The sequence below is a fragment of the Furipterus horrens genome, unplaced genomic scaffold, assembly GCF_987537825.1.
Source record: "Furipterus horrens unplaced genomic scaffold, mFurHor1.1.pri manual_scaffold_2, whole genome shotgun sequence".
NCBI lineage: Eukaryota > Metazoa > Chordata > Mammalia > Chiroptera > Furipteridae > Furipterus > Furipterus horrens.
The window spans coordinates 132783145-132915493 of NW_028327172.1; the positions used below are offsets into that span (position 1 = coordinate 132783145).

General features: G+C 38.6%; 2 protein-coding genes and 1 pseudogene across 4 annotated transcripts; 1 reads left to right on the plus strand and 2 right to left on the minus strand.

Moving 5' to 3' along the window:
• The first annotated feature begins 2603 nt into the window (after window positions 1–2603).
• Window positions 2604–59338, plus strand: TASOR2 (transcription activation suppressor family member 2). Of its 2 annotated transcripts, XM_090266461.1 has the most exons (19): window positions 2604–2741; window positions 2870–2994; window positions 3084–3103; window positions 3199–3298; window positions 7176–7279; window positions 8074–8177; window positions 20582–20654; window positions 20753–20815; window positions 27213–27923; window positions 28048–28122; window positions 33386–33628; window positions 38702–39581; window positions 41124–41553; window positions 44308–48123; window positions 53023–53148; window positions 53782–53935; window positions 55027–55132; window positions 57528–57709; window positions 58340–59338. In XM_090266461.1, exons 2-19 carry the CDS (start codon window positions 2969–2971, stop codon window positions 58453–58455), a joined length of 7329 nt encoding a protein of 2442 aa, XP_090122587.1. In that variant the 5' UTR covers window positions 2604–2741; window positions 2870–2968; the 3' UTR covers window positions 58456–59338. The 2 variants fall into 2 exon arrangements, with proteins under 2 accessions (XP_090122587.1, XP_090122586.1); XM_090266460.1 differs by lacking the exon at window positions 28048–28122.
• A 1897-nt stretch (window positions 59339–61235) lies between these two features.
• On the minus strand, window positions 61236–94268 carry GDI2 (GDP dissociation inhibitor 2). 2 transcript variants are annotated; one of them, XM_090266462.1, is made up of 11 exons: window positions 94008–94268; window positions 81803–81910; window positions 79531–79630; window positions 76432–76566; window positions 68803–69001; window positions 68419–68550; window positions 65966–66065; window positions 64186–64357; window positions 62527–62671; window positions 62285–62339; window positions 61236–62199 (listed from the first exon to the last, which is right to left on the minus strand). In XM_090266462.1, exons 1-11 carry the CDS (start codon window positions 94050–94052, stop codon window positions 62053–62055), a joined length of 1338 nt encoding a protein of 445 aa, XP_090122588.1. In that variant the 5' UTR covers window positions 94053–94268; the 3' UTR covers window positions 61236–62052. The 2 variants fall into 2 exon arrangements, with proteins under 2 accessions (XP_090122588.1, XP_090122589.1); XM_090266463.1 differs by lacking the exon at window positions 94008–94268 and adding an exon at window positions 90042–90071.
• Window positions 94269–116296: 22028 nt separating this feature from the next.
• Window positions 116297–117116, minus strand: LOC150019520 (chromatin target of PRMT1 protein-like; annotated as a pseudogene).
• Window positions 117117–132349: the final 15233 nt, after the last annotated feature.

Sequence of the window (132349 nt, forward strand, 5' to 3'; positions counted from 1 at the left end):
CATGAATGTGATACTTTATAAGACCCTAATTGAAAATTAGTCGTCAGTCAGATATGCTGTCTTATCTTAGCTCTAATGTTTCTATTCCTTTAGAATAACTCAAATAATTTTTTAAAACTAGGAGTTTCAAAACAGTTTTTAATGTTGACTTTAATTTATCTTTTGTGTTGTCTTGTTCAGTTAAAGGTAGTCCTACTTGAGAATTGTGTATGTGTAAACAGTCTTTTAAAAGTATAAATTAATATATATTTTATGCTTTTATAGGTGTATATATTTCCAAATACTCAGACTGTCTTCATGCAAGACCATGGTATCATGGAAAATCTGGTTATGTTGTAATTTTTAATCTAATTAAGGTAAAGCCTAAATGTGCTTCTGTATAATTTTTTTCTGATAATGTTCTTTCCAGGTCATTTGCTAAGCATAGTCCTCACCAGAGACAGCTTTTTGAAATCAGAAAATGTAATTGCTATTCCTGTTTTCCTTTAAAGACAAAGATTTGTTTACTTAACAGATGATCTATGAATACATTTAAAAAAAAAAAAACCTTGAAATAATACAAAAGGTACTCAGTGAAAAGTCTGCCTCTCACTCCTGTCCCATAGTGCTACTTTTCAGACATTAAATAACAGAAAACAAGTAGCTGCTTGTAAAACAATGTGGTTACAGTTTTAAGAGATGAATTTAGAAAATAGTATTTGTTGTGTGGTTTAAATTGTCAAAATAAGAAATCCTTATTTTCTTTATCCCAGAAACATCCAGACCTTATTTATAGCTTCATGTGGCATCTATAACTGATCTCAGAAATTCTTTTTTATTTTATTTTATTTATTTTTAGAAAGAGGGGATGGGAGGGAGAGAGAGAGAGATGGAGAGAAACATCAGGGTGTGGTTACATCTTGCACACCCTGAACTGGGGACCTGGCCCACAACCCAGGCATGTGCCCTGACTGGGAATCGAACCGGTGACCCTTTGGTTAGCAGGTCATCACTCAATCCACTGAGCCACACCAGCCAGGGCGGATCTCAGAAATTCTTAAATGCCCTTTTAATAATCCAATATAAGTGAGTCCTGCAATTAGAATTTTCACTCAAGTAGCAGGAAAGCACTGATTTTAGAGGTTGGTGGGCTTTTGAGGACATATTCTGTAGTCTTTTTGCTGTTTTTTGCTTTTGTTTTAGTTTTTTAAGTTCTTTGGCTATGACTCTAACAGTATTGATTTTTTTTTAAGAGTACAAATACTTCATATTTCAAAACGTGTCCCCAAGAACTGGAGGAAAAGTAACATTGCACTGGCACACAGTCACTGCTTTTCCTCTCTTAGTCCTCCCTCTCCTGCTCCATGATAAATACTGTAGTTCTGTTGCAGAAAGTATGCCTGTCAGCTCAGATAACAAATGTTTGGTTTTTTATTAAGTCAGATTACCTTGCCCTTGGTTTCTTGCCCCTGTATACCACCATGTCTGGTGGATATTGCTATTTAGTTTTTGCCTACATGCTCTTAGTCCTCCTTATACTTTACTGCTCAGAAGCCAGCCATGCTCATCATAGTAAGATGTTTGATGGAGAGAAGATATAAGTTGTGATAAATACTGTTTACGTTCTTTGGTTTCTTAAACCAAAGAATTGCCTTTGGTGGTTCTATAAATGAAGAGACAGGGCATTAACAGCAAAAAATAAAAAGAAAAATAAATAAATAAATCTTTTAAATGATTAAATTCTTCTTATAAAGATAAATTAAAAGTTGAAATCTCATACCTCATTTTGGTATATATTTTGTATATTTTTATTTTTTCCATCTATATCATGTTCAAACAGCTTTAAACTCATTGTATATTTCATGATACAGTAAACTTGACTGCTGCTTTTTTCTTCTTTTTCTGGAAGACATATAACCCTTGATGAAGAAAAATCTTCAAGGGGAAATAATATTAGCTGTTTAAAAGTCAGTCATTGGTCTGCTAAGCACTTTACTGTGTATTTTCTCCTTGCTGAATTACTAGGTCCTGATGTAATAGATGTATTTTAGTCTGTAATTTATCACTGATAACTTAATATACAGTTTGGAAACTCATCTTTTGAAATTTTATATTTTATTTGCCATTTTTATGTTATAGTCATTGAATAATCAATCTGGTAAGCTATATAGTTTTTATTTTAAAGAAATGGTTCTCTTGAATATGGGATAATTCACATATTCCTTTGCTATTCTAATAAAAGACGTGGACAGATTGGACAAAACGGAAAAAAGACTCATGGACATGGACAACAGTGTGGTGATTGTGGGGGTGGGGGGCGATGTTAAAGGGAACTAAATAGTAATAAAAAAAATTTATAATAAAAATAAAAAGAGTAGACATCTGCCCAGAAAGATGCCCAAACATATCCAGTTTTTAAATACAATTTTAAGGGGGTTCATGGATAATTAAAACTATTATGGTCTCGTAAGATAATTTTCCAGGAACCATAGTTCTGAATCTTAACACAGTTAACTGTTAGTTCAAATACATCCAAATCTTTATTCAGCTGCTTGTAAATGAATCCTAGAATAATGTTATTGCTATTTGAACACATCTGATTAGTCTTAATATTTTCATTCTAGGGAAAAGTCAAGTTTGTGTCTGAGAATTACACAACTAACTATATTAGCCCATCTTCTGGCTATGATTGCCACGTGGCTGCAAATATTAACAAGGTTTCTCACAAGACGAGTCATTTTCGTGCATTTGAACTGAGTCAGGTATCAATAATTTCCAAGATACATTTCTGCATATTATGTGTTAAGTTTCAGGACGGGGTGGGTTGAGATCAACTTGGTATATGTGGAGTTCTGTAGTGCTACCCTGATTATAATTCCTTTTCTTTCAGTATTACCTGTATGAGCTTTTGGGCAGCACTGTTATTGAACGACCTAGACAGATTCATCCTTATGTAATTGTAGCTTTTCAGTACAGAGAACCTAAAAGGATGGCAACACCAACTCATAAAAGCATGTAAGTAATTATGTACATATTTTGTTTTACTGGATTTGGTTTTTTTTTTTTTTTGCTTTTATAAAATTGCTCTTTTTTTTTTTTCCTAGACTTGAACCCAGTGAAAATGGTAAGGAATTATTTAATCAGTTCTTCTAGTTTTTTTTTTAAATATTTTGTTCATAAATAAAATAATTTTGTTTTTCTTACCCTCATTTCTTAAAGTCCTCATCTGTCCATGGAAAGGAAAATTAATTATTCAAGGCTGTCTGCTGTGTGAAATAACTCTTTGGTCCTCTTTTGGTACAATGGTTCCAAAACAACTGTAAGTACTGAACTTCTGTTCTCTACTAATGCTTGTATAATTTTTAAAAATCTCATTTTGAGTTCTTGCTTGTTGGCACTGGTGTGAAATACAGCAGTTGTATTTGGTTTTAGATTAGAGTACTTCTGGGCAGATATATAGAACATCTGGACCATGACACAGGAGACATAAATTCATATCTAAATTCTGACCTTGGCCTTTAAAATAAATTTGTTTTAAATCTTTGACAACTCATTTTTTAAATTTTAGTGTCTTAATCCATTCATGGGGAAATGATTTGATACTAGAATTTTGATTTCCCCCCCAAAAAACAAATTCGATTTGCCTAGATACAGCAGGTAATGATAGCCACTTAATTATATTATTGAGTCTTAAGATTTGCGATATCCAATTTTCTAATAGTTATCTGATTTTTCTAGACTTGGTATAGTATTAAATAGAGTAGCTGCTCCATATTTACATTATAATGAATTATAATTTCTTCTGGAGAACTGTGAAAGGCATCTTACAAAATCTTTTTTAGTCTGTTCTAGTATTGAGAACCATTGAAAGGTAGACATAGTTTAATTGAAATATAAGGTGAAAACTTGCCAGCCAAGATGGAGAACTACAGAGACATGCTGCGTCTCTTTCCACAACTAAGAAGGAATACATCTACCTCAAAACCAGAAGTTCCAGAAAATCAAGTTGCATGGAAGTCCAATAAATAAAGATATAAAGAAGAAATACTCATCCAGACAGTAGGAGGAGTGGAGCCGGGGAGGAGAGGACGCGGTGTGGTGGTGGTGGTGGTGGTGGTGGTGGCAGCGGCAGCAGCAGTGGCGGCGGCAGTAGCAGGCCGGCAAAAAGCACATTTTAAAAAGTCGGGAGGGACATCTGGGAAGCACTCCCAGCACCAGAACAGACCGCGCAGCTCACAATCCCAGCACCAGGGAAAATAGAGCCTCATTGCTTCTGACTGTGCAGACCAGTGGGGGTTGGGGTGGAGGAAGTCTCTTAGCAGAGTCCGTTTGTTTAAAAGGCCTCTACGCAGACCCATTCACTCTGGGAACAACAGCCAGGGCAATAGCTAGAGAAGCACCAGTCCCATACAAAGTGGGAGAAGTGCCTGGAAAAGGGGTGAGTGCTGAGCAACTCAGACCCTTCTCCGACATACAGCGCCACAACGTGGTGAAACGGGTCATCCTGTACTGAGAAAACCTAAGGTTCCACCCCTTACAATGTAACAGGTGCAACAGCTCTACCTAAGACACAGAGGCAAACAAACACAGGAGCCTGTCAAAAGAGGAGACAGAGAAGTATGGCCCAAAAGGGGGAACAGATCAAGGTTCTAGTGGGAGAACTAAGCAATGAGGAGATAGCCAGTATAACAAACGAGGAGATAGCCAACCTAACAGATGCAGAGTTCAAAACACTGGTGATAAAGATGCTCACAGACTTGACAGATATACTTGAGTATGGCAAACGCGTAAGGGAAGAAGTGAAGGCTATGCTAAATGAAACGAAGGAATATCCACACAAAACCAATGGTGAAGGGAAGGAAACCGGGGTTCAAATAAATGATTTGGAACATAAGAAAAAAATAGTTAACCAATACAGAATGAGGAAACAAGATATGAAAAAACTGAGGAGAGACTTAGGAACCTCTGGGACAACTTTAAACGTGCCAACATCTGCACCATAGGGGTGCCAGAAAGAGAAGAGGAAGGGCAAGAAATTGAAAACTTATGTGAGAAAATAATAATAATATAATAATGAACTCACCAAATTTGGTGAAGGAAATAGACATACAAGTCCAGGAAGCACAGAGAATCCCAAACAAGCTAGACCCAAAGAGGACCCCAGCAAGACCCATCATAATTAAAATGCCAAAGTTTCAAGATAAAGAGAGAATCTTAAAAGCAACAAGAGAAAAGCGTGAGTTACCTACAGAGGGGTGCCTATAAGACTATCAACTGATTTCTCAAAAGAAACTTTGCAGGTGAGAAGGGACTGGCAAGCAGTATTCAAGGTGATGAAAAGCAAGAACTTACAACCAAGATTACTCTATCCAGCAAAGCTATCATTTAGAATGGAAGGGCAGACGAAGTGCTTCCCAGACAAGGTAAAGCTGAAGGACCTCATCATCACCAAGCTGTTATTATATGAAATGTCAAAGGGATTTACTTAAGAAAAAGATAAAAATTATGAACATTAAAATGACAACAAACTCCAAACAATCAACAACTGAATATAAAAAAAAAAAATCCAACTAAGCAAACCAGAATAAGAACAGAATCATAGGTATGGGGATCATTTGGAGGATTATCAACTGGGAGGGGGAAGGGGCAGAAATGCGGAAATGGCGCAGGGACTAAGAAGCATAATTGTTTGGAACAAAATAGACAGGAGGAAGTTAAAAATAATATAAGAAAGGGTGAAGCCAAAGAACTTAACATGCATGACCCATGGACATGAACTAAGTGGGGCAGGATTGCTGGAGGGAAGGGTTTTATTGGGCAAAGGGGAGCAAAAGGGGGAAAAAAATTGGGACTACTGTAACAACATAATCAATAAAATATATTTTTTTAAAAAAGTGACAGAGGCAGGATTCAAATCTAAATCTGTCTATTTCCAGACATCTTAACTAGAAAAATAAATAAAAGATGAAAACTGATGTGCTGCCAGAATTCATTTTTTCCTGTTGGCCTGTTTTAAAAAGAGAGAGAGAGATTACAATCCATAGAATAAAGTAAATATTCTGTGAAGAAAGAAATGACAAAGAAGGAAAAGTTCTTTCTTCTATAGAAGGCAACTAAAAAATGTAGACAGAATGATGGAATTAGAAAATCACCAATGGCAACACCATAATAATCAGTGGATGCTTAAAGTAGTAGGTGAAAGTTTGATGGTATTTACTTATCTCACAGTATTTCCCCACAACTTATTAACTACAAAGAGAAAAATACAGGTTTTACAATAGAAAAAGAACTGCAGACACCATCTTAACTAAGAGGTTATTGTCATCAGGAATGGAATTAACATTTCTGTACACCACATGTGAATAACACGAAATCATTTCTGTGGTGTTCCTGCCACTCTAATCAGGAGGGAACAGACATGCCAAGATTAAGGGACATTCTGCAAAATAAGGGACATTCTGCAAAAAAAATGGTGTATTTCATTCAGAAATACCAAGGTTGTTAGACTTTTACAGCTTGAAAGAGACTAAACACACATGTCTGATAGGACCCTAGACTACAAAATTTTTTTCTTTTATTATAAAACTATCTTAGATAGTTGGCAAAATTTGAATAAGGTCTATAGGTTAATTAATTGTATTATACCATTGTTAATTTCTTGATTTTGCAAATTGTTTCGTGGTTGCATAAGGATATGTCCTTTTTTTAAGGAAACACAGAGAAGTATTTAAGGAGGAAGAAGGCATATATAAGTCTAAGTACTTTAAAATAAGTTTTAAAGAAGGAAAATGAATTCAGGTGAAATGATGCAAAAGCCTGGATGTGGTTCATTCTGTGACATTGCATGGTAGGCAGTGCAATATTGTCAAAGGTTTTTAATCCTTACATAGAAAACTCTCATTATAGTATGCATAATTCTTCCACACATCTGGATATTTTGGTTATACCAAAAATACATGTATTCAGAAAATGAACATATTTGCAGACCACGGTTTATGGGGTCATATATTTGAAAATTATATTTATCGATGTGTATCTGTATATTTATAGGTACACATGTTACTTGACCTTTAAGAAATTTCTTGTGGTTACAGTTTTTTTGTTAGTATTTATATTAGAAAACCAAATATTGTGTATGAAGCTCTAGATAGTTTCAGTGTTGATTACATTGCGTGATATTGTTTTGTTTTTAATAGACCACATGAACTAGATTTTAAGTATGTAATGAAAGTGTCATCTTTGAAAAAAAGAATACCAGAAGCTGCCTTTAGAAAACAGAATTACTTGGAGCAGCAAAAAGGTCTGTTGAAATACAATGATACACTATATGTGTGGGGCTTTGTTCCAGTTATTTACCCCTCTTATACGTACACTTACTTTATTTTTCCTTAAGTGGTTCTTTATAAGGATCTTTTGTGAAAATTGCTAAGTTGCTATATGGTTCAATTCCTTGGACACCAACTAGAAACTATGTAAGGTAGTTTCATCTAAGATTGCAAAGCTTAGTTTTAATATGGAATACTGAGGAATTTAAGTAAACAGATAAGCTTCCAAAATAGTTGAAGACTCATTACCATTTTTTTCAAGAAGAACAGAGTCTTCGTGGTTATCATTTTTATGTATGTGCTTCTTTTTTATTATTATAATTAAATTTATTGGGATGGCATTGGTTAATAAGATTATGTAAGTTTCAAGTGTACAGTACTATAATACGTTACCTGTATAGTGCATTGTATGCTCATCCCCCTAGTTCTGTACTTCTAAATAAAGGGGGAAAAGCAGAAAGCATGAGATGGAAATATCTGTCATTTACATTAATTCACGGAACATTGATATTTATATTATTTATATAGTGTTTTATGTGCCTTATTATAGTAGTATCAGTATAAATGAAAGCATTGTTTTCAAATACTTGATATAGTAACTTTTTATTAAGGTGTTTTATAACCAAGAACATTGGATGATAATTTTTTTGAATTGTATTCATAGTTTTTCTTTTGTCTTTTTATTATATAAAATGAATAAATTGGTTATTAAAAAAAGTATAATAGCATTTTAAAATAAGAAATGTTCTGTTTTTCTGATTTTGTCCAGTCTCTTGCCAAGATATGTGCTTCAATATGTATGAAGTTGAACTATCAAACAAAGAAGGGGGAAAAATAGATACAGTAACAGAAGTCATTAAAAATAAGCAGTTGGTAAGAATGATCATTTAAAATAATTATTTTTTTCCTTAAGTTGAAAATTTGATATTTAATTATTAGTTGCTGTGCCTAGATTAAATTATTTTAGCTTACTAAGGATTTTTATTCTTAAATATTTATTGACATATTATTGATACAATATTTATTGACTGACATTTTCATATTCTTTTTTTTTTAATGTTTTTTATTGATTATATTGTTACAACAGTTCCAATTTTCTCCCCCTTGTTCCCCTCCACCCAGCACCCCCCTCCCCCAGCAATCCCCCCAAGTCCATACCCCTGGTTCGTAAAAATTAACTATCCCCCCCCTCTCAAATATTAGGACCCTTTGTAATCTTGTGAAGGACAATGAGCGAAGGTCTCAAGCTCCTCTAGCTGCTTCAAGCTGGACATGGTCGTCGTCCTACCTACCCTTGGGTCCAGAAAACCCTAATAAGAGTGGGGGTGTGGAGGGGAGGGTGGCCTTCCCACATGGGGAAGGATCGTGCAGACTCCAGGTCAGTTGGCTGTCTCCGGTCAACGGCGTGCTTGGTTTAACAGGCTGGTGTCCTTGTTGTGTTCTGGGGGCAACAGATTTGGTGAAAAGGGTTAAAAGACATCATTCAATCCATAACTACTAGATGACAAAAGGCAGGGATTAATTTTTCAATGTTCCATATTAGGGGAAAAAAAAAAAAGCTTCTTTGTAAGAAGGTGTGCTAGGCGCATCTCGCCTGTCCAAAACCCTTTTGCCCATTATACTTAGTTTGGGCTGAGGTAAATAGTTTAGGTTTTTCCCCCTCTCAGACCTCTGGGCCTTTTCTGTCCAAGCCATTAGGATAGAAAAGAGAAACCCGTTTTAAAGTGAAGCCCACAGACCACCCCATTCTTCCCCAACCCAGCCATTTAGTTCAGCCAAACCGTTGAGTCTCAGGAGGCAGCGCTGCAGAGAGGATTAAGTGAGGCTTATGTGTACAGATAATCACTCAGGTAATGCGATCATTGGCTTATGTCCTTTGAAAACAAAAAACACGTGTTAATTTATGTAACATAACCCGCAAACAAGTCTCTAAATCTGGAGAAGAAACTTTTAAGACAGTTAGTTGCCCTGTTTTATACTCTACTACTGATCATTGTGATTTTCCTTGAATAATAATTTTTCTCCCTAAGGTTACCCTCCTTGTCTTTAAAGGGACTACATTAAGTCCATTTTTAATTTATCCTGTTCGTTTGCATAAACATAACAAGAGCAGCAAATGATCACTTATGATCTTTAGTTCTGCTTTGCTGGAACTTACCCAAGGAATATTTGGGGTGACCTTCAGTCTGTTCTTCAGGGCACAGAAGCTGTGCCACATATCTGGCATTCATCCTTGCCTGTACACACCTGTTTTTCCCAAGTCTTTCTGGTCTTTCCTTGTGCCTTAAGGTCCCTTCTAGCCATCTTTCAGGAAAACAACCTTCGTTCCTTCCCTGGAAAGATTGCTGTGGACCGCACAACCAACCATGGTACCAGGCCTTTTATCTCACGGGCTTTTATTACCTTTGAAAGTCATTCCCAGTTCCTCAGGGCTTTCTGGTAACAATCTGAGCCCAAGTATGTTTCCTTTAGGCTTGACATTCCAGTCAAAGACTTGGTCAAAAAAAAAAAAAAAGAACCTCTGTTGACAACTGGTCTTATTAGTTCTATGCAAAGGAACTTATGTCATTACTTACTTGTTTAGAATGCCAAACTCTGGAGGGATCAAATAGGGAGAAAAATATACAACGTGAAGGAAAATCTTTGTCCTAATATTCACTGAACTGGCATTTCCATTCTTCATATTTTCATTTTTCCCCCACTAAAAAATTTTTGTTTGTTTTTCCATTACAGTTGTCTCACTTTTTTAGCCCTCTTGTTTCCCTGCACCCTGTCCCTCCCCTCCCCCACATTTAGTCCCCACTCAGTAGCACCTGTCTGTGGGTCATTCATATATATATATATTTTTTAACTTTACCCATCCCCTTACACCTTTCTTTTCCTCCCCCCCGCCCCCCTTGTTACTGTTAGTCTACTTCTTGTTTACATACCTCTGGTTCAATTTTGCTCATTTGTTTGTGTTGTTCATTAGTTTCCTGTAATAGGTGACAGCATAAGGTATTTTTCTTTTGTTGCCTGGCTTATTTCACTAAGCATAATTTTCTCTAGTTCCATCCATGTTGTTGCAAATGGTAGAAGTTCCTTCTTTCTTTCTGCTACATAGAATTCCATTGCGTAAATGTACCACAGTTTTTTGATCCACTCATCTACAGATGGGCATTTAGGTTGTTTCCAGCACTTGGCTATTGTAAATAGTGCTGCTATGAGCATTGGAGTGCATAGGTTCTTTTGAATTGGTGTTTCGGGATTTTTTGGATATAATCCTAGCAATGGAATTGCTGGTTCAAAAGGCAGTTCCATTTTTAGTTTTTTAAGGAAATTCCAAACTGTTTTCCATAGTGGCTGCACCAATCTGCATTCCCACCAGCAATGCACCAGGGTTCCCGTTTCTCCGCATCCTCTCCAGCACAAGTTGTTTGTTGATTTGTTGATGATTGCCATTTTGACTGGTGTGAGGTGGTATCTCATTGTGGTTTTAATTTGCATCTCTCTGATGGCTAGTGATGTTGAGCATATTTTCATATGTCTATGGGCCCTCTGTATGTCTTCTTTGGAGAAGTGTTTGTTCAGGTCCTTTGCCCATTTTTTAATTGGGTTGTCTGTCTTCTTGGTGTTGAGTCGTATGAGTTCTTTATATATTTTGGAGATCAATCCCTTGTCTGAGATGTCATTGGCGAATATATTTTCCCATATGGTTGGTTTCCTTTGCATCTTGCTGATGTTTTCTTTAGCTGAGCAGAAACTTTTTAGTTTGATGTAGTCCCATTTGTTTATTCTTTCCTTTATTTCCCTTGCCTTAGGAGATATATCAGTGAAAATGTTGCTACGTGGGATATCTGAAATTTTCCTGCCTATTTTTTCCTCTAGGACTTTTATGGTGTCACGGCTTACATTTAAGTCTTTGATCCATTTTGAGTTTATTCTGGTGTATGGTGTGAGCTGGTGGTCTAGTTTCATTTTTTTGCATGTCCCTGTCCAGTTCTCCCAACACCATTTGTTGAAGAGGCTCTTTTCACTCCATTTGATGTTCTTTCCCCCTTTGTCAAATATTAGTTGACCATATGAACCGGGGCTTATTTCTGGGCTCTCTATTCTGTTCCATTGATCTATATGTCTGTTTTTATGCCAGTACCAGACTGTTTTGATTACCGTGGCCTTGTAGTATAGTTTGATATCGGGTATTGTGATTCCTCCTACTGTGTTCTGCCTCAAAATTGCTGTGGCTATTCGGGCTCTTTTTTGGTTCCATATAAATTTTTGAAGTATTTGTTCTAGGTCTGTGAAATATGTTGCTGGTATTTTAATAGGAATTGCATTGAATCTATAAATTGCTTTGGGTAGTATGGACATTTTAATGATGTTGATTCTTCCCATCCATGAGCATGGTATACGCTTCCATTTATTTGTATCTTCTTTAATTTCTTTCTTCAGTGTTATGTAGTTTTCTGTGTACAGGTCTTTTACCTCTTTGGTTAAGTTTATTCCTAGGTATTTTATTTTTCTTGTTGCTATGGTAAATGGGATTTTTCTTTCAGTTTCTATCTCTGAGTTTTTATTGTTGGTGTATAAAAATGCCTTCGATTTCTTTATATTGACTTTGTATCCTGCTATTTTGCCAAAGTCACTTATTAGGTTGAGTAGTTTTTTGGTGGAGTCTAAAGGATTTTCTATGTACACTATCATGTCATCTGCAAATAATGACAGTTTTACTTCCTCTTTTCCAATTTGGATGCCTTTTATTTCTCTTTCTTGTCTGATTGCTGTGGCTAGAACTTCCAAGACTATGTTGAATAGGGGTAGAGAGAGCGGACATCCTTGTCTTGTTCCTGATCTCAGGGGGAATGCTCTCAATTTTTGCCCATTGAGTATGATGTTGGCTTCAGGTTTCTCATATATGGCCTTTATTATGTTGAGGTATGCTCCCTCTATTCCCATTTTGCTGAGAGTTTTTATCATAAATGGGTGTTGTACTTTATCAAATGCTTTTTCCGCATCTATTGATATGATCATGTGGTTTTTGTCTTTCATTTTGTTTATGTGGTGTATCACGTTTATTGATTTGCGAATATTAAAGCATCCTTGCATCCCTGGGATGAATCCTACTTGATCATGGTTTATGATGTTTCTAATGTTTTGCTGGATCCGGTTTGCCAATATTTTGTTGAGGATTTTAGCATCTATGTTCATCAGCGATATTGGTCTGTAGTTTTCTTTCTTTGTTGTGTCTTGACCTGGTTTTGGAATTAGGGTTATACTGGCTTCATAGAACGAGTTTGGGAGTCTTCCCTCTTCTTGTATCTTTTGGAATAGTCTGAGGAGGATAGGAGTTAGTTATTTCCTAAATGTTTTGTAGAATTCACTTGTGAAGCTATCTGGTCCTGGGCTTTTGTGTGCTGGGAGTTTTTTGATTACTGCTTCAATTTCGCTAGCTGTTATTGGTCTATTCAGACTTTCTGCTTCTTCTTGATTCAGTTTGGGCAGACTATAGTTTTCCAGGAATCTGTCCATTTCCTCTAGGTTGTCAAATTTCTTGCCATACAGTTGTTCGTAATAATTTCTTATAATTCTTTGTATTTCTGTGGTATCAGTTGTGATTTCTCCTCTTTCATTTCTGATTTTATTTATTTGGGTTCTCTCTCTTTTTTTCTTGATGAGCCTGGCTAAAGGCTTGTCAATTTTGTTTATCTTTTCAAAGAACCAGCTCCTACTTTTGTTGATCTTTTGAATTGTTACTTTAGACTCTATGTCATTTAATTCTGCTCTGATCTTGATGATTTCCTTCCTTCTACTTGATCTGGGTTTTGCTTGTTGTTCTTCCTCTAGTTCTTGTAGCTGTAGGGTTAAATTTTTTATTAGAGATTCTTCTAGCTTTTTTAGGTAGGCTTGTATTGCTATGAACTTTCCTCTTAAGACTGCTTTCGCTGTATCCCATAGGTTTTGGGTTGTTGTGTGTTCGTTATCATTGGTTTCCAGGAACTTTTTGATTTCTTCCTTGATGTCATTGTTAACCCATTCATTATTTAATAGCATGTTATTCATTCTCCATGAGTTTGAATGTTTTTGAGTTTTTTCCTTGAGGTTGATTTCCAATTTTAAGGCATTGTGATCTGAGAAGATGCTTGATATAATTTCAATTTTCTTGAATTTATTGAGGCTTGTTTTGTGTCCTACCATGTGGTCTATCTTTGAAAATGTTCCATGTGCACTTGAGAAATATGTATATTTTGCTTCTTTGGGGTGTAAACTTCTATATATATCGACTAAGTCCATTTGATCTAAAGTGTTGTTCAGTGCCTCAATATCTTTGGTGTTTCTTTGCTTTGAAGATCTGTCCATTGTTGACAATGGGGTGTTAAAGTCCTCTACGATGAGTGTGTTGCTGCCTATATCTTTCTTGGAGTCTTTTAAAATTTTCCTTACATATTTGGGTGCTCCTAAGTTGGGTGCATATATATTTATAAGGGTTATATCTTCTTGATGGATTTTTCCCTTAAGTATTATGAAATGCCCTTCTTTGTCTCTTTTTATGGACTTTGCTGTGAAATCTGTTTTGTCTGATATAAGTATTGCTACCCCGGCTTTTTTTTCATGTCCATTTGCTTGGAATACATTTTTCCATCCCTTTACTTTCAGTCTGTGTAGATCTTTTGTTCTAAGGTGGGTCTCTTGTAGACAGCATATATGTGGGTCATTCTTTCTAATCCATTCAGCTACCCTATGTCTTTTAATTGGAGCGTTTAATCCATTTACGTTTAAGGTTATTACTGATAAGTACTTATTCATTGTCATTTTCCCCCTTTGTACTCGTGTTCTTCTCTGTTTCTGTCTGTTTCTTTATCTTCTTAGAGCAGACCCTTTAGCATCTCTTGCATTGCTGGTTTGGTGGAGATGTATTCTTTTAGTCTTCCTTTGTCTGAGAAACTCCTTATTTCGCCTTCCATTTTGAATGAGAGCCTTGCTGGGTAGAGTATTCTTGGTTGTAGGCCTTTGTTTTTCATTGCTTGGAATATTTTTTGCCATTCCCTTCTGGCTTGTAGTGTTTCTGCTGAGAAATCTGAGGATAGCCTTATTGGAGCTCCCTTGTATGTTACTAGTTGTTTCCCTCTTGCTGCTTTTAGGATTCTCTCTTTGTCTTTGGATGTTGCCATTTTAATTATGATGTGTCTTGAGGTGGGCCTGTTGGGGTTCATCTTCATTGGGACCCTCTGTGCTTCCTGGATTTGCATGACTCTTTCTCTCCTCATGTGAGGGAAGTTTTCTGTCATTAGTTTTTCAAAGAGGTTTTCTATCCCTTGCTCTTCTTCTTCTCCTTCTGGAATTCCAATGATACGGATATTGTTATGTTCCATGTTGTCCTGCAGCTGTCTTAGAACCTCTTCAGTCTTGTTCAGTCTTTTTTCATTTTGTTCCATTGTCTGGGAGTTTTTGTGTACGTTGTCCTCCAGCTCGCTGATCCGATCTTCTGCTTCCTCTAGCCTGCTTTTAATTCCTTCTACTGTGTTCTTCAATTCAGAGATCGTATTCTTCATTTCCTCCTGGCTCTTCTTGATAGCTTCCATGTCCTTTTTGATGCTGGTATAATTCTCAGTAAGTTCCTTATAGTTCTTCTGGAGTTCACTGTAGTTTTTCTGGAGTTCTTTGTAGTTTCCGCTGAGCTCATTTAGCTTCTCCATAATCCATGTTTTAAATTCTGCATCTGATATTTTGCTCCCCTCTATTTCATTTAGCACTCTTTCTGGGGATTCTACCTTTCCTTTGATGGGGGGTTGTTTCTCTGTCTCCCCATTTTTGTGATTCCTTTTGTTTGTTGGTGCTTCTTGGAATGATCAGTTCTTCCTGGATCTGCCTCTGGTAGCGTCAGATCATGTACCAGACTGGCCCTAGGCAGCCTGTTGGGGACTTCCAGGGATCTACTGCCTTTGTCTCTCTTCTTTAGTTGTTACTATACTCAATCTGTGATCAGCCGTCAGGCTTAAGGACCGTGGGTGTGGCAACTTAATTCCTGTAGGCAGGGCTTTTATTTCCCCTTAGTAGGACACCACTTGGAGGGGGATGGTCTGTCTGCTGTACTGGGGCTGAGTCAGCACTGGCTGGTCCTGGGAGGGGGTTAGTGTAGCTTCCACTTACTCCTCCGCCCTCCTGGATCTCCGTCTGTGTTGTCCTTGATGATATTTCTTTAATCTGTCTGGTTGTATTTCAGCTACTTTTTGGTGGATCTTTTTCTCTGGTTAGTTGATTGAGAGTCACTCTGCCCACCTTGTCTTGAGATCTTTTGTGAAGGTGCTGCTAAAACATAATTACACAACCCAGACAAGAAACCCACACCCTCCAATGTCTCCCCCAAATACAATCCCACTATAGGCTGCAAATGAGCCCGTGTTAATATACTTGTGGAGATACTGGGACTCTTATTTTGTAGGAGAAACAGAAAGGAGTTGTTTTAAATGAAGGAAGGGTAATTTTTGAGCTGGATGTTGATAGAGTATTAATATTAGCAATTGGGATCAAGGTTATGTAAGAGAGCAATTAACACACTGTCTATTTGAAAGGGAGGGGAGGGTTACAGTGTGGAGAGGGAAAGTGGAAGTGTATAGTATTAGGATTATATAATCGGTATATACTATATGATTAGCGTGGGAGGTAGGGTAGACACAACAGACATCCAGGTAGACAGACAGCCAGAAATTGAAAGAGAGGGCTGGGGAGGTTGGAAGGTAGGAAATAGATTGAGAGAGAATTTTTTAAGGATAAAAATACAGAGTAGAAAATAGCAAGACAGGAAGGGAGAGAGGAAAGAGAGAAAGTAGAGAAGAGAAGGGTAGGAGAGAGAACAAAAGAAGAAGGGGAGGTAGAAGAGAGGGGACTGGATTAAAATTCTTTTTTAAATTATATGTTATAAAAAAGATTAGGATATTAAAACATGATATAAAGTTTCAAGATACAGAGAAAAGGTGAATATAGAGAGAGAGGAATAGGAGATAGGAAAGCAAGAGGATTTGGGAGGAAAAGAGCTCAGAGGAGGGAAGGAAATCAGGAGGAAGAGGAGATATTAGGGAGGGGAGGATTGAAATTGAAGAGTTGGCAAAAGATAGGATGAAGGAGAGAAATACAAGAGGTAGGGAAAGAAGTGGGGGGTGGGGTAGAAAAAGAGAAGGGGTAAGAATGGGAGAGTAAAGGGAGAGGGGGATAGATTAGAATTATAATTTGAATATTAAGAGATTAGAATATAAAGTGTAATAGGGAGAGAGAGAGATTATGTATAGGGAGAGAAGGAAAATAAGGACAAGAGATGAAAGAAAAATGAATGTAGACTGAAGGGGGACAAAATAAAGAAAGAAATTTAATAAAGTTGAAGGTGCATAGCGCAGAGAAAGGAGAGGGTGAGAAAGGGAGAGAACTTAAAATTATAAAATTAACTGAGAATAGGATGCAGGGGAGAATGCTAAGGGGAGAGAAGGGAGGGAAGGGGAGTGGAGAAAAGGAGGGAGAATAAGAAGGGACTGACGGTAGGGGTAGTTAGAGAGTGAGAGATAAAAGAATGAGGATTTTAACTCAATTCAACTTTTATGCACAGTCTCTGGGTATTTTTGGTTTGTTTGTTTTTTGGTTTTTCCTTGCTTCCTTCCTGAGTCTGCTCCTATTCAAAATTCCATGAGTTTCAAATCTTTTCTGGTTGGTTGGCTGGCTGTGGGAGGGTTCTGCTTGATTCTGGGGTTGCTTGTCTTTTTTTTCGTGGGCCTACCACCGCTCTGCTGTGAGCTGCCTTTAGTTGTCCCCTCCTGAGTCAGCCTCAGCCCTCCTCAGGCTTGTCCAGCTACTCCTTCCCTCTGTTGGTCCAGCCTGTGCCTGCCAGCAATCCCCACCCTGCCTCCAGTCCTGTCTCTATTCCCAGGCTACAGCTTCTGCTCTCTTCCCTGTCTATATGCCTGCGCACCCTACCTCTCTCCCTGTCTCAAGATCGTCCTTTTGTTCTGCAGGACTCTGGCACAGTCGGTCAAAGTGCCGGGCCCAGTGGCCCTTTCCTGCCCAGGGCCTCTCCCCTAGTCTGGAGCTTTGCAGTGGCTTTCCTGCCTGTGCTCTTCTCCTTGCCCCAAAACTTTCTCTATTCCAAGCTACCGCTTCCGCTGGCTTCCCTGTCTATGGGTCTGCGTGCTCTATCTTTCTTCCCGCCACAGCACTGTCCCTTTGTTCTGTGGGACTCTAGTGTGGTTGGTCAGCGCAGCACTCTCCTTCCCCGGAGCTCTCTGCCGGTCTGGAGCTCAGCAGCAGCCCTTCCCTGCGGGCCCTTCTCCTTGCCCTAAAACCGTCTCCCCTCCAGAACCTCCACCTCCGCTCTCTTCCCTACTTACACACCCTGCACGTCCTATTTCTCTCTTAGCCCCAAACCTGCCTTTTGTTCTGTGGGATTCTAGCGCGACTAAAGAGCAAACACTGATTTCAAGAACACAGTTCTCCCCCGGTCCGGAGTTCCGCAGCAGCTTTTCTGTGCGGCCCGTCTCCTTGCCCCAAAACTGCTCCTTTGTTCTGTAGGGCCCTAGCGCAAGTGCTGGGTGCGCCCGGGATGCCGAGCTTTCCGTCGGAGGTTGCAGCTGAGGATGTTTCTCTCTAGACTCAGGTCACACAGTTTCTCCCAGTCCTGGTTGTTCACTGTTCTCTCCCTCCTCTGGCTTTTTCGGCCAAATCCTCTCCCTAGCTCCCTACAAGAATTCACTCCCGGCTAGTGAGCTCTCCGGCTTGATACTGCAAACGCACGGAGTCTCAGAATGACTCAGCCTGCAGTTTGTGATAAACCCCTCCACCCCCCTCCACGCTGCTCCCATGATCTCCTCCCCGTTCACATTATCAGATATTCCCACTCACTCAGTCATTCCTCCCCGAGTTTGTTCCTCCTGGATTGTCTCCTTAACAGGAGCGAGCTGAGAACACTGTTCCTACTCCGCGGCCATCTTGGTCCCCCCGACCGACATTTTCATATTCTTTATATCTTAGTTTGTGCTTCATTAGTCAGTTTATACGCCTAATTTTAAGACTAAAAGAACAGTTTTCCTCATTCTTTTTGTTTTTGTTTTATGACAAAAGAATTGAGTAGATCCTGTAGTGTTTTTTAATTAATCAATGACCACTTGTGAGGTAGTTATTTAAAAGCGACCCATGTCAATCTGAAGATTTAAAGGTGGAAAAAAAAGTTACTGCCTCTAGTTTTTCCTAGTGTAGACATTATTAATAGGCCTAACTTTTCAATTCTAGGTGGTAAGACAGATTCAAGTAGTGTTTGCTCAGGACTTTTCTCTTTCACCTTGACCCTCCTGTGTGTGATAATATTGCCCTGACACTGCTAGTCAGGGCTACTGCTTCCTGTTAGAGAGAGAGAGAGAGAGAGGGGAGAGAAAAGGGGAAAGGAGGGCGAGAGAAAGAGATCTGCACACCTCTCAATCAGTAACTGCAAAGGAAATGGACTGTACTAACTAGCTCATACCATTCAGAGGCCACCTTCCAGAATTGGGTATGTGGGTAGTCCCACCAGTCTGCAGTGTTAATGCACAGCAGAGAACTTGCTTTCTGTAGTAAGAAGTTGGAATCTGCAACATTGGATGCTGAGTGGAAAACTATTCAATATCTACTATAGAATTGTAGGCTATAATATTTGAAGAACGATAGTTGATTTTATTTTTGGAAATTAAAAGCAATAAAGTCCAAAGATACTTTAAGAAAATGTGTCAATGAAGAAATTTCTTGTGAATGCTTATAGTAGTATTGAAAATATTAGCGACTTAGTGCAGAACTTGGCTTTTAAACCTGTTAAGTAATAATAGTTATAGAAATTACATACCACTTAAGGACCTTCCTTCTCAGTGCTTCATGCTTTTCTTACTTCATATATTGTGAATATTTTTTACATATCAGTCTCCCCAGCTAGACATTGAGTTTCTTAAAGGCAGGTATTATGTGTTAAGCATCTTTGACATCTTAGTACCTGGTGTATAGTGGATGAGAATAAACTATGTGGGCTTGTGCCTTAGAACACTGAACTTCAAGAACAATACAGAGCAAGGTCTCTTTTTAAAAGGGTGTTGAGCACTCATGTGCCTAGATATTTTCTGTGGATAAGTGTCTAGAAGTACATATTTAAAAGATTCTGAGTTCTCTCCATGAAGGTTAAAATAGGAACTTTATATAGCCTTTTCAGCATATAATTTGAGAGACTGACAGTTTATATTACATATTTCTGTTTTATTTGCACATTTTTTGGGAAGATAAGGTATGATTTTAAGTAGACAGTGATTTTACTTTTCATCTGTTTTACAAAATCAAAATGCAGAACAGTGTAGAGGCTAATTATTGTCACTTTTACTTTTTTATATCAATAGAAAATGAAATAAGAACTATACCTGTTTTCAATCTAATAGATACCAAAGCTGTGGGTATATGTAATTATTGGTATATTTATTTAGTAATTCTTTATTGAGTGCTTACTAAGTGCCAGAGGCAGAAACAGAAAATAGTCCCTATCATCAGGGAACTTTTAAGACTGGGTAGAGACAAAACTATAACCTATGAAATGCATAGGGGCTATAATAGAAGGTATGAAAATTCACAAAAGAGGAACTCTATTTTTATAATTTAGAATGATGGCTTTTAGATAAATTCCCCAATTCACTGTAAACATTAAAATGTCAGGTTTGGTTTGTTGTTTTGCTCAAGATTCCACTGAAAACAGTGGTGGAAAAGAGAAAGAAAAAAATTTATTTTCATCTGCATTTTTTATTGCCACGGGAGCTAATTATGTTATTTTATTTTCCATCTCTTATGATGCTGTGGAAAGGATTCTTTTATTAGATAGACTCTTCCAGTCTTTCTAGTTCCAGGATTCTGTGACATATTGTGTATAAACCTGAGCTTAAGATGCTAATCATAGGTCTAATTCACGTTGAATTTGTAGTAGTTAAATGGGAACAGATTGGTTACTTAGGCAGCAGTATGAAATGTCAAGCATCTCAATGAAAAAATGAAGTAAGTCAATTCTGATGGGTTTGTCATTATCCTAAAACTAACCCTTGATCTAGTTATTATATGTAGCCCTAATAGGGCCAAGATTAATTGAGCGCTAAAGGAACTTGCAATTCCTGATACTGCAGGCAGGATTCTCCTGATCCCATAAACACTAACATTTCAATATATTTTTTTATTTACTTTTCGTTAGCTCAAAATTCACTGAATTGAATGTGGTTGAGGGAGGAGAGGAATTGAATCTTCTTTATTTTTTTTTTATGTTTAAGGCACTCATCAAATGCTTAGAAGATAGTGGGGTTTTCATTTTACTTACTTCATCATCCTTAATATCAGAAACAAGTAAGGACAACTTTTTTTTTTAATTATTTTTCAGTATGTTTATTTTTGTTTTATAAGGTCAACATCCTAACTTGTCTTCTGATTCTCATTATGTATAGATTTTGGAGATGAGCAGATGACTCTACATGGATTACATTTATTCCATTCATCCCTGTCAGCAGGTAAGGGCACAGTGACTACCAGTTCACTAAATCTGTTGCACATTTTTTTGTCTTGATCTTATATAACCTGTCAACTCTGGTAACTATTCTTTTATATAACTCTTCTTTTAACCGCCCTGGTCAATTCTTCTTCGACTCTGTTGCACACTTGTTCTTTCCTCTAGGCTTCATACCCAGTATCCACCTATCAGTTCACTTTTTCACTTAAGAGGTATCTGGTGTTCCTCAAATTCAGCATGTTCAAAACTGAATCAATTGGTATTGAACAGTAATAGCCAGTAGAATAATATTGTAATAATTGTGTATGGTGACAGATGGCTACTATACTTAATAGTGATTGCTTTGTAAGTCATGTAAATGTTGAATCAGTATGTTGTACACCTGAAACTAATATAATACTACATGTCAACTATAATTAAAAGTAAATTTAAAAATAAATTATAATTCATCTTTTAAAAAACCCACAATAGCTAGGGGATACTTTTATGATAGCCTACCAAGTAAGCAGGACTCAAGGCCTTCACAGATGCAGTTCTCTGGACTACTTGTCTCCTTTCGTTTTATTGGGTGGTGTTTACCCCTGTAGTGCAAAAAATATTACTCATACAGTAAATGAATAGATATACAGTTTATCTGTGGTATTAAAATTTTAGAGGACAGTTAGGAAATAAAATCTAAAAAGGTTCTTGGTGTTGGGGGTGTGGATAATGAAAAAAATCAAGAGAAGCTCTGACCTAGTCTAGTCTGTTATTTATATCTGCCACGTGTCAGTTTAAATATCGCTTTATTAATTCTTATCACCACTCTGACCTCGGTGAGTACCCTAAGCCTATCATCAATTGAATTTAGATACTTGTATATGATTTAATGCCTGCCTTTCTTGTATTCTATTGTATCCCTACTGCCTAGCAGTGCCAGGCACATAAAACATAATAGATGTTTGCTGAACAAGTAAAGTAAATGAGTCATTTCTTTTTGTCCTATGAAGAAATTTTCCTCCTTGTTTTAATTCTGTGTTAAAACATAAATTTGTGTATAGCCTTTATAAAGCTACAACCAATACAAAAATGTTCACTTACTGATTTTAGAGCAAGAAGAAGGTGAATGGAAGGAGAGAGAGAGGGAGAGAAACACTAGTTGGTTCTCTCATACATTCCTCTACTGGGGACCAAACCTACACCTAGGCATGTGCCTTGACTGGAGATTGAACCCACGAACTTTCAGTTTATGGGACAGTTCTTGAACCAGCTGAGCCACACCAGCCAGGGATCTAAATTCTCAAAATAATTAAGTGTTCTGGAAAAATACTACTTTAGTATGAACTATTGGTAGTACATTAGAACAATTTTTTAAAATCCTCACCTGAGGATATGTTACTGATTTGAGAGAGAGAGAGACATCAGTCCCTTGCCTCCCTATATGCACACCGACTAGGGATCGAACCTGGCTAGAGCAAGAACCTTTTCATATATTTATTTTTCTTCAGTTGTTCCTTCTTCAATGATAAACTATAAAGAAAGGAGGGTTTTTTTTTTTAAGTATATTTTATTGATTATGTTGTTATAGTAGTTCAATTTCTTTCCCCTTTGCTCCCCTTTGCCCAGTACCCCTCTCCCCTACAGCAGTTCCACCCCCGCTTAGGTCATGTCCATGGGTCATGCATATATGTTCTGTGGCTTCACCCTTTCTTATATTATTTTTAACTTCCCCGTGTCTATGTTGTACCAACCAGTTATGCTTCTTAATCTCTGCACCATTTCCCCATTTCTCCCCCTTTCCCTTCCAGCTGATAACCCTCCGAATAATCCCCATACCTATGATTCTGTTCCTGTTCTGGTTTGGTTATTGGATTTTGTTATTTTTTAGACTCCGTTGGTGATAGTTGTGATTTTGTTGTCATTTTAATGTTCATAATTCTAGTCTTCTTTTTCTTAAGTAAGTCCCTTTGACATTTGATATAAAATAGCTTGGTGATGATGAGCTCCTTTAGCTTCACCTTGTCTTACTTAGAAGCCTTCATCTGCCCTTCCATTCTAAGTGATAGCTTTGCTGGATAGAGTAATCTTGGTTGTATGTTCTTGCTTTTCATCACCTTGAATATTTCTTGCCAGTCCCATCTTGCCTGCAAAGTTTCTTTTGAGAAATTAGCTGATAGTCTTATAGGCACCCCTTTGTAGGTAACTCACGCTTTTCTCTTGTTGCTTTTAAGGTTCTCTCTTTATCTTGAACCTTTGGCATTTTAATGATGATGTGTCTTGGTGTGGTCCTCTTTGGATCTAGCTTGTCTGGGATTCTCTGTGCTTCCTGGACTTGTATGTCTATTTCCTTCACCAAATATGGGGAGTTTTCCTTTATTTTTTTCTCACCTAAGTGTTCAATTTCTTGCTCTTCCTCTTCTCCTTCTGGCACCTCTTTGGTTTGGATATTGGCATGTTTAAAGTTGTCCCAGAGGTTCCTAAGTCTCTCCTTAGTTTTTTCATATCTTGTTTCCTCATTCTGTATTGGTTAACTGTTTTTTTCTTTCTTATGTTCGAAATCATTTATTTGAACCCCGGTTTCCTTCCCTTCACCATTGATTTTGTGTGGATTTTTCTTCATTTCGTTTTGCATAGCCTTCACTTCTTCCCTTATGCATTTGCCGTACTTAAGCATATCTGTCAAGCCTGTGAGCATCTTTATCACCAGTGTTTTGAACTCTGCGTCTATTAGGTTGGCTGTCTCCTTGTTTGTTAGGTTTGCTATATCCTCGTCACTTAGTTCTTGCACTAGAACCTTGATCTGTTCCCTCTTTTGGGCCATACTTCTCTGTCTCCTCTTTTGACAGGCTCCTGTGTTTGTTTGCCTCTGTGTTTTAGGTAGAGCTGTTGCACCTGTTATGTTGTAAGGGGTGGAACCTTAGGTATTTGTCAGTATGGGCGACCCGTTTCACCACATTGTGGCACTGTATGTGGGTGAGAGGTCTGAGAGGGAACAATGCTGCTTGCTCAGCACTCACCCCTTTTCCAGGCACTTCTCCCACTTTGTATGGGGCTGGCACCTCTGGTTTCTGCCCTGGCTGTCGTTCCCAGAGTAGGTGGGTCTGTGGATATTCTAGGACTGTGGGGGCCCTTTAAACAAGCGGACTCTGCTGAAAGACCAGCAGTTTCTTCCTCTGCCCCAACCCCCACTGATTTGCACAGTCAGTAGCAATGAGGCTTTATTTTCCCCAGTGCTGGGACCGTGAGCTGCGCGACCTGGTCTGGGGCTGGGAACACTCCCCAGGTGTCCCTCTCAACTTTTTAAAATGTATGACTGCATTTTCTGCTGGCCTGCCACTGCCACCGCCACCACCACCACCACCACCACAGCGAGTCCTCTCTGCTCCTTCTACCTGTTTGGATGAGTATTTCTTTTTTATATCTTTGTTTGTGGGACTTCCATGCAGTTCAGTTTTCTGAAGCTTCTGGTTGTCTCTAGTTCTGAGGTAGCAGTTGTATTCCTTCTTAGTTGTGGAGGGAGACACAGCATGTCTGTCTCAAGAAAAGAATTTTTAATGTCTAGCCACATTTTTCTGTTTATTCATATATGTATATTCTTTTTCTTAATACCTGCTCAAATGCAAATATATTTAGCTAAGACTTACTTCATGTTTTCTTATTTTTGCAGTTACTTTTTCTTTCTTTATTTATTTATTTTATTTTATTTTTTTCAGATTTAATGTGTTTTATTGATTAAAATATTATATTTGTGCCAATTTCCCTTCCCTCTGCTCCCCTCCACCCGGTGGCCCCCCTCCCTCCAGTTGTCCCCCCCTTTTAGATTATGTCCATTAGTTGTGCATACAGTTCCTCCCAACCTCTCTCCGTCTATTCCATTCCCTCCTACCATGATCCCCAATTCCTATATCATCTCCCTCCCTCTCCCCACTCCCCCTCCCTGTTGACCTCCCCCCAATATGCTTCCCGTACCCACAGTTCCTTTTCCACTCTCGTTGCCTGTTTAGTTTGCGTTTGTTTCATCTCCCTAGCTTCTGTTTTTTAAACCAGTCCCTTTAACATCTCATATAACAGTGGTTTGGATCTAATGAACTCTTTCAGTTTTATTTTGTCCTGGAAACACTTTCTCTGTCCTTCTATTCTGAATGACAATTTCGCTGGATAGAGTATTCGTGGTTGTAGGTTTTGGATTTTCATTACTTTGAATATTTCTTGCCAGTCCCTTCTTGCCTGTAGGGTCTCCCTTGAGAAGTCAGCTGATAGTCTAATTGGGACCCCTTTGTACATAATTCTTTTCTTCTCTCTTGCTGCTTTTAAGATTCTCTCTTTATCTTTAATTTTTGACATTTTGATTATAGTGTGTCTTGGAGTGGTTCTCCCTGGGTCCAGTCTCTTGGGAACTCTCCTTGCTTCCTGGACCTGCAAGTCTATTCCCTTCCCCAAGTCTGGGAAGTTCTCCTTTATTATATTTTCACTCTATTTTTCAAGTTCTAGTTCATCTTCCTCACTCTCTGGCAAACCAATGATTCTTATGTTGGGCCTTTTATAGCTGTCCCAGAGGTTTCTGATCCTCTCATTGTTGCTTCCCATTTCCTCTCTCTGCATTGGTTGACTGCTTGTTCCTTCTCCATATTCCAGTTTGTTGAAATGAACTCTGGATTTTTTTTCCTCACCATCTGTCTCGTATGTGGTTTTGTTCCTTTCGTTATGAATGTTTTTCGCTTCTTTCTTATCTTTTTCCTGCTCTTTTGTGAATTCTGTAAGCCACCTGATAACAATGGCCCAGAACTGAGCCTCTGACAGGTTTCTTATCTGTTCATCTGTCAGGTTCTCTATCTGTTGCCTGGTGAGCTGTGCCACCGGGATTTCTATAGTTGTCTGCCTCATTTTGACAGATGCGTTTTGTTTTCTTGGGCCGGCTGTAGGGGGCAGTGCCTGTGTACGCGTCACAATTCAGCGACCGGCGCCTGTCCGCAACCTATTTCGCAGCCCTGTGGTGCTTTCTTTGGGGGCGGGGGTCCAAGATGGATTCACACAGTTATTCAGCTAGGAGACCGGGATCCGTCCTCCCGCCCCCCTGGGCCTCACTGTTCAAGGCGATGCGGTGGCTGCTTTCCCCAGCGCTGGGGTCGCGCACTGCCAGGGGCTTGACTGCAGCCGGGATTTTTCGCCGCCCCGCCGCTGTCCCAGGTGCGACCGCAAACAGCGCTGCCCTCTTTAACTCTTACCTGCCCAAATGGCACCGCTGGTTTATAACTTCATATGTTGGGCTTCCGTGTAGTTTTATTTTCTGGAATTTCTAGTTATCCTTTGTTTTGAAGTAGTTGTATTCCTCTCTAGTTGTAGAGGGAGACCTAGCGTGTCCGTCTAAGCCTCCATCTTGGCCGGAAGTCCTACTTTTTCTTTAAAAATAATATAATTCATACTTCAGTTTAGCAGGTATCAGAGGTCTTTGTTATTTTTAGGTCTTTATTTTGATAACTCATAAATTTTTGTATTTAGTCCCCTCTTTTCCCTTAAGGTTACTGATTTCCTGAAAAAATTAGCATTTCAAATAGTAAGCTAGGGAAAAGGAGTGAACACAGACTAGTCAATTTAGTTACTTAATTTTTAAAATATTTACTTGATAGAGAAGGTGATGAAATTTGGGGCTTATTTAAGGGTTTTACTTTGTTCAGTTCAGCCGGTGAGCATTGTGACTTCTCTTTTGAAGGGCCCTGGCCTGGTGGCTTGGTTAGTCAGAGTCGTCCTGATAGGCCAAGGTTGCAGGCTCAGTCTCAGGTCAGGGCACAGACAAGAATCAATGAATGAATGCGTAAATAGGTGGAACAACAAATGGATATTTCTCTCTCTCTCTCTCTCTCTCTCTCTCTCTCTCTCTCTCTCTAAAAGTCAAAAAAATTTTTTTAACAAAAAGAATTTGAAGTTATATATGGTAGAGATAAATAAGACATTTTAAAAGCATAAAATGATAATTAAGTAGAAAAGCAAATCTGTCTACTCTAAATGCCAGTTGCGGTGCTCTGATGGCACATGGAGTTCATTCTGGGCTCCTGGTCAGATGAGATGGAGCTGGAGGCAGGTCATCATTCTAACCTGGGATTGCATTTGAATGATTCTTCTCCAGTTCTCATCTCCCTCTCTCTTTCTCTCTCCCCCTCCCACCACCCAGCTTTCTCTCTCATTCTCTTTCTCTCTCTAGCTCATGTAATTACATATGTATGGATATATATATATATATATACATATATATATATATATATTCATTAAATGTACCCGTAAGTCTTTTAATATCCATTTGGATCACTGTATTGTATTTAACCATCCCATAATTTTGTATTCTAAAGCATTTTTTTCCTGCATGTTTTTGTAAAATAACAACCAAAACATTTTAGGTTTTTAATATATGTAATATATTTTAGGGCTGAAAGACTTGAAAGTTGAAGATGACATCTCATTGAAGGTGGTACCTATTTTGCCTGCTCTTAATCATGCCCTGCTAGAAGCAAAGAAATCATTTACCGATGAAGGAATCTGTCTAAACATGTTAGTAAGGCATAATTTCCAAGAATTGTGCAAGATGGAGAGAAGTCCATTGACAACTACTTCTCAGAATGGAATGAAAGAGACTGCATTTTTTGACAAACTGTGCAATGGTTTTGACTTGTTTCCTCCAGCTGAAAAGTGCCCTTTACAGTCTTTAACTCAGTTAAAGTCTTATTTTTCAGATCCTAGTGGGTACATTTTGGAAGTATCTACAGCGTTAGATTTATTGGCTGAATGTCCTCAGTCTCCTTGTATTTCAGATGGATTTTGTGATGCTGGATTTTCTTTAGTTATGACTCCAGATTCTGAATTTCTTGACTCAGAGGCAGAAGCAAGAAGAGAAACTGAAACAAAAAAGAATTCTGAAATGTTTAAAGCTAGGAGGAGAAATGTGGTTCCATTAAATCCAGCATCAAATCTGAGAGTTCAGCCGAAAAGAAAGGCCAGCATGCCACCTGTGGTGCAGAGTAAAAAAGTGAACTTGTGCCGTCCCTTCCCCAAAAGAACCGCTGGAGCAAACAAGGGTTCAGTCCCTCCAGCAACTCTCAAATTAGTTAAAGGACAGTTTCCTCAGAAAAGAAAAAGAGGTAAGCACAACTTATGGGGACTATTAAATGAGTTAGTAATAACCGTTGTATTCTAACACTGTTCCTGTCTGATCACTGTGGACTGCAGCTTTGCAGTATCAGCAATGCCAATATTTTTCTCCAGGTGATTTGTCTCCATGCTTAAGCTTGAGAAGCATTGAGGCGGATGACAGATTAAAATCAAGAAATAGGAAAAACTGTAAGATATCTCCTCAAAAGCCCACCCACCAAAGGCTATATTTCACTAAACCGCTCAAGCTGTCAGTTATTTGTATGCATTCTAGAAAGATGGTGATCTAGTTTCTGAGCCATCCTCAGACAAGAGTGGAAGAAGAGGATCTTCTAAAATCACGCATACCAATACCAGTAAAAAGTAATAACCAATAATAGCCTGAACATGTATAAAGAGGGAGGAAAATAGATGGAACTTCCAAAACTAAAACAGTCTGGGGCAGAATTTCTAATCCTTTATGTGTGTCAGAGTTTTTAAAAATGGTCACCTGGATCCTGCCATAGACCTATTGAGACAGGACGTTTAGTGGCCTAGGGACCTGTATGTTGAAACAGTTCCACAGGTGGTTTTGTTGCCCTCTAACAGTTGAGTGAGGATCAGAGTCTAGAGCCATTTAGTGTGTAGTTAAATCCACTTTAGCTGCATGGGCAACAGCAGACCCTCCATATCACCCTGCCCAGGCTCTGTAGCTTCAACACGGGAGGAGACAGATACCGTGTCACTCCCGAGTCGGACTGCACAACCATTCTCGGCGGTGCAGATAGACTCTTAAGAAGCTACACCATCGTCTCTCGAGACGGACGGCTGCCGATGACGATGATGACGATGAGTGAACGTAGCACAAGAACAACACGATTTTGCCTTAGAGCCATCTCAGTTTATAGGTAGTATATTTTGTTGAAAAGTAGAAAACTATATGCTGTGTGACCCCATAGAGAAAGGGTCAGCAAAGTGTGGTCAAAGGGCCCATCAACTAATTGTGTCTGGCTACATCACATGATGTTGGCAGATGTGACTGGTTGTTACCAAGAACATAAGACCGTCTGGTCCTTCAAAAAAAAGGTGTGGCAACCCTATCTGTACTATTTTGATTCTAGAAGTTTTGGTGTCTAAAGAAGAAACATCAGGGATATGCAGAGCCCCAGGATTCTAGATAATTAAGGTTTTACCCTGTGGTTCAACAAATAGTTATTCTTGGCCTGTTACAGTTTGTGAAAAGGGTGTATGTGTATGTATTTAGGAGCATGCTGGAAAGTATGGCAATAGAAAGCAGTGAATCAGACAATATAGCTACTTATAAATGAATCCCAGGCCAACCATACTGAGTTTCTGCTGTGTATGAAGCAATTTACTTTAAGATATTAAATAAATTTATGTATAACTTAATGTATATGTTGTCTTTCTCAAATGTTTAAATTTCATCCACTATAATAAATGTGTCTTATTTTGTAGTGCAGTACACACAAATTCACACATGACTGAAACAAAAATTTCAAAAGACATTTGCCCTGACTATGTGTAATACAATCTGATATTTTCTATACCATTCTGTTTCAGTTAAAAATGAATTCTGGTTGCAACCCATTAAATTATTTTATAATCCATCAATGGATCCTTGCATGCTTGCATGCAGTTTGAAAAACATGGCATTGAGTGATACAAGTAAGCAGACGAGTCCCGCAGGACCAGCTTGTTTCATGTTTTAGTTTTTCCTCCCAGGACCTGGATTGTGAGAGATTTCCCTCTGTGTTGTGCAGATGTTAAAAACTTTCCCCTAGGTCTTGGTCATCTCATCTCATTTTCTTTCTTCTTAGTCTTAACTGTTTTCCTGCCTTATATTCTTAATGTGTTTATATTCCCCCTTCTTTATGCTAAAACTTTGTAACTGACTGAATGATAGGATTTATTCCTTAAAAAAAAAGATTGCTGCTTTATTATTTAGTAGGGAGTGAAATAATTAGACCCCGGGACATGTACAAACATTAAGAGATTCTAAAGCTTTTTAAAAACCACTCTTTTCTCTAACCCTCCCTCCCCTCAAATGAAATGAATTGGTTTCTTCTCTACATTTTAGCAGCAATCATCACAATCTCTTAAACTGTTCTGTATCATGTTTTCTGTTCTCAATTAGAAATATTGTGTTCTGTATAGTGTAATTTAAAAATATTGATATTTGCCAACATTTATATGTGTGATTATTTTATATGATACCTTTGGGACTAATTTCTTTTGATGGAAAACAACTGAAATTATATAAAGTCAATGGGTAAAATATATTAATAAGTGCCCAAAGAGAGCACTTACTGTATTTTTTTAACTCTTAAAAGATTAAAACACTTTCTGTTCTGTTATATAAGCAGGTAGACACTAGTTGTGTTTTCCTCTTAGGCCTCCATCTTTAGCTATTTCTATGTGAGAAGCAGAGCTGAGCATTTTGTAAGAGAAATGAGCAGTTATAATACACTTATAGGAAATTAAATGAGGTGAAGACTTTATTCAGTGTGCTCTCTTTTGTCTTGTCTTTAAAAATTATTTTGGGGGTGGTATTAAGACTTAGATATTTAAAAGCAGTAAAGGGAAATATATAAGATGGCACTTTATAAATATACAATCTGTTCTATGCAGTGTGATTATAGTTTTAACCACTTCACCTTATAGGGGCTGTGTTGCTTTTGTGTACAATGCCTTATGTATCTCCGGTGTTTCGTTTTTTCTATCTTTCTTATATTACAGTTGTCCCAAATATTCCCTGTTGCTCTCCACTATCCTGCCCCGCTCCCACTCCCATCATTAATTCCTACACTGTTGTCCATATCCATGGGTCCTTGATACTAGTTCCTTGACTACCCTTCCCGTTCTTTCTTCCCTTCTCCCTCTCCACCCTCCCCTCTGGTCACTGTCAGGCTGTTCCTTGTTTCCATGCCTCTGGTTCTTCTCGTGTTAGGGACGAGCATATTCAGCCTTTTCTGCCGTATTAGGAAAGATTATGGAGATTTTTATTTTTTATTTCTTTTAAAGATTTTATTTATTTATTTTTTGAGAGAGAAGGGAAGGTAGGGAAAAAGAGAGGGAGAGAAACATTGACGTTAGAGAGAAACATTGATCGGTTGCCTCTAGCACGACCCCAACAGGGGATTGCACCAGTGAGCTTTTGCTTTTCAGGAAGACACCCAACCAATTTAGCCACATGGTCAGGGCAAATTATGGAGATTTTTAGAAAAATTTAAGTCATGTCTTGTTTTTAAAGTTATTACTCTTTTTTTTATTTTTTTATTTTTTTAAATGTGTTTTATTGATTATAATGTTACATTTGTCCCAATTTCCCTTCACTCTTCTCCCCTCCACCCGGTGGCCCCCCCTCCAGTTGTCCCCCCCTTTTAGACTATGTCCATTAGTTGTACATATAGTTCTTCTCAACCTCTCTGTCTATTCCATTCCCTCCTATCATGATCCTTAATTCCTATATCATCTCCCTCCCTCTCCCCCTTCCCCCTCCCTGTTGACCTCCCCCCAATATGCTCCCCATACCTATAGTTCTTTTTCCACTCTCGTTGCCTGTTTAGTTTGCCTTTGTTTCAATTCCCTAGCTTCTGTTGTTTCTTGTGATGCAGTTTTCATTTTAGATTTCATAGTTTTGATCCTCCTTTTTCTAAACCAGTCCCTTTAACATCTCATATAACAGTGGTTTGGATCTAATGAACTCTTTCAGTTTTGTTTTGTCCTGGAAACACTTTCTCTGCCCTTCTATTCTGAATGACAATTTCACTGGGTAGAGTATTCGTGGTTGTAGGTTTTTGCTTTTCATTACTTTGAATATTTTTTGCCAGTCCCTTCTTGCCTGCAGGGTCTCCCTTGAGAAGTTAGCTGATAGTCTAATTGGGACCCCTTTGTACATGATTCTTTTCTTCTCTCTTGCTGCTTTTAAGATTCTCTCTTTATCTTTAACTTTTGACATTTTGATTATAATGTGTCTTGGAGTGGTTCTCCCTGGGTCCAGTTGTTTTGGAACTCTCTGTGCTTCCTGGACCTGTAAGTCTTATTTCCTTCCCCAAGTTTGGGAAGTTCTGCTTTATTATATTTTCACTTAATTTTTCAATTTCTAGTTCATCTTCTTCGCCCTCTGGCAAACCAATGATTCTTATGTTGGGCCTTTTATAGCTGTCCCAGAGGTTTCTGATCCTCTCATCATTTTCCTTGCTTCCCGTTTTTTCTCTCTGCACTGGTTGACTGTTTGTTCCTTCTCTGTGTTCTGTTTGTTGATTTGAACTCTGGATTTTATTTCCTCACCATCTGTCTCGTATATGGTTTTGTTCCTTTCAGTATGAGTGTTTTTCGATTCTTTCTCATCTTTTTCCAGATCTTTTGTTAATTCTGTAAGCCACCTGATAACAATGGCCCTGAACTGAGCCTCTGACAGGTTTCTTATTTGTTCATCTGTCAGATTCTTCATCTGTTGTCTGGTGAGCTGCGCCACCAGGATTTCTATAGTTGTCTGCCTCATTTTGACAGATGCGTTTTGTTTTCTTGGACCGGCTACAGGGGGCAGTGCCTGTGTACTCGTCACGACCCAGCAATCGGAGGCAATCCGCAACCTTTCTTGCCGCGCTGTGGCCCTTTGTTGTCACAACCCAGCGACCGGTGGTGGTCCAGCAACCTTTCTCGCTGCGCTGTGGTGCTTTGTCGTCACAACCCAGCGACCGGTGCCTATCCACAACCTATTTCTCAGCGCTGTGGCGCTTTGTGTGGGGGCGGGGGTCCAAGATGGATTCACACAGTTATTCCGCTAGGAGACCGGGATCCGTCCTCCCTCCCTCTGGGCTTCACTGTTCAAGGCGATGTGGTGGCTGCTTCTCCCAGCATTGGGGTTGCAAGCTGCCGGGGTTCGACTGCAGCCGGGATTGTTCTTCCTGCGGCTGGGATTGTTCTCCCTGCTGCTGGGATTGTTCTCCCTGCTGCTGGGATTGTTATCCCTGTCACTGTCCCTGGTGCGACCGCAAACAGCACCACCCACTTTCGCTCTTCCTACCTGCCCAAAGGGCGCCGCTGGTTTATAACTTCATACGTTGGGCTTCCGTGTAGTTTTATTTTCTGGAATTTCTAGTTATCTTTTGTTTTGAAGTAGTTGTATTCCTCTCTAGCTGTAGAGAGAGACCGAGCGTGTCCGTCTAAGCCTCCATCTTGGCTGGAAGTCTAAAGTTATTACTCTTGATATTTTTCTTCTTCACCTGATAGGGATTATAGGCTGACACTTAGCAAATGCATATTTTTATATCTATATGTGAACTAGAATTCTTGCTTTGTTAAAAAAAAATCTTCTAATAATATACCCCAATTTTTATATTTTATTCCCCATTACTAAAGTTACGCCCTAAAAAACAAAAAGGAAAAGCTATGCTGATAAATATCTGAGCCCCGTACCCCTTAAAAAACGGTGTCTTTTCTACATAAGGTGCTGAAATGCTGACTGCCCTGTTTGTACAGACAGCCAAATTGGATAGGAAAAACCAAGAAGCTCCTATTTCTACAGATGTTCCAGTTACAACGAATGCTCAAAGGGCAAGGAAACGAGAGAAATCTCCAGTCAAAACTGTTTCGAGGGCTAAGTCACCTGTGAAGAAATCTCCACAAAAACAGAGAGTAAATGTAGTAAAAGGCAATCAGAATCCCAGAATCAGAAAGCAGCCAGAACCTGGTAAGAAATATTCTTCCTGTAAATTTAAATACCACATACAGAGTAATTGAGGTTGCAAGATAGTGTATTGAAATAATATAAGAACAATTAAAAGTCTATCAACAATTCTTGTTATATTCTTTAACTCAGACACTAACAGGACTAAGTAACTTGATTTCCTATTGAAAATAAATTAGGAAAGTGCAAAGGATCCAAATAGCACAAAATAGACCTACTTTATAGTTTGCATAAAGCCTAAACATGAATAGTCTACAAGAGTTATAAATGGCTGCTTTTATGACTCAATGCACAAGCAAGTAGTATCTGGCACTATTTTTGTGATAAAATCAGTTATAAAATGTAAGCTATAAATTTATTTGCCCAAAGGAAATTGTAAAAAGATTGTTCAAAATAGTAATACAGAATCCTATATTTGCTTTTAAAGGCATTTAATTTATTTTAAAAGCAGTATTACTTTACTAATTTTGCCAAGTGGATAATGAAGCTTAGTTTTATGAACAAACAACTGAGCGCTTTAGTTCTGTGTTTCAGACTGCTAGGCATACCCTGTTTACGTGGAAGTGCCATTGTCTCCACACACTTTACGTCTGAAACTGAACACACACCTGCTCTTCTCCCAGTCCAGGTCCCTTCTTAACTTTCCTCTTTCTTTGTATAGTGCAGTTCTACTTATCTCCGGTATTGAGTCCTATGGTGTGTTTTGTTTTGTTTCTAAGTATATTTTATTGATTATTTTGTTACAGTAGTCTCAGTTTTTTCCCCTTTGCTCCCCTCTGCCCAGTTCCACCCTTCCCTCCAGCAATCCCACCCCTCTTAGTTCATGTCCATGGGCTGTGCATTATAAGTTCTTTGGCTTTACCCTTTCCTATATTATTCTTAACTTCCCCCTGTCTATTTTGTACCAACCGATTATGCTTCTTAATCCCTGCACCATTCCCCATTTCTCCCCCTTCCCCCTCCCAGCTGATAACCCTCCAAATGATCCCCATACCTATGATGCTGTTTCTATTCTGGTTTGCTTAGTTGGATTTTGATTGCATTTTTTAGATTTAGTTGTTGATAGTTGTGAGTTCCTTGTCATTTTAATGTTCATAATTTTGATTGTTTTTAAGTCCCTTTGACATTTCATATAATAAGAGCTTGGTGATGATGAATTCCTTTAGCTTTACCTTGTCTGGGAAGCACTTTATCTGCCCTTCCATTCCAAATCATAGTTTTGCTGGATAGAGTAAACTTGGTTGTAAGTCCTGGCTTTTCATCACCTTGAATACTTCTTGCCAGTCGCTTCCTGCCTGCAAAGTTTCTTTTGAGAAATCAGTTGATAGTTTTATAGGCACCCCTTTGTAGGAAACTCTCGGCTTTTCTCTTGCTGCTTTTAAAAGATTCTGTCTTTATCTTGAACCTTTGGCATTTTAATTATGATGTGTCTTGATGTGGTCCTCTTTGGGTCTAGCTTGTTTGGAATTCTGTGCTTCCTGGCCTTGTATGTTTATTTCCTTCACCAAATTTGGACAGTTTTCCTTCATTATTTTTCTCACATAAGTTTTCAATTTCTTGCCCTTCCTCTCCTTCTGGCACCACTATGGTGCAGATGTTGGCACATTTAAAAGTCGTCCCAGAGGTTCCTACACCTCTCCTCATTTTTTTCAATTCTTGTTTCCTCATTCTGTTCTGGTTGACTTTTATTTCCTCATGTTCCAAATCATTTATTTGAACCCCGGTTTCAGTCCCTTCACCGTTGGTTTTGTGTTGATTTTCATTCGTTTCACTTAGCATAGCCTTCACTTCTTCCCTTATGCGTTTGCCATACTTAAGCGTATCTGTCAAGCCTGTGAGCATCTTTATCACCAGTGTTTTTGAACTCCGAGTCTGTTAGGTTTGCTATCTCCTCATTTGTTAAGTTGGTGATCTCCTCATCGCTTAGGTCTCCCACTGGAACCTTGGTCTGTTCCCTCTTATGGGCCATACTTCTCTGTCTCCTCTTCTTGACAGGCTCCTGTGTTTTTTTGCCTCTGTGCCTTAGGTAGAGCTGTGGCTCCTGTTATGTTGTAAGGGGCGCAGCCGTAGGTATTCGTCAGTAGAGGGCGACCCATTTCACTACGTTGTGGAACTGTATGTGGAGGAGGGTTCTGAGAGGGAACAATGCTGCTTGCTCAGCACTCACCCCTTTTCCAGGCACTTCTCCCCATTTGTATGGGACTGGCGCCTCTCTAGTTGTGGGACTGGCGCCCCTCTAGTTGTTGCCCTGGCTGTCATTCCCAGAGTGGGTGGGTCCATGGATATTCTAGGACTGTGGGGGCTCTTTAAACCAAGTGTATGCTGCTAAAAGATCGGCAGTTTCTTCCTCCACCCCAACCCTCACTGGTTTGCACAGTCAGAAGCAGTGAGGTTTGATTTTCCCTGGTGCTGTAACCATGAGCTGTGTGGTCTGATCTGTTCTGGTGCTGAGAGTGCTCCCCAGGTGTCTGTCCCTAGTTTTTAAAACATGTGACTGCGTTTTCTGCTGGCCTGCCACCACTGGTGCTGCCACAACCATACCGCGTCCTCTCCGCCCCGGCTCCGCCCCTCCTACCTGTCTGGATGAGTATTTCTTCTTTATATCTTTGTTTTTTGGACTTCCATGCAGCTTGATTTTCTGGAACTTCTGGTTGTCTCTAGTTTTGAGGTAGTTATATTCCTTCTTAGTTGTGGAGGAATATGCAGCATGTCTGTCTAGGTCTCCATCTTGGCCAGAAGTGTTTTTTTAAATTTGTTTTATACCTTTATATTTCTATCAATTTTCTGTCCAATCTCCTTTCTCCCTTAATATATTTTTATCTTTAAAAAATAATTATATTTGGTGAGATTTTAGAGAAAGAAACTACTGTTTTGTTGGTGTGATGGTATTTGGGGTGAGCTTGGTTTTTGTTTTCTAAGTTTTAAAAAAATATCAGTGACTGAATATTTTTTAAAAGCTCATTGTATTGTAAAACCCATAGTGCTGCAATTTTCGTATCCATACCAAAAACTCAGTTTGTCTTTCAAGGCAATTAATGTGGTCTTTACCCCTAGGGTCCATATTTCTCTCCTGCTCTCTCCTGACATGTCCCTTTCCTGGCACTGCCTCCCCACAGGCATCACACCTCTTTACACCCCTGTGCCCTTCCTCTCCACCAGTCCAGATCCTGCTCAGCTAAGTCACCTCCACAGTGAGGCATTTTCCTCCTGCTCTGATCTTCACTGATCTCTCACTTTTCTCTCATTTCTTTTGGGTTTTGGTCAACATTATGGAATTCACACTGTTTTCCTGTCATTTGCTCTCTAACATGTAGATGTATTCATATATAATACCTATATTCTTAGCCATGTCATTTGAATTCTTTATAAAATTGGTTCTTGGATAGTTGTAGACTATCCAAGAATATGAAAAGTTTTCAAAATGTGTATGGAAAAATAGGCTGACTTGTGTTGCAAATGTCTGTATATATTGTACAGCTACTTTCCAAGTTAAAATTTTAAGATTACCCCCTTTTAAGAATCTCTTTTTCTTTTATTTCTGAATCATCTCTACTAATCTCTTTCAGTTCTTATGCTTGAAATATATCAAGAGTTTAAGAAGGTTCAGTCATTTTGTTACTGAAACTAGTGTTTTTTCTGTCCTTTCTAAAGTTCTCAATATAGTTATTATTTATGGAACTCTTTCTATTTTTTTAATATATTTTATTTGGCATTTTTTACCTGTGTTTTTGAAGATAGATTATCAGTATTGTATTTTCAATTGAGTGAGAACCTCTAACAAGTTAGTAATTAAATGATTTACCTGGGACTATGCATATTTGTTAACTCAAACCCTTTTTCTTGACTTTAGTACAGTGTTCTTTGTCTTAACCATATTCACAGGTAATATTTTGTGTAAGAGCCATACTCTTAATAAAGATAGAGTGAAATTAGTCTGAACAAATTAATGTCTAAAAGATAAAATGAATTTTAAGTTTCCAATACATCCATGGAGCTAATGAGACAGTTCTAGGCCTTCAGTCACTTTCTTCCACCAAACCCCTTTGGGTTTTGCTATTTTAAATAAAAACTAGACAGTGGTTGATGAATTTTACCCTCTCTTATATATACACACACTTTTCTTACATAGACCAGAGTTTTCTTCCTTTTAATTGTATCATTTATTGGCCTTTGCAGGGAAGTTAATAATAATTCATTCCAGGTTTGCTACTCTTAACTATAAAGGGGGCACAGTTAGCTTTTCTGTTCATCTACCCACTAGCTACAGGGAATCATTGCCTAGTATTATGAAGTTTGTCCTTAATGATAACCTCATTTAAGAAGGCTGAATCTATGTCTTAAGAATGCAAGTAAACCACTTGATATTGTCAGTTTTCTGATTAAAGGCAAATGGGTTAGGTAGATTTGATTATCAACAGAGAGAATTATCAGTAGACAAGGAGATTTGCTATTTTACAGATATAGTAGAAAGGAAATGTTTTCAGTGCAGAAATTAAAGTTTTAAAAGGTGATAAAATCAGCTATCCTGAATACTCATGACTTTAAAATTTTTTATTCATATCATTGCATATTGTAACTAAACATCAGAATGGTTAATATCATTATCTGTTGAACTTATGTGATTTCTCTAATAAATCACTTGTTAAGGAAATGATTTATAAGAAAGTATTTTAACATAATATACAATTCAAACCTAGAAGTTCTTATATTTGCACTAGATTGTAAGCTCTGTGAGGGCAGGACTCTTGTTTTCTGCTTCTAGTATATGCCTTGAGTTGAGCAGCATGCCTTGTGTGTAGTTCAGGATATGATTTTTTGAAGGGTGATTTCTTGTTAATATTTACATTCCTTAGGACTTGTTTTTCTGGTAATTACATTATAGTAGATCTGAGAGTTGGAAGAGACCTCAGCTTGATAGTAAAATTTTAATATACAATTTATGCAGCATATCAAAAGGTTTTTCTTGAATGTATTGACTTTACCATTGATTTTCACTAAGCCATAGTAATATGGCAAAGATTTAATTATATGGAAATCAAATGTTATGGGTTTTTTTTTTTTTTCTTTATATTGAAGCCAAAGGAGAAACTGCTTCACAGCTTCAATCAAAAATTTCATCACATGGGCAAGCAGATGTTATTAGCATAAATACAACTCAACCAGAAAATTTCACAGAGGCTCAGGAAGCTCCAGCTGAGAACTCCATTGTCAGTTGTGACTCCCAGGCCCTAAATCTGTTAGCTGATCTAGCATTAAGCGCTGCTACCTCTACCAAACCGCCATCGGAGCCCAGAAACCTTCCCTGCTCCTCTGAATTGCCACAAAACGATGTTTTGCTTTCTAAAGAATATTCTCTGAGCAATACATCTGACCATGAATATCATAGAGGAGTTAAAAGGCAAAAAGGTGGACCATTACCTCAGCCCTCCTCTGATAAGAAGAGTAATCTGACGCCAGACTCCAGTGTCAGCCAAGAAGAAGAGAGCTTGGTTCCTGTCATTCAGGCGCCTGTTGAAGCCCAGTCAGCACTTCCTGAGGAGACACTAGAAATTTCTGATGCAAGCCAAAGTTCTTTTGTTGCTGTGGAACATTCCTATGCCCGGCTCCTTGCAGAACATTCTAAGAAGCTGCTACAGCAGAGAGGAATACCTGGCCCTGCCTTCACTAAGAATGGCACTAAAGGCCCTGAAGCAGGAACTCCAGTGGGAAAAGTAATGCCATTTCGGCATCAGCAGAACACCTCCCCTCTTCAAAAGCTATCTGAGGACCCGGTACTCAAGCGCAGGAGCAGATTGCTATCCTCCAGCTTGAGAGACTTTTACTGCTCTCATTCCGTGTTCATCTGTGACGGTTCCTTCAAGATCACTTTCAAATGTGAAACAAACTATGTATTCAGCTTAGACAGCAAATATACCAACAATGCACTGGAGAAAACTGTGCTAAGAGCATTACATGGGTAAGTAGGAATGAAACTTGATGAAAATAGAGGTGAATTTCCTATTGAGATAAGTGAAGTGAGTAGAGATACTTGTGCCAAACTTTGGGAAAGGAGAAAGCAATGTTGTATGTAAATTCAGTGAGTCAATAATAATATCAAGCAGTTATGTTTACTGACACTGAAGAATATGAGGCTGGTTCTGCCACTATCACTGATCACACGGAGAACTTTTGCAAAGGAACTTGAGCCCTGTAAATGACTTTTCATTTTGAGATGCTCCTTCATAAGCCTTTGCTGCCTTTGAATTATATTTACATGAGATCTTAATGTAAAATAATAAGATGCAAAAATAATGCTTTACAGATTGAATTTCAGAAGAAACATTTAAAGAATTCTAACTTGTGAAGTTGATCATAATGCTATGAATGAGCAGTTTTACATGGGGTTGATGTGTAAATCTTCCTCAAAAAGGGGTCATGGTAGTAATAGCAGAGTGGCAGAAAGCATGGGCTTTGGAGTGTGGACTAATGCAGTTTTTTTATCTAGGCTCTCCCAGTTACTAGCTTCTGTTACCCAGAAGTTCCTGTATTTCAGGACAGTGCTTCTCAGTCTTTATTGTGTGCACAACTCACTTAGGGATCTCATTGAACTTCAGATTCTAACTCAGTCTATTTGGAGTGGGGACTCAGAGTCTACATGTCTAACAAACTTCCTGGCTATGCCAGTGGAGCATTCAATACTTTTAAGTACGGATTTAGTAGTAGCTACATTATGAGGTTGTTACAGTGGTACCCGGGTACTCATCGTTAATTAGCTCTTGAACTCATGACAAGTGCTGAAGCCAGCGAGTAGCAAGCAAGAGACGAGTAATGAAACATTTTTTCTTGTGGGGTGGCAGTGTGACTCATACAAGTTCTAAGCAAGTGTGATGTGTCCCAAGCAAGTGCCAAGTGCTGAAACATTTTTTTTCTCATCAAAATGAGACAAGTACAGGGTTTGACAAGTTCTGAAGCCAACAAGTACTGAGGTATGAGTGTATATGCGTTAGGGTTTTGCAGTGATTGGCACATACTAATGAAAGGTAACCATTATTATCAACAGGAAGCATTAGCTGTATGAAATGACATCAAGCTATCTATTAGTGGAAAATTTGATACAAAACATAAGTGACACAGTTATGGCAGTTGCTGACACCATGATTCATATGATAGGTGTACTGTGTCCAGGAGAATTTGCATGGTAGGGAAAAAAATCTGAGACTGGGAGTTGGGAGACCTATGTTTTAATCATGTTTTCTACCACTGATGGGTTTTGTGATTTGAAAGAAGTCACGTAAAGCTTTGATTTTCAGTTCCCTTCTCTATGTAAAATGAGTAGATTAGATTCATTGTAATTATTTGTTAAATCAGCTTCATTATTATCTTATTGTTTCATGTTTATGTAATTTTTTAAATAAAAATGAACACAAAAACTAAGGTTAATGAAGACACTTGTTTATACAATAATCAACTAAAATAACCATTTTCAATAATTTTTGTATGTTTTTATTTATAATCTCAGGCCCTGGAACACTGATTTACCTGATAACGTGGAAGAAGTGAAGCTTTTACTTCATATGTGGGTAGCTCTGTTTTACAGCAATCAAAACAAAGTCATACGATCATCCCGAGAAGTAGTAGAACACAGCAACCCTGCCAAATATGTGTCTATAAATAGCACAGTAGAACCTTTTGAATTCAGTGAAATTGAGGAGTCCCCCAGTGTGGAAAGGTGTTCTACAGGCCCTTTGTTGGAGACACAGAAAGCTCCCAGAGGCCATAATGCTGACGTGTCCTTCCCTGACACTAACACCTTGCTTCCTTTCATTAAACCATCACCTGCAAGAGGCTTGGAACTCTGGGTACAGAATGAACAGAAAGAAATTTTTGCAAGAAAAGATCATCCAGATACCCTAGAAAACCAGAATTTCATCTGTTCTTATAATAATGAGGTAAGTAAAGCTGAATACTACAAATCTGACATTATTTTTGAAGACTTTTTTCCCCGTTTGTATATAAAATCACATCCAAAACAAGGCAATCATTCCTTTTAGGAAAGTAGATTCTCTAGTTTTATAAAGGATTATAATGCCCAAAACTTCGTTTTCGTAAGTGTTGCTCCAGATAGTTTGCAGGTGGAGCTTATCTATCATCCTGATTGAAGAAACAGAAGTAAAAAAATCAGATGATCTGGGAGCCAGCCATAATTGTGCCACTTGTGTTTTGTATAATTTGGGGCAGATTACCTGTTTTCTCTGAGCTTATTTTTCCTATAAAAGAAGCAAATTGTACCCATTATGTCTTCCCTAGAATCGTGTTTAAGGATCAGATGTGGTAATCATAAATATTAGAAATCTTTGATAAACATCAAAGTAAATTAATTGAATATATATTAAAATTACTTTTGAGAACAAATACTAGAACAGTAAATAAAATGCCAGACCTCTCACAAGTCTGTAGATAACTAAATAAACTTGGCTTCATACTACTTTTCTCAGATGATGTTCAACCAGGGCAGATAATCAAATTTTAACTGAAGCAAATAAAAAAGTTATATTAAGATTCTAAGTAAATGGATTGACAAAATACCTGCCTTTTAAGCTTTTGGCACAGATTTGTTTCAGAATAATTTTTCTTGGGTTTGGATACCTACAATGCCTGTCTTCACATGAGTAGACAGTGTTTCTACACTTGGGGTTACTTGGGGATTTGCACGTCCAGGGGCCTGTGAATGTCTCCAAATGCTCATCTTCATCATCAAAATAAAGACTGGTGGAGTGCTATGGGCCAGATAATGGTCTGAGCCCTTGGCTCATATTAACTCACAAAACCCAATGAGGTAAGGACCATTCTTCCCTGTCTAATAGATGAGGACACTAAGGCATAGAGGAGTACGGAAATTACCTGAAGTCACATAGTTGGTAAATTGTCAAACCAGGATTCTTAATGTCAAATTCTGTGTGCATATATATGTGTTTATATGTGTATACGTACATATGTTTTATGTGTGTATATAATTTTTCTCTTGATGGGGTTCATCAATACCTGATTCTCAAAGAGATTCATAAAATTCAGTTAAGAATTACTACCTTAGAATAAGAAAATATTTACACACACGCCTTAGAGTCTTATAAAGTATTTTTTGTTTTGGTAATATATAATTAATTATCACCAGTACTAATTTTAGGAATGGTCTTTTGCAAACATGAAATAGAGTCTTAAGAGGGAGGAAGAGCATTAAAATTAATGATTTCTAAAAATTTATATAGCATATCCTTAAAAATTATTCCATCATCTTCCTAGATACTATGCCTGTGCTTGAAAGGTGCATACACATGTGATATACCAGTCCCTTATTCTATAGGTGGGAAACTATAATCCAAAAGAATTCTAGCTCAATGGGTATTAGAAACCAATAGCATATTGCTTCTGGTTCTGTGTTTAACTTTGCAGTGCTTTCAAATAATCACACTTTGCCTTAGAAACATTACTCTTTACTATAGTCAAAAAATATGTATCAGTCTAAATATATCAAGGTTATCACACTTTGCATTTTCCTAAGACATGGTAAGAATTGGGACTTTGGTCAAACATTAACGGTCACAGTGTGGGAGGATCACAGAATAGTTCTCAGAATGACTTAGCATTAAGATTTATCTGTGTTTTGTGCCTCTTCAGTCATGTTCTCTTAAAACTCGTGAGTTTCAGCTCCACCCTGCAAATTACTCAGTTCTGTGTCTTGGGTTAAGACAGAAATGTTTTTAGTGAAGTTTGAAACACAGGTCCTGACTTCTAACATGGCTGTCATAAGACATGGCAGGAAATCTGTGACCATAATGTTCGCGAAATTACAGGTGTATGGTCAATTCTATGACCAACCCATTTTACCATTTGCTTCAGCCTTTAAAAAAAGGAAAACAAAACTAAGGCCTAGAGGAGTATGGAGTTTATCAAAATTATCCAGAGGTAGTAATGTTTAACCCAGATCCACATTGACCATCAGTCTCTTTGGTTCAGTTTATTCATGCACACTGCACTGATGCTCTGTTGAATAGAAGGTAACAAGGAGTTAGAAATTATCTCCAGTCATAAGCAAAAAAGATAGCTGAGGGATAAGGGGTTTTCATTTACCAGAATGGAGGAGACTGATACCATTGTATTCTGTGTACAAGAGACAGTAATTAATCTGTGTCCTTAGGGGAAGTTCCAGGTGACAGTATATTTATAGTCTATTGAAAGCTGGTGTTTAAAATAAAGTTATTCTTTGCTTTAAAATATTATCTTTTAATCTTACTAAAAATAATGAAAATTAATTGAGTACTTTTTCTCTAAAGCTGCATTTCTAAATTAAGCAATGCTATTTAGCAAACAGGCTGCATTTTCAAGGCTTTAAATTGGCAGTGGTCTAGCCACTTTTCTTCCTAAAAGTCCTTTAAAAAAATGGGCTCTGTAATTTGAAAGTTTTGGAGCTCTCATTTGTGTGTTGTATTATTAAAGAAAACAACTTCCTATTTGTGGAGTATTTAAAACCTGTCTAAAAAGAGAGGGATTGCTTGATCTTTACCCTGTTTTGCTCTTATAGATTAGAAGATTCAAAAGAATAAAATTAAAATTAATCTTTGTCTATTCTGTTTTTCACATGTAAACTTTTTTTAAAAAAACCTGTTTGACTCTTGATTCTTTTATTTTAACTTTTGTCATTTCAGAGGCTTGAGGAAAAAGCTGAACAAGAATCATCAGGTAAACTAGAGACTTCTAATGTTGTGCATTCTAGCATTGGAAGTACCCAAACTAATGGACCTTCTATTCCTGGTGAAGAGAGAACCTTTGAGCCACTTGATAGCACAAGAGTGACTTCTTATGATACTGTCACACAAACCACGTTCACCAAGACTTGTGATGGGATTAGCAATCAGTCAGTGATTTGTCAAAAATCTGCATATAGCACCCTTGAGAGCAAAGTTGATACTTTTCATGCAACAATGCAAGCGAAGACAAGTGGCTTACAGGCCAGAATCCAGCATAGCAGCCCCCAAAACAAAGAATGTCAACCTTCATTGGAAAAGAACGATGATATGGAGTATGTAGTGATTAATCTGGAACCAGTTACTCTGACTTTTGAAAACAATGCCTGTGTACCAATACAGACAGAAATTGTAAGTAGAACTGATAAACCTGCAGCCTTTAATATGGAGTTGATTAAACAAGTATCACCTGCTACAAATCTTAGACTTCCTGTGTCTACATTTGAAAATGTACAAACACAAAGTCTGAAGGACATTCTGTCTCCAGCACCATCAGGAGAAAAAGGCACTATGTACCTTTGTGCCTCCTCAGTAAGTGGAGAGACACTAGCTAATAATGAAACGTGTTCATTACAGAAAGAGATTCCTGTTCTAGGCTCATCATCATCATCTGATAATTCATTGGAAAAGGAGGCATTACCACTGGCTAAAAGTTCTAATTATTCAGTACCCAAAAAAGAAATGAAACTCTCTCAAGAATTTTTTCTGCAGCCTACCAGTCTCTTAAGCATGTCTTCGGAAGAGATTTTGGGGCCATCACAGACTAAAGAAGCCTCATCATCAGCCTCTGCTACGTTGGAAAAAAATTACTCACTTAACTGCATTCCATCAAGAAGTAATGCATCAAATGGTTCTTTAGAATTAAATACTGACAGGAGCGGTCTAAATAGTGAAAATAGGAACTTTGAATCATTTAATTCGTTTGCTAAACAAACCAGTCTACCTATAAATGGAGAGGAAGTCAGCCTAGAGTTAGAGGAGGATTCTGATATTGAACTAACTCTCACAATATCACCACCTACAAGTCCCAGAGAAGAAATTCCAGCTGGTGAAACAGAGCAACATCAGGAGGCTCCATTATCAAACTTAGAACTCCAGGATATGGATGAAGACATAATTGAGCCAGAAAAGGTGACTTTCACAGAAAACAGAGAAGTGAATTCTGCTAAATATACATCAGTGCCTCCCACAGTGTCAGAGAAACCATTAGATAAGGAAAGAAAAGGTGATAACTTAGAAGTGGCTACTTTAATGCTTCCTAAAGAAACTTGTGCCCTTGAGCTCACAGAGGAAGTTAATGTTACCTCAGACTTTCCCTTTGGTTCAATTGAGGAAGTATCACCAGCCTCTAGTCCTGATCCCCAGGTACCAGTTGAAGAAATAGAATCATCTCGGGCTGTGTCTCCATGTTCTTTAAAACATCCTAATATACAGTGTGAGAATGGTGAAAAATTCTTTCAGATTAAGTCAGTAGATATGGCCATAGCAGAAAAAGAAAATTCTTATGTTGGTCCTATCCATCCAGTGGGACAAGATAACTTAACTTGGGTACAACAAATACATCTTTCTCCTGAAATGCCTCTAGTATTAAATAATCATCCAGGAAAAAAAGATAGATATTTAACCCTTCTGGGTAAAGTAACAGAGAAAATTGTCCCAAGTGAACATGAGAAAGGATTCTCTTTCTCAGAGAAGGTGCCATGCTGCGATACAGAGTTAAACCAGTCTGCCTCAACCGCCGCTTACAGAGCTGACTTGAAGACTTCTCCAGAAAAATTGGTAACATCAGGAAATCCATTGCAGCCATTTAGTTTAGAGAACAGAAATTTGGACTTAAATCATATTGCCTTGGAGACCAATGAGTCTCCATTTAGTCCTAGAAAGGTTATGGAAAATAAGTCTGTCGTTGACACATTTGTTACTACAAGTGCTCCAAGTGATATGATGAAAAGCATTAAGGAGAGTTTCTTTAGCAGTGATTCAAAAACAAATGAAGGCAATTACATGCAAGTTCAGTCCTTGAGCTCAGACTGGGGAGCTGATAACACACAGGTACGCATGCACTCAGAGATCCCCAAAGTTGAGTTTTCCTCAGGTGATGCTACCTTAACCCATTTTACAAGACCCATAAACATAGAGGCAGGGTTTCAAACACAGGAAATATCAGTAGTCAGAATGACCAATTTGCTTAAGAATAGTGAAACGGAAGCTGAGTTACATGAAGAAAACATAGATCTGGATTGTTTTGGCTCTAAATCAAACACCACATCTCCAAAAAGCAAGCAAAAAAACATCCATATGCTGCAAGATATGTCAGCATGCAAAACAGAAGATCTTTTGAATGGCAGGCTTTCCCCCATGTATTTATCTGCTGATTCTTACCAAAATACAGCAGCCACCAGTGAAAATATCAAAAGGCCTTCTGCCTTTTTTATTTCCAAATCTTGTGCTCCTCCTGTTTATGGAGTCTCTAAAGAGCAAGTGGAAAATAAAAGCCCTGATGAGCATCTCAGTGCCGAGGAGGACTCTGAAACCCTGGGTGGAGACATGGATGTTAGTGTGAATTCTGATATCCATTATGAACCACTTTCTGGAGACTCTGATCAAGATTCCTTTGATGATTGTAGAAATCTCAAATTAGACCTAGAGGGTTCCTGTACTTTACAATGTAGTCACAACAAGAAAGAAAGTGCTTCAGAAGATGGGTATGACTCTTTCCTGAGCCCAAATAATAGTGATAATGAAGATAGGGGCTACTATAATCGAGTTCCAGGGTTGGAGACCAGCATACCTCCCCGAAACCGGTCCATTGGATTAAAGAAAGAAGATGTGTGTGTGCCATATTGTATACAAATCAAAGATCGTTATGGTGTCCCTAGGACTTACACTAACTTTACTATAACTAAAGAGTTCAAAGATACCAAGAGAACATTGCGCAGCCTGAGGAGGCACTCAAACATCACTGCTGAACATAGTTTGCTTAGCTCCTGGACAAATACTTGGCAGGTGGCAGACGACCTTACGCAGAACACTTTAGATCTGGAGTATCTGCGTTTTGATCAAAAACTGAAACAAATTGTAAAGAGTGGGAATTCTCAGCCTTCTGCCTCTTCCACCGTTTTTCTTAAGGAGCCACCAGTCCAAATTGCTGCTGAGGCTTTCCCTTCGCCGAAAACATCCGAGTCTCCAGTTCTCCATCCTCCATCCCGGAGCAGAAGTCCCCTCGTCGTAACAATCATGCACTCAGATGCCAGAACACAGAGCCAGCACCGGAGAGGCCACATGCTCAGTGATTTGGACAGTTCTTCCTTTTGGGAGGAAAGATGTGATCACAAGAGAAATCAACTTACAAATTCTGAAAGAAATCAGACTGTTTCCTTCCACCTCAACAAACTGAAATATAATAGTACTTCGAAGGAATCCAGGAATGACATCTCCCTTATTCTCAATGAATATGCAGAATTCAACAAGGTGATGATGAACAGCAACCAAGTCGCTTTCAGAGATAAAGAGTCAAATGTTGCTTCTGGAGAAGCCATATCTCAAGAGATATATTCATCTTTCCCAAGAAAGTCAGCCTCCTATGAAGACATGATTACAGACTTGTGTAACAGTTTGCATGTCAAACTAAAAAGTGTCATGAAAGAGGCTTGTAAAAGCACCTTTCTTTTCTACCTCATTGAAACAGGAGACAAGTCATTCTTTGTGAGAACAAAGGTAAAGTGCCAGATTTTCCTTATAGTTTATATTATTTTGATTGCTGTCTAATTTTAGCTTATTTTAAAAGTAATACATTTAGCATTCTTGGCTTCAGAAAGAGATGATATATGAAGTGGTATTTGAGTTTCACAGCTCATTTTTTTGTCTGCATACTAAATGTTATGCTACGAGGATCTGCCTTTGGTACTGTATGATGTTCCAGAATTAATGCAGTCACTATCACAAAAAGTTACAAGTATAGATATACTTAAATTCAAATGTTCTTGAGGTAAAATTCAGATTAAAAAAAATTATTACCTATCTTCATTAATATGGATTATTGAAAGGGACCTCTTTTGATTTCAGGTATTTTTTAAAAATTAAATATTAGGATAGCTTAATAAGTTATTAAGAACATGGTCCTTACTTTTAAATGATGTAACCATGGTAAAATTCTAACTTCATAGGAGCCAGAATCTGTCTCCATTCACCATGGCTTCCTCATTTTATCCTTTCAAAAAAAATTTTTTTTGAAAAAGACAGCATTCTCTCTTTTTAAAATTGATTTGTTGTTCCACTTATACATTCATTCGTTGCTTCTTGTATGTGCCCTGACTGGAGATCAAACCCACAACCGTGATGTATTGTGATGACACTAACCAACTGAGCTACCTGGCCAGGGAAATATTTTATTTTAACTTTTAAAGTATAATTTCAAATTCACATCAAGATCGTGGAAATGGTACCCTTCACCCAAATACCCCACTGTTAACATTTCTGAACCGTTTGAAAATATGTTGCAGACACAGTCTCCTATTACCTCTTAATACATAGGTGTGTATTACCTTCACATGAGACTTCCACAGAGATGTTCTTTTGTATGATCACAGTACAACCCTAAAAAAATCAGGACCTGAGCATGAATGCACCATGCTTATGTAGTACACAGATTCCATCTTTAGGTCAGCATCACATGTTGTCTTTGCTTGTCATGTCTCTTTCAGTTTTTGTCAGGTTCCTAGTATATTAACATTTTTCACTTGGTTAAGATGGTTTCTGCCAGGTCCCTCCCATGTACAATTAATAAGCATGTTATAGTTACTAGTAAGTGGGAGATACAATAGGATATGTAAATAACCTATTCTTTGTGAGACTTTCACCGTCCAGATTGATGGTTCTTGCCTGAATCACTGTGATGGTTGCCACATACTGATATTGTAATTCCATTGTTTCTTGTACCTTCATTAGTTCATTGCTGTAAGGTAGATTTTTCCATTCTCTTTCATTTGTTTATTTATTTACTTGTTGTCATTGTGGACCAATGTTCCATATTATTTTACTCAGAATTACTATTTGGTTATGTTAATGCTCAAATTGTCCCAGACCTAGCTAGTGGGAGTCCCTTTAAGCTGGCTTGTGTCCTTTTCACAAGTCACCGTAATTCTTTGGACACTTTTCGTGGTGTAGTATGATGATACAGGCTTATATTGTGTATTCCCTGACTTAGCCTTAAGCCATTTCTCCAAAGGAGCTATGATTCTTCTTAGTGAAGAATAGCATTTGGAATCAAGTCTGGGCAGTGGGTGACCTCAGTGCCACTGGCTATCATTGCATCTACATCTACCCAGCAGAAAGCCAAGAAATAGATGTGTTAAATGTACAAGTAACATGTATATGTTTGTTTTTAAAACAAAAACGGGTACATGCTCCTCCTAATTCCAATCCAGCACCACCAGGTCTGGCCTGGCCTTTGCCAGAGTGGCAGCTTCCTTCCCCAGCTATCAGAGCTCACATTGCCCTCAGTGTGCCTGCTGCTTGGCTCGGCCCCTACCCCATGTGTATTCACACTTCTGGCCCACAGCTCAGTCCTGGTCATGCCAGCCCCATCTTCACCCACTTGGAGCACCAGCCCAAAGTTGCGCCTTGCCACACTTGTGGAGGAGCCAGTTCAAATAACAGCAGTCTTCTCAGTGTCTGTTTTAGAGCCCTGATGTGTACAGGTGAGGGGAAATGAAAAATGCTGATAAAAGACACGAAAATAAGTGTAAGACTAAATATGGTAAGTACAGGTGCTTCTACATTTCTTTGAGGGCAATTGGCATAGTCAGGGAAGTCGGGGGCATTTTTCTAAAGTTAGCGAGGCTGACCTCTTGTATGGGGTGTGGACAGCTAGACTAGTAAGAGTTCTGGTTCTAAATGTTTGACTAGATTTGCTTCAGAGTTCACTATATGTCAGTACTTGTGAGAAGTCCTGTGTCAAGTCCAGAATATCTGTCACGTGATGTAATCCATATGATAAATCCATCAATGTTGAAATACTAAGTAACATTAGACACCTGACTATGTTTTTGATGTGTGACTGTCATCATCACAGAGGGCACATTAGATAGATGATGAGACCTGCATGGCAGCTTCCTGCTCTTCCCTGAAGCAGGTGTGAAGCTAGCAAACATGAGGTTCTTTGTGTCGAGGATGCAGTGGACACAGCAGACACTGTTCCTCATGGGCTGGGAGTCTGGCCAGAGAGGGAGTAGGCAGTTTCAGTCAAAGGCTCAGCACAGTAGGATGTAAAGAATAAGGGAACCCTAAGAGAGTTTCCAAAAGGGTCAAAGGGCTACAGGCTACACAGGGGCCCAGTGAAGAGAGCCAATCAATAAGCTTGGAGCATAGTGTGTATGTACTATCAAGACACATGTCTAGAGGTGTAAGGAAGGGCCATGTTAGGAAGAAGGGCCTTAGCAGAAGTCACACTAAGATATTTAGACTATTCTGAGGTCACTGGTGTGGTGCTGAAAGGTATTTCTAAAAGATGAATAGCATTTTACTTGCATTTTAGAGAGGGATCCCTTCATCTGATGTGGGGAATGGATTGGAAAAATGACAGGTAACAGGCTTTAACTGGAAGCTATCCACGCTTTCTTCTCAAAGGTGGCTGATGGCTCCTATTTTGTATCATTTAAATATGATCTTAAAATATTTAAAGCTTTTTCCAAATGTGTGGGGTCTGATCTTTTGTATAACAGATTTTTTTCTTGTTGGGGAGTCTTTTCTTCTCCAAAGTACTTCATAAATGGTTGCCAAATCTATCCCTGTACCCTCTCCCCATCATTTTTATGCCAATTTCCATGCCATTTGGTAAGCAGTGTAGTTGAAATGGTATTAAATGACCTTCAGACCTTTTTGAAGGTGGCTGCCAAAAATAACCTGGAAATTAGTTTCGTTTTACCTTGAATTAATTTTGTTTGGCTAAGTATCCCTGAGTATGCTAAAGTAAGTCTGACAGAGTTACCAGTGAGCAGAATACTTGATTTGTTTTGCTTCCATCTTTTCAAAAGCAACAGTGCAGTATCGTAGTTCTTACTTCCTTTACAGAGCACAGATGATACTCGTTTTCATGTAGGAGACAGATCATAGGTCTGGTAGGAATATAGTACTTCAAGATATCATGCCTGTTTCGATAGTAAATGTATTGTTTCACAATAATATTTTATCATGTAGCCACCATTTACAACAGAAAATAGTGTACAAAGGTAAAATTAATCTTCAAGTGAGAAAGTTCTGACACGTAAAAGAAACGGGAATAAAGAAAGTACTGTCAAAGCAAAGCTCAGAAAGCTATCCCTTCAATTCTTCAATCCTGGAGAATCATTAGTGATGAGATTAGTGATGAGATGTCAGGACCGCATTTATTTGATAAGGAAGATCTGTGAGGTCCTTTATTATTGTTAAAATTCAGAAAGCATGACAAAATAGCCCAGACCACCACAGGATTTGATGAAAACGGTGAACAGAAAATGTATTTATTCAAATCGTTTACTACTAAAATAAGTGAGGGCTAAAGATTTATATTTACATATTTTAGTGGGGTCTGTTAAGACATCTTGCCCATAGGAATTTACTTGAAAATACATTACCATACATTTTTAGCAATGAATTGAAATAGTCAAAATTTGAGTTGTTTTGAGATCCAAGGGAAACTATCTAAAGTTAACACTTTATTTTTATAAAGGAAATAGGTGATCATAAGACACCGTGCTTTTGGTATGACTAGGAATATCCAGGTGTGCAATAGAAACCTCCAGGATCCTTCAGACAAAAAGTGTTAAAATCACAAAGGAAGACAAGGTTAAAGAATGTCTTTAATTACATGAACTCACCCTTCCTATAAGGCTATCTCAGAGCTATTCTGTATAATAGATTAGTGCCTAACAACCATGCACATTTTAACATAATATCCCATGGTATTCAAATCCCATATCCAAGTTTTCATTAGTGATACTCAAAGTAATACATGGCTGTTACAGGTATTTTCAAGAGTTCTAGAAACGTTTTGACTGGAGGTGGCATTTTTGAGCGCATCTCTGTATCCCCAAGGTAATTCCCTTGAAGAATGTGAAACTCATTATTTAAGTCTGATATTTAAAAAGAATCATCCTTTTGTCCTGACCACTTGAGCTCAGTTGGTTGGGTGTTGTCTTGCAGAGCAAAAGGTTGCCAGTTTGATTCCCAGTCTGGGCACATGCCTGGGTTGCAGGTTTGGTCCCCAGTCGGGGCATGTACAAGAGGCAACTGGTTGATGTTTCTCTCCCTGTCTTTCTTCCTCCCTTCCCTTCTAAAATTTTTTTCTTTTAATATAAAGAATCAGCCTCTGATACTTCATGGACATAAGAGATTTATTATACAGTGCTTTTTTTTGCCTTTGAAATAAACTTCTAAACCCAGCTGTTCATGATACTGAGAAGTCATCTCTTTTACAGGTGAAAGCTCACTTAGTAATAAGACAAACTGCCATTTATGTTGCCTTATTAGAACATAATTTAGTAAATAGGATGTGTCTTTAGATGTTCTTAGTAAACAATAAAAGTAGTTCTGTGCAAGTATCCCTATTTTAGTAATGGCTATTTGTAAATATTTCAGAATATTCTGAGGAAAGGAGGCCATAGAGAAATTGAACCTCAGCATTTCTGTCAAGTTTTTCACCGAGAGAATGATATTCTGATGGTCATCATCAAAAATGAAGATATCTCATCACATTTGCATCAGGTAGGTTTGGAAGTACCTTTCTTACAAAGAAATGTATTCCAGGCCATTTGTTATTTGTAATTATTAGACTTGTCACAGCCCTTTTAAATTCATAGTAACTAAGGGAAAACTATAAAAAGATATTGGTAAATTTTTGTCTAATAGAAATAAATCTTTCTTTAAAAGGACTTGTAAACATTTTTAATTTATGATATTTACCTACTGGTTGAATAAAGGTGATTGCTTCTCCCAAGAAAATCTAACTTATGAGCGTAGCTACAGCCCTGCTGTCAGGCGGTAGTAACTGACCCATCCCTACAGCACCGACACCAGGTGAAGCTGGAGACAGGGAGTGATAGTGTTAGCCTATCACCTGCCTGATTAAAGGTCCCCAAAACCTCAGGTATACTCTTCCCTCACAACCTCCAGCGTGTAGAGTTGTAGAGATCACTTTGTAATTAACTAGCGTTATTAATGAGTTTGTAGCCTTGACGACAAACTGATTTAATATTCCTTACATGTAGCAGAATTACCCATCACTCATCAAGGTTAAAAGTATTTTTAGCTATTCTGAATCTTGAAACCCTTGGATAAAAGTGACAAAAGCAACCCAGTGAACCTATCTTCATTGTGGGATCCGTTTATGTTTCACAGATTCCTTCTTTGCTGAAGCTGAAGCATTTTCCCAATGTCATCTTCACTGGAGTAGACAGCCCTGAAGATGTTCTCAATTACACCTTCCAAGAGCTGTTTCGGACAGGCGGCTTTGTGGTATCGGATGACAGAATATTAGAAACTTTAACATTAGGTTAATCTTTCAATTTCCTTGCTTCTTTCTTTGAAATCTAGTCAAATCAATTCCTCCTCTCCCAGTGACCTAGTATTTCATGGAAAAGAGCAGTTTTCGTATAGTTCTCATTCCCAATGTACACTCTCTTAACCCCTTGTATTAACTGATTGTCTTCACCACCAAACCTAAGTTCCTTCTCGCAGAAGTGTGGCTAAAACAGTCATAAATTTGAGACTTTTTTTTAACATTCGACCTCTTCACTTGCTACAATCAACTCGGCTACAGATTTTGTTGTTTAGAATCAGCCCTCTTCCATTTCTGTTGCTATGGAAATCTTTTAAAAACTGGCTACTATAAGTTGTGTCAGTCATCTGGTTGAACACTAATATATATTTGACCCTTGAAGAACACAAGTTTGAATTTTATGCATCTACTTATAATTGATCTGACCAATTCATACCCATGTTCAGGGGTCAACTGGAGATTGGGTATCTGTATGCAGGGCACCTACTTAAGTTATACACGATTATTCCATTGAGTGAGCAGTCAGTGCCCCTAACCCTGTGTTATTTTGAGGTCAGCTGTATATAATCTGCTTCTCTCAGGACACTGAATTGACCTAAGGATGTCAGAGCACAGGGCAGATATTTATGTGTATGAACAAAACCTGCCACGTTAGAACTAAATGTGGATACACCATTTCTGGATTAGAGTATCAGGAGGATATATATATCTTAACAAACATGGATTGTTCATGGAAACTGGAGTTGGAAAATATTCGTACATTCTACTGTATTTAGAAACCTAGACTTTTGCTGTTGCAATTAAACCTCCTATGTGGTTTCTGTACATTCAAAGCTGTAACTGCTCGTAATCGCAGTGCTCTTTCTCTATACCGTTCTCTGCTACTGAAGTATGAGTAGGTAGTACTGAGTTGAGGGGCCACAGGTTGCTGGACCTTTGAAATGCAGTATGGGATCCTGCCCAGCTACAAAGTGACAATGATGGTATACATTCAAACATGGGTCTTATTTTTTAACAAGTAATAAATTCTGGGCTTTGAGTAGACAAGCCAAAAACCTTAAAACACAACTTACTCTATTCTGCAGTTCAACTAAAGGAAATTGTCAAAATCCTGGAGAAACTAAATGGAAATGGAAGATGGAAGTGGTTGCTTCACTACAGGGAAAGTAAAAAGCTAAAGGAAGATACCAGGTAAGGCCTGATGTCAGCTGAGGGCTTGGAGTTGGGGGTGGAGGGGAGGGTCCCTTCCCCCCTCTGACATGTAATTAGCCCTGAAATGTTCCGTGTGCTCTGGACTGGTGGGTATTCCTCAAGGTTATAGTTTGTGCTAGAATGAAAATCATCTGTATCACTAAACACAGTATTAAGGTCGATTGACTTTTTTGGATTTTGTTTTGTAGTAGGGCCTTCAGTGAAGGAAGCTGTGTGTTGTAATCAAGTTTATAGGCACAGCCCTGGCCGGGTGGCTGTTAGTTGGAGTATCATCTTGTACACCAAAAGGTTGCAGGTTTGATCCCCTGTCAGGGTGTATATGGGAGGCACTGATCCATGTTCCTCTTCTCTTTTCCTTTCCTCTCTTCTCTCTCTCTCTCATCAATAAATACCTTCCAGCAAGGATTTTTTTAAAAAAGAAAAATGTTTATAGGCACATACTTTGAGTAGTATTCTCTAGACCAACCAACAAGAGGTAAAGAAGTCAGACATAAAGGTCCTAAAATGTCCATAAAGTTCAGACTCTACTACTGTGACTTATAAAAAATAAATGAACTATGGGCAAATTGAGATGAGAATATATACTTAATTGAATTTTACCCTGAAACAGTAGCTTACCAATAGGCAAACCTCTTTATGTAGAACTGGAATTTTTAAGTATTGATTCCTTGGCTAAAGAGACTTGGAGTCTGAGGGTGCCTCCAGGTTCTAGTGAGACTGGGAAAGGAAGATCTGGAGCTCGGAGACAGACTAGGTAAAGAATAGATTTCATTTGTTAAATGATTGTTTCAGGCACTGTTAGGTGTTTTACCTAGATTATATCGTCCTAACTTTATACAGAGGAGGTAAACACCCACTTCAATGATATGGAAATGGAAGCACAGAGAGGACAGGACAGATCTGACTCAGGTCAAATATGGAGTCGGACAGTTGTGAAGCTAGGCTTCAACCCCAGAATGTTCATTACTGTGTTTCACCATACTGCTTTCTCCAGAGGAACTGTTTCACCATACTGCTTTCTCCAGAGGAACACAAACCTAGATGTGAAAACAGCCAAAATTGTGGAAGTGTGTGATATGTTGAAAGGTGGCTTAGAAGTTCAGGAAAGGCTTGTACTTAAGAGAAGCACTAGGACAGGAGGACAACCAGGAGCTAACAGGGTCCAGGGCTGTCACCACGAGTTCACGAGGAATTAATTAGCCAACCACTTTAGAAGGTTCAATTCAGGAATAATGGGAGAAGCAAATCAAAGCTCTGAGGCGCCAGAGCAGATCTATAAAATTATTAAAAATTATTTAAAAAATTAAATTTAGCATTCATAGAACTTTGGGTAGAGAAGTACGTCACTATTGGCAATTCAAATCATACTGATCTGGCATAATGAGAGCTGATCAGAAAACTCATATCCTTTGGCCTTTGGCATAATTTATCTAAAACTAAAAAACCACCTAGCTTTTTCAAAAAGCACCAAGGGTGTTTATAGCCATAGGTGGTTATCAGTAACTATGATACCAGCCTCAATTCCATCTGCAGGCTAATTTTTTTATATGAATTTTTAATATTTGCAAAATAATGCCATAAAAAATTTAACACAGTAAGTAGAAACATACAAGTTTCTGTTTATAGCAGTAAGGAATATAACACAGAAAAGTCGTTATTTTAAAATTATGTACATTATGATGCCAATCGAAAATGGGCATGTACAAAAGAAAAAGCCTGGAAGGAAATTCAACATCATGATGTAAATAGTTCCTATCACTCACTAGAGTGGTGGGGATACATACAATTTTGGTTTTCTCCAGCAAGCAGGATGGAGAAGATATAAGTGAGTGATAGAGAAGACTGGAGAGATGGAATCCAGAGCAGAGGTAGATGCAACATTCGCCTCTGAAAGAGGAAGGAAGGAAGGTAGTAAGATTTAAAAGGTGAGAAATTAAGGAAAATCTAGCTGTGACATAGTTTTAGTCAGAAGTATAGTGAAGAGGTTTTGAAGAGACTTAGAAGGTTTGGAACCATTGCTCTATAATAAAGAATGCAGTAAGAGGGCCACTTGCTGGCAACATTGTTGGAAGTAATAGTTGATGAATGTATTATATATGTCCATATTTCTTGGACCAAGGATGCTACTTTTTAAAAATCTGTATTTGCCAGAATAGTTTTGAGGGAAAGCATCAGGACATTGACCTCTAGGAAGGCAAGTGTACAGTGGAAAAAAAATAGGAACAAAGGATCTCGGGAGCTGGTTTTATTATAAGTAGATAAACCAGAAGTATAGTGAAGGCAAAATATCTAGGAATAAAACAACAGAATTAAGATACAGTATAAAAATGAACTTACACTGAATCTAAATTTAACATTTCTGTGTATTTTCCAGAGTGGATTCAATTGCACATAAGAAGAACTTAATATTGAAGTCATATCAGAGTGCAGATATCATTGAATTGCTTCATTATCACCAGTGTGACTCTCGATCATCAACAAAAGCAGAATATTTAAAATGTATGCTAAACCTGCAAATTCAGCATATTCATGCCAGGTTTGCTGTCTTCCTAACAGGTAAAAGTCACAGAGCCTTTGTTCTGCCTCAGTTTCATTTTATCAATCAGTTAATGCCAAAATAGGTCAACTCTAAAAATGTCCTTGCAAGTGGATTCATTGGGTATTGTAAGATATATGTGGTTATATCCCAGATCAGCTGTTACCCTGATAAATGCCAGGTCTAGTTAATAGTTTCCAACAGTTTCTACTAAGTTTCATCATCTCCTACGAGTACTAACTTAATTTTATACTTACTCCTAATTTTTAATGTTTTATGTGAATCTTCACCAAGCCTTTAAAAATTATTAAAGGAATGACTATAGTTGTCATTTATCAGTGGTTTTCAGCAGTTCCTCCCAGCCCCCCCCCCCCCCCCCCCCCCCATAGAAGCAGCTACTCCTAAAGCTTCAAATCTTTCTTCTCTGGAACCAGACTCCCCGCCCCCGACCTCCATCCCCAATTAGGGAGTTTCACAAAAGTTTTCTTTTTTTCAACAAAGGAGTTTCTCCTACGTTTAAAAAGGCACATTATTAACCTGTTGAATTACTCCATTGTACATCTGAGGCTAATATAATGTTGTATGTCAGCTATACATATTAAAAAGTACATTAATGAATTTTTCACCAAAAGATTTTTTTCTTTCCACAGAAAAGCCTGTCTCCAGAGAAGTCTTTGAAAATAGTGGCATCCTTGTTACAGATGTAAATAACTTTATTGAAAATATACAAAAAGTAGCAGCTCCATTTAGGAGTAGCTATTGGTAAGCACATTTTTTCTGTAACTTTCCCTTGTCAGCTGGAGTTGAAGGCCGATATTCTGACATTTGTGTCTGTGAGGGAACCAGCTGTTCAAAACTGTTCTTTACCTTATATATTTATCATGCTATAAATTAAAAATAACTTTACTTAGAGGTGGAAGTTGTATTTACCAAATTCTGAGTTTACCCAGATGATTAAAATGTAGCTTGCCTAGACATCAATGATGCCAAAAGATTAGCATTTTCCCTTTTGTTTGAAAAACTTCTTAAGACACATATATGAGTCTTTCCCTCTCATAATTGAAAAATCAATATTCTACAACTTGGGGGAAGAGTTTTCCTTCTTCTTTTTTGTTTGTATTTTCTTAAAACATCTGACTTCATTCATAGTGACCCAGTAGTTGTCCATTAGCTTTGGCTTGCAGTGTTAAATATTTTGTTTTAAATTATTTTAATTTAAAGCTATTAATTGAACCTACTGTTAAAAATAATAGTATAAACATCTTTACTCAATTGTTGCAAAAATGAGTATTTTAACCAATAGCTTTGTTTTTGTATATTAATGTCAGCAAAGCATAGGTAATGCATGTCAATCTGTTTTAAAAGTTTTAGCACCCCATTTGCTGTTACTCCAACAACACTACATAAAGTTATTAACCTTTCTTCCAAAATGGTACAAATTTATAAACTGTCATTTTTCACTTGTTTTTATAAATAGTGAACTATAAAATCAACTCTAAGCAATATACTTATTTATGATATTAGAAATAATTTCTACAGTTATCTTATGGTGAAAACCAAGCAAAAAACATTTGTAACATACAGCATCTATTTGGAACAAAGGTTTTTGTAACTAATTTGTTTCCTTTTTTAAAAAATAAAGACAACTTAAAAAAAACTTTCTGCGATTACTTTATAGCAAAAATTGGTGTTTGTCAAGAAAGCATTAGCACTTTTTAGGCCACTTAGGAATAACTAGGTCCCAGAGGACTCCTCTGGCTTAATCATTTTAGCCTTGATCCATGAAGTCTAGTCCCAGAGACCTGCCCAGTCCTTTCCCCTCCCCCGGTCATGTGCACTGAGCAACAGGCTACAGGAAGAGGACACTCACAGGACTTAACTATTTTTTTTTAACTTAATGACTTTAGAGGGAGAAACATCAACTTGTTGTTGCACTCATTTATGCATTCATTGGTTGTTCCATGTATGTGCCAACCTGACCAGACATCAAACCCACAACCTTGGCGTATCAGACAATGCTCTAACCAACTGAGCTACCCAGCCAGGGCCACAAGACTTTTCACCTGGCCCTTCTCTGGGGCTGTTAGACCTGTACAGAAATGTCTTTCAAAAGCCATTCATCTGCTTTGTATACTTCCTACCCAAACAGAAGTACTAGTTTCACTGTTATTTCCTCACAAGGAGAATAAAGTTTAATTATTTGACACTAGCTTTTGCTTAGGAAGCCACTTTATTTTACTCCAGGGGGTAAGACTCTAATAAGAGGACCATACCCTATTTGACACCCTGAATTCATTTGAAATTACTAACGAAAAAGAAACATTTAGTGAGTACCTAACTACTATTTGTCGGGTGCTATCTGCCCAACATGGTCACCTTACAAGCTGTACATCAAACATTCATCTCTCTTTGCTGAAAAGCCTTCCAATACCCAGCCCACAAAACGATCAGTTTCCATACCACCTTTTCTATATTTTAACATTTAACCAAGCCACAGAATAATGGGTCTGATCCAGACTATAGGCTCTTCCAGAAATTGTGCATTGTTATTTGTACCCCACTGGCCTGGGACACAGGTAGTATACTTAAGTGAGGAACATGCAAAAGTGCTGGGTTTTTTTCTTTCTTTCTACTTATATTAGTCCAGCTTGTGCATCTGCCTGCATTAATAGTTCACAATTTAAAATACTATGGGTAGGGAAGGGAAAGACTTGCTGGAATTTTAGGTCATCTTATCACATAGATAAAGCAGTGGTTCTCAAATGGGGCAATTCTATCCCCCAGGAGACATTACAGCATCTGGACACACTTGGTTCTCGGGCAAGGGAGGTGTTCCTGGCACCCTAGTGGCTAGGTCAGAGGTGCTATTAAACATCATACAATGCATAAGACAGTCCCCCCAACAAAGAATTATCTGGCTAAAAATGGGTAGAGATTTAGAAACTGAACTAAAGTATATCAAACAATCTGAATAATTATTACCCTGACTGCTTGAACAGATTATCTACTTTAGTCATATGTGCTTCAGACTTAACTATAAGAATCAATATTCACCCTTTAAGAATATGGTTGTCTTCATCTGATAGCTATCACACTGTATATGCTATCAAAGGGAAAGGAGGTACCAGTTAAAAAATATTTCTAATTACAATTTAAATTACATGAAAATATTAAAGCACCTATTTCACCTGACAATTCACTTATTCTCTTGTAAATGTTACTTGTAAGCAAAATTACCAAAGGCAGTAACCTGGATTTGTATGGAAAAGAATACTTGTTGTAAACCACTAATGAGAATATGTAAGTTTCACAGTTAATATTGAGTCAAAAGAATATAATTTGGGGTCTACTCACAGTGAAGCCAGATAACAGACTCTTTTATCCATCCAAGTTTGAATCTTCACAAGCTGTCAGTGACTGAGCACACACTTCACTCCAGCATCTCTCCTGGCATAGTTTCTGCTCTACTAACAGAAATAAACATGGCTGGCACAATACTTATAGCTCTTAAACACCAGGACACAAACAGACCAATTGAGAGGGAACTGGTTTCCAGAGTTTGGCTTTATTTTGCAGTAAAGAAATCATTTTGGAGACATTTTGAGGCAGACATCATTATTGAAGGAGAGGCTCTGTCAAATCAATACTGCATTGCAGCTTGGTCCGTTGAAGAAGCCACACCTGGGATACAAAGAAGCTTCTACATTTATCTGCTTTATGATAGGTCTTTCCCCTTCGCTTTCATCAATTTCATTAGGTTAAAACACCACACACAGGCTTCCTCCAAAATGAACTCTTGAAGTCTGGAGTTCTGTTAGAATTTTAGGCCCACATAAACCAATCTTTGTGGCTAGGCTACATGGGCCCTATCATAATACTTGACAGGACATAAAATGTTGTAAAGCTATAGGGAAAACTTCAGTATGCTGTCCCAAATTGTGGAATATTTGATTTCAAATCTCTTTAATATCAAGAGAACAGATGGCACACAAATTGTATTGATCCAGCTCTTCAGCAGCAGAAGCACATAACTGCAAAGGCTACACTGATAAAAAGATACAAATACTGTATCAGTTCTCTGTATCAGTATCACAATGTTTCTTTAAAACTTACCCTTCACTAGAAGAAAAAGCCAGCATTTGTTTAACAGTATAGAATGTGGTCACCTGTCAATTCTGAATAGCCACTCCATGAAAACAAGTTAATACACGATATTAGAAAGGGGAGGTATATTTACTGGTGCAGTACTCTGCAATTTCTCAGTTTGGATTACAAAAGCAGGCCTTACAATATTGATTTCATACAATATGCATTATTTGCCAAATTTTAAAGTTTGTCCCAATTATGATAACACGGTCTACTGTTAGTCTTCCCCATAGATGTCATTTTTCTTGCGCTTCATTTCTTCAAAGTCAAACTCAGATCCTGTCATCCTCTTATAGATGTCTTTAATGTCATCACAGGTTGTCTCAAAGTGAGTTGTAGCATCGTATGTACGGGAAATAAAGATCTGGAGATAAAAATTAGAAAGATTTGAAACTAGGGAAGTCTCCCAGTAAAACCTGATAATACCCTTTTCAGATCACCACACTCACCTGGCTTTCTGTTCCCAAATCTTTTGGTACAAGCAGGTCACTGATGCTGACGAATCTGGAGGAGAAAAAGAATTCAGTGAGCTGACCCCACACCCACTCACTGCTTCGCCTAAAAAGCAAATCCCAAAGGATGAACCTGGTAGAGATGATGGCTGCTTTTCTTTGTTCTCATGGGGTTTGTCCTACCATGGAGCCAAAAACCACCTAGGATTTTAGCTGATATAAATGAACACATCACTTACTTCTGTTCAATTGGTTCCAAAAGCTCCAAAGCTGGTCTGATTTCTTTCTCGGGTTCCTTGGTCTCCACAGTTGTACTGACTATGGCGATGTACTTCCCTTGTGCTGCCACGTTGTGTGCAGAGGAGATCATACAGACGTAGATATCTGGAAACAAGTAATGCCATCTCACTACCAAGGTCTGTAAACCTTGGGCATGTGGGTACATACAGGTCCCACTTGTAGTTCTTACAGGTGTGAATTAAAATTACTTGGACTAGACAATACCTTGTAAGCTTATGTATGTGGAGGCAAACAGGTTCATACATAGAATATGCAAATATTCAGCCACATTCAGCCTTTTGGAGATTAAGGATTTATATGGCAGTGAACTGTTGTACATACTTGGAAATGAGATTTCTCTTCCCAGCTCTGTCATAGCTAACTATGGAAAACTGGCAAACCATAGTAACTGCTCTGGGGCCTTCTGCCTCTCTGAACCCTGCATTTAGAAAGGTTTTGAATAACTAAGAAAGGTTTTATTAAGTACAGCTGGTCCTCAACTTACAGTGGGGTGATATCCTGATAAGCCCATTGTGAATATCATTAAGTCAAAGTACATTTAATATACCTAACCTACCAAACATCATAGTTTACCCTAGCATACTTTAAATGTGCTCAGAGCACTTACATTAGCCTACAGTTGGACAAAATCTCATTTAATTCTGTAATGAAACTGGAAAACAATAATTGTATAGTTAGTGAAAAACTGAGTCAAACCATCGTTAACTGGGGACCTTCTGCACTGATTTCTATTTAATATAAAATTATAAATCAGCAAAAATTTATTGAGTTGGCATAATAAACTCACATAATTTCATAGGTTCTACTTGACTGTATACTGCTAAGTAAGTACATCATTTCCAATACAGAAAATAATTACTGGGTTCTCTTTTCCTCTCTCTTTTTTTTTTTTTTACTTTCACAGAGATCTGCTTGGGAACCCTTTCCAGACAGATTACTTTAGTACAAGTCCCTTGGTTCTAGTAATAATCTGTGATTTGGATTCCTATATGGAAAAAAAAAAATAAAGATGGCTTTTAACTGGGTTTAAAAGCCGATAACACTTTTAAATTGAATTTTTGATGAAAGATTTAAGACTTCGGGAAGACGTAGTGGATGAAAACTACTGGTTAAAACAAACAGATTAGGAATTATGATTTTAAAGATAAAGTCTGATCTTAGAGAAATTTAAGTTGTTTTCTAGCACACTGTTAAAATCAAATATAAGTATTATATTGACAAATAATGACATTAAAAATAGCACTATCATCATTTCAAAATAGTGGAGTCAGGTAATTAATAAGCTAAACCTTCACAGGCACATAATGTTGGCACCAGGAGAGACTGGACTGCTCATCTTACTTCAGACTCTGAATTCTACATATGAAGAATCAGAGGTCCAAGGCAATGGTTGCAAGGCTAAGGCAGGACTCCTAGGCTAATTTAATTTGTATGATGATTTAGGACCTCAGCTAATTGGGATCCATCACGTTTTGTTTCCCATGTGTTAAAAACCAAGGCTGCTTTACTATGAAAGAGCAGATAAAATTGGGAATAAAACAAAAAGTAAATGATGTCTAACAAAATTCTACAAACATCTGCTGATCTTCCAAACTCACCTGACTTCCTGTTGACCTGGTTCTGCGGAATAATGATCTGGCAGGAGTTGGCGTCATTGGTGTTCTTGATGGGGTGACTGAGGATACAGATAACTCGGATCACCTGACCCACTTTTTCTACCCGATCTTTTACATAGCTGGGGTCACAGATGAGCTGCTTACAGCGAGCAATCTGTAACAAAATATTTAAAGACTTTATAATCTTCAGTACCCACGATGTTTTTAGACAGCATACTGAAGCGATTGTCCCGACTATAACCTGTTATTTTCATAAAGTTAACTGCAGAAATTTACTGAACTACATATAACTATTCAAACTAGTTTTGCCAGTAATCTCTACAAAGTTCCCTGGAATAGATCCATTAATTCTAAATCCTATTCAAGTATTAGGAAATCTGTTGCATAGCGTTCAGAAGTTTCAGAACCAAGCAGACCAGAGTTCAAATCCTGGCTCTATGCAATCTCAAAGGTTTGTTGTTAGCATTAAATGAAACACTGTAATTTACATGTGAATGTACCAAGGGTAAATGTTCTATAAATAGTACTAGTATCACAAACCAACTGAAATCATTCTAACACTATGCTTTCTAAGTAAAACTTAAGTTGCAAGATATACATGATAGTCTTCACCTTTATATCAAAGCCTTGACACTTCCTAAGAGGAAGCAGCTGTGTGACACAAAGAATGGAATAAAACTTCAATAAAAAGGACTCAGATATCAAATTAAAACATTTATCCATATCTCCTAAACACCTATTATGCTGAAAGTACAAGGTAGTTACAAAAGATATGCCACAATAATAAAAGTTCAGATAGCCAACTAGTGAGTTTGCTTATACAGTCGTAACTCATGGAATACCATCAGAAATACCAAAATATATTTTTTTAAAAATAATTTATTTGTTTATTTATTTTATTTTTAGAGCGAGGGGAAAGGAGACAGAGAGGGAGAGATGCATCACTGTGTGGCTGCCTCTCACATGCCCCCAACTGGGGACCTGACATGCATCCGAGTCATGTGCCCTGACTGGTAACCGAACCAGCGACACCTGGCTCGCAGGCTGACGCTCAATCCACTGAGCCACAGCAGCCAGGGCCTCAAAATATCTTTTTTTAACTTAGTTCTTGAGTTTCTTTTTGAGCAGTTCTATTTGTAAGAGTCGGTATTTCATGAAAGAGGGATCATCTGGTTTTTTGCAGACCAATGTCATTGGCATCACCCGAGAGCTTGCAAGAGAACGCAGCCCTACCGCGGACGAGTTAATCAGAATGTGCCCTCCAACAAAATTAACAATGATTTATATTCAATTCAAATTTGAGAAACACTGCTCAAAACTCCACCTAGGCAGCTCCACAGCTAAACCCAAAATTAAATAAATATTAATAACATTAATATTTAACAATGTATTAAGTAATAACAAAATGGTTATTATTGCCCAAGCCCAATTTCAACCAATAAGTTTTAAGTGGTACAAATAACACTAAATTTAAATGAAAATTAAAGACAGGCACCAATCCACAGGATATTTACCACTTAGAACTCATCCATATGCATATTTTAGCTTTAAGAGGAAGCAACAATCAACACTATAGGAAGTACTGATATTTTTTTCTTAAAGCACAGCCTTGGTAACTAAGTCCTTAATCATAGTGAATATGAATTTACTATAAGAAATCACATATAGTCTGAAATTTGTCCATACCAAATTAAGTACTTATTAGATAATAAAAGTTTTCTTCGTAAGAACACAGTATTTTTAAATTGTAGAATCTAGTTACCTCTCCTTCAGATTTAACACCAATCACTTTTCCATTTTCCACAATGATTTCTTCAATTGGTTTATTCAACATGTAGGTACCTCCATAAATAGCACTTAGCCTAGAAAAACAAAAAGACTTGAACAGAGATTACAGCTGTGGGTCTTGAGGACAAACGAGTCTGAAGTTTGAAACTGCCTTATGAGAGGAGCTTGGCAAACACCCTGGGCTTCCCAAAAACCCTGGGACCACACACCTGTTGTCCCAAGACTAAGAAGTTAGGCAAAATACAAAACACCCCCTTGAAAAATGGTAAAATCAAGCCTCCAAAGTTCAAAGTGAACTTGTCTAATACTCTTCAGAGAAAGACTCTAGCATCTCTAGAATGTACCCGTTATGTGTCCAATATACAATCAAAAACTGAGTGAAGAAACAAGAAAATGTGACCCAAAGTAAAGAGGAATTAGCAATCAACACAAACAGAAAAATTATTTAATAAAAAAAAAAAAAAGTCTGTTCTCACCACTTCTATTCATCATTTTTCCGTTAGTCCTAGCCAGTGCATAAAGGCAAGGGGAGCAGGGAAACACAAAGGTGGTAAGAGAAGAAGCTAATCTGTCTGTTCAAAGATGAGATAACTGTGTACAAGGAAAATTCTAAGAAATCTATAGAACTAGTAGAACTAATAAACACAAGGTCACAGGATATAAGATCAGTATACATAAATCAATCATTTCTGTATATTCGCAGCAAACAACTTTGAAATAAAACAAACTTTCATTAACAGGAACATCAAAATAATCAAACACTTTGAATAAACTTAAACAAAAAAGGTGCTAGGTCTCTACAATGAAAGCTACAAGACACTGTGGATAAGAAAATCTAAATATATGGGGAGAGCACATTCATAGATTGAAAAATTCTCCCCCAAACTGACATACAGATTTTCTTATTAAATTTATCATGGTGACAGTGGTTAATAAGATCACAAAGGTTTCAAGTGTACACTTCTATGATACATGATCTGTATATTGCATTGTATGCCCACCATACAAAGTCAAATCTTCCATCACCATGTATTTGGCTACCTTTACTACCCACCCTGATCTACAGATTTAGTTCAATCTCAATCAAAATCCCAGCAAGCAAGTTTTTCTAGAAACCGACCTGTTCTAAAATGTATGTAGAAATGCAAAGGACCTCAAATAGCCAAAACAATTTGGGAAAAGAACGAAGTTGAGGACTTGCACCACCTGACTTACAAAAAATTATAACCCTACTTCACCCCAAACACCAGTATTATTTCAAGATGAATCACAGATTTAAACACAAAGCTAAAACTACAAAAGTTTCTAGAAAAAGACACTAAGGAGCATCTGTGCTCCTAAGGTAGGCAAAGCTTTCTCAAACGGGACTCCAAAAGCACTAAACATACAAAAAAAATATATTATAAAAATTTAAAACTTCTGCCACAGACTGGGAGAAAACATGTATAATGTATATATCTGACAAAAGACTTGCTGCTAGGACACATCAAGATCTCCTACATATCACAAAGACAACCCAATCTTTAAAAATGTGCAGAAGACATGAATAATCACACCATAAAATTATACAGCCAACAAGTTCATGAAAAGATAATATTAGTCCTCAAGAAATGCAATATAATGAAACAGCATTTCACACCTTGAGTGGTTAAAAAGACTGTGGACACAAAATGCTGACAAGGATGTGGAGTGACTAAAATTCTCACACATTGCTGAGTGTCTGTAAAATGGTACCACCGCTCCCACAAGTTTCGCAGTGTCTCAGAAGTTAAACACTTGCCCTATCAGCAAGTACGGTAATTCCACTCCTGGATTCCACCCCAAAGAAATGACAGCCGCCTATGCCCATACAGACTTTTACAGAAAGCTCACAGTAGCTTCATTCACAATGCCACCAAACTGAAAACCACCTAGATGTCCATAAAGGCAAGGGGGTATAGTTGACGTAATTCACATAATGGACTATTTACTACTCGATATTTTAAAAATGAACTACCTGCATCTACATAGGTGAATCTCAAAAATATTGTTAAAGGCCAGACACAAATTACATATTGTATTATTCCTTTTATATAAACTTCAAAAACAGGCAAAAGTAACTTCCAGTCATAGAAATCACAAATGATATTGTTACAGTGTGGGTGGGGGGTGATTATGAGGTGATACACAGAACTTTCCAGAATAAAATGTCCATGACTTGATTCTGGAGTTCTGATTACACAAGTTTATACATTTATCAAACTCAACATTTTTATTGTAGCGATGGTTTCATTGCATGTAAATTTTGTTTCAATAAAAATAAAAAGCATCTCATTACTTACGGGCATATCCTATCTCATTTTTCATAGCCATATCTCATACTCCTGTTGAAGATAAGATTCAAGATCAATGGGCTTTTTATCAAACAGGTTAAATATGGATTCTTACCTTGCAAATCCTTGTGGCAGTTCTCCAAGACCATACAGTGGATAGAGGTATGGACTTTTGCCATATCTTGCCAAAGACTCACTGTAAAGTTTAATCCTATTAATGGTTTCACAACATGGTTGATCTAAATAGCTGGAGAAACGGAAATAAATATCACAAAAGGGCTTCAGTTTTCATTTTTGTGAAATCTTTTTCTGAAGTGATTTCAATTCGGTGCCTTTTTATTTTACTTAAAAGGTTCTAACATCAATTTGCAACTAAAACCTCTTCTTTCATTGTATAAAACTGCTATATACTTATTTTGTTAGAATTTCCACATTGGAAAATGGGGCAATTCAGTTAGTGTTCCAAAAAACATATAAATCTAAAAATGAAAAAACTTACTCATCAGTTCTGTAAAGTGCCAGGGCATGACCAGTAAAATCTATAACGTCTTGGCCCAAGTCAAATTTCTTATACACCTCTCGCATTGCAGTCTTCTTAGGATCAACGCCCTCAAAAGTTCTAGCATCATTTTCATCGAAGTTGGCAACATATACTAGGAATTTTCTGAAGCGACGTTTTTCAAACAGTCCCATTAAACCTAAAACAGAATTTTTTCAAAAAGCACACACTCACAATAGGACACTGGAGAAAAGAGTGAGAGAAAAAGTTTAAATATGCCACATTATTATCTGAGGCTCTTCTAACAAAATGTGCAATTTAAGATACAAGAGTTTGGACAAACTTTAAAATAAACTGACATAATTACAAAAGATCAGTCAGGTCTTCAATCTTACAGTACAATTAAATGTAGTTTTCCTAATTATGTCTCTTATTAGGTACAAGGTAAACATGACTTTGCAAAACCTTTATTCATGAAGGGATACAGCTGAATGTTGTTTGAACTACTCTGATCAATACTCAGCCAACTGCCTAAAATACTGAATGTTCTTCCTTTCCTTTTTTCTATATACTAAGATACACTCTGGCATTTAATGGGAAAGCTTAGCTACCAAGAACAAACTGACCTCAAAGAAACTTAAGAGTTGATTATCCTTACTTTAATAAAGTCCTAAATAATCAGTTTACTGCTTTGTACACTTAAAAAGCAGATGAGCCCTGGCTACTGTGGCTCAGTGGATTGAGCATCGGCCTGCGAGCCATGTATCGCTGGTTCGATTCCCAGTCAGGGCACATGACTAGTTGCATGTCAGGTGCCCAGTCAGGGGCGCAAGTGAGAGGCAACCACACAGTGATGTTTCTCTCCCTCTCTTTCTCCTTTCCCATCTCTCTAAAAATAAAATAAACAAATAAACTATTAAAAAAACATTTGTAGACTTCCAGCCAAGATGGAGGCTTAGATGGACACGCTCGGTCTCCCTCTACAACTAGAGAGGAATACAACTACTTCAAAAGAAAAGATAACTAGAAATTCCAGAAAATAAAACTACACGGAAGCCCAATGTACAAAGTTATAGACCAGCGGCGCCCTTTGGGCAGGTAAGAGCGAAAGGGGGCGGAGCTGTTTGCGGTCGCACCAGGGACAGGGGCAGGGAGAGCAATCCCAGCGGCAGGGAGAACAATCCCGGCTGCAGTCGAACCCCGGCAGCTTGCAACCCCAACGCTGGGAGAAGCAGCCACCACATCGCCCCGAACAGTGAGGCCCAGAGGGCGGGAGGACGGATCCCGGTCTCCTAGCGGAATAACTGTGTGAATCCATCTTGGACCCCCACCCCCACACAAAGCGCCACAGCGCTGAGAAATAGGTTGCGGATAGGCGCCGGTCGCTGGGCAGTGACGACAAAGCACCACAGCGCAGCGAAAAAGGTTGCAGATCGTCACCGGTCGCTGGGTTGTGACGAGTACACAGGCACTGCCCCCTATAGCCGGCCCAAGAAAACAAAACACATCTGTCAAAATGAGGCAGACAACTATAGAAATCCCCGTGGCGCAGCTCACCAGGCAACAGATGAAGAATCTGACAGATGAACAAATAAGAAACCTGTCAGAGGCTCAGTTCAGGGCCATTGTTATCAGGTGGCTTACAGAATTAACAAAAGATCTGGAAAAAGATGAGAAAGAATCGAAAAATACTCATACTGAAAGGAACAAAACCACATACGAGACAGATGGTGAGGAAATAAAATCCAGAGTTCAAATCAACAAACCAGAACATAGAGAAGGAGCAAACAGTCAACCAGTGCAGAGAGAGGAAACAGAAAGCAAAGAAAATGAAGAGAGGATCAGAAACCTCTGGGACAGCTATAAGAGACCCAATATAAGAATCATTGGTTTACCAGAGGGCAAAGAAGATGAACTAGAAATTGAAAAATTAAGTGAAAATATAATAAAGCAGAACTTCCCAAACTTGGGGAAGGAAATAGACTTACAGGTCCAGGAAGCACAGAGAGTTCCAAAAAAACTGGACCCAGGGAGAACCACTCCAAGACACATTATAATCAAAATGTCAAAAGTTAAAGAGAGAATCTTAAAAGCAGCAAGAGAGAAGAAAAGAATCATGTACAAAGGGGTCCCAATTAGACTATCAGCTAACTTCTCAAGGGAGACCCTGCAGGCAAGAAGGGACTGGCAAGAAATATTCAAAGTAATGAAAATCCAAAACCTACAGCCACGAATTCCAGCGAAACTGTCATTCAGAATAGAAGGACAGAGAAAGTGTTTCCAGGACAAAATAAAACTGAAAGAGTTCATCAGATCCAAACCACTGTTATATGAGATGTTAAAGGGACTGGTTTAGAAAAAGGAGGATCAAAACTATGAACATTAAAATGAAAACTGCATCACAAGAAACAACAACAGAAGCTAGGGAATTGAAACAAAGGCAAGCTAAGTAGGCAACGAGAGTGGAAAAAGAACTATAGGTATGGGGAGCATATTGGGGGGAGGTCAGCAGGGAGGGGGAAGAGGGAGAGGGAGGTAGATGGTATAGGAATTAAGAAGCATAGTAAGAGGGAATGGAATAGACAGAGAGAGGTTGAGAAGAACTATATGCACAAACAATGGACATGGACTAAAAGGGGGGGACAACTGGAGGGAGGGGGGCCACCGGGTGGAGGGGAGCAGAGGGAAGGGAAATTGGGACAAATGTAACACTATAATCAATAAAATACATTAAAAAAAAAAAACATTTGTAATTATTTTAAAAAAATAAAAAAGCAGATGAGTAGACAGCTATAAACTACCACATCATAAATCCTCAGTTCTTCCTACTCATCAGTATTCTTACTACTAGTATACAACTGGCAGAAAGACATGGGCAAAGGAAAAGAAAATTTTCTGATTTACCATCTCCTTCTTCCCCCTTTCCTAAATTGTACAGCTACTTTCAAAAACAACTATAGCTTTAAAAATAACAAGCTCTCAAATGTTTCTTTTATATCTGCTGACAGTTTTATGTTTTGATATTTTTAATATTACTTCCCAAGACTATAATTGAAACCAACAAAATTGAAAATTCAAATGACCCTGAGGCTATTAATGACAGCTGACTGCATTAAAAAAAAAAAATTTACAACCTAGCTTTAAAAAATGGTCAGAACGCATATACAGTAAAAGGCATAAGGCTAAAAAGAAATATGTTATCATCACATCAGCACCATAGTTAAGACACAAGCCAAACTGTCAAGAGTAGGAATAAGGGTGAAGAAGAAACATGAGTCATTACTACAATGCACGTTTAACTCGGGTATCTCATATTCTGGACAGTGCCTGTTGAAACCTACAGGTAACACCAACAGTTTACTAGGATTACTGAAGAACTTTTCAAAAAATCTACAGTGTTTTCTTAAAATTCCCCTCCCTTTCCTCTTATTTTCCTCCCTCCCCTCATCCTTATGCCTGATGGACAGAATTAGGCCTACAGGTTATATTCATGTTTCACAAAAAAAGAGATGCTCCAGCTGCTTCTCCACCCCTTTCATGTTGCCATGCATGGAGCCAACTAGTGACCTCCATGCCTAGCGCTCATGGCATCAGAACCAGATATCATTGCAATTACAAACGTTTTAAGAGATCCAGGGCTCACTCTGAAAGTCATAACTGAAAGAGTTCAAATATTATTTCCCACTGTATAATATTTGTAATTGCCAATTCTATAATGATGCCTTCCTATCGAAAATTGTAGTCTCCCCCATACTCCCTTCCCCTTTCAACTTTCTACATAGCATTATTATCACCACGATATACTTTTCCTTACTTATTTATAGCTTTTCTCCCTGAACTTCATTAGGAAAGTATTTCTTGTTTACTTTTGTCCTTCTGTTGAACTGTCCCTACTCCCAAAGCCTAGAAGGGTGCCTGGCACATAGCAAATGCTCAATAAATATTCAATCCACATTAATTAATGTCTGAAGGGAGCAAGTGTAAAAAAAGTTGATTTATTCATATACTGGGTACATCATATAGAAAGACAAATATTCAAATTAATAAAAGAATTAGAAAAAAATATTTTTCAAACTTAGTCCCCTCAGTAGTGTCTTACCTTCATTTCAAATGGTTTGACTTGACTTCATTCACTTGAACATTGAGATTTACTTACCCATCAAGACTTTTAAAACATAAAAAAGCAATAAAATCCAGAGCAGTTTCAGTAAAACATATAAGTTTTCCAATTAACTAACAGGTATAAGATTTGATCATAGAATTTAAAAAATAATTAGAGTAGAATTTTACCATAAGAAAACTAAGATACGGCACACAACACAGAATTCTAATGAGGGACCCAAATGACCTACTCCAGATTAGCAGCTGGCTGCTGCAGCAAACACAGCTCCTCAGACTGCCACAAGCCCTGGGATTCACTTATATTTGGTATCAGGAGTGACTTGTGGATGTCAAGTTGCTCCAGATAAATAAATGCCTCACAGCACTAAGAGTAAGAATAAACAAGCTAAAGATTTAACTTAAAGACAGAAGATTTTGCTGGGCACACTTCAAAGCTATTCATGAAAACTTCTCAAAATATTTCTGAACATACTATCTGCTTTCAACATTACCCTAGGGGTCATATATATTTCTCACTGATTTAACAAAAGTAACATCTGACCAAGCAACAAATATTTATTGGAAACTTGGGGGTTAGTTGGTATCAAGAACCATCACAAGAACCAACAGTATCTACAGTTACTAAAAAAAAAAAAAAAAAAAAAAAAAAAAAGAAAAGGCAATGGTAGCAGGCTACACTAATAGAAATATATTGTCCTAGGAGAGTAATAGTCCCGTTGATACCAAGCAGACAACATTTGGTGTATTATGTCTGGTCTCGCAAACCAGAGAATTTTCCCCCAAAAGTGGCCAAGAGATCTCCTATGGTATGAGAAACAAACACAGGAACTAGAAATGTTTAATACAAAGAATGAGAATCAAAAAGTATGGGATTTGTTAAAAATACTTTTAAAGCCCTACATGATGTGGCTCAGTGGGTTGAATGCCGGCCTACAAGCCGAAAGGTTTCCAGTTCAATTTCCAGTCAGGACACATGCCTGGGCTGCATGCTGGGTCCCCAGTTAGCAACTGACTGATGTTTCTCTCCCTCCCTTCTCACTTTAAAAAAAGAAAATCTGTTAAAAAAAGTATTTTTTACAACTATATCTCTATACTATATATAGTACAGTGGTAAGTGTGGGGCCTAGAGTTAGATAAATCTGACTTCCAAACAGTTCTACCAGTCAGGAGCTACATTACTTTGTGCTTTTCTTTCACACCACCATACCTCAGTTTTCCCATCTGTAAAATAAAGATAACAGCACCCACACCTCACAGGGTTGTAGTAAAGGACTACATAAAGTTAGATAACATACATGTTCAGTAAATGTGAGCTATTGGTAAAAATTCATAAAACTGTATACTAAAACAGGTAGATTCTACTGTATATAAATTATACCTCAATAAAGCTAAGCTTAAAAATATATATATTAACATATTTGCTTATTTTTGCAAAAAGAAGGATAAACCATAAATAAGTAAAAATGATTACCTATCAGGGTAGAAAAAAATGGAGTGAAAAGAAAGGAATAAGAATTACACTAAATACATCTTTTGATATAATTTTGACTTTCAGGTCATGTAAAAAAATTAAATTAAAAAGGGAAAATTAGAACTGCCGAAAGGTAAATCCTTCAATTTTTGTCAAATGAAAGAGGTGGATAAAGCTATTACTATATATAAGAACTCTAGAACTACTGAGTATCTACCCAAACAAATTGGAAACACTAATCTGAAAAGATATATACACCACTGTGTTCATTACAGCCAAGATATGAAAGCAACCTAGAAGTCCATCAATAGATAAATATGTAAGGAAGATCTCCCTCCCACCGTCCCCCCACCTCATGCGTGCATGTGCACACGCACACACATATATTACTCAACCATCAAAAAGAATGTTTTGCCACATTACATACGAATAGACCTACAAGTGAAATATGTCAAAGAAAGACAAATACTATATAATTTCACTTATGTGTGGAATCTAAAAAACAAAACACAAATACAGAGAACAAGCTGATGAACAGGGGGATGGGTGAAAAAGGTGAAGGGAATTAAGAAGTACAAACTGCCAATTATAAAATAAGTCAGGGGGAAATAATGCACAGCATAGTAAATATAATCAATAATATTGTAATAGCCATGTATGGTGCCAGATGGCACTAGACTTACCACAGTTATCACTTTATAAGTTATATAAACATCTAATCACTATGTTGTACATCTAAAACTAATGTAATATTGCATGTCAACTATAATTAAAATATGAATGGTATATAGGTAACATCTCAAAGAGAATAAAAAATGAAAGAGCACAAACTTTGTTTAAAAGGACTGTATTCAAACTCTTGAACTCTTATTTTTATCACAACACTTTATTGGATAAAATTCACTGTCACTTAAGATTTAAAATTAATTTCTAACCCATGGTTAGGACCATTCCCTTCCTTTCCCAATTGTCAATTCTATCCTAGCCACAATTGTTAGTGGAGTTTTATACTATCGAGCTATCGTGTCTTTCAACAGTTTAGGCCCAGTATTTTCTCCCCTAATAGCAAAAGGTAAATAAATGGAGTAAGAGAAACTGCCAAAATAAATGAAAAAACTTTCCCACACTTATGCCAAAATAAAATTACTGGAGAATTTGCCAATTCTTTTCCTATTTTCCCAATCCAAACCTTTCCCTCCTCTAAACTCTTATTAAACATTTAGCATATAAAACTCATCTACCCTTAAGTTTATACAAATTTGCCCTTTCTCAAACTGCTCTGCACAGTAACTAGAACACCCTAAAGGACAGAAGTCTTTTCTAAGGGTCCTTCTATTTAAAAGAGAGAGCAGAATAAAAATGTTAACCAGGAATCTTTGATTGAGCCAGTGGAGGAAAAAATTTAGAGCAGAGAATAAAATTCACTCCACATTCATTGGAAATTCCAAAAAATAGATTTTGGGGAACACCACCACCAATTAGATGGGTTTTACCAAACCCAGGGGTCTTTTCTTTTTCAGCAGGCTGGATAATATAGGCTAGGAGATCAACTTAGTACAGTGATTAAGTACACAGGCTCTGGAGCAATTCTACCAGGGTTTCAATTTCCATCCTGCTACTTAAATCACCTATGTGATTTCAGGCCTGAGTTTCCTCATCTGTAAAAGGGAAACCTACCTTATAAAGGTGTTTTCAAAGCCAAGTAAGAAAATGTGAAGTGTTTAGCACAGAACCTAACACGTAGGGGGGAAAATAGCTCTTATGAATTATTATTATAAAAAGAGCAACAAGCTACATGATACAGAGATGGTCATTTAAACTCTCTTTCAACTTCAAAAGAGTAGAGAATTCTGAGCAGTCTTTCATTAAATATTCTCGACTGCCCAGAATACTGTTTGACACATAACAGACATTCAATAAGTGTTGATTTAATGAGTGGAGGATGGATGATATACGAGATATTAAACTTCATCTCTAAGATTCATTTTCCATTGTAATATCTTAACATTCTGAGAAAATAAAACAAAATTACTTACTAGATGCCAGGGCTTCTGCTTCAGTAGAAGGAACCTTGTAGATTTTCCCTCCCTTATAGACAAAGCTCCCTTCGGTCACTTTGAAATCCAGGTAACGAGTAACTTCTGTATAAAGCAGCATCTTAACCAGCTGACCTATAAAAGTCATACAATTCACACTGTAGCTTATATCCTACTATCCTTAAAAACAGCAGAAATAGTCCTGGCAGGGTAGCTCAGTTTGTTAGAGAGTCATCCTGATACACCAACGTTGCTGATTTAATCCCTGGTCGGGGCACATACAAGAATCAACCAATGAATGCATAAATAAGTAGAATAACAAATCGGTATTTCTCTCTATCCCCTTCTCGTTCTCTCCCTTACTCTCTAAAATCAATTAAAAAAAGAAAAACCTGACTGATGGCTCAGTTGGTTGGAGGGTTGTCCCAAGCACTGAAAGGTTACGGGTTTGATCCCTGGTTGGGGCACCTACAGGAGGCAACGGATTACTGTTTCTCTCTCTGTCTCTGTCTCTGTCTCTTTCTGTCTAAAAATCAATTTAAAAACACTCCTCAGGTGAGAATTTAAAAAAAAAAAAGAAGAAGAAGAAGAAGAAGAAGAAAAACTGAAAAGCACTAATTCCTCAAAAGTTTTGCCTGAGTTTCCTCCCTCTAAAATATAATGGGAACTTTAAAGAAACCCAAACTATTTGAAGTAGTGTTATAATTCTAAATCTCATACCTTATTATTTTTGTGTGGCTTTACAAAAGCAACTTGATTAAGTTATTAACCTTGAAGCTGTAACATTTAAAATATGACTTTGGAGACTTTCTGTAGGAGTTACTGAACAATGTTAAGAAAATATTGGGAAGCCGTTGAGTATTAGTAAATGTACTTTTATTTCCGCTAGATTTTTAAAAATTGAATTTAGAGAGAGGAAGGCAGAGAAAGAAACATCAATTTATTGTTCCACTTATTTATGCATTCTTTTACAAACCAAAATATTTTAAAGCTTATATGAATGGATAAAGACACTAAGACAGTCAAATCAAGTTTTTTAAGAACTTGAAATAAGAGCTTTATGTAGCCAGATGTTAAGTACATTGTACAGTTATATTAATTGTATTAGGTAGTCCATAAATTAGTGAAAAACAATGTAGACCCACATATAAGAATTTAATATGTTATAAAAGTTTAAATCAAAGTGGAAAAGATAAATGTTGTTGAGGGACAACCAACTCACCATTTTGAAAAAATAAATTTCCATCTCTACTTCTCAAATAGGATAATAAAACAGATAATTTATAATAGAAAATAGATGGAAAAATAAAACTATTTAAAAGCAAGTATTAGTACAACCATATAACCATGAGGTGGAGAAAAAAAATAATTTAAGCATATCTTTTCAAATCAAAAATAATAAAAGAAAGATCAACCTATATGACTACATGAAATTTAAAAGCTTTTGTTCACATAAACACACAAAAATACAACGGTAATATAGAAGGCCAATCACACACTGCAAGATATTTTCAACATATTTTAAAAGGGCATTTAACAGCCTTTATAAAAAGCTCATTACATCAATAAGAAAAAACTCAAAATTTCAACAGAAAAATGTGCAAAGCACAAGGCTAAATAGTTCACTAAAAATATAAAAGCCAATAAACATCTAGATATTTTACCCTCCAATAAAGATATTTTTTAAATCCATTATTTTGACAAAAACTTGGTAAAGGAACTGAGAAAGGGGGCTGTCTCACAGTCTACTGGTGATTAGAAATATAAAGGGACAGCCTTAAGAATCATTCCCTTTATCCCCCATAATATGCTTTGAAGAGTATACAAAGAGATTTATCACACAAACTCTCTCTCATACATTCAAGGTATTATCTGTTGAAAAACATGTTGATTGGGGAGAAAAATTAAAAAATATTTATACATGGCCCGGCAGGTTATATACCAAAATATTAACCATAATTCTAATGGTGAATTCTGATTATGTAAGTTTTATTTCCTTTTTGCTTATCTATGTTTTCTAATTTTAATAAAATAATTTTCTTACATTAAAAAAGTTTGAGTTTACAATTCACCTCAAAACAATTTTTTCAGAGAAAATCCAAATAAGATCTTTGCATTAAAACAAATTACAGCCCTTGCCAGGTAGCTCAGATGGTTAGAGCATTGTCACAATATGCCAAGGTTGCGGGTTCCATCCCTGGTCAGGGTACATACAAGAATCAACCAATGAATGCATAAATAAGTGAAACAGCAAATCAATATCTTTCTCTCTAAAAATCAATTAATACATTAAAACAAAAAACCTTATAGAATATAAACTCAAAAAAAGGGGGAAAGGGTGGCACGCACTTTATTTTAGTGGACATAGACTTATACCAACAATTTAGTTTTCCAATGTCTTCTCAGAAAAAGACAATAATATCAGAGCAATTTAAAAAGATACTTTTAGTTCCTCTGATAAAAAACACAAGAAAAAATATTTAAAAAAATAACTTTAAAAGCCCACAAACTAGAAAGACATTGTTGCTGAAGGCCCAATTATCTAAGTGTCACCAAAGCATCAAGACGAAAGCCTGTTATAAATGCTTACAATTTTGATATATACATCATATCGGGCCACATCATTATTTTCTTTCTTCAGAACAAATCACTAATAAGCCACCCCATTTCCCTCCCTTATTAAAAAATCCTCATCCGAGGACATGCTTACTGATTTTAAAGATGGGAAGGGAGGGAAGGAGGGAAGGAGGAGTTGGGGGGGGGGGCAGAGAGAGAGAGGGAATGAGAGAGAGAGAGAAAGAGAGAGAGAGAGAGAGAGAGAAACATGGATCGGGCGCCTCTTGCACGTGCCCCACACACCCAGACTGGGGACAAACCCACAAATTCTTAGTTTACAGGGCGACACTCCAATCGACTTACCACACCACCCAGGGCCCCTCCATTTTTATTGCTTCCAGACACCTCTAATGCAGCATGATACTCACCATACTGTAGCCATTCAAAAAAAATCCATTTCCACATACCCGGAATAATACTCTCTGTTAATAGTTTCTATTTTTAAATCAGAATCTGTCATAAATTTAAATTAGGATTGTTTACCATTAGCCATAAGGAACTTGGGAATTAAGTCAACATTCCAGTCTCTTCCTCTCCCCATTGATGCCGGTGGCGCTCCTGGTATTTTAAACCTTTTGTATAACTAAAACCAAAACAAAAAATAGCCAAAATGTAACAAAATTTAATCTTCATTATACAATGCAACTGTGTTTGGTTTTTTTTGATGAAATGATTTTGGTAAAAAAATACCACTACATGAAGGCAAGTATAACAAGGGCATTTCACGTTTAATCATATAAAATTGTTAGTGAAGTTACAATACACAGATAAACTAAATATTATATATTACTAAACTAATGAATGCTAAAGTAAGTATTGCAGAGGTAGTGTTTGTTTTTACTATCAGAAAAGCAAGAATACAAAACAATGACACACTAGTTCTGCAGATACATTCCTTACTATTTGTAGAAATCTCTTAAACTCATTCTCTCTTGAATAGAAAGCTATCAAAAGCTCTGATGACCTAAGGCTTAATTTTGCTTCCATAGTTTTAAGAGTTATACATAAATTTTGGATTCTTCATATCAGAAAAGACAATTAAAATTAGTTCCAGTTAATTTATAATTTGTATGAGGTTAAGCAGAAGCTCTAGATCAGCGGTTCTCAACCTGTGGGTCGCGACCCCTTTGGGGGTCAAACGACCCTTTCACAGGGGTTGCCTAAGACCATCAGAAAACACATATATAATTACATATTGTTTTTGTGATTAATCACTATGCTTTAATTATGTTCAATCTGTAACAATGAAAATACATCCTGCATATCAGATGTTTACATTACGATTCATAACAGTAGCAAAATTAGTTATGAAGTAGCAACAAAAATAATTTTATGGTGGCGGGGGTCACCACAACATGAGGAACTGTATTAAAGGGTTGCGGCATTAGGAAGGTTGAGAACCACTGCTCTAGATGAAAGCTTGCCATTTAAAATTTGAGAATATTCAAATTCACATATTACTAAGGTGGAATAGAATAAGCAAAGTAGGTACATATTTACGCGATAAAAATCCCTTGCATACATTTACGAAAAAAAGAAAAGAAAGACAGCTTGCTCATCTTACTGAACATCAACTAATAAATGTGTGAGGCATGGGAGGGATGGCGACAACACATCACTCCACAGATTACTCACAAGAGGAGTTCTAGTGGTAATCATCTTACCAGGGTCAAACTTAGCATCACGAACGGTGGGGCCACCAGACATTGCAAGCCTGCTGATGTGATGCAATGTGAAGTACGTACCCAACAATATTTTACTATAAACTAGTCTGGGCTTTTCTAAACAAAAAAGAAAAAGTGGAGAGACTTCGGTAGATTAATAAGGAGAAACAACCCAAAGGTAGTGTTTAAACTGGTTTGAAAACAACTACACTATTACACAACAATAACCTTCTTGGAAATCACTGGGAAATTTGAATACGGTCTGGATATTATTAATTTTCTTAAATGTGATAACAGTATTATGTAGGGGAATGTTATTGTTAGCAGACAAATTCTGAAATATTCAGATCAAGGATCATAATGTCTATTACTTTCAATGGGTCAAAACTAACAACACAGAAAGACAGTAAGCAAATATAGCAAAATGTTAACTGTTATTGATTCAGTAATAGTATTATTTGAACTTTTTTGTATGCCTGAATATAGGAAATAAACCTTTTTGATATAAATATTGTTTATCAGTCATTATTTAAGAAGTAATTGATGGTAAGAGCATAGTACAGTTCATATCCATACATGTGGATGCTGAAACAAACATCACACAGAGAAATAAATATATTTAGTAAAACACACTTTGGAAATGGTTCGTGTGCCCACGTTCTAAAAGAGTAGGGAACAGGGCAGCACAGCAACAGGAACCAAGCTTTGGAGTCACGTAACCTACATGCACAACCCATTTCTGTGATTTTGACCCCACCAAGACTACTTTGCCTGAAAAATGGGAATAAAAATCTCTCTTTGAGTGACTGGGAAAATAAATTAGACCATGAGGAAAGCACTGGCACTGGGCCTGGCATAATTAGGTATCATCAAAAGTCTATACTTCCAATAACTTGAGAGATAACTGCCCCATATGGCAACAAAGGGCACAATTTCAATTTCTACAAGTCCCAGACTAGGAGCTCCTAAAATTATAATGCTACAGATAATCTAGTTAATTAAAAATTAAAACCATCCCTAAGGAGTAAAGTTGAGATTCACAAGTAAAAGATTTAAAATATAAAAGGCATATTAATTATTCTAATACTTACATCTTCCAGAGGTGTTAGAGATGCACTTTCTCCTCCATAATATGGGTTTCTATCCATGTGAAGAACTTTCTTTCCATTCACTGACATTATACCTGATAGGATACATTCCTACAGGGAAAGCATAAGTATCTTCAAAAGAAGGAAAGTGTTACAGCATGTTTCAAACAGATACTTTTTTAAAAGCCTCTCATGACATGTTATCTTAGTAACTAGCACATGTATATGCAATATACGGTACTTTAAGGACAAAGCCCTAAAGCAGGGTTCAAAGTGTCATCTATAGATCCCTGTGGGCCCCAACAGTAAACTATTTTTATAAAAACACTATTTTTCACTGTGTTGACATTAGCACTGAGAGTGCAAGATCACTACTGGATAAAATGAATTAAGGCAGTGGCTGTTAACTGCACTAGTTATTATATTCTGCACCACCAGGTATTAACAGTTTAAAACAAGGCAAATTTCACTTAATGTCCTTAATGAAGCATTAAAAACTACCTATTACATGTATACATAAAGTCACTCTGGCTCAAGGAAAACCTTTTGTGTGACTGATTTATAAGCTGAACTAGCTACTCTTTTTCGTGGACCATTGTTTTTATTTGAAAGAACTACTTAACAGATTTAGGTTATGTGACAGACATTTTCTCAAAAATGAATGTCAAGGATGTAACTAAGAGTATTTAAAAAGTCAAAATTCTGAATGAAAATTTGAATTCTGGAAAACTTAACATTCCTCACCCAGGGCATATGTCAGATTCCCAATACTTAAAAAATATCAGTGATGGTATCAACAAATATGAGTTTCTGGTATTGTATAATAAAATGTATCAATAATTCAGAAGCTCTGCATTACTCAGTAAACCATTATTTTCCAAAACTAATGAAATGATGTTCAAAATCACACTAGGGGATAAAAGAAGAATTCAAACTACAAGCTAGATTAATGGATTTTAATGTAATAGAATAGGAGATGTTTGCTGATGTGGCTTCAGATTTCTTGGTGTAATTTAAGTGGGGAAAAATAAAAGCTGCCACTTGTGTTTTGGTGTGAATCAAAGAATATTCACAATCTGAAACCCTACCAAAACACTTCCACCTACACATCTGTGTGAGGCCTGATATTCTTTATACTTCAGCTAAGAGAATATATCACAAAGACTGAACACCAAAGTAGGTAAAATAATCCAGCTATCTTTTAAGCCATACATTAAAGAGATGTGAAGGAAATGAAAAACAATGATACTCTTCTCATAAAGTTACTGTTTGGGGAAATACAGCTATACTTCATAAACTGTTACACATGTTGACATCTAATGGGTTTATCATGTTATCTTTAAGTGAATAAATTTTAAAGAATTTCTCAATGCTGATTTCTAATACAATAAATATTGATAGATATAGCCCTTATAAACAAAAGCTCTTCACGGTCCTCAGTTTTTAACAGTGTAAACAAATCCTGACGCCAAAGAATTTGAGAAATAGAGCCATAAAGGAAACATCCAGGATAACCATTAATAAGCTGACAATCAATAAGAGGATTATAAATGACTACTCTCAGGAAAAAGGCAAAGCATGGATATGCGAAGACATACCAAATTAAAATGGGAGGAAAAAAAAAATAAAGAATACAATTAATGAGAAGAAACACAGAGTTGGGGTACATATTCACTCATAACTGTTATACCAGAGGGTTTGGTGATCAGAGCCTTATTTTTAAAAAAAGACAAAGAAAATTCTATGTATCTTTATAAATCCTTAGTGCTTCTCATATTTATCCAAAAAAGCTCTAGACAAACAACAATCTCATTTGTCCCCTAGAAGTCTCTTTTTAAAATTCACATATATTTCAACAAAAAATAAAAAATAAATAAAATTCACATATATTTCAAAATTCCCTCCATAACCTATCTTACTCATTTTAGTATTTTTATGTTTCAAATCACTGACTATTCAGGTTCAAATTTTACTCCAGGAGGGTGCATCATTTCTTATTTAGATCAGGAAACAAAACATTTGAGCACCCCACAAGGCCACCTTGTGCCCTATTTCAGTAATAATCACACCCTACTCCCAGCCATTCTCATGACTTCTAAGAGCAGATTTCTTCTATTTTTGAACTCAGAATTAATGAATTCATGCAGTGAATTCTCTACTTTTTTATGTACCTTTTATTCAACATTATGTTTACAAGATTCATCCATGTTTTGTGTGTAGTCAAAATTTTCTTATCATCATTGCTACAGAACACAGCTTCCCAAAGTACAAAGCCAAGTCCAGGCTCTTTTTGTGAATTAGGTTTTACTGGTAAAATCCCACGCTCATTCATTTACATATTGTCTATGGCTTTCAATGTAGTTGTGCCTGTAGTTGAGCTTGTATATAGCCTACAAAACCTTAAATATTTTCTATCTAGATCTTTACAAAGGTTAGGTTAATCCTGCAAGCAGTGAATCTCAGTGTGCTTTCTAGTTGGTATCATCTGTGAACTTCGTAGAAATGTAAATTCTAAGCAGAATCTCAAATTTCAGTTTGCATCCACATCACCTAGAGGGCTGTTAAGAACAGATTACTAGGTCTCATCCCCAGAGCTTCTGAGTCAGCAAGTCTGAGTATGGGGGCCTGGGACTCCGCATTTCTTGCCAATTCCCTGGTGCTGCTAATACTGCTACTGCAGGACCAATATCAAGAGACACTACACTACTAAAGCAGTCCTGCTCAAATTTTATTCAACATAAGAATTACCTGGGGATCATGTTAAAATGTAGATTCTGATTTAGTATATCCCAGGTGACACCTAACCTGCATTTCCAGTTAAGTTCTCAAGTGTTGCAGAAGCAGGTGATCAATGGACTACACTGTGTAACAAAGCCGTAGAGGTTTCTACTGAATGGATACACCACACAGATAATCCACAATTTACCCATTCTACTATTGATAGACATCTGGACAGTTTCCAGTTTTTGACTATTACAAATAATGCTCTAAAAAACTCTAAAAATGTTTTCTATGTATGCATTTGTTGGATAAATACATATCAAGGAGAATACAAATATGTTCAACTTCAGTATATACTGTCAAACAGCTTTCCAAAATGGCTGTACCAATTTACACTTTTGTCAGCAGTGTATGAAAATTGCTATTACTGTATTTCAAAACCTTGCCCAATGCCTATATTGTTGTCCTTTTAACTTTTGCCATTCTAATTAAGATGTAGTTTAATTTGAATTTCCTGACAACTACTGAGGTGGAGCACTTGTTTAAAGTTTACTGATAATTACACTATCTTCTTTTTCAAGCGTCTATTCAAATTATTTGCCCATGTATAAAACGGGCTTTCTGTCTTTTTCTTGCTGCTATATAAAAGTTCTTTATATATTCTGGATATCTAAAAGTCCTTTACTGACTATGTATATTACAAATATCTTCTTCCATTGTGTAGCTTGCCTTTTCACTTTCTTTTTTTTTTAATGATGTTCTAAATACTACTGAATATGTAAATTAACCAGAAATATGGGCATGGCATTATTGTGATTTCATTTTTTTTTAAATATTTTTTTCTTTTATTTTTTGATTTTTCAATTACAGTTGTCCCATTTTTCCCCCATTCCTCCCCCCAACCCAACCCACCCCTTCTCCCGCAATCATATCCCTCCCCGTTGTACATGTCCATGAGTCATTTATACACACTCCTTGACTAGATCCTTCCCTTACTTATCCCCCTTCTCTCCCTCCCCCCTCACTCCTATTGACTAATATTCTACTCTTTGTCCTATTTAGTTCATTTGTTTGTGTTGTTCTTTAGTTTCCTGTATTAGGTGATATCATATGGTATTTTGCTTTCTTTGCCTGGCTTATTTCACTAAGCATAATTCTCTCTAGTTCCATCCATGCTGTCACAAATGGCAGGAGTTCCTTCTTTCTCTCTGCTACATAGTATTCCATTGTATAAATGTACCACAGTTTTTTGATCCACTCATCTACAGATGGGCACTTAGGCTGTTTCCAGTACTTAGCTATTGTAAACAGGGCTACTATGAAGATAGGGGTGCATAAGTTTTTTTGAATTAGGGTTTTAGGATTTTTCGGGTATAATCCTAGCAGTGGAATCGCTGGTTCAAAAGGCAGTTCCATTTTTAGTTTTTTGAGGTAATTCCATACTGTTTTCCATAGTGGCTGCACTAGTCTGCATTCCCATCAACTGTGCAGTAGGGTTCCCGTTTCTCCACATCCTCGGCCTTTTCGCTTTCTTAATGGTCTTGATAACTGCTAAACATCTGAATGTATTTTTACCTACAAACCAACTCCTAATACCATCAAAAAGAAATTCACTTGATCCAAAATAAAAAATCAAAAATCTAAAGAAAACTAACATTCAACATACAAGGGGGACCCCCCACCAAAAAGAAGATTTATAAAAAACTGTGGCCCTGGCTGGTATGGCTCAGTGGATTGAGCACCAGCCTGTGAACTGGGGGTCGCTGGTTCAATTCCCAGTCAGGGCATGTGTCTGGGTTGCGTGCCAGGCACAGCTCAGTGATATATCTCTTACACATTGGTGTTTCTCTCCCTCTCTTTCTCTGTCCCTTCCCTTCTCTAAATAAATAAAATCTTTTTTAAAAATTGTGTATTTATTCTTACATATTTAACTTCAGTCACCTTCAAAGTACTCTCCTTTTGATGTAATACACCTATCAAGACATTTTTATCACTGTTCAAAACAGTTTTGAAATTATTGCTATTTATGCCTTTTAGTGCTTCTGCTGTATTTTTGTTTCACCTCTTTCACATCAGCAAAACGCTTCACTTTGAGGACTTTTTTCATCCAAGAAAGCAAATAAAAGCTGCTGGGGCAAAATAGGGTGAATAGGGAGGGTGAGGCATGGTGATCATGCCATTTTTGGTAAAAAACTGTTGAACATTCAGCATAGTGTGGGCAGGTGCACTCGTAAATCACCCATCATAAAATGAGCAAATGTGTTCAAAGAGTCAAAAAAATTTACTGAAGCCAAGCACAGACTCTCACAACAATGCCAGCTGGTACACTGATACAGATGGGTAGTGGGGGGAGCCTGTACTACCAGGGGCCTGCCCTCCAGAAGATAATTCTGATTTCTTTTTTGGGGGGGTCCCTGCTCGTATATGGTTCATCATATTTATATCATAACATTTACTATCTCAAAAATAAGTAATGGCACAAACAGAAGACCAGTCACCTTTCCAGCTAACAAAAGATTTCAGGGCTCAATTTTTGGAAGCAAAATCACAGAAAGCAACTTTAGAATGTTACAGAGATTCTGTATATCTTTTCACACTCCATTTCAAACAGCTCCTCATTAGTACAGTGGTTAGTATCCCGCCTGTCAAATAAGCATTGCCCACTCACTAAACCATGGCTCTCTAGCAAGCACTGAAGGCTGAGGCCTAACAAAGGGCCCAATCATTTAAAGATTCATCAGGGTCTGGAAGAGCTGATACTCACTGCCTTTTGGCATAAATATGGCAAAAGCTAATTAAAAATCCATAGGCCCACTAATTCTTTTAAACCCCTCAGAGAAAGACTACTTTCTTCCAGTACCCAAAAGGTTGCAGGTTCGTCCTCAGTCAGGATGCATACGGGAGGCAACCGAACCATGTTTCTCTCTCACACCTGTTTCTCTATCTCTCCTCACATCAATAAAAACCTATCCTCAGGTGAGGATTTTTAAAATGAAATGAAATTTCACCACTAAAATTCATTATATCTGGGCACAGGAAGTACATTAGTGATCCTAAAATTTTACTATCTTCCAAAATTAACAACTCAGAATCAAAACCTACCACTACTATCTATCTGGTGGATACATAACAGCAAGCAAAGATATTAAAGCCAGAGAAAATACTCTAAATTAACCTCTTCTTGTTCCACTAGAAAATCTGGTTGATTCATCATGTATGTCAACAATACTGATAACTTTTTCCAGAAATTTATATATGACTATTAACCAACACATTCGTTTTAAAACCCAGAGAAGGAAAACTCTGATTCCAAAAAACCTCCGCTGCCTTGCGGCATACCTCTTCAGGGGAAAGGCTAAGGGAGTAAACCCCGACAGAAAATCCGGAGCCGGAGTCCCTAAGGCGATTTGACGTTGTAGTCAACACCGGCAACTCCTGCGGCGCACCTGAAGCCAAGCTGTATTGACTCCGTCTTTCCCTTGGACCCTTCAGCTGCGAAGAGAGGGGGGGTCTGCTGCATGGGCAACAGCAGACCCTCCATATCACCCTGCCCAGGCTCTGTAGCTTCAGCGTCATCGCAAGATGTCGATTCAACACGGGAGGAGACAGCTACTACCATGTCACTCCCGAGTCGGACTGCACAGCCATTCTCGGCGGTGCAGATAGACTCTTAAGAAGCTACACCATCGTCTCTCGAGACGGACGGCTGCCGACGACGTTTTAAAACCAACAGATGAGTACAACACATTAATTTCAATGTCATACACAAATGACCTGAGCAAGATAAGAACACAAACTCAGGTCCAAAATAACTAAAACTACAAAACCATCTTCAAAATCTAATTTTTTATGTTAATGGTATATGCCCTCCATCTGGCACTTCATGTTTACCTACATAAAAAGAACTAACCAGATAAAACTGTTTAAAGTTTAGTTGCAGCAAGGCTCTAGTAGGTATAGGTATGTGGAAATGGAGGGAAGGACCATATCAGTGATAACTTTTAAGTTCACTTCCCTTTAGCACCCTACACTAGAATTGCAATAACGATAGAATAGCTCACTTGGACAGCACCTAAACACATTAGACCAAGGACCTCTTATGTACTGAAGTGGCCTGAATAGTGTTTCTAAGGCCAACAGTACTAAACAGTATACTACTGTATCCTGAAAGTTAATGACCACTCTTTTCCTACTTAGAGAGCAACTCAGGCATGAAAGAGTACAGTCAGTGCACATTAATATTCTGATATATCTTCCAAGGGACCAAACTAAATACCCATTAAAACTAAATTCTACTGTATTTTTTAAAAGAATCATAGAGCAGTGAAAAGTGGGAGCAGCATACACCTATTCCTTTCTTTACTGGATCATATGGTAGCTCTTTTTTTTTTTACAAATTTGCTTTCCATTTTAGTTTGTACTGATTACTGGTGTACAGCTTGGCAGTTAGACAATCATATACTTTACACAGTGTTTGCCTCAATATTTTTAGTACCCAGCTGGCACCATACAGTTATCACAATATTATTAACTATATTCCTTATGCTTTACCTTACATCCCCATGACAATTTTGTAACTACCAATTTATATTTCTTAATCCCTTCACCTCTTTCACCCATTCCCCAACCCAACTCCACTCTGGAAACCACCAGCCGCTCCCTGTGTCTGTTTCAATTTTGTTTGTTTATTTATTTTGTTCCTTAGAGTCCACACAAGTGAAATCATACGGTATTTGTTTTTCTCTGACTGACTGATTTTACTGAGCATAATACCCTCTAGGTCCATCCATGCTGTCTACTACATTTCTAAATTCAGTTTTAAGAAAAAAAAGTAAATGCACAAAAAAATGTGATTAGGAAGACAATGTGCCTAATAACTAATATTAAGAAGCGTGTTTTTAAAGCTACTTACCTATAAATATGAGGAAAATGTATTAACTATTAATAAAAAAAATTTAAATCAGTTATCTCATACCTCTGTCTTACAGCAATAACATCATAAAAATGACTGTTAAGTTTTCAGCAGAATAAGTGTTTCTTTAAATGTATCTGTTCCTCTAATGTATCTCATTAAATAAGCTGTCAAAAAACTTTTCTTGAAACTTGGCTCTAATTATATTATTCCTGCTCAAAATTCCTTCCCACTGCCTAAAAGATAAAAGTTCAAATTTCTTAGCCTAGTATTGTCAACATCCTTGGTGATATGCCTTTACAACCCTATTTCCCATTATGCCTCTTCATAGCTCCTGTTTCAGGCAAAATAAACTCCCTTTTTTATGTTTCTATACACACACACATACACACAGATTTATACTGCTCTCTGCTTAGAAAATTATTCCTCCACACATTCAGAGCTTACCAATATTTTTAAAAGCCAGCTCCCTTTCTTTATGAAGCTTTTGCTGATTCCCCAGCCTGATTTCCCACATGTGTATCTCTCCTATGGCACTTACTATTTTCTCATATTAACTCATTAGTTAATCTCCTACATGAAGAGCTACTTCTAGACAGGTGTGCTTACCTTTTTATTGCCCATAATGGATCACAACAGTCACGGGTAGTTTAAATAATTGAATTTGGGGAAGCCATTACTCCAGCAAGTCTTTAATCAGGTACTATGTACGAAAGGGGAAATAGTGATATAGACATACCTCATTTTAGTGCTTCACAGATGTTGCTTTTTTTTACTAACTGGAAGCAAAAAGACCCTCCACCAGCAATATCTCTGAGGTATGCCTACATTACAGATTATAATGTGTATGAGCCAAAACATTTACCAAATGGCCCTTCAAACTCAATGTCTCACTACCACCTCTATATGCTAAAACATGTGAATTTTACTTCTATTCTTTTGGGACAGTATGCATAACGTTGATTGATCCAAAATACAGACTACCTAACAAGATATTTATACCTTCCAAAAGTAAGACATTTATACATATGGGCCCAAGACCTCTAATGCAATGGATAAAATCCTTGTCTACAGAAGTTTAAGTAGCAATTAACAGGGAAATCACAAAATTTTAATACAGAGGAACGGAAAAATGTCTGAGATGTAAAACAATTTTTTTAACATATAATGCTAAGGCTAATCTGGCTCAATATCACTAAAGTATACATCTCTATTCGTACTCCTTACTAGAATTACTATGTAGAACAAACACTTTTGGGGAGCACCCATAGCTGTGGAGGTGGTTATCCTTATTTTATATACTATTTGTACGAAAATCCCTGAATTCATTGCCAAGCCCAAGCCAATCAGAAATAGCAAATTAGGTATCCAGAGGCTGTCTGTACACACTGAAATCAAAGAGTAAAAGTTGCCAGATTAACAGCAAAGTAAGCAAAAGGGGAAATGAAAAGTAGACTGAAGAACTCACAAAGCCAAGCAGTCTGAAACTAAGTAAGAAAGGCAAGTTCCTCAATGGGTCTCAGTGGCTTCTTAACATTCTGGCACAGTGGGTTTTCAACCGCAAGAATTTTTAAAACATGCAATACCTGATCTCTTTTTCCTTAGACTGTCAAATTAAAAAATGACAACAGCCAACACAACAAGAGCTGTCTGTGTGAATAAATTAAATTTATATTCATTTTTTGTTAGATTGGCAAAAAATACATTTTTTGGTGTCCCGCCAAATTTTAGTAACTGGTTTATGTGTGCCATGAGATGAAAAAAGTTGAAAGTCACTGTTCTAGCATAACACAGTGATTAACCCTCATGATGTGAAATCTTATTTATCAAGTAAATTATGTTCCCCAGTTTGTTAAAGAAGTTGTGATATCATTTAGAAAAGCCTTTATCTAAAAGTTGTGGTTAAACAGATAACCCTCAATTTCTTAGAAAAATTCAATCGCTATACAAAATATTCCATTTCTTCTAGGCAGAAAATGGAAATTTTGCTCTAATTCATATCAAATCATTTTATGCCTTCTTTATTAAAGTTATCAATATCTGTGGATTAATGTGACCTTAATGTTTAATCTAACAAACACTAGGCAACATAAAAAAATTCCAACACTTCCTTACACTTTATTCTAAAAGTAACAAGCTAACTGCACTAAAGTACTTCACATGCTAGCATCATGTAATATTTGGTACCCATAACTGAGAGTGTATGTCTGTTTTTAGGTTCTTAAATCTCAGACACTAAATATTTATAAACTAAAATTAAGAAAATTAAATGGTATAGTCACTTCAAACACACAAAGTTATGGTAATTTTAAGTTGAGGGTTTTTAACTTTGGTGGTCTCTTAACATTAAATAATCAGAGTCCCTGTATTAGTAAAAATGAGGGTAAAAGATATCAAAATCATCCTAGCACCACTACTCCCATCCGTGATGATAATGTGATTGCTCTGAATTGAAAGAATTCTCAAAGAATATCTCATAAAACAATCTATAGGTTTATAGCGATTACTGTTAAAATCACCGCTATAAAATAACAGAAAAAAAATTGGTCTGATTTCTAGTTAATTATGCATCTACCACTCATCAAACACGTCACAATTCAAATAAAAATCTAAATAAAGAGCAATGTCTTAACTTGGTTGTTGCACAATAATACTGGGCATCTTTGATACAAAGTAATGGCTCTGAGCTAGGCGTGTAGAATCCTGCATGATGATAAATCTGCACTCATTTGTTCACACTCAACAGACCTTAATCAAGACTAAATCTGACAGATCAGCTATACCATAGAAAAAGTGGAACTAACTGGCTCTTAAATATGCTGCCAACGGGCAAGATCCATCACAAACTACTAAACTTAGTTCAAAACCCCAATTAGGCACTTAAAAACAAAAAACAAAAAGAAACAAACAAAAAAACCTGCAGTGGATAGGCCTATTCACTTCAGCATCAAACAGTCTTCCAACTCACCACCAAAAATGAAATTCAACCTAATACCTCATATTCAAAAATACTAAACAGCTTTCTAGGTAAGTAATCTCATCTATTTGGTACTATTTCCTAACCAGTCACAAGTCTGGTCAAACATAATGAAGCATTCAGAAACTAGTATCCTCCAACAATCACCACAAATCACTATAAACAGAAAAAATGACAAGCCAAAAAAATGCCATTCTGGTTCCTAACAACCTCCTCCTACAAAATTAGCCAACTGGAGGTTCAGAGGTTTTGTCCAGAGAAATCTAAAATAATTAATTTAGGGTGTTACCTAAAAAAAAAAAATTATTAATTTGATCCTGAGAGAGAATGCATTTCAGCAGATTTGAAGTGGCAGATTACATTAAATGATTCAGTTACTTTGAGGTCAGATTATATAGGATACACAAGATAAACATCAGTGTTAATCTTATTAAAATTAAGTAGCCCAAAGTAAGAATTTCAAATCTCCAAAAGAAAAACTGATAATGAAATGGTCCTCTCTTCAAATGGAATTGTTTTGCAAGATGAATAGTTTTAGTCCTTACTGTCTCTCTTTACCAGATACAACACACCTGCCTGCATTATTTGCAGAATACTATTATCTAAATGTCTCTAAGAAGACAGACACCCAAGAAGATGAATTTACAATGTAGGAATACCTGCCATTCACATTCTGCTTGCATTCTGTTACTGGTTTAACTTCTAATTCCCTGAAGAAAGCAAAGGAGTAGAGAGAGAGAACTTGGCCTCTAGCAATCCATCACCAACCATTTCTTAGGGGAAAACACTGAGACGACAATGGAAGCAAGCAACAGACTGGACACAAGGAAAAGATGGCAAAGGTCGTATGAGAAAGCACTTGATTAGCAAGTTTTGAGAAAACTCATTTCCAATTCTGCAGACGCTCAATAAGTGGAATTGGAAAGTGGTTAAAAAAAATGAATAACGATTCTCATTTGGAGTGGGGGAGGGGGTTAAGAAAACTATGGTTCTTCAAAAATTGAACTCTAACGATTACAATACAGTAATATGCAATGACTTGTCAGGAAGCCTTCTAACTTTGGCAGCCATGGACTGACTAGCACTGGCAGAAGGCTAAATAGGAAATACAAGAGTGGCTTCCACCCTTCCCCCCTCTGCCTTTTCCGTTTCCACGCAGAAGAGGCCGTCAACCCATAAGAGGTGGAAGAGCAATTCCCCAAACCGGGCTTTTTGGGGGTCTTTTCTGTAGGAGAGTGAAACTCATTTTCCACCCACTTTTAGTTCGCCGTTACTGCTCATTAAATCACGTACTTGACTGGGTTTTGCATCTCTTCGTCTCTCTTTCCACAGTTAAGAGACGACCCACTTGGCTCTGTGCGGCCGCAGGCCCATACGCCGTGCAACATGCCCCTCGCACCCAGCCCAACGCCCTTCCCCGACTCCCCTCCAAAAACAGACACGAAAAGACGACGAGAGGCTCTACTCACAAGGGGACGCTGAGGCGCTGGCCAGGGTTCAAGCGGCCCGGCCCCCAGCCACCCCTCCCTCGCATCCGACCTGCACGCCCTCCCCGGCTCCTTGGCTGTCGCCGCTGCAGCCAGGAACTCTGCACTCACCGTCAGGCCGGTGCCCAGCACGATCACGTCGTACTCCTCATTCATGGCGGGGCAGGCGCAGACAGAAGCTCAGAGAAAGGAGAAAACGCAAGATGCTAGGAGCCAGTGGTTATGTGGTCACCCCGAGGATGTGAGGGAAGCACTCCTGGCCGGTTCCGGGCCCCGAAACCAAGAAGAAGTCAGAAGGAGAGGTAAAACGGAGCTAGAGAACAGGGAGGCCAGCCGCCACCTCAGACGGAAGAGCGGGGCAGGGGTGGAGAGGGGCGGGCGGGCGGTGACCCGGGCCTCCGCAGCCGGGCGGGGCTCAAAGGAGGTGCCCTGAGGGCCGTCCATCACACCTTTCCCATTCTCTCATTGGCCACGTCCCCATCGCCCGCCCAGCCTTCTTCCTTTCTGAGGTCTCGCGAGACGAGGGCAGAACATTCCTCTTTTGGATTCTGGTATCTTGCCGGTATGCTGCGATCCTGGGGCGAAGGTAGCTGAGAGATGGCCCTTAAGGGCTAGGGAGATACGTCGCCCTCGGCGGAAGAGTGGCTGTCCAGTTCTTCCCTCCTGCCGCCATGTGGCAGCCGACGCCCCGAGATGCCATTGGACTTTGAGCCTGAGTCGGCCACGTGGGCCGGAACCGGTCAGCAGGGCCTAGGCGGGTGCGAGGAAAGCGGGCGGCAGCCTTGGGTCAGGCCCGCCCACCAGGGAGGTTACGTAAAGTGGCCTGACCCCCCACCTCCCTGGGCAGCTGCCCCCTCCCACTCCAAACGCTGCCTACTGCACCTAGTCTTGCCATTTTCAACCTGTTTGGTTTTGTTTTTTTTTGGCCTGCATCTTTTCTAAAGGAAAAAATCCAACATGTTTTAAGGAGTTCAGAAATCACATGTTTTTTTTTATCTTGTTTCCTGCCTATGTCATTCTTGCTTCGTGTTGCCCCCATGTTCAGCCTTAGGAAATTTAGGAAAAAACTAATCTTTTTTGTTGTTGTTAAGCTGATTTTTTAAAAAAATTTTTAGCGAGAGTGAGAAATAATGGATTTGTTGTTCTACTTATTTATGCCTGCATTGGTTGATTTTCGTATGTGCCCTGACCGGGATAGAAACTTTAACCTTGGCTATGGAGGACGCTCTAACCTGCCAAACTGCTTATAAAATAGAACCCTTAGCATAAATAAGAGGAAGGCCAGATTTGATTAGGAATTAAGTTTTTGCCTACAGAGAGCAACAATTTAAACCAATTATAAAAATAGTAGCTGACCAGTATATGAATAGGTTTAGGCCATGAGCATCGAAGAAAAGTTTCCATTTGCCTTCCATCTCGTCTACTCCTGTCCCATCCCACCCCCAACACACACACCCTTTTTTTAGGTGTAAGCAAAGACTTGTGTTCTCAAACAGAATAGCCTTATAGAGGCCTAGACAAATGATTTTCTTAAAGACGTTCACAGGCAGTGTTTTTATCTTGCAAACTCAGCAGCAAGAAGTGGTATTTCCTTCAAGATTTAGTCTCAAATACATCTGGTAAGTTATTCAGAGTGAATCTTGGTAGGCAGAACTGCATTCCTTCATATTTAAATCATTCAGATTTGGAAAAGAATGTAACAACTTTTTACAGTATTTCTTCACCCCATACAGAGAGTTTAAGAAGGTGTGTTATATTGGATAATGGACCTTTTGGGGGGGAGTGAAAGCAGTTTATATTTACATACAACTTTAATTGATTTGTATTCACTAGTGACCAAATGACTTTTTAATTTTTTTATTTATTGATTTTTAGAGAGAGAAAAACATTGATTTGTTGTTCCACTTATTTATGCATTCATTGGTTGATTCTTGTATGTGCCCTGACCAAGAATCAAAGCCACAACCTTGGCATATCAGGATGATGCACTAACCAACTGATCTACCTGGCCAGGGCAATGTTATCATGTTTTAAGTGAAGGATATTTCATCCATATTCAGATGGAATTACTGACAAACTTAAAGACATTGGATAAGGGAGCTGAATTTAAGTCTAATAAGTCTCTCAAGCTGATCCCTTACAATGAAGTTTAGTTTTTTTGGCAGTGCAATACTATGGCCCTGCAGAAGGACCAAAACAAAAAACAAAACTAACTGGACTCATCATCAACAGATGGAGTTCACCCAAAATTCTGTGCCTGCTCTTGCATCTTCTACCTTACCTATTCCAGTTGCCAAGGAACTTGGTAGACAATAAACATGATTTAGAGTGAAGTGGTTTGAAAGTCACTGATTGGTTCAGTTTATCAAAAGCCACAGACGACAGTTCCTGTCAAAGGGGAAGCCTTGGGTGTGGCAGAAGGAGGAGGTTGGTGGAGAAGAGTGGAAAACACCATCAATCTTGAAAATATTTCAAATCTTTATACAGAGCAAGAGTCCAATAAGAGTTGGGTACTTGGGAATAATTGGAGGTTGGTCTCCACCTGCGCTTTACAAAGGAAAAGGCTGAGTCCAGGGAAAATAAAATTAAAATGAACCTTAGTCCCATCTTTCTCTGTCATGAACTACTGCAACAGTTGCTCAACCAGTTTTCCTCCTGTCTCTGTTGACCATTATCTTCTTAAGATATGAATCTGATTATGTTCATGCTTTTGCTTATCTTTTAAATTTAGATTAAGATGCCAATCTTTTAATATGGCCTGAAAGGTATTGTTTAATCTAGCATCTGCATCTCTTTCCCACTTCACCTTGCTAGTGTTCTTGCCCACTCCAAACACATTGGTCTTTCAGTTCCTGGAATGGTCAAGCTTTTAACTACTGAAGGGCCTTTGCACTCATGTGTCCCATAGCTACAAACCCTCACTCCTGCACCTGTTCTCATGGCTAGTTCTTTCCACTTCCTTAAGTTTCAGCTGAAAAAATCTTCCCTGCCCCTTGCTCGATTGGGTGTTGACCCACAAAGCAAAAGATCACCGGTTCAATTCCGGGTCCCTGGTCAGGACAAATGATCGATGTTTCTCTCCCTCTTTCCCTTCCCATCCCCTCTCTAAAAATAAATAACATCTAAAAAAAAAAAAATCTTTCCTGACCACCTTACCTAAAGTAAGTTCCCTCAACTTCCATTCTCTATCAGCACCAGCTTCTTTCATTGCTTTTTATCACTTGGTATTTATTTCTTTTTTGTCTGCCTGCCAATTAGGATGTAAACTCCATGAGTGCAGATATATTACCCATCATGTGCACAACATTATGCCTCTTGACACCCAGAACAGTGCTGAATACTTGGCAGATGATGAGTGAGTATTTGATGAATGAAAAAGAGACCTGGAAATTGACCTCTTCATCAACAAGGACAAAATGTGATGAAATAGGCACCAGTTCCTCTTGATACTCTTGAGAAATGCAGCTGTTCTTATATCAGGAGATACTAAAATTAATATTGTAGAAGATATGAACAAAGGGATCTAAAACCTGGATAGCTAATGCTGAAGATAAAACAATCTTGGGACATCTAGGAAAAAAAGGTTCCAAAAATATATATTTCCTGGTTTATGATAGATCATTTATCCGCCCCACCATCACCAACTGTTCATCTGCTCTCCTTCCCCATCTCAGCAGTTACTGGCTCCATCCTGGGACCAAACCAGCATTCTACATATCCTTAGTTCTGCCTTCTTTCTCTCCTTCCATGTCAATTCCTGTTTTCTTTCGCTGTACGACAAACTACCCCAAAACTTAGTGGCTTGGAAAAAAAACTAGCAGCTTAAAACAAAAATGCATTATTACCTCTTATGATTCCATAACCTGAATGGGCTCAGATGGGTGGGAATTGCTTGGCTCTATGGTGCAGTTGTAAGTGGCTGGGGTGGGGTCATCTGTAGGCTTGACTGGATAAGATGTCTGAGATGGCACACTCATAGCAAACAGTTGATGCTGGCTCTCAGCTGGGAGCTTAGCTGGAGCTGTCAACCAGAGCAACTATGTATGTGTGACCTCTTCAAATGACTAGCATTTCTCAAAGTATGGTGGTTGTATTCCAAGAGTACAAGTTCTAAGAAATAAGAAATGGAAGCTTCTGGTCTTTTAATGTCCAAAACTAACACAGTGTCTCTTCTGCCATTTTCTATTTGTCAAAGCAGTTATAGAGCACACCCAAATTCAAAAGGAGGAGCTATAGGTCCCACCTATCAACAGGAAGAGAGTCAATGAATCTGTAGCCATCTTTACTCTGCCTTAATACCTCATTGCATTCCAGCCATTCCATCTCACAAAAATCTTTCCAATCCCTTTTCAAATTCACTGCTGCTACCCTAGTATAGACACCATCAAATTCTCTCCTAGATAATTGCAAAAGCTTCCTAATTTGACACCTGGGCCTTTAATTTGAGTGTCTCAAACCTGGCCTAAGTGATCTTCATAAAAAATCAAAAGCAACTAACGTGACCATGACTTTAAAATCTTTCATGGGTCTCCAGCTGTCCCACTTGGGCCCAGCATAATGACTCCCACAGAGAAAGGTGGCGAGAAGAAAGGCCATTGTGCCATCAATGTGGTAATGACTGGAGAATACACCATCAACATTCACAAGTGCATCCGAATAGTGGGTTTCTAGAAGCATGCCCCTCGGGCACTCAAAGATCTGGAAATTTGCCACGAAGGAAATGGGAACTCTAGATGTAAACACTGACACCAGGTTCAACAAAGCTGTCTGGGCCAAAGAAATAAGGAATGCTCCATATTGTATCTGGGTGCAGTTCAGAAAACATAATGAGGGTGAAGATTCACCAAACAAGCTCTATACATTGGTCACCAACGTACCTGTCACCACTTTCAGAAATCTATAAACAGTTAATGTGGTTGAGAACTGCTGGTTATCAAATCAAGTTATAAAACTGCCTTTGAAAAAAAAATCTTTCAAGAGTCTCCATTGCTCTTAGAATAAAGTTCAAACACCTGATCATTTCTCAAGATGAGCTTGAATGGCCTGGTTCTCAATTACCTAGTCAGCCAAATCTCACCACAACCTTCCTCCACCCCTCACCATATTTTCTGATTTACTGCTATTTTAGTCCTGTCCAGTCAAAAAAACAGAAACCACTCTTACGTATTTTAGACAGTGGCAATATAGGGAATTAGTTTCAAAACTTGAAAGGGATAGAGGGGCAAAAAAGATAAGGTTACCCAGAGGTTAGGAACTGCCTGAAACTCTAGGCCGGAGCAGGAGTGGAAATGGTGTTACCCAATGCTCATGTCTGCTGTACAGCTCAGGCCAACCCACTGCCATTACTGTCACTGCTAGACCAGTGGATGAGGTCACCACTGCTACCACTGTGCTGGAGCCCAGGAATCCCTATTCACTCGCTGCTATTGTTGCCACAACTGGGGATGCTACCAACAGCAGGGGGAACATGGCTTCTCTCTACCTCCTGCCAGTCGTCCGCCAGTGCTTCCATGGCAGAACCTCTCCAGAAGCCAGCTGGCAGAGGGATTTGGGCAGTGTGATTTGCTGATTCAGCCCCCTTAGATACAGCAGGAATGGTGCTCAGAGCCAACAGACAAATGATTAGCAGAGATGCTCTAAACAATTTTGCATTTCGTGAATTCACCAAGTTCTTTCCCTTCTGGGCATACTTTTCCCTTTTTCTGTAACATTCTTCCCTATCGTACTTGGCCTTGTTTTCTCCTGCTTCTTAGAATTCCCAATCTGGATTAAATTCTATTCTGGGTTACCACAATACTCTATCATCCTTCTCTAACATATATAACTTGGGTTGTAATTGGGTGTTTAATACTCTAGTCTTACCAAGTTGTGTTCCTGTTAAGGGTAGAACTACTTTTTTGCCCTTTTTTCCCTACCATCTAGAACATAGGAGACAATAAATAAATATAAAATAAAGGGTTCACAAGATGGGAGGTAATTATGATGGCTCTAAATAGTTTATAAACCCTCAGATCTGTATGCAAAATACAGTGCACATGTACATTTTTTTTTTTTTAATCCTCACCCAAGAACATTTTTCCATTGCTTTCAGAGAGAGGGTAAGAGAGAGGGGAGGGGGAGAGCTCGACACTTTGATGCGAGAGAGAAACATTGACTGATTGCCTTCTTGTACATGCTCTGGGGATCGAACCCACAACCTGGGTATGTGCCCTGACCAGGAATTGAACCCATGACCTTTCATTCTACGGTATCACATTCCAACCAATTGAGCCACACCAGCCAGGGCCACATATTAGGTTTTTGAGACAGGATCGACCATCAAATTCCCAGAGAGGTTAAGGACTCCTAAGTGATTAAGAAACCTTTTATGTATGGATAAAGGAATTCACAATAATGAATTAACAATAATGAATTCACAATATTCCTAAGACCTAGATAAAGAAAAATGTAACTTCTAGGATGAAACTGAGTGTCAAAGACCATTTCAGTGGCTTAATCTAGATCAAAATTTCTATTGAATTCCTGTATATAGAGAAATGAAATCAGTACCAAGACTGATGAGGTATATGGAAATACAAAATAATATGCAAAATAGAAATCATTAGCAAGTGTCATTAGTAGCAGCTCTATGGAGCTATGTATATAATGACTAGGAGTTGGTGAATGGGGTGGGGCTCAGTGCAGTGGCAGAGCAGGTGAGCCAGGTCTCCTGATTCTCAGAAGACTCATTAGCAAAGTGCAGAAATGTTCTAGACCTCTTTGCCCTCCGAAAAGCTTCAGTTCACTCTAACACATAATTGTAGAGAAGTTTTTTTTGGGGGGGTGGGGGGACATGGCTGTCAAGGAAAAGTAATGATAATGGATTATTTCATCTATTTGTTCTATCTTGAAAGACTAGAATGAGCTCTAAGCTGTATTAGCCTTAATATTTAAGTCAATATAAAATCATTTACTTGAATGTTTCTTGTATTTATTTAAGTTACTTTGGTTTTAAGCAACAAAAACCATGTCAGTCTATCTTAAGTATAAAAGGAGAATATATTAGAAACATAAAGGGGTAAAAATGTAGACAGGTCTCTGGAAGGAACCGGAACCAGGAATTGAAAAATTTTCTGCATTTAAGCTCAGCTCCTCTCTGCACCACTTCTTCATTATTTTCTCTCTCTCTCTCTCTACAGACTGACTCTGTTTGTTTCCCTTGAATGTGGATGGTAGATGGCTGGTGGCCCCAGTCAACTGAGTTACACAATGTCTTTTCAGGTGTTTACTTTATACAACAATGTTTCTCAGCCTCAAACTATTGACATTTAGGCCAGATAATTCTTAGTGGTGAGGGCGGTCCTGTGCATTGCAGGATGTTTAGCAGCATCCCTGGCCTCGCCTATGAGATGTTGTAACACCCAGCCTCTCCCCTGACCTAGTCGTGACAATCAAAATGTCGCCAGATCTTGCCAATGTCCCCAGGGACCAAAATTCACCTCACATGAGAGCAACTGGACTAGATCATCTAGATTTTCATAATTCAACATTGAACTTCCAGAAGAGCGAATCTGATTGGCCCATCTTGGGCTCTGTGTCCAACTTGATCCAATTAACTATCCAATAGCCAGGACATAAGAGTCATGCAGTAAAAGTACAGCTTCCAGAAATCCACACCAGTGAAAGGGGTGGTCAGTTCCCAGAAAAAAAGGGATGGACGGACACTCCAGTAGGTGTACATTTCCTTAACCCCAGAAGAAAGGTATTCTAGCCTGACTCTATCAGCGTGTGGTTTAGGGGAACATTTTCTCATAGATGTATTTATGATATCTGTATACCTTTAAATTTTTAACCCCAATCTTCTACTATCAGGCGTTTGAAGTGAAAATAGCTGATCTTTTCATTCCTTTCTTCAACAATTATTTATTGTGTCTCCTCTATGCCACGCACTGGGCTAGACCCTAGTAAGCTAAGTAGATTGGGTCCTGTCTACAGAGGTTACATTTTAATTTCAGATTTATTTATTTAATGGTTACAGTTGTGTAGTCCTACGTTGGATTTTTTTTCATTTTCAAAGCCATTTTACCTTTGAAATCTAATTACTGCTTTTAATTTTTAAGTTTTTAAATCAATTCTCCTCTTTATATCACTGTGGGGTTATCTGCCTGTCAGAAATGAATGTTAGTCTTGGCATTCTAATCAGCAATTTGTGAATAGATGCCTATGTTTTACTGGAAAAGTCACAATTTTGACTACTGAATCTCAGTTGCCCATGACCCTGGGGAAAAAAATTCCAAGGTTAGTCTTGATTCCTACCAGAAAAACAAACAAACAAACAAACAAAAAAACCAAAGTATTAGGAAGAACATCTTGACTTTTCTCAGAAAACAGAAAAATAACTTATTAGGTTGCCAGCAAATAAGGATTTACTATGCAGTAAAGGTTATATAGAATGACTCTGTTAGATTAAAACCAAGCTTGGTTCACAGCTGCTAATATAACCCCATTTCCCCAAACAGCATGCTGCTTCTCTAGTCCTGTGTGATCTTCATTAGTATACTCAGTATATTGGGAGACACTGAAGGCCTATGGTATTTTTCAAGGAAAGAGTTCCAGGGTCGTATAAGTTTGAGAAATGCCTATTTTCTCCTCCTTGGGGAGAGTCACACTTAGATGTCAAGGACTCTGAGAAATTTTCATTGCCATAGCCATGTTGGAGAGAAATGTGCTAATATTTAATGAATTTAACATGTATTAATCCTATGTTCAAGCTTTATTCCTGGGTACATACCAAAAAGAAATTTTCTGTTGTATAAGATGTGCTAAAATGTTCATCAAATTGTAAAATGTGGTAGCAAAGAGCTGGAGGCAACCTTCATGCAGCAATCAGAAGGATTAAACAACAATGTAGCAAAGTGGAAGAAGTTGAAAGCTGTGTTGAGAAAGTGAGAAACAACATGAGATTTCTAGTACAATACCATTACTGTAAAATTTTAAAACACATGCATATGTTATACCATGTTCAAAATATACTTAACCTGAGTGGAAGCTGAATTGTAAGGGCACTCATTAGAGTGGGTACATGGCAGGGGTGGTGGTGGTGGGGGGGAGGAAACAGTAATAAAAAAGACTGAATTTGAGATGGCATTTCACAGATGGCATGCCTCTGACTTGATTCCCTCCCAAAGTCTGCTAAAATGGCATTAAAATATTAAAAAGGAGAGAAACCCATGAGTTCAAAGAGAATAAAAGATCAGCCATTGAAAGAGATGATGGAATTTTGAAAGAAAGTAGATGATCACATCTATCTGACCTAAGAGGCCAGAGAAAGCTGAAATCTCAGGGCCTGCATGGAGGTAAGGCATTAAGAAGCAAACTCATTGACACTGGAGAGAGAACCAGGAGTTACTGGAAACAGGCGCCTGGAAGGCCAGACCATGAGCTGGGGTGAAAACAGAACTGGTTATGTGCAAGGAACCCTGGATTCCTGGCCCTCTCCCCACCATCAACAAAAGGCAGGCAGTCGGCTATGGACAGACAGGTTGAGGCAGAAAGGTCCTGATTCTGGCACATGGGGCACAAAGAGAAAAGACATGCCATATCCACACAAATGGGATTCTGGTGCCAGATGTTGATAATGGGGGAGGCAGGGATACATATCTGTACCTCCTGCTCAATTTTGCTGTGAACCTGAAACTGCTCTAAAAATATAGTCTGTTAAAGAAAATAAACCAGCTCTGGCCAGTGTGGCTCAATTGGTTGGAGCATTGTCCTCTACACCAAAAAGTTGTAGGTTCAATTCCTGGTCAGGGCACATACCTAGATTGTGGGTTTGGTGCCTGGTCAGGGGGCATATGGGAAACAACCAATCAATGTTTCTCTCTCCTCCCTCTAAACTTAATAAACATATTTTTTAATTCCTTAAAAAGAAAAGAAAGAAACCCAGAAGTTTAAAAGAAAATGCTTTGGGACAGAATCTCATTTTAAGAAAATACAGCGTTTTCACATAAAAAAAAAAAACAAACACAACATGTTTTGAAGCTGGGTCAGCAGGCTACTTGGTTTGCCCTGGAGTGTGGAAGCATGTCCTCTGGTACCCCACACTTTCTCTTCTACCTCTTCCTTACTTTTCTTGCCCTTTCCTCCCCTTTTCTTAGGCCTTTCTTCCTGTGGTACCTTTGACACTTTTTCATACTACTGACGTGAGAAGGTAAAATCTGCCTATGTGCGCTGTTTGGAAACATGGCATAATTAGGTGTTTCTATCCTCTGAAATGTGCCATGAACTTCCTCTGCCTCTCTCTCTGTCTACTTAGTGCTGTCAAGTGGTATGTTTGTCAGGGCTTTGTTATTTCTCCAGGGGGTCTGCCCACTCCAGTGCCAAAAATATCTTCATGGTCTGGAGTAAAAGCAATCCAGGATGTGGACTTGAAGGGCATCCCTAGCTCTGTAGTACTCTTTCATTCAGCTCATCCAAGTGCCCCCTGGGAAAACTGCTCTGAAGATTAGCATCTTGGTCAAACAGTTTTATCTGCATATTGAAGTCAGTTGCCGCATGTCCTCCTGTGGAAGTATCTGGGTATCTTGTGGTGCACAAGTACCTTCCCTCCCTTCCTGTGATGCACAAAGCTAACCTTGACGGACTCTGTGGCCTGATTGGAAGGAGAGAAATCCTCTGCTGCAGAGTCATGACCTTAAGAGCCTAACATTTCTAGGAGTTAGAAAACTTACATTGCAGATCTCACCCATCAAAAGCCAATGTTACATATTTTTAATTAATTTTTTATTTGAAAATAACACACACTTTTTAAAAATAGATGATACTTAAGAATATACAGTGGAAAGTATCATGTGTTCCTTTTCCCCACACATCCACTCTCCACTGTTAAGTTTCTTATGTGTCCTTCCAGAAACATTCTCTACAAACACAAACATAAATCCACTTGTTTATAGATGCACGGTAACACCAAGGGCGGTGTAGGTAATGCTCTGAGTCTTCCACTTTTCACTTAACAACATATTTTACAGATTGTTTTGTTTCTGCACGTATAGATCTAATTCATTCATTTTAATAGTTGTATAGCATTCTATTATTCAGATGTACTTTTTTTAGGTTATAGAATATATTTAAAAATTGAAGGTAGAAAACATTTTGGAAACACTCAGTGTAAACACCTAAATAAAACAGTAACCTGTACCACATTCCTTGCAGGACAAGAAATTTCCCCCAAGGGCATGTAGTGGGTTGAATGGAGGCCCCCAAAAGCCTCGTCCTAACCCCTGGAAAATGCACATGTAACCTTATTTGCAAAAAGGGTCTTTGCTGGTATAATTAAGTTAAAAATCTCGAGATGAGATTATCTTGGATTTAAAGTGGATCCTAAATCCTTATAAAAGGCAGAAAGAGATTTGAGATTCAGAAACAAAGGGAAGAAAGCCCCGTGAAGAGAGGGGCAAGTCACGTTGCCCCACACCAAGGCCTGGAGGCACCGGAAGCTGGAAGGGACAAGGAAGGATCCTCCCCTCCCCTAGAGCCGTTAGCGAGAACATAGCTCTGCTGACACCTTGATTTCAGACTTTTGATCTCCAGAATCATGAGAATACATTTCTGTTCTTTTATGCCCCCCAATTTGTGGTAATTTGCTAAGGCAGCTCTAAGAAACCACTATAGTGCACTAACCTAGATGTCAGGAGTCCTGGCTTCATCCCTTTCAATCATGGCATTAAAAGTATGCCCAAAGCCAAGCCACTTAACTCATTCTGGATCTCAGTTTTCTTCATAACTAAAAATGAGGAGATCAGGCCAAATAATATACAAATTTCTTTGTAGGCCAAACTGTTTCCAACCTAATTAGGTGCTAGAGATGCACCCTTGAAAGGTGAAACAATACATGGGCATATATGATGGATGATGAATCAATGAAAGGGCCAAGCCCTCCAAGTTCAGATGAGAGTAGTTTCCGTGGGCAATGTGTCTAGCAAAGGTTCATAGAAGGGTGGAAGAAAGGAAAGAAAGGCATGCTGGGTGATGACTGAGGTCAGAGGTCAGATGTTAAGGTATGAAGTATGGTGAGTGGTCTGGAGAAAATTTGACTCAGAAGGGCTCCCCCCACTGAAGCGGGATTTGTAACAATAAAATTATTTCCCTCACTCTGGGCCAGAGAAAAATGGCATCAATGAGCAGAAATTTGTCCTGAGGAAGTTAGCTTGACTTTAGAGGGGACACAAAGCAAACGTGGGGAATATTAACTTTGGGGAAGCATGGGAAACCCTTGGAGAATGAACTTTTAGTTTTCCAACCAGATGTAATTGGGAAATACCTTCAAAATAGCACACAGGTCTTGGTCATTAGAAAGAAGCCAAGGAGAAAAGCACTTATTCCAGCAATGGGGTTTATTCTGGGGTAATGAGCATATTTTGGAAATAGATAGAGGTGGTGGTTGCACAATATTACTAAATGCCGTTGAATTCTTTAATTTAAAATGGTTAATTTTATGTGATGTGAATTTCACCTCAATAAAAACACAACACAAAAGCCTCTGAAGTTGCATGTGAGTTATACAAGTATCAACCACAGAAAGAAGACAGGTGATTCATTAAATGTGTGTTGGGGTCAGGAAAGTCTTTTTGGGTAACAAAGTTCTTCTGCCCATGATTTGTCTGAGTGACTGAGGTACGCGCAACAGTACGCAGGGCCCCAAAGTTCTTGTTCCTCTTTAATTTCCAAGGAAGCCAGTGCTTCTCCCCACGGAGGTGGGTCTTCATTTCAGGGTCAGATCTGGAGTCCAGGCTGCGTTTGCTTTAGCCATTCTTTGTGTGTGTGTTACTGTGATTTAGAGGCCAGAATAAAGGACTACTATCAAAGGACTGCATGTTCCCTGCTTGATCACAGCGGGTCTGCACAGCATCCCCGGAGGCCACAAGCTTACTGGGCAGGAACAAAGATGCTGCTGTGTGGATGAAGCAGCTAGAAAGTACATTTTTCTCTGGGGTGAACTGCTGGCCCAGCAAGGCAGAAAGATTTCTTTCCATTTCACAGAGCACCTTGCTTCACATTTGAGAGATAGTGGGCCATCATGTCTACTCAGGTCTAAACTGTATGCTGCAGAGTGGAGAAATGGGAGACAAGAGGCCACTGGTTACCCTGAGCCCCAAGTTTAGGTTGTCCACGTGTTCATGCCAAGCCTGAAGCTTTCCTGGTAGGCCCTGGCCAGGTAGCTCATTTGGTTAGAGCATTGTCAGGATACTTATGGGTTTGATCCCTGGTTAGGACACATACAAAAATCAACCAATGATAGAATCACAATAAAAAGAAAAAAGAATCAACCAATAAATAAGTGAAACAACAAATAAGTATTTCTCTCTCTCTAAAAAAATCAATTAAAAATGCTTTCCTGGCAATCCCTTGATGACTGAGAAGAGAATCACAGAACCAAATGGCATGCACTCCCCAAAAGCAGTTGCAGTTGGCCTGGTGGAGGTGCAGCAGGGCCAATTCCGCCATTGTCCACCTCCTCCCTCATTGTAAAGCCCCCATTCAGATGCCTGGCCAAACCCTCCTGTTAATAAACACCTGACCACTCCTGGCTTCTCTTCCTCACTAATACCATCCCACCTGTTTTGTATTCCATTTTTCCATTCTTGCAGGGTCTTCTGACACAAAAATAAAACTACTATTTTCAGGTTCTATTTTGATTGTTCATTATCATATGATGGTTCATTTAATCCTTGTAATTACCACACACGCATATTACTAAATCTAGTATACAATTAAGGAAACAGACTCAGAGAGATTGGGATTTGGCTAAGGTAAACAGCTGGTGAGTAGTGAGATAGGATTCATACTCTAAATTTAATGTTCAATAAACTGATCCCTGCTAATAAATCAAGTATTGGAGAAATTATCCTTTCCAAATGACATACTGTCTCAACAAGAAATATAACAGACTTCTATGGTAGTAGTGGTATGCAGTGAGTCCTCACTTAACAGCATCCACAGGTCCTTGGAAACTGCTACTCTAAGAGAAACGACATACAAGGAAGCCAACTTTACCAGAGTCTAATAGGTATAAACAAGAGTTCCTTTGGCATATTCCTGGTCACAGAAACATCACAAACTTCTAAATAAAGACCTCATACACTTCTAAATAGTAAACATTGAAATAAATGTGAATTACACATATATTTAAGAAAGATGACTATAAACGAGTCAGATTATTATTTTCCTCCCTGCTGATTCCAGTTCAAGGTCAAGGTGACCAGAGTCCTTCCGGAAGCTCAGGGTCAAGGTGGGATCCACCCTGGATAGGTAGCCCTTCCAACACAGGGCCACTCACACCCATCCATATTCACTAGACAGGGAACAGTGTAGACACAATATTCACCTCACTGGGACATCTTTGGGATGTTGGAGGAAACCGAGTCCCCAGAGGAAACCCATGCAGAAATGAGAACATACAGATGACACTGAATGAGGCACTTGTTTCACTATTCCCTTACCTTATACAGCCCGTCCCTGACTTAAGATTTTTTGACTTCATGATGGTGCAAAAGCAATAACACCTTCAGCAGAAACTGGCCAAGCTAAGCTATGATTTTCAGTATGTTAGGTGTATTAAATGCATTTGACTTACAATATTTTCAACTCACAATGGGTTTATTAGGATGTAACCCCATCCTAAGTGGAAGACCATCTATCTGTACACTGGAGACCTGAATCAAGAGAAGGACTCACCTGAACTCAAGGTGAGCTGGAATGCTCTTCCCAACTCACTTCAAGTGCTATCTACTGTGAAGCCCTTAGACTCCCACAAAAGAAATGAAAGCATATTAGTATGTTCACACAAAAACCTGGGAAAGAATATTGCCCTGGCCAGCTGGTTCATTTGGTTGGAGTATTGAGTATTGTTCCATAAACCAAAAGGTTGTGCGTTCGATCCCTAGTCAGGGTGCATGCAGGAGGCAACCAATCAACGTTTCTCACATCTCTCTCTCTCTCTCTCTCTCTCTCTCTCTCTCTCTCTCTCCCTGCCCCTCCTCTCCTTCCTCTCTCTCTAAAAGCAATGAAAAAATTGTCCTCCAGTAAGGATTTTAAAAAAAACCTGTAAAAGAATGTTCATAGCAGCATTAATCATAATAGTCACAAGATGAAAACAAACCAAACTTCCATCAACTAATGAATGGATAAAAAAAATGGTTCATCCGTGCAATGGAAATTCTGATACATGCTACAGTATGAACCTTGAGAACACTGTGCCAATGAAAGAAGCCAAATAAGATCACATTAATTGATTCCATTTACATGAAATGTCCAGAATAGGAAAATCCATAGAGATGAAATGTAAAATAGTGGTTGCCAGGGGCTGGAGGTGGGAGTGAGGAGGAGTGAGTGTGATGGTTTGAAAGGCATGGCATTTCTTTTGAGTGATGAAGGTATTCTAAAATTTGTGGGGATAACGGCACTTACCTGTGAATATACTAAAAAAACACTGAATTGTATACTTTAAATGGGCAAGTTGTATGGCATGTGAATTATATATAGCTGTTTTTTTTTTAAGTTTCCAGAAGTCACGTACCCTTTTCCATATTCCTTTTTATGCATAGTAAAGTTAATTACTTGCATTTCAATTTTTAGCAATCTAATATATATTTTAAATGCCTCAAGCATTTTAATACTAAAATAATATTTAATATCAATTCTTGAGTTTTCTAAATATATAAGCCACTTAATTTCTTAACATGTGGCTTATATTTTCTATAAAATAAAATATCTACAAGGAATTTTACATTCCAACTTTCTTTTCATAATAATCCAGGCCTTTGATTCCTTTTTTTTTTTTTTTAACTGGTTTTAGGGAGAGAGGAAGGGGAAGAAAGAAACATCGATTTGTTGTTCCACTTATTCATACATTCATTGGTTGATTTTTGTATATGCCCTGACCAGGGATCAAACCTACAACCTTAGCATATCAGGAGGATGCTCTAAGCTACCAAGCCAAGGCTCCAGGCTCTTGATTTTATCTTTATGTTTAGTGTTAAGAATAAGTGTTTGCGGCATCTGCACTGGACATATCTTGTAGGGTCTCAGTGGCCTGGGGGTTCTGCAGGAAAAAAACAGTCCACTTCCTGCCTGGCCCAAAGGAACTGAACACAGAGTGAGGTAAAATTACCAGTTAGCTAAATGCTATCACAACGCAATGGGTACCCAGTCTAGCAATGCCCTCACCACCCATCCCTAGTATTCCCATGTCCTGTTGACTGAATAGATTCATGAAGGGGAAATGAATTCTGCCCTTGAGAAAAGTATCTGACAAAAACAAGAGCCTTTTGATTTTTCAGGAAGACATATAACTTGAAATTACAAAGCAACTAGAGATTCTTAAAAATGAATTTTGGCATGACTCTTGCTGTGTGCTTTATCATTCCTTCACAAGACAAGCCATGCCCACTTCCTAAGAAATGGCAGGACCTAGCCTTATGTAGCAGGATTCAGGGAGAAGTTCTTGGTTAAATGATTGACTGATTAAAACCTGTCTGTGGATGGACAGAGGCATAAAGAAAACATGAAAACGTAAAAATACTGTATTTATGTAATGAGAGTATGATTAAAATGAATTCCCTAAAATTGTCTTTTGGTATGATTAGAATATTGTTAAAGTTTGGGTTAAAATACTCACTTGCACCCTGACCTGTGTGGCTCGGTTGGGCATTGTCCTGCAAAGCCAAAGGTCACAGGTTCGATTCCCTGTCAAGGTACATGCCTAAGTTGCGAGTTCAGTGCCCAGTCCCGGTGCATGCTAGAGGCAGCCAATCAATAGTTCTCTCTCACATCTCCCTCCCTTCCCCTCTCTCTCTAAAAATAAACTAATAAAATCTTAAAAATATATTCACTTGCAATTATACCCACTGAGTGGAACCCTACACAGCAGTTAAAAATATAAGGTATGTCTATAAAGTACTAGCATGGAAGGATGTCCAAGATATAGTTATGAGAAAAGAGAAAGTAAATTTATAAAAGGAAGTACTAAAATACAGTCAATATTTAAAATCGTACCCTACCCTCGATGTGTATTTGATTGCATACATACAGAGAAAGATCTGGAAGCTGCCCATTAAGCCATTAACTCTTGTTGTTCCTGGGAGGGAGGAGAATAGGGAACTTCCTTTTTCTGTGTTCATATTTCTATATTGTTTGCATTGTTTACATGTATGCACATATATCCCTATTAGAATAAACTTTTAAAGTGTATTCTTTAGGCTTGTCTTCTTTTTTATATTTTCCTAAATTTAATTCTGTATTAACTTTGTGGCTAGCAATAAAAAAATGTATATCACCCATTTCAGCTATACTTTTGGGGGGAGGAAATTCATTTAAAAAAAAACCTAATTGTTAGAACATGTATTGAAGTTGAGGCTTACAATTTCTAATTGAACAATTTCAAGTCAGCACTGTGTGTGACTTTTCAAAGGTTCCTCAGCTCTCATGATGGAAAGAGCAACTGTTCTATCAAATAGCTTCTTCTTGCTTCAGTGAAAATAAGGAATCAACACAGGCATTTTTATCTGCATAAGTAATAATTTCCTTCCATTAATCTGTCTTCTATCTCTTATTTCCTATTAATTTGAGAGGAAACGTATGTGTATATTTGTCTCACTGTAGGTGGCCATCAGAAAGAATGATGATTAACTTTAGAGGGGAGAACAAGAGGAAATGGACTTAATTGCTGATTTTTTTTTCATCCTAATGCAAGGAGACACTTATTGATTTTAGAGAAATGGGGAGAGGGAGGGAGAGAGAGAGAAAGAGAGAGAGAAACACAACCCAAATGGTGACTGAACTTTCAATATTTTGGTGTATGTGATGACGCTCAACCAACTGAGCCACCCAGCCAGGGCATTGCTGGTCTTTTTATTCACAGTGTGCTTAAAAAACAAAAACAAAAACAAAAGAGTAGTTAACTGTGAGTCTTTGATCCAGGTATCCCTCAATTTTGAGTCATGGGAGTTGGCTTAGTGGCTCCTAATGATCTTTTCTCATCCTGTATATGGCTCAACCCAAAGGGGACCCCTTCCCTCAGGGTATCTGCTTTTCTCTCAGGGGATGTGTAGCAAACAGAATGCCATCATGATTCTTTCTCAGGGAACATCCTTTCAAATATTCCTCCAAATAAACATTCTAAATTAAAAACCTCATCTCATTCTTATCAAAGCTATTTTTTGAGCTTCCCTGTAGAACTAGGTACTTCATTTATAATATAGCCTTGAACATATTTACTTGCCAATCTGCCAGGGGGACAATCCGTATTGTAATTTGCCCTGAAATATCTAGACTAGAGAGTGATATCTTGCTTCTTGCTGAAAATAACTTGTAAAGAAGAACTAGTTCTAGATGTTCTAATGGGCTAATCATTTTGAAAGACATTGTTTGCCTGCATAGTGAACCACTTCATCTTTGGGTTAAAAAAAGATGAGAGAGGAATATTTATTGCAACCCCTGTCCCATTTTTTGACACTAGCAGATGAGCAAGATCACCCCAGTAAACTAGCCAAGGCTGCTGTACTAAGTCACAAGACTGAGATGTCTGAGAAGGTCATGTCGTGTCAGTGGCTTCTCTCTCCCTGGCCCACCCGCTCTCCCTTCTCACTTGAGAAAATATGGTAAAGATACATTAACCCAAAAACGCAGTGCTGACCTCAGAAGATTCCAAGTTATAGGGTCTCGGGTCCTATTGTTGGGTCGTAGCCAGTTCAACCTCCTTAGCTGATCCTTGACATGGCATAATGAAACCAAGTTCAAAATCAAAAACACCAAAAAGCAAAGCAGGGGGGAAAATATGGTCCAGTAGGTTGCCTGTTGTCACAGCAAACCATTTTCAGTCCAGACTGACATCTGAAATCTGAACAGTAAAAGTGTTTTGATACTATTATGGGGGGGGGGGTGTCATATGTGCTGGAAAAAATGAGTAAGATCTATGGAGGATAAGTTCAATCCCACTGAGAAGTTGCACATGGTACTGAAGCTAGTGAGAAAGGTTAGAAAATTTATCAGGTTTTTTTTTTTCCACTGGATTATATTCAGGCAATTGCAGTGAGAAACTGAAATTCCAGCCTAGGCACAATCCTGATATTTAAAAGAAAGAAAAAAAAATCCCAATTGTTTGGGGAAAGTAGAAAATGCAGCTGATCCATTCATGTGGAAACATGTGACATTTGGTGAACATTACACCCTGTTTTCTGAGGGCAGGGCACCTGCTGCTCTTTGAGGCACTTGCTGTAAAGGCTCAGCCAAGTTACTGAACTCTGCTGAGCCTTGACTGGAATCAATGGTTTCTTAGATTGAAAAATCTAAGCCATGAAACATTTTGATACTGCTGTTCTATGTTGCTACTGGGGAAACTGAGACCACACAGTAAGTCATGGAGATATCTTTAATGACAGGTCACAGAGAAAATAATAATACTGAAGTAACAACTCTTCGTTCAGTGCCTTCTATGTGCCAGGCACTGTACTGACAACACTGCAAGGTGGGTATTGTGGCTTTTTTACAAGTGAGAAAAATGTGTTACTTGGTCCAGAGTCTCATGAATAGTGATTTAAACAGAGTTCTCTGGTGCCAGAGCTGAATCTTCTGGGAACAAAGGAAGACATTTCCCAGCCCTCATGGGTCTAGGTGGAGCAACCTGTCTGGTTTTGCTACTGGAATGTGGCCAGGGTTGAGGTGGGCCATGTACAGGCCTGCCCACAGAAGAGCCAAATGACTTTTCACGCTGTCTCTTCCCAGTGTGTGAGACCAGAAACGAAGCACTTCAGGTGGTGGCACCACTTAGTGGACAACTGCTCAGGAGAGGCAAGGTTGCTACATGAATTAGCATCTGATTCAGAGTTGCCAGACCTCAAAGATGAAAATACAGGACACACCCAAGTGAATTTGAATTTCAGATCAACAACAAATCCTTCTTAAGTATGTTCCATGCAATACCTGGGACATACACTAAAAAAAGTATTTGTTGTTAATCTGGAATTCAAATTGAACTGCATCTTATCTGGTGCAATATTGTGATTTATGAAATAGTTGGTCTTCACCTATAGTTCCTGGCTCACAGCTCCCCAAACCCTTGGAATGTCCTAGGTGTTGAGAGTGAAAAAGATGTCTTTTGTTAAGGAGTGACTTTAGATTCTGCCCTAGGGTGGGAGCTGGTTATCTGGAGAACCAGTCCTATGAATAAAGGGTTGGAACTTTCAGTCTCACCTCCCCTACCCCTCCAGGAAGTGGGCAGGGGCTGGAGGTTGACCTCAATTGCCAGTGGCCAGAGACTTAGTCAGTCATGGCTATGTGATGATCCATAAAACCCAGGACAACTCATTGCCCTTTTGGGGGGCTGACACATTGGAGAACCAGAATGCTTCCGAAGTTCCTTCACTGGGGACCTTACCCTATTTCTTCATCTGGCTATTGATTTGTATCCTTTATTTTCATTTGTAATAAATAGTAATCTAGTGAGTAAGCAGGTTTTTCTGAGTTCTGTGAGCCATTATAGCAAATTAATTGAACCCGATTTGGGGGTTTTGGGAATCTCTGGCCTATAGTTAGTTGGTCAGAGGTATTGGTAACAACCTGGACTTGCAATTGCCATCCTGAGTTGGAAGGGGTCAGATCCTGGACTGTGGCTGGTATCTGAATGTTTGTTGTGGAGCAGTTGTGGGACTGAACCCTTAACCTGTGCTGTGGACTTTAATGCTATCCCCTTATAGAGAGTGTCAGAATTGAGTTGACTTCTTGCACAGCCTGCTGGTGTCTGAGAATTGTTTGTTGGTGTGGCAGAACCCAAACCCATGTTGGATTTGGGTCCCAGAACCCTATTCATCTGGCAACCCAGGTCTCATTATTTCACATCCTTTCTGTATACTCTGTTTAATAAATGAATGAATGAATAAATACATATTTAGACAGAGAGAGAGAGGAACATCAATGTGAAAGAGAAACATCAATTGGTTGCCTCCTGTACGGGCCCCAATCAGGGACCAAACCTGCAACCTAGGCATGTGCCCTGACTAGAAATAGAACCCACGACTTTTCGATATATGGACCAATGCTTTCACCAACTGAGCCACACTGGCAGTGCTGTGTTGACTCTGTTTAGAAGGCTCTTTCCCACCATCTCCACAAATCAAAATTATTTCCATCCTTCAAATCCTAGCCCAAATGCCACTTCTCTCATGAAGCTGTCTCCTATAGTCCTTCTGTGTAGAGTAGCTCTTTCATGGCCCTTATCCATTAGGTACATCACACAGTTCACTACAAGTCTTGCCATTTTAGACCAGATTCTTTTCTGGGGGGATTTGAGAGAACAATTTTTTGTTATAATAAACAGGAAATACAGTACAAGATTTCATTGAAACTGGAACAGTTGACAGAATATGATTGAACTTAAACTTTCAAGGGAAATAAGAGGGTCAAACAAAGCCAATGTATGGAGAAGCCCAAGACTGGTTTGGGATAAACATAAGAATTGCATTCAGCATGGGTATCTTCTGACCCTTCCCCAGCATGTATCTGCTGTAGATCTCCCATCCCTTTCCCCTCTGGAGTTTCTGCTTAACCACATGGCATTTTCCCTCTTTATTACAGGTGTAAGCCAACCCAATAGTGCCCCTTTAGACATGATGTAAAGGCAAGAGGAATGTTTATAAATCTTATTTCAGGGTAGAGAATGTGCACATACCCAACCCAGCATGCATTATGTGGGGTCAATGTACATGGCAGCAACTTTACTCAAATGAGAACTGCTACCATGGATAGCCTGCTATGTAGCCCTGTAGCTAGGTCAATGTTCCTAATTTACTGTACTAAAATAACGTGGCAGAATGCACTTTTTTACTCCAGATTTTCTAAACACTCCTAAAAAGCTATTAAAATGATATAGAACAGAACTGTATCTTGGAAACTTAGGCATTAGGGAGGAACATTGATGGATTCTTTTGGGGACTTTTTCAAAGTGTACAGAGATGAACAGAGGAGATGTTAGAACATCAGAGCATATATGGCAGGTGAGGGGAGGTAGAGGTGGAGAGAGGGTCAACATGTTCAAAGAGAAGTCTGGGAGAAGGAAAAAAAAAATTACAACAAAATGAAACCAAACCCAAATCATAGGAAAAAAAGGATTCATACAATACAGTATCAAACAAATAAAAGAAACACACTAAATGCACAAACTGGTGGCAAGTAAGTCTATAGCTTACTGTGATAATATTTAGAGAGGGGAAAGGAGAGAGAGAGTGAGAAAAAGAGAGAGACAGAGAGAAGAGCAGTGGGAGGAGGGGTTGAGAAACATCAATCAGGTAGGCTTCTTCTCATCTGTTATCTCGAGGTTTTACAGACATGATAACTTTAACAAGAGTCTCTCACAGGAGGGCAGGCAGGCTTCAATCATTGGTTTCGGGATCTGTCTGTGACATGTAGGTAACCAACTCAGTGTCCAAGTGTCCTTTTGTTTTCGACATGTATGCATCCAGTTGGCTGTCCAACTGCCCCTTGGTTAGCAGAGGGCAAGCAAGGGTACCGCTCCCTTGTCCACAGCCTCAGCCTTGGCCTCCAAAGCCTTCTCTTCCTCAATCTGTCATACCCCGACCTCTACCACCAATTCTGCCATGACCCACAGCTCCACGCTCTTGAGTCTCTCCCCCAGGACTTCAAACACAACCTCCTCTTTAAACCCAATGGGGGAGCTATGGCTTGTCTGCCTAGGAGGAGGCTTTGACCTCAGAGTGACATCCTGCCCCTAAATAGGGTTCTTGTAGCACATACCAATGTAGTCCTCCTCTGGGCAAGCCTCTCTGGATCATGGGTAGGTTTCATCCTCTGGTCGCTCCGCTGGCCAGGGCCGCTATAGACCAGCCTAACCGTGGATGCTACTCTTGCCAAAGTGCTGCTTTAAACTCTTAGTTGTAAGGCACCACCCTGCATGTGCCCAGCCACAGCTTGGACATACCCTTCCACAGCCACTGTCCAGACTCACATATAAAGTCTGCTTAAGTTTTAATGCTGCCTAGACAGAGGTTCTATCCTCCATACGCTGGGCCAGTATTCTGTTTCTGGCACTGGATAGCTGCTGTTGTTGCTGCATGAAAACCCAAATACTCACTGGCATCAGCTGTTTGTTCTTCAGCATATTAGCAAAGTGCTCATTTACAGATATCTTGGTGGTGTTTTTAGCACAAATTTTGGTGTTGACTACGCAGCCATCTTCAAACCTCGAGGACCAAAGGAAAAAGATGCCAGTGCTTCTCTCGGGAGTGTCATCATGGCTGCATCAGGCGGGTTAGGCCATCTGAGCCTGAGTTGACAGTGGAGGCACTCAGGTTAACTTGTTTGGCAGGTGGTTAGATGTGTAAGTGGTTGACTGCTTGGTTAGCTTGTTATTGTTGACTGGCTGGCTGGTCAGCCTGCCTGCCTGCTTGTCCTGCCAGCCCTTTCCTGCCTTCCTCTGTCCTACCACACCTGCTGCCTGCTCAGTGTCCAAACCTAGACCAGATTCTTGAGGGTATAGATATTCTTTGTGCAGTGCTCCTAGCCTATACTATTCATTCAACAGATTTACAGAGGGTCTACACTATGCCAAGCACAAACAGACATAAACACTGATCTTACAGTGGGTTTTACAGTATTGTAGGAAAGACAAACATTATTCAAGCAATCATAAATATAGTTACATGAAGGAATATTACGAAGTGCTATGAGAGAAGGGCCTATCTTTAGACTGGAGTCAGGGAAGGCTTCTCTGGGGAGGTGACATTCAGGGACCAGTACAAATAAGAGTAAACCACATGATAAGGCAAGACGAGAAATTTCCAAAAAGACAGAGGTAGAAGAAAATTTCCTCTGTTTGAGGAACTGAAAGAAGGTCTGTGACATGAAGTGTGACCTAGAGAGAGGGACTCTCTACACTGATGCATAGGAGGTAAGCTGGGCTGTGTGAATTTGTAGGCAGCCTACACATGGGTTATCCCAAGTGAAAGATTATGAGCCAGAGAGGGACATGATCTAATCTGTCATAGGTTTTCTCAGGCTGCTACATGAGAATGATATGAAGGGAAGTTCAAAAGTGGAAGTAGTAAGACCAGTTAGAGGCCTTTATAGTAATTTAGGCAAGAGAGTGGTCAAGTCTAGGTTTGGAAAGTGGTTACACAGTATTTCCGGTCCCACATGCTGTTCTAAAACTGGTCACTTTCTGTGAAGAGGTGGAGTCTATTTCCTTCCCCTTAAACCTTAAACACAGCCATCTGGGTTTAAGATTGTTGGCCAGCCTTGACAAATGGGATGTGGGGAAGTGAAAGTTATTGATTCTCAGCTGGGTAAGAAAAGGGACCAGCTTCTGCCTTCACGCACACATACCCCTTCCCCGTAATCCCATATGCTCACCCTGGGAAGCAGTCTCCACCCTGTGAAGCTCACACCAGTCTGCATGGAGAGATTTCTGGGAGGAGCCCATGTGAAAAACTCAGGCTCCAAACAAGAACATCATAGACCACCAGACACAACCAAGACCACAGTCACTATGGGGCAGATATGTCATGCCTCGTCTCAATTCCTGACCCACAGAATCCATGAGACCATTTTACCCTCTTTAATCCAGGGGACAGATGTTATATAACCACATCACCTGAAAAAGGATACTGGCTAGAACTTGTGTAGTGACAATGGACATGGAAAAAGGTGGACCTATTTGAGATGCCAAGAGGAAATAAAAGTAACAAGACAGCATGGAAGGGACAGAAAACTCCTAAATTATGAAGGTTTGAGGAAAGGACCAGATGGAATACATTTTAAAAAAATATTTCTTTACATTTTTAATGATCCATTTCATCTTGAGAGCTTGGTTTATTTGGTTTAATAATCTGATCTCAGGGACTGGTAAATGTTTACTAGGATTATATCCTCTTGTTGGAGTGTTCCCTTTATCATTATGTAGTGTTCTTCTGTGTCTCTTACTATTGTCTTGGATATAAAGTTCATTTTGTCTGATTTAAGTATTGCTACCCCAGCTTTTTGTCCCTTTCCATTTGCATGAAATATCCTTTTCCAGCCCTTTACTTTTAGTCTATGTGTATCTTTTGATCTGAGGTGGGTCTCTTGGAGGCAGCATATATATGGGTCTTGTTTTCTTGTCCATTCAGCTATCCTATGCCTTTTGTTTGGAGCACTTAAGCTATTTACATTTGAGGTGATTATTGATAGATACATATTTAGTACCATTTTATTGTTACACTATTTTCCTCTGTGTTTTTTTTTTTTTTTTTCACCTTTCACTTTTTCTTCTTCTTTAAGCAAGCCCTTTAACATTTGTTGCAGTGCTGATTTGGTGTTAAAAAACTCCCTTAGCTTGTTTCTTGTCTGGGAAGCTCCTTATTTTTCCTTCAATTTTAAATGATAGCATTGCTGGGTAAAGTAGCCTTGGTTGTAGGTCCTTGCTTTTCAGCATCTTGAATATTTTACACCACTCCCTTCTGGCCTGAAATGTTTCTGTTGATAAATCAGATGACAGTCTAATTGTTGCTCCCTTATATGTAACAACCTGCTTTTCTTTTGCAGCTTTTAGCAGTCTCTCCTTGTCTTTAAGCCTTGTCATTTTAATTATGATGCATCTCTGGGTAGGCCTCTTTGGGTCCAACTTCTCTGAGCTTCCTGGACTTGTGTGGCTTTTTCCTTCACCAAATTAGGGAGGTTTTCAGTCATTATTTCTTCAAATAGGTTCTCAATCCCTCGCTCACTCTCTTCTTCTGGTATCCCCATGATGTGGATGTTGTTATGCTTCATGATGTCCCAAAGGTTTCTTAAGCTCTCCTCATTTTTAAAAATTCTATTTTCCTATTTGCTGCTCTGCTTGGGTGTTTTTTCTCTACCTTGCCTTCCAATTCACTGATTTGATCCTCTGCTTCATCTAACCTACTGTGTATCCCTTCCAGTGTATTATTTATTTCAGGTATTGCATTCTTTATTTCTGACAGGTCCTTTTTTATGCTACGTCTTTTTTCATGCTGTTAAGTATCTTTATAATCATTACTATAACTATCAGGTAAATTACTTGCCTCCATTTCATCTGGTTCTTCTTCTCAAGAATTCTCTTGTTCTTTCATTTGGGGCCTGTTTGTCTTCCCATTTTAGCTCCTCTTTATATTTATTTCTAAGTATTAGGTAGATCTGCAAAGACTCTTGTGCAGCCTTTGTCAAACCCTGCCTGTGACTGGGCCTGGGTAACCTGTTTGGAGCTATCAGCGATCCACAGCTTTTGATTCCCTCTTCTGGGCCTGGGTGTATGCAGAAAGAACCAGGCTGCACACTAAGACCAGCTTTGACTGGCACTGGGCCTGGGGGAGTGTCAGTAAACTCTCAGATGTCCCAGAGATCCGCCTCTGTCTGCAGGCTTTCTGTTAGGATTAAAGAATGAAAATCTTCCAGCTGTAGTCCTCAACAGCAGGGCTTAAAACCACAGGGTGGAGCAGAGTAATTCCCATGGATGGGGCTATTGCTTCCCATCAGGCTGATGCCATTTGGAGAGGAGTGCTCTGCTTGAGACAGATGGCTCCTGCAGTATGGGGAATGACTCAGTACATGGATCCTGCAGATGTTCCTTCAGTTCTCTCCCAAGAGCCACCAGCCTTAGATTCTCCTGATGTGTCTCTAGTCCATTTTGCCCTCCCTTTGCTGGATCCCAGGTTAAGTGGCTGCAAATGGAATTTTGTGTGTTGGCCCTTTAAGAGGCCCTCTGCGTCTTCAACCTTCTCTCCCTGGTGGACAGAAACCCCGCTGCTTTTCACAGTCGTGTTTTTTTGGTTCCTTTCCTAGTTCTGGTGCTGTAGGCTGGGAAGCCCAGCTTGGGGTTTAGACCCCACACTTCTCAGGGGGAATCCCCCAGTTGCTGAAATCTCTCTCCAGGACTTCAGCTGCCAGCCGTGGGAACCCAGTGTGCCTCCTCCACACTCTCTACCAGTCACATTTGGTGATGTGGCTTCTTTTGTCTGTCTGTGGTTATAAGGCTTCTCTCCAGCTGGTGTTCAGTTGGTTATTCAGGATGATTTGGTTGCAATTCCAACTTAGTCCTAGGAGGAGGTTAGTGTAGCTTCCACTAACTCCTCCGCCATCTTGGGTCTCTCTTGAAGATTGGTAAAACTTGATTATTTTTTTTCATTCATTAACATCTTGGCATGGATAAAAATTGAAACTAAGTTTTTGTTTTGACAAAGAAAATGGAGGTACCTGAGCACTAAGACATGGGGTCCCTGAGGAAGGAGAAAAAAATACAAATGGTGCCTCCATAACTATTCTGGTGTCAGCCCTTCCTCTCAATCTTGCTGCTGTTAATGTTGCTGGTGCTGGTGCTATTGTTATTAATTACATCAATAACTAATATTCATGGTGCCAAGCATCACAGGCATCTCATCTTCACCATAAGCATGGGAAGCAAGGTCAAAATTCATAAATCATCAATAGCTTTTAGGCATTTGGATTACAGTTGACAATAACAGATTGCATGTACCAGTACAGGGGGCACAGTGACCAGTCTGTGTCAGAGTCTATTAAACATCTTGACGCCACACTGGCATTAGGTGTAAGGTTTCATACATTCCTTGCTAGAGATTGCTTATGTTACATTAAAGATTAAAAAAAGCAAAGCAAGTTCTAAAGCATAATAAGCATTTTTAAAATCCAATTCCCATGGAAACCCTCTGACTGGTTTTCGGTTATGTCTCCCATGCAGCCTTATGTTGAGACTTAAAGACAAGCACAGCCAGGATGCCAGCAGCAAGTCATGCTCAGGCCGGGGCTACAACTCCCTAAACCACAAGGAGTGGTTCCCTACACACAGGCATCTCATCTTCACAATAAGCATGGGAGGCAAGTGCCAACATTGCCCCTTTTACAGGAACCAAACAGCAGGGAGTTGAAGTAAGTCACATAAGGTCACATGGCTGGTAGCACTAGTGTGGGGACCCACACTCAGCTCCATGTGGCTGCAGACTATTCCTTACCCTGACACCATCTTCACAGATGGCCTCGTGTCCCTTACAACTTAAAACATCTTAATAAGCAGGCACTCTCTGCTCTCTAGAACTTTAAAACCTGAGCTTTAGGAGTGAGTGTGTATATCTCTGCTAAGAGCGTGTGGCAGAGACCCTAACTGCTTCCCAACTTTACTTCTCTTCTAGGATAATGTGGCTAAGCTGTGGTCAATGGGACTTGAATGGAAATGATACATTCACCTTCTTAAGAAAGGGGTATGACTTCTACCGTCCTCCCCTTCACTGGCTGATGAGCCATCCTGGACCCCAGAGAACACGGCCCTGTGCTCAGGATGGCAGAACCACCTAGAGTCTTGCTCACTGACCTTTCTCACCCCAGGTTGGTTTTGTCCAGGCTCTTACATAGGAGAGATGTAAACTTGTGTTCACACCACTGTTTTTTATGTCTTTGCTATGGAGCAGAATTTATATTCTAATGTAGGCTACCAAGAAAGTGTGAATAGAGTGCTATGGAGTCTCTGAGAATAAACAATTCATTTTTGGAGTGTATGTTTTCCTTTACTTGCAGATCTTTTTCTTTAAAAGTATATTTTGATTGATTATGCTATTACAGTTGTCCCAATTTCTTTTCCCTTTGCTCCCATCTGCCCAGTACCCCACTTCCCTCCAGCAATCCCACCCCCCCTTAGTTCATCATGCCCATGAGTTGTGCATATAAGTTCTTTGACTTCACCCTTTTCTAGATTATTCTTAACTTCCCCATCTATTTGCACCTATCAATTATGCTTCTCTATCCCTGCACCATTACCACATTTCTCCCCCTTCCCTCTCCCAGCTGATCATGCTCCAGATGATCCCCATACTTATGATTCTGTTCCTATTCTGGTTGTTTTCTTAGTTTGTTTTTGTTTTTATTTTTTTAGGTTCTGTTGTTGATAGTTGTGTATTGTCATTTTAATGTTCATACATTAGATCCTCTTTTTCTTAAATAAGTCCCTTTAACATTTCATATAATAATGGCTTGGTGATGATGAACTCCTTTAGCTTTACCTTGTCTGGGAAGCACTTTATCTGCCCTTTCATTCTAAATGATAGCAATGCTGGATAGAGTAATCTAGATTGTAGGTCCTTGCTTTTCATCACCTTGAGTATTTCTTGCCAGCCCCTTCTTGTCTAAAGTTTCTTTTGGAAATCAGCTGATAGTCTTATAGGGATCCCTTGCAGATAACTCTCTGCTTTTCTCTTGATACTTTTAAGATTCTCTTTATCTTTAACCTTTGGCATTTTAATGATGTGTTTTGGTGTGGTGCTCTTCAGGTCTAGCTTGTTTGGGGCTCTCTGTGCTTCCTGGACTTGTATGTCTATTTCATTATTTTTTTTCACATAAGTTTTCAATTTCTTGCTCTTTCTCTTCTCCTTCTGGCACCCCTATGATTTGTGTGTTGGCACGTTTAAAGTTGTCTCAGAGGTTCCTAACACTCTCATTTTTTTCAATTCTTGTTTCTTCATTCTGTACTGGTTGACTGTTTATTTATTCCTTATGTTCCAAATCATTGATTTGAACCCCAGTTTCCTTCCCTTCACCTTTGGTTTCATGTGGATTATCCTTCATTTCACTTAGTATAGGCTTCACTTCTTCCTTTCTGCATTTGCCATACTCAAGCATATCTGTCAAGTCTGTGAGCATTGTGATCACCAGGGTTTTGAACTCTGTATCCGTTAGGTTGGCTATAAGCTCATCTGTTAGGTTGGCTATCTCCTCATCACTTAGTTCTCCCACTGGAACCTTGATCTGTTCCCTCTTTTGGGCCATACTTCTTTGTCTCCTCAACTTGACAGATTCCTGTGTTTGCCTGTGTCTTAGGCAGAGCTGTCGCATCTGTTACATTGTAAGGGGTGGAGCCTTAGGTATCTGTTGTTATTGGGCAACCCATTTCACCACATTGTGGCACTGTATGTGGGGGAAGGGCCTGAGTGGGAACAATGCTGCTTGCTCAGCACTTTCCTCTTTTTCAGGCACTTCTCTCACTTCCTGTTTGGGACTGGCGCCTAGCTGTTGCCCTGGCTGTGGTTTCCAGAGCAGGTGGATCTGCAGATATTCTAGGACTGTGGGGGTCCTCTAAACAAATGGACTCTGATGAGAGACCAGCAGTTTCTTCCCCTACCCTAACCCCCACTGGTTTTCACAGTCAGAAGCAATGATGCTTTATTTTCTCCAGAGCTGTAACCGTGAGCTGCGTGATCTGGTGTGGTGCTGGGAGCGTGCCCCAGGTGTCCCTCTAGACTTTTATAATGTGTGACTGTGTTTTCTTTTGGGTGGCAACAGCCACTGTTGCCACTGCTGTCGCTGCTGCCACTGTCACCCCCATACTGCATCCTCTCCACCCTGGCTCCACCCTTCCTACCTGTCTGGATGAGTATTTCTTCTTTATATCTTTATTGGACTTCCATGCAGCTCGATTTTCTGGAACTTCCAGTTGTCTCCAGTTTTGAAGTAGTTATATACCTTCTTATTTGTGGAGGGAGACACAGCATGTCTACCTATGCCACCATCTTGCACTTGCAGACCTTTTACTGAGCAATTTTTATTTGTTTAATGTTAAATAGTAAAACTGAGTTAGCTAAGTGTGGGAAGAGTGTGAGAGATCCAGAGCAATGTTCCCAGAAGCAGGATTATCTGCAAGGTGTATTCTCTCCCTGGGTCTTTACATATATCCTGGATCTTAGCTGATTGTAGATTTTCAATAGAACAGGGAAAATAAGGCCTATGTATACTACAAGGTGGCCTAGATGAAAGCTCTAAAACTCTGAGAGCTGCTTTAAAGTTATCACAGACTATAATCAAAACAGAAATACCCCATCCCACCCATGTTGTTTGTGTCTTGCCAATCCAAGCATTTCAGTTATTAGCCTCCTATAATGTCCATATCAAGAGACATTTTTAAAAAAGGAGATATAACTTCCGGTCAAGATGGGGGTGTAGGAAGACATTCTTCTCCTTCTCGTGCTACCATGAAAAGAATTACAACCAGATCTCAATAACAAATAATAAACAGAACCATAAGAAAATTGAGCTACATGGAAGTCCTACAATGAAGGATTTAAAGAAGCTACATTCATTTAGATGGGTAGGAGGGGCTGAGTCACGGAGATGGGAGGAGAGGGTGTAGGTTGGACAAGCACTGGTGGTGGTGGAATGGATAGTCCCACATCCACATGTGGTGGATAAAAATCAGGAGGGATACTGTGGGAGCAAACGATGCTGTCCTAAGCCAGACTAGCCAGCCAAGGGTTCAGCACTGGTAAGATAAACTCTGGTTACCTCTGGCTATAAAAAAGTGGGGGTTGGGGCAGCAGAAGAAACTGCCAGATGGTTGCCACTTAAAGGGTCCGCATGGTCTTAGAATGTAGCAAACTCCAAGGAAGCAACTAGAAGGGCATCAGTTGCATATGGGAAGTGGGCGAAATGAGTGCCAGGCAAATAGCTAGAAGACAGGCAGCAACACTGTCCCCTCTCTGAGCGCCCCCACCACAAAGAGAGCCAGAAAGTAGTGAAGTGGGTGGCCCTGTCCTGGCAAAAACTAAGGCTCTGCTCCACATAATTTACAGGTGCCTTGCTCCATAGTCCATGTTACTAAGACATGGAGTAAAAGCAGCTCTACTTAATACACAGAAACAAACACAGGGAGGCTGCCAGATTGAGGAGGCAAAGAAAAACTGCCCAAATGAAAGAACAAAACCCCAGAAAAAGAACTAAACAAAACAGAGAGAGCCAATCTATAAGTAGCAGAGTTCAAAAACAATGGTGATAAGCATGCTCAGAGAACTCATAGAATATAGCAAAAAAATACAGGAAGATATGAGGATTACATTAAGTGAATAAAGAAAAATATACTGGGAACCAACAGTGAAGAAAAGGAAGCCAGGATTCAAATCTACAATTTGGAACAAAAGGAATAAACATTCAACCAGAACAGAAAGAAGAAACAAGAATGCAAAAAGGAAAAACAAAAACAAAAACAAAAGAAACAGGAGGCTTAGGAACCTCTGGGGCAACTTTAAAAGTATCAACATCAGAATCATGGGGATGCCAGAAGGAGAAGAGGAAGAGCAAGAAATTGAAAACATATGTGAAAAAAAAAATGAAGGAAGACTTCCCTAATTTGGCAAAGGAAATAGACATACAAGTCCATGAAGCACAGAGAGTCCCAAACAAGCTAGACCCAAAAAGGACCACATCGAGACACATTATCATGAAAATGCCAAAGGTTAAAGATAAAGAGAGAATCTTAAAAGCAGCAAGAGAAAAGCAGAGAGTTACCTACAAAGGAGTTTCCATAAGACTGTCAATTGATTTCTCAAAAAATCTTTGCAGGCAAGAACAGGCTGACAAGAAGTATTCAAAGTGATGAAAAGCAAGGACCTACAACAAAGATTACTCTATCCAGCAAAGCTATCATTTAGAATGGAAGGGTAGATAAAGTGCTTCCCAGACAAGGTAAAGCTGAAGAAGTTCATCATCACCAAGCTATTATTATATGAAATGTCAAAGGGACTTAATTAAGAAAAAGAAGATCAAAATTATGAACATTAAAATGACAATAAACTCACAACTAGCAAATACTGAATCTAAAAATCAAAAACAAACTAAACAAACAACCAGAATAGGAACAGAATCCTAGGTATGGAGATCATTTGGAGGGTTATCAGCTGGGAGGGGGAAAGGGGAGGATGCGACAAATTGTTCATGGATTAAGAAGCATAATTGGGCCCTGGCTGGTATGGTTCAATGAATTGAGCATTGGCCTGCGAACCAAAGGGTCACCAGTTCAATCCTAAGTCAGGGCACATACCTGGGTTACAGGCCAGGTCCCCAGTTGGGGATGCACAAGAGACAACCAGACAACAACACATTGATGTTTTTCTCCCTCTCTTTCTCCTTCCCTTCCCCTGTCTCTAAAAATAAATAAAATCTTAAAAGAAAAAAAAAAAGAAGAAGAAGAAGCATAATGGTAGAAACAAAATAGACAGGGGAATATTAAGAATAGTATAGGAAATGGAGAAGCCAAAGAACTTATATGGACAACCCAGAGACATGAACTAAGGGAGTGGGGTTGTTGGAAAGGGGGGAGGAGGAGAGCAAAAGAGGGTAAATTGGGATGAATGTAACAGCATAACCAATAAAATACACTTTAAAAAAGAAGAGAACATAAAAAAATAAAAAAGGAGATATATACGTTATTTTTGCAATGTTGTAGTCTGTTTTTTTCACTTATTAATGTATACCAACAATTTTATAGTTATCTGAATTTTGTGTAGAGACAATTAAGTCAATATAAAAGGGATTTTTATATATCAAGAAGACAGACAAAACACCAGTCAAAATATAATGCAAGAGATGAATTTCATAAATGGTTCCAACCAGTGACCTCCCTGTACCCAGGCACAGGGTGGTGCCTTGTCACACTGAGCTTTGGCTAATGGGATGGGAGTACCTGCACAGAGCAGAGAGCAGAAAAGGACTTGAGTCTTTCTCTTTCCCCTGCATCGGTCATAAAAATAAGGCTGGGCCAGTCTGACAGAGGAAGAGACCACATAAGCCAGCCAGCTCAAGTGACCCACCAGCTGACCACAGATGCATGAGTGAGTCCATCTACTGGCTGTGCTCACCTAGATCAGCAAAACCACCTGGTTCATCTGCAGACTCTGAGAAATAATTAACAGTTGTTGCTGTAAATCACTGAGTTTTGGAGTCATTTGCTATGAGGTAGTGGCTTACTAATACAGATAAAAATGGACAATAAACAAAACTAAAGATCTTCAATCTGATTCATAATTAAAGAAACGCAAAACTAAATCAATGAGATATTATATCAAGTTAGTATAAATGAAAAGTGGTAACACAGCTTTGGTGAAGGTGTGGAGGAATCAGCACTTTCATAGATTTTGAAGGTATTTCGGTGATTCTAAGTCAGGCGTGTCAGCATAGCATTCAAGATCTACTCCAGCCTCCTTTTAATGATTTCTTACATTGCAGAAGCCTTAAAGTTATAAACTACATTTCACAAGTGCTCCTCCAGCAAGATTTGTGGATGTGAACTGGATTCTGCTAAAGGCTTCAGTTTGAAGAGGAACTGTGCTGCTTCTGGCAGACACTGCTGGTCCACAGGCTACAGTGAACTAAGCTCTGCTGCCCCAACACTCTGTGAAGGTTTCTGGAGCAGTAAAACCCTGCACAAGAGTTAATTAGCACTGCAACCTTGTTTCTGTTGTTTCAAGTGCTTCAGATGTACCCTCTCTCCTGTATGCACCGAGCCTTTGCTAGCCTGGGAAGAAGCAACAAAGATCGGCTGATACAGAAGGCTGGCTGAAATGCCTGTATTCAGGTCAGATAAGGTGCAGTGGCAGACAACATAATTATTCTCCAGTGCTTTTTTCTCAGGAATGCCCAGGCCTGTCCACATTATACAGTGAATTACCTTTCTCTGGGATGTACTGTAGACCTTTGTCATGCACACCAGACAAATCCTTCTGTTCAGCTAAGGTCAGAGGCTAGCCCCAATTTCTACCTTTCTGGTTTTTTGTTTTTTTAAAATAACATCACTCTAATTGGCTTTTGATCCACTCTAATTGGCTCATGAAAGCAATTTTAAGAAACCTAAGAACTATCAACTATCCATTATTGTAGAAAATGTATTGAGTTGGCCAAATAGTTCATTTAGTTTTTCCCCAGATGATGGCTCTAGTAGTGCTTAGTTGTCTTTAACTTCATTTGAAACAATTTTGTTAGATTGGATTGTATCGGCTGTCATATCACTGTACATTTTTTAAAACATCAGAATTGGTGAATTTTTGTGCAGCCATTTTAATATTAAAGATGGAAGAAAATACACAACATTTTCAGTGTATTATGCCTTATTATTTCAAGGAAGGTAAAAACGCAACTGAAATACAAATGTGTGGAGAAGGTGCTGTGACTAACCAAATGTGTCAAAAGTGGTTTGCAAAGTTTTCTGGTACTATTTATATTTTGGCTAAATAATTCTTTGCTGAGGGGCTTTCTTAAGCATTGGAAAATGTTTAGCAGCACCCCTGGCCTCCACCCACTAGAAGCCAATAGCAGGAAATAGTTGACATGCTCAAAATACCCAAATTAATAGTTATTGGTGAAAATGAAAAGTATATCTTTTATTTTATGGAAAAAACTAAATGAACTTTTTGGCTAACCCAATAACATACATGTTCCATAATTCCCACACCCTCCAAATACTGATGTTAAATGAAATATGGGGGTGGCTTTCACCTGAAATTTTCCCATATCTTCAGCCTCTTTCCCCTTCCAAATGTTCCCTTTGTATGTGGAGCTCAGCAGCCCCCAACTGCCTGCAGAACTTGCCCTATCAACGAGCCTTTGCTCTCTCACTGCTTCAGTTTCCTCCTACTGCTGGATCCTTCTCCATGTCTCACCCTTTCTACAAAAATCTATCTTGTCAGACTACCTTCTTATGTATTTCTTTTTCCTCACCACTTGACACATCCAAAGAGCACAGGCCTGCTCAAGCCCCACCATCTCCCCAATCCCTTGCTCAGCCCCGATCTTCCAGGGATGGGATCCAATAGCCTTTTTTCAGTCCTCACCCGCTACATGCTGCTTTAAAACAAAAACAAAAATTTAAAAAAAAAAAAGAAGAAGAAGAAATATGGACAATAATATGGTGGAGCACTAGGGAGAGATCAAAATAATAGTTCACAAAGTTTTGAAGAGCATTAGGATATCCTTGCAATATAAAGTTATGGGGGGAAAAGGGCATATATAGTATCATCTCAACTATATACATTTTAAAGACTAGGAGAAAAAATAAACAGTGACTTCTTAGTGGAATTATAGGTTATTTTTATTTTCTTCTTTCCTTGTTGTATATTTTATAATGAGCCTTAAAAAACCATCTGGAGAAATAAAGGGGACATTTCTCTGGTCTGCCATCTGCTTGTAAATTCTAGCAATGCCATGGTTAAGTTGAATTTAGTGCCTGACCCTCCCTATCATTACCTCAACACCCTTCATATAGTCCCTCCGCCCCATCTTTTTTTTATTTGGCCAGAATTTGGTGATTTCTTTTCCATTTTGTAAGCCCCTTTCTATTTTTGTCTTGTAAATATGGTCTTGGTAATTAATATATGTCAGGTCCTGGCTATTTTCAAATGTTTACAATTCTTACCGATTTGTATATCTCTTCCCAGGACTTCTGCCTCCTTAATCTCAGGAACAGGCTGTCACAGTGGATCAGATACTCTTTCAGGACCAGCCAAAAGCTCTGAGGAAGCGACTCTTGGTTAAGGTGCTGAACCCTGGTGAGTGTGCAGGTGTCTTCTCTGGAGGGGAGACTTGGGGAGCCACCGCAGCAGTCAATGCCCTTGGTCATGTGAGTGAGAGCTCAGAGCTGTGTGGAGGATGGATTTGAAGAGAACAAGACTGAGAACATGAGGAACAGTTAGGAAACTGCTGCAACAGTGGTCTCTGGACAAGAGTCTGAGGGCTGGAATCAGGGAGTCTTAGTAGGGCTGGAGAGAAATAGATTGAACAAGAGTCACAGACTCCTGGTTTCCAACTTCGGTGACTGGGTGACTTGGAGTGTCATCAAATTAGGCAGTGAACATTGGCACACATGTAAGCAGGTTAAGGGAAAACCTAAGTTTTGAATAAATTGAGTGTGGGATAGCCTTATAATGCCTGCGCAAACAATGTACAGCAGACAGTGGAAAATAAAGGTTAGAGACTAGAGTGCCACCAGTATTAGGGTGCAGGTGGAATGAAGAGAATGGATGAGATGGCTCTGGGAACATATGTAGGATATGAACAACAGTGAGTTGGAGACAGAAGCGGGCACACAGCATTTACAGGACAGGCCCTAAAAGAGGCATTCCTTATGGAGATGAAAAAGGAAAAGTCAGAAAGAAAATCCCAGGAGAGTGTTATTGGAGGTGACAAGAAAAAGCTTCCAGAAGGTGGGAGTGATGGATAATTAAACTGAACGGATCAGTAACATGAGGGCTAAAGCTGAATTACTGGATTTGGTAATAGGGAAGTCTCTGGTAACCTAACAGAAAACACTTTGCATAGAGTAGCAGCTAGGAAGCTGGACTGCCTCTGAGTTGATGGAATGAAGAGTAGCCTTTTTAAAGGATGCTGGGTGAGAAAGGATGCTTGAGATGGAATAATAAATAGGAGGGGCTGCATTGTGCAAGGGCCAAGGCATAAAATGAGACCATCTGGGATGTAGTAAGTGTTCAAGAAACACGAATTGATACCATTCACTTGTTGGTCATATAATAATTTCAAACCTTACAATGTACCAGGCTCTGTTCTCGGCCTGCATATTTAGTAAATAAATGAGAGAGACAAAAGCTCTACCCAAGGAGCTGATATTCTAGTGGGGAGACAGACAAGAAACAAGATAAATAACTGAAAATTTATAGCATACCTGATAGTGGTAAATGCAAAGCAGAAAAGAGAAACTAAGGAAAGGAGATACAAAATGTTGAAGGAGAGAACAAAATTTTAGACTGGGTGGCTGGGAGGGCCTCAATGAGATGATCTTTAAGACCCAAAGAAGTGAGAAAAGTACCTATAACTAGAAGTAGGAAATAATACTAATTATTATCACTATTGTCATTCGCATTCTTAATACATTATTACAGTAAGATTGTTATTATATTATCACTACTATCTTCGTCACAATTGATGTTATCATCATTATTGCCATCTTTGGAACTCCTGGGAACAGACAGGTAACTAGATACTCCCTTACTGCTGCTGGGTGGTGAGCTAGGATGAGTGGGTAGAGAAGCAAAGCTGCAGTTGGGAATGGGTCTTGCAAATTAACAGCTACTTCACATGTGTGCTGAGGGGATGAAGAAGCCAGCACCAGACTGATCTTCAATCCTGTCTGCACATAACAGGGCCGTCTTCATACCCAAAGGGCAGAGACACAGACATCTTTGAAGCCACAGGAAACATAACTGCAGCTTGAATCAGCGCAAATGCAGTGTGTGTAACATAGAGGTCACAAGACAAGAGTATATAATCAAGTTGTGTTACTGCCAGATGTTTATCTGCTTGTTGGGGACAGGACTCAGCCAGTACCATCTGGGAATAATAAAGAGGAACTGGAATTTCTGGCTGTTCACCCAGCCTAGCACACGGCTGAGAATAGCTGGGTGTGTACTAAGCTTTTAAGGGATTATACTGAACAAGGGGATTATGTCTTGCTTGTGATGGATGCATTTGATATTTCAACAGATTGATTTAATTGACTAATTACTATCCTCTGCACTTCAGAGAAAAATCATCAAAAATAAATAAATAAATAAATAAATAAAAGGGAAAAGAATCTAAATGCCTGAGGGCTCATCCTATTTTCAATATGTTTGAATTGCTACAAATTTTTAAAAAGTTAC

Excerpts from the sequence above, each read along its gene's own strand:
- TASOR2 (XM_090266461.1), top strand. The coding sequence starts at position 2,969 with ATGGCAACACCAACTCATAAAAGCAT. Across the intron at positions 2,995-3,083 it reads ACACCAACTCATAAAAGCAT|ACTTGAACCCAGTGAAAATG; the intron begins GTAAGTAATTAT and ends TTTTTTTCCTAG. Across the intron at positions 39,582-41,123 it reads GTGCTAAGAGCATTACATGG|GCCCTGGAACACTGATTTAC; the intron begins GTAAGTAGGAAT and ends TTATAATCTCAG.
- GDI2 (XM_090266462.1), bottom strand. The coding sequence starts at position 94,052 with ATGAATGAGGAGTACGACGTGATCGTGCTGGGCACCGGCCTGACG. Across the intron at positions 66,066-68,418 it reads CTGCCACAAGGATTTGCAAG|GCTAAGTGCTATTTATGGAG; the intron begins GTAAGAATCCAT and ends TTGTTTTTCTAG. Across the intron at positions 62,672-64,185 it reads CCAGGTCAACAGGAAGTCAG|ATATCTACGTCTGTATGATC; the intron begins GTGAGTTTGGAA and ends ACTTGTTTCCAG.